Below are 144,179 nucleotides of genomic sequence, written 5' to 3'. Positions count from 1 at the left end.
GGGATGGAAAGATGATCTTCTCCATGACCAAGGGGCAATGGACCAAGCTAAGAGCCTAAAATCTCCCTGATCCCAAAGACACAGAAAGAAAGGTGCATGACACCATGTCTAAAGACACCTTCCACGGTCAGGAAGTGAGCTGCAACACGAAGTCAGCACAAAGCAGAAGATGGGCTGCTATCCTTTGCTACCCTGAGTCACCTCTTGCGTGTGGAGCCCTGAGAGCGGCTCCATGGGAACTCACCAGGTTGGTTGGCTCTCTGGGAGAGGAGACCACTTGGTGCAGATTCATGGGATCCTCTGGTCTGATAACAGAGCCATGTGCTGTCTGAGGGCTGGCCTGTGCTGTCGGTTCACAGACGTGCTGCCATCCCTCGGCAGCCCTGCAACCAGGAGCTGAATCCAGCCTCATGTCCTCATGGCCATGTGAGACATTCCTGGAGGAAGGGGAGGACGTGTCAGTGCCAGGAGCAATCACTTCGAAGGAGCAGAGCTGAAGAGCAAACCGAGCACTGTAAAACACAATAATTGCTTGTGCTGAACCAGGAGATTTTTTGTTTAAGATTTTTTGCCCCTGCTTGTGCAGAGATTTCAACTTTCCTCCCCAGGACATCTTTTCCTTGCTCAGAAGCTGTAGCACTAATCGGTCATCGACCTCATGAGCTCTGTTCCCTGCTGCAAGACTGTCCCTCACTGCTGGAACGGTGGTTTGACAGCTCCCCAGGGCTGCTGCTTCCACAGGTTCAGTACCTCCTTAATAAACACTCACTGGATATCAAATTGATTTTTTCCTATTTGGTTTGGCTGCTGTGGGAAGGGCGAAGGGGAATCAACCTCCTCTGTACTTGCTATCAGAATATTACCTATGGACACAGCCTAATCTTGCTTTTATGCAAACAGATCAATATTTGCTTTTCACCGTATCGAAACCTGCGCTATCATTCCTGGTATTGCAATTAATAAATATTGATGTTAGGAGCCAGTGATTTGGCTGCTGTATGTAAATAAATGTATTCTGCTTCAAATCAGAAGAGTTGTTTTACCCCCAGGAGAGAAGTTGTCCTGACATTTTTTCCTATTTATACCAAATTTTGCTTTGGAATTGAAGTTACAATCAAGATAGAAAAGAAATGATGTATATCAAAGCAACTGTGCAAGGTCAAAAACAAATTCACCAAAAGGGGTAGAGGGAAAGTTCATTTTAGGGGGAGGAATGCTGACAAGGTTGGGTTATTGCTCCCCCCTTGCCTGCCTGGCTGAACCTCTATATCTCAAGTTTCTTAAAACATGAGATTATTCGTATTTCTTTACATTGCAGTCTCTGCTAGGAGCACTAATGGAGCTCTGCCATCACCCCTTTTGTGTTTGCCATGTGGAAATAACATAGCAATAGGCAGACTGTGCTTCTGAAAACCTACAGTTTCCATAGACACAGTATGCAGAAAGTGGAGATGATAACATTATTGTTATGCCTATTTATGAGCTTGGAAGTCAAGCATGAGGAGGAGAAGGGACGTGCCTGTGGCTATGCAAGGAGTGTGCCCATTCAGTTAACTGCCATGGAGCAGAGCTGCTGAACAGCCTGCAGCACCACCACAACTTGCCTGTGTCTTGGAGCTGTGTCTGTGACAGTCTATGGTGGAAGGGAGGGCATGGTCCACTGACACCTTCCAGTGTGACAGCAGTGGGTCAGTCTTGCAAGTGGAGCATGGACACACATGTTCAGATGACTTTCCCTCTATAGCATGCAGTACTCAACTAGTAATAACTAATAATACCTACCTCCAACTAATAATATGAGTAGCAATACTACTGATGATGATGTCCTGATGTCACCTCACTGCATAATGATGGCTAAGTTGGTGTCCTTGCTTTGTCAAATATTACCCAAGACACAAGCACAGCATGTTGTCCCCTTTCATCTCACATTGCTGGTAATTCACTATGAATGAACATCTCCTGATGTTCTGCTGCCGTGTCGGATGGTGTCAGTGGCTCTGTGCTAACATGGCCTGCACAGATTGGCAAAACATACTCCTGTTAGGAATAGGAACGTATGTTGTATACAGGCCTGCAGGTGCCAACCAGGGCTGCAGGGCTGCCGCAGCCAGCTCATCTTTGAAATTCATGTTGCCTTTCCCCCCAACCAGCCTTCCTGCACAGTGACTTCTGGTACAGCATGTCATTAGCGGTCATTTTAATACCATGAAGTGAGCAACACGACTATTCAGAGAGGGACTCCCACCCAAAATTGCACACGGGACCCCTGAATTATCCAGTCATACCAATGAAAGACAAATGTTCTGAGCCAAGGGTTTTCCCCAGTTGAACCACAGAGGGAAACATAGCGGTGTTGCCCCACACCCTGCACACTGGGACATGGAGCTGCTCAGGAAGAGCTTCACAGACCTAACCATTAACCAGGGCTGTCCTGGAGCTGGGATCCCTCTAGTGCACAGAGGCTCCATCTGAGAAGCCATTGCAGTTCTCAGCTGGAATAAAACCACACTATTTGATGATTAACGAGAAGAGATAATCACAGATTCCAAGGCTGTCTGAGATCTATGTACATATACTGTTTTGACAGCAGAAATTATAAACAGATCATTTTTACTGACCTTTGCCTCTCAATGTGTTTGAAAGAAATTTCTGCCTTTTATCAGAAGAGCCAATGGTGGAAAACATTGCTTGCAAGGAAAATGTTGTCTCAGTCATTTCTTGCCCAATGGTTTGTTTCCTAATTCTGATTAACTAAGTTTATACTCATACTTCCCTGGCACTACCTGAGTGCAAGTCCCTGTTTTGCTGCCACTGACTCTTTTGATGGGTCCTGACTGGTTAGTCAATGCCAAAATATCCATGGTGGACTGACAAAAGGAGGATGACACTCTATCAGCACAAACCACGAGAGTCACACGTCAGCCCATTGCACAATGCTTTTATAGTCAGTGGAAGAAAATGGAAAAGAAAAATGCAGGGAGAAAAAAGGCAATGGTAGGAAAAGCAAGTAAGCCACTTTTGCTGATAGATAGGACAGTTATTTGGACTGGAGCAAACAGCCAGTGTGCGGAAAAAAAAGCATTTCCGAAGGAGAGAAAAGTGTTTTACATATGGAAATCCGTTCTACTTTATTCTGCTAACTAAGAGAAGTGCTGCAGGCTTCCAGCACCTCTCATCCCATAATTTGGTTACTGGCAGCAATGTGAAAGCACACAGCTTATTTTGCTTTCTTTTGAGTTGTGTAGTCTCCATTTTAAGCATCAGTGGTTAATGCTTCCTGTGTGAAGGCAATGGCACTGCTGCACCCATGCTGGGCTGAGGATTTTGTTTAATTAGTCTAAGCAAAGATTAGACATCCATTTAAAAACCATGCTGGAAAAAGGAGAACAGATAACTTTTCTTAAGCATCTCTTTGTACACATGGTCATCTTGAAATATGGTTGTCCAGGGCCAAGGCCCAGCAGATTCCTACAAACTTTTCCCCTGAGACTGAGCCTTCACTGGACCTATGTTCGTGATTGTGCAGCCACTGCTCTTGCTGGCTAGCACTTAGCACCTGAGAAACTGCATTATGGAATTATTGCAGACCATTTGCTGTTCTGGATCAGTGCCTGCTTCTTGCAGGTGCATTTGTCCTTTGATATTCCCCCAATACTGTCACTGCCAGGGCTGTAACTGGACTTTCATTGCTGCACTTTGCACAAGTAATTAAACCTGCAGAGCTCACACTAAGACAGGCTGTTTCTTCTACATTGTTCTTAGACTGGCTCTCATCTGCATGCTATTTTTTTAGAAATTTGCATTTCTTGGAGATACTTTTAAGAGGAGAGTAACTGAGGCCTCTTGCCTAATTGTGTCCTGCCTACCTGCTGCTGCTGCTGCCTAAACTCACTGGTTCTGAGACATGTTAGGACCAGCTTCAAATCCCTCACTGCTGCAATTAAAATACATTTCTCTCATTTTCAAAGCATTTCATTTTCTGTTCTTATCTCCAGACCTGCAGGATGGTCTGAATTAGGCTTTTCTCAGCCCTTCTCTACAAGCATTACCCTTTCATGCAATATAACTAAAGTGTCGCTAGTATGTCCCCATGGGTGAGTGCTGTCCATACTGCTTGATGCAGTAAGTTATTCACAAGCTCCTCTTCTGGTCAAGTAGGTGTTAAACTGTTGCACTGAGTGGAGCGTCTTCAAAGACACTAGACCTTGGCTTCCTGACCTACCAAATAGCCTGGTAGAGAATCCAGTACCTCCTCAGGGGCGAGGAGAAAGAGATATCCCACTGTACTGAACTGCAGGACAGTAAGGGATGTTAGGGTAAGAGTCCTATAGGCTTTTCTCTGATCTGGATTTTAGAGCTTTAGGATGGGTAACTACAGGTAGATCTCCAGGTTTCCTCACCATTTCTATGAGAGGTATCTGACTGCCTCCAAGACACAAAGCATAGGTCCTCCAGCTCTTCTTGCATTTGCTACTCTGAATCTGAGGCCCATCCAAGGTGTAGCTTACTCTTTACTTGCCTTTACAGAGCTGAAGCGCTGTCCTAGCGTTGAACAGGCACCTGAAATCAGGAGATGCACAGCAGCATGCAAAGATCACACATGTTCTAATAGACAAAATACGTGTCATGAACTGTGCTGTGTTCCTGAGGTCATCTGACTTGGAAGAGCTCACAGCTATACTCCTATCCCAGAAAGAGGGTAGTTGCAGAGAATTTGCCTGTTGGGAACGGTTGTTTTCCCGAGGTAACCCCAGAGCCCTGTCCAGCAGGTGCCTGGGAGAGTGCTAGTCAGTCTGAGGCCAAAAACCATGCCAGAAACTCTGTGAGCATGTTATCAATATAGCTGTATTTAATTTGCTAATAAAGACATAGTCTAAATTGCCCACCTGTAGTAATCCATGCAGGAATTATCCGTTTAACTCTATCAGACAGAACTAAAAATATTTGCCTTGTCCTGGGAATCCCTATGGAGCTTTCCCCCAGACACCATATGAAGCACAAGAGCTGCTGTTAGCAGAGGGAAGCGAACGTGCTGCATCCCTTCCAGCTCGCTGCTGATGCTGTGGGTCCCTGCAGTGCCGGGGCTGTGTGCATCCTGCTCCCAGATATTGCACAGCTTCTTGAGCTCAAAACCAAGCAGTCGCACTCTTACAGCAGCATTTTCTGCCTCATCAGCTCTAACAAAGCGGGAGCAGGGCAGGAAACATCTGCTCCGGCGCTTACGGCAGCCTGACCCATTAAACGGCCGGGGTAAACACGGCTGGTGCATAACAGAGCAGTATCTGAGAGCAAAGCATCATCCTCCCCTAGGAAAGAAAACCGATTCTTAGCCTGGCTTCCCCAAATCCCCTCTGTTTCCCGACTAAGCCCCGACAATTTCAAACATCCCAGGCATGCAAGGAAACACGGCTGACGTGAGGCAGCTGGGGCCGGCGCAGGGAGAGGATGGAGGCTCAGGAAGTGTGTGCCCCTGGCGATGAAACAGATATCGTGCAGGGAGCATATTCTGGGTCATAAAAGGGCTTCCCCAGCGCACGGGCTATCTGAGACAATTTTCTATTTAAAGCCCCCAGCTGGACTTTGAGGAAGGGATAGCGGGTGCAGGGTGAATCATCTATCCTGCCCGAGCACATGTCAAGACGGGAGGTTTCCTGCATTCGGGGAGAAAACAAGATGCTTTTGCTGGCGGAGAACCAAGCACAATGCAGCAAGACCTCGACGGGGTAGTCTGTTAAGCAGCTTTCATCTGCTATTAATTCCTTATTTTCAAAAAAAAATAGCAGGGGAGCCAGGGGAGCCACTGGGCCCAGTTCTGCTGCTTGCCACAGCAGCCTGCCCTCCACACAGCCCCTTCCAGCTCCACACTGGTTCACATCAATCATAAATTGGGCTGCATAAATATTTCACTACCTGCTCAGCTCATAACAGAGCTGCTACTTCAAGTTATTCAGTGGGGAAGAAGATTCAAGTTACAAAACAGTGTGACTTGTGAATCATGTCTGTACTCAGCATGCAACAAGGACTGCAGCTGCAGGCATGCTGAACTACTGTCTGCAATGGGTGAAGGAGTGAAAATAATAAAATACAGGGTGGCATTTGCTGCCTACACCTCTTTAAACTTAGGTATTAACAACTCCTCATTTTTCAGTTCTTAAGGCTAAAATTCACATTGCTTTGTACATTCAGAGCAGCATAAAGCTGGATTCTCAGCTGTTTTGTTTGTCTAGTTTGTTCCTGAATGAGCATTACAAGTGGGAACAACCCTAAAAGCACACAGCAGCAGACTGACAGTCAGGTGCTACCTCTTACCAAAACCACTGCATCTTACCAAAATCAAATGTTGATCTGGTATAAATATAATGCACTGATTTGATTCTGTTGGTGTTGTTTTGATAAGTTAACTTTTAATGGGCAACTTTCATGTTGGATCAGACATTTTTTGTTTGTGTCCCTCCAACTTTATGCCACATGGAAGAGAAGTATTAAGTCACCAAGAGTATGCAAGAGAACCTACACAATGTTTGAGAATGCCATTTATTTATTAAGGAATAATACTTGCAACCATTTTCCATAGCAGGTTAAATTAACCTCAAAAACATTTCCACCTATTTTGACAGTTTTTTTTTTCATTTTCTCTAAACAAGCATTTTAATTATCTTTGTAAATTCATAGTAACCACTAGGTCTGTAATTAGGTCCTTCATTTTTTGTTTCATTTGATCAGGGAAATTCTACATAAAATATCTGATAAACAAATAAAGGAAAATCTCTTTGTCCACGCATATCCCATGCATAGTAACAGAGACATTGACAGTGTCTTCTCAGAAGAAATTCATAAATGTTTGACGGGAGAGGTGGGACTTGTCTGACCAATACCAGATGTGTACCGTATAAATTTCTGCATATGAGCTAAGTGTCTAGACTGTTTTTATAGTCAATGGAGAAATACAGGCACTTCAGGATGCATTTCTTATCCTAACATCTACAGTGACTCAGATAGCAACCTGAAAGTACTTCTTTTTTTTTTTTTTTTTTTTTTAATTTACTAGTTTTAAAGGGAACCCAAAGTGACCAGTGCAGATAAAAATGTCCAGGCTATGCCTGTGTTAGAAAACTAGAAGTACCTGGGATCATTCTCTGTCACTGAGACTGGAGGACAAACAATACCAGGAAATGCTCTTGCCCTCCAAAGTAGTGAGGTTGGCCCAAACTGAGTGCTACTACCACGAACAGAGCCCACCAGATATTTGTGAGAGTTCTATGGAGCCCAGGCCAAAACAAAGCTGGGGATTGGGATGGTCTTCACCTACAGAGAGCCAAAACTTGAGCCAGCGCACAGCTCTGTCACTGCTGAATTTACTGGTGTGGATGTAGCCCTGGACTACACTGGATATGTCGAGTTTGTCTTCTTTCCCTACAAAAGGAACAGACGGTGATGGGCGCATAAATAAACGTTATGTTGTAGACACTCAAAGTTAAGAGAAATGAATCCTATGAAACATTTTGGAGGTTTCTGTATCCTCTTCTCCTGCCTTCACTACCTGTAAATGTCCCTGCTTGGAGACTTCTAGCATTTCTTCTGACAAGACTGTTGTTTCCCATTACCATTTGGTTGCTCTGATCTTTCTCCTTAGTTTTCCTGAAGCACAGTAGTGTGTTACAGTGCCTCCAGGTCTTTTTGTAGTCAATGCTGGAAAGGTTTGGCTCATTTTCTTGTGCAGAGATTTCCCTCAGTTGATTTCCCTCTAGTGGATATATATTCACGGAAGGATTAAGTTTTTCATTGACTATTGGTGGTTATTGAAATCACTGAAGATAGGATTGTAAGATGAAGAAATGCCTTTGTTAAACTCCAAAGGGCTTCCTGAGTGATGTTTTGCTACTACTTTGATGGCTCTTTCCATCTGTAGTAAGGTCATTTCCCAACTGTACCCACCAAAGCAGCAGCATGCTTTCTTAAGCCCTCAGACAGGTTGGAACATTATCTGTCAAAATAATGGAAAAATCCAATGCTTGCATGACTTAGATTTACTTAGTGGAAATAAACCACATCATTAACTTCTATTCAATAAACTCTGCTTATTTGATAACTGCTTGGTCATTTTGAGCAAAATTTCTGATCTTCCATCTCTTAGTGCCTTTCCCTTGTGCTTGCAGCACATAAAGGTTACTGAGATCTATTAGCATGGATAGGTGTCATTAATGCTATTAGAGTCAGATTGTGATCACAGTTATATTGCTACAAGAGTAGCATGGCCATGATCAGAGTCTGTCTGCTGGATTAGTAATGTGTGATGATTTCAGACAGCTGGGATACTTCTCATTTTTGGCATTACCTCAGCAGTTGCAAAGGGACTTCTTATGACAGCACAAATGAGATGCAGAAAATGTCCTCAGTCAGAAACTGAGGACAGGAAGAAACAAAGATAAAACTGAAAAACAAGGAATGGGTGTTTCAGTTCAATTGGAAACTAAAAAAAAATAAAGGGATGTGAGAATCTATGGAGAATATGGAAAGTCTGACAACGCATTACAGCTGCTTCCTTTTGCTTTTAATTCTTGCTCTCTGGCAACATATTGCTAAATATTTTTATCTATTTATGTCATGTAAAAAGAGCATTTTTAAATTAAGGAGACTACTTTTGTAGTCGGATTTTATTCCTGAAGTTTTAAAACAGAGAAAAAAATAATGATTGGAAGAGTGCTAATATATATAATGGGAAAAAATCCGTAACAGAAAGAGTTCTGGGAAATCAATCTCCAGACCAATTTTTGCACAAATGAAAGATGCCGTGAAAAATGATAATCCCTATTAATTAATTTTTTTGGTGTCAGAGAACAAATGAAAGCTGAAGGGATTTGTAATGTGACTCGGTCTTTTTGCCTCTAGGTCACTGCTTCAGAGCTGGTGTGGGTTGGCAGCAACTGAAAGACTGTTATTCTCCAACAGCTGTTTGGAGACTCCTGGGAAATGGGCTTGCGTTATCCTGCTACCAGTGCTAGAGGGACTGATGCAACAGCAAGTAATTTATCCTCCCTACAGGGGCTAATTGGCATTTTCCGCGTGGCAGCAAACAGAGAGACTGTAACTGAAATGGGCGTCAAGCAAAATTATCATCCTGTCATTGCGGTATCACCAGCATCAGTCATTTTACTGTTTCCAGTCCCCAGAGAGCTAATGCTGTGTGAGCTGTACCCAGAACCAGGGGTATCAGCGAGATGCCTCAGTGCCCTGGGCTGGAGTCACTCTCCTTGCCTGGAGAGAAACAGGCCTCTCCAGAGGGCACTGCATCTGACAAACCTGTATTTTTGTATGAAATGAATTGCCTATAGCAGAACTGTAGCACTTACAAAGGCAGCCAAGGGTCACCAAGCTCAGGCGGGAGGGCCCCTGGCTCCAGAAGCAGAGCTGGGCAGGCTCCTCGGCAACATCAGATCACCTCCAGCAGGGAAAAGGCACAAAATTGCAGAGGAGACGTCTGAGTTGGAGTCCAAGCTCCTTACCTGGTCAGGATGAAACGTAACAGCCACTTCCATTAAGCAATTTAGGATATTGGCAGGAGAGTAAATCTGGATTTCAGGAGTGTTTCTACAAAAATGCCATGTTGACAGGTAAAAAGTGCCAACAGGTCTAAATGCATCCTGCCAGCTTCCTCTTGTCTAAATCCTGTTGAAATTTTACTTCAGTGGCCAGTCTAAAGCTGCCTTGTGCACTAATTGACCTGCAAAAGGAGCAGTCGTGTGTCCCTCGCTGCACAGGAGCCTGGTCCTGCATGCAGAACCGATGCAACTAGCCAAGAAACCAAGATAAAGGCGGGCACATCACCACTTCCTATACTGGAAAGTCCTAATTCCTGCCCGAGCTAGTGATGTCTGCTGATTGTTTTGGCCACCCGTTGAAATGCCTGAGGTACGTGACATGGATCTGTCTTTCCATGGACCTCTCCCACAGATGTTTCCCAGCGGATTGTTCCACTCGGGCTCAGCTTTCTCCAGCACCACTTTCACACAGTGCTGAGCGCAGACTCGTGACTCAGAGGGAAGCAGAAGTAAATGTGTGAGTCAGGTAGGGAGCAGGAGGAAGCTGTCAACAAATTACGTATCATTTAATGCTTACATTGTATATATAGAAACAAACAGAACGTAGAACTGCTGGACAGCACGTACATTATGGGGTGCTCTCTGATCTCATGACAGTTGTCACAGAGAATCTCTCTTTCCTTCTCCAACGTTTCTTTTCACACAAACATTGAGCTTTGGATGAGGCAGGCAGACTTAGATGTCTACCTTTAAGATGTCTGATAGAAGAAGAACTGTACCTTAGTATGTGCATTTCTTAGGGAGAGTTGACAATATGGAGCTAATACTAAGAAAAAAGCAAGAAGAGAGACCTAGAAGACCTAGAAAAATATGGTAAGAGAATTAAAGTGATTGCTGTGATTTATAGAGGAAAGGAAGATTGAATGGCAGCTCAGTTTTAGTCAATAAAAAGTTAAAATGCTAAAGAGCCTTTTAAATCAAATGGAGAAGGACATGACAAGAAGCAGTGACTGGAAACTGAAGCCATACAAATTTTAATGCAGCATCAGAAAATGTAACTCTCATAGAGCAGTGTGGCACCAAGGGAAAATGAAGTTAATATTGAGCCTGACTCAAAACAAATCATTATTTACACGTGACAGCCACTGCAATCAACTGCAGCAAACATTTAAGCACTGTGAATGCCTAGATGTTGTGGTCAGACTCAAAGGAGACTTCAACTAGCTAATACTCTGAGCATTCACAGTTCAAGCTAAGGGCTTAATTCAGTTGCATATATAAATGTGTGATTTCATTTGAAGAGCTCTGGGGAGTCTGAGATATACACACAGTATTGGCCAGCTGTGAGATAAGACCTTCAGAAGACCCTTTTGGAGTCCAAATAGGATCCAGGAAGGATAAACCAGTGAGTATGCAAGAGTTCTAGACTACCATAAGGGCCTGAATCCCAAACGTCTAATGTCCTTTTTACAGGCAGTGAAAAGATGGTATGTGTCATCCAGAAGCAGGGGTCTGAAATAAATCTGATGAACTGTAACATGATGACACCTATTTATCTCTCTACCCTATACAGGGAAAACAGGGAAACTGGCTCAGATGTTGCTAGCTACCCTGTAGAGATCTAATGCTGAATGAGATGAAGCCAACACTCATAGCCTAAGTGAAATGCTTCTCTACCATAATAACCTTTTAGATGCTTTATTGGAGACAAAATTGCAAGATTTTCATTTATTCCATCTGATATTTGGAAAATAATAAACGAAGACCAGAAATGTCAGGTTTTCCTCTAGGCCAAACTAAATAGATAAGCTAGACTCAAGAAGGGCTGTCATTACAACACTATTGGTGAAAAGCAACCAATACTCAAATAAAAAATGTTGCTTCATCTGCCAGAAACATCACAGGCCAACTTGTAAACTGCTACAGATACAGTCTGAGAAATACATAGTCACTGGTATGTAAGCAGACTCCTTGTTACTCCCTAGGAAGTTATTTGCTTGACTACAGACTGCTAGCAGTTATCTAACCATCACGCGCCAACATGCATGATGTTGTACAATGTCCAAGCATAAGACACTGAAAGTTGCTAAGCAATACATAGTGAAGCAACTTTAAGTAAACAAACACAATGACCTAAACTAAGGGAAAGCTCTGAAGATCATTTGTTCCACTGACCTGTGAGGCTGTGTTGCTGTGGTAGCTACAGCAGCAGGGTTTCCCTTACCCTCCTGCCCACTTTGCCTCTCCAACTACAATAGATGATCATCCTTTTTAATTACCACACTTTCTGCCACTCCTGCAAAGGATTGTTTTCATACTCTAAGGATGAATCATGAAGGAAAGTGCCGTGAAATGGCAACAAATGTCATGACCAAGGTCTCACTTGTTACGGGCCTGAGAAGCAGAAGCCAAAGCCAACCAATGCCCAGGAAAAAAACCTGTACTTTGTCCTGTGCACGCTAAGTGCTTTAGAAAAGGCACATGGCACCACACCCTTCAACCTGTAAGACTTACAGTAATAAGAGAGCTGGGGCACAGGGAGGTCAAGGTTGTTTTTAGAAACCTAAAATAAATGTCCTTCTTTCCTCAGTTACGGAGAAAACACTCACTGTTTGGAGGCAGTTTCTGCCAGGAAGCACACAGAGTGTTTCAAGGTGTGTTTACCTGCTTTACACGTCTGTCAAACATTGGAAAGTAGATGTGCTCAAAAAAAAGGCGAATCAAAACAAGTCACAAGCAGATCTTTTAGGATGAACAGACTATCCTGTTAAATCTCTAAAAAAAGACTGTCTCTCTTTAGCAAGGGTTGCCATCAGGATGAGTTACCTGAGAACAATCAAAACCTAAACATAAGCCATGGTTTGGTTATACAGAGGACCTTCTTTGGCTTTCCTAGCCAAACACAAAGTCGTGCTAAGGACTGCATCACATAGTGCCCAGCAGTGTCATGAAGTGAATCATTGCCCAGGTGAAGACCCAAGAGGGTTTCACCAGCACTAGCTGGCCCCAGGAACAGCAAATGTGCACTGCTGCTGCTTTGCTTGCTCTTTAGATATAACCTTAATGTCTTACCTGCACGAATGAGATTCTCAAGAGCTTGTCTGTCAAAGTCCTAAGGAAATATGTGTGTTTTTAAGGTGTCAACAGGGCAGGCTGTTGTGTTAACAGGTGTTACCTGTAACTCCCTTCTCCTTCACAGGCTTCCCCTAGCTGATTGAATATTTAAAACAACCCTGCCTACACAATGAAGTTTTATTATTTCATTGTATTTCCTGGAGTGGAAATGGAAATAGCCTCTAGACAGCAAAAGACACTGTCCTAGCCTTGATTTTCATCCCCACACAGAGACTGGAGAGATGAGTGACTGTGAGAGACTGGGGAAAAGTGGTGGTAAGAGCCTAACACATTGCTACCCCCTCTGCTTCCCCTGCGTCCTTATTGGTTTTTCCCAAAGTGTGGAGTAAACTTGGTCCTTCTCCTCACCCACCAGTGCTCATTTTGTGCTTGTTCCCCAGTGCTCTGAGGGAGATGCAGTGTGTATTTATGTACTTTAGAGCACAGAGCTTCACCCTCCAAGGACTCATTCAAGTGCTGTGATCTGAGCTGGTTTCAAGCTGAGCACTGACAATTTAGCACAGAGATAATGGTATTACGATTGCATTTAGCTGCTGAGTGCTCAGGGTGCTCTGAGCATACTCATGGGATGCTGGAGTTAAGGATGCCTAGAACTTGGCCAAGCTAAGGCATGAGTTATAAATCCATCTGCTCTGTCTAGGCCAGAGCACTTCTTGGGCTCATTTCAGATGCTACCAAAATTCAGAAGTTACAACTGGTGAAGTTAGACAGCAGAATGAAATGGCAATTATACTATATAGTCAGACAACATGGAGCCTGTTCTTTTAATGGAATTAATTCTGTCATGGCTTAATAAATTCATTATACTGGCGTAGACATGACCAAAGTTTAACTAGCACAACGATGAGAGTTCTTTTGTGCTTAACATATTAGCACTCAGACTTTTAAAGGAAAAATTTGCCTGCTTTGAGGAATAATTGAAAAAAAACAGTTATATGTTTTCTTCAGATCTGACTTCTTTATTTTCTTTCTTTGCATATGACTTGCAAAACTGGGATGATACTTACAAAATAAACTAAATGACTTGGACCTTCAGATCTTTTAATCCTCTGAAAACAGAAGGTAAATCTCTTACTTCATTGTACCTCTGTGTTTGTAGAAATGGCAACTGTTAAGTTCTTCGTAAAGGAGAAGAGAAGGTATTTGTGTCCTTTGCAGAATACAGGGTGGCATTTCAGAGGCTTCAGAGGAGATTTCAGGCAGTTTGAGTGAGAATCACCCAAATCATGCAAACATAATCAGCATAAGGTATACTCACTGCCAAAAAGAACAGAAACATTCCATCTTCCCTTCTCTAACACTGGATATTCATTCCCACCAGCTCGTTTGTGACATTTTAGAGCTCATGCATTTGTTCCACCAGAAAACAGATTTGGCTGAAAACCAAAGTCAGTGGGCTTACAGACAGTGTCTTTCTTGACAAAGGTGACAACTTGAATAGTGTCATCCATTGGTCACTTGGTTCTTCACAGACTGATCCTGACAGCTGAAGCCATGTTTTGGCAGCAGGGGATCTGGAGGCTGGAAGTTCATCAGTCAATGGAGATGAGTGTGTGCTTCAACAGTGTCACAGAAAAGACAGATATCATACTAGGCAATAAGGCATCCAAAGAAACTCTTCCCAATCTACATGTCTTTGGCCGAGCATTAATTTAGTTTTGGTCACTGCACCTGAAGAAAAATGTAAAGCAATTCAAAGAGAAGTAACAAGAATGATCTATGGTCCAGAAAACATGGTTTGTGGAAAAATGTTGAAGGACTCAAGGTTTATCAGTCTATGGGACAAATGACTCCTGGGAGAAGAAGAACATTTCACACATGGGAAAAGTCGCTGCAGAAAAGAAAGGAATAATTTGTCCATGGGCCTTGAAAGACAAAAAAGTTCTGGGCATGAACTATGGCAAGAAGATTTCAGTCAGACATGAAAAACTTTGTAGACGAAAAGAAAATGAAGATTGAGTTAGATGAGCCTTTATCACTGGCATTTTCTAAGGATGGGTTAGAGAAGCATCTGGCAGGACCAGCTTAAATGTTGTTGACCTTGTTGTGGGGCTAGGGATCTGTTCTGAGACTTCCTGAGTTTCCTTCCAGGCAATTTTCTCTGATGCTCTTATTCCATGAAATTTCTTTGCAGTTAGCCATCTATGCCATACAAGTGAATGCAGCCATATGATATTCTGAGTGTGCTGCAGCATCCTAGCAGTGCATGGCAACACTGTGTAGCTGCTTAAAGTAGAGGCAGAAGCAGAATTGCACACCTAGCTGAAATAGCACAATCAGGACTTCAGTTTGTGTACCTGATCTTAAAGATTTTACATGGAATGAAGTTACATGTGAATTCTGCATTTCCCCCAGGGCTCCAAGCCTTTGCAGAAGACGACTGCTGAAAGACCATCAGTTGTACACTTTGATGACACTTTTCTGTAAGATGACTTGCTCCCTAGCAAGCCATTGCAAATTTCTGTCTCAAATGTACCCAAGTAGCTGCCATCAAATGTAATTTTGCTCAGTAAACCCTGATTCGTGATGTGTGAAATGCTTTGAAAGGATTGCTCAACAATTGCTCAAAGCAAATGCGTTGTCTGCAAAATGGCTTTTGTTATACAAATGTTATTGGAAATATATACTCTTTATTGGGGTCCTGCATTTCATTTCACATCTCTAGAGTGATTGATCCTGCCTAGGTAATTGAAAAAGAGCAGGCTAAGAGTTATCTCACTCTAAATGCATTAGGAGCTGAGATAAATCCTGGATGAGCCAAGCACACAGAAGATGAAACGTAGCAGAAACAAGACCAAGTTTTCTAGTCACACAGAGACAGTGGGAGTAACTCTGCTATTGAAATATGCATTAGGATATACATATTGCTACAGGTACATGCATCAAACCAGAGTCTCTTGTGCTTTTCCATTGCTAGGTGTTCCCAGCCAGCCTGACAACACATAGCTGGGACTAGGGTCTAGGACTGCATCTCTTGCATGGGCCTTGGTAGTGAAAGCTGAGACCAGAAACAGACCCCAGGCGAGACACCATTCCTCGAGAATGGTGCAGACCCAGAGTAGAAGGTGATAAAGGAGCAGCTATGCTGTACCCAAGCTTGCACCTCTCAAGGATCCCCCGTGCATTGGCCCAGTGGCAGCAAGGGATTCCCGGGGACAGCAACTGCCCAGGTTGAACCGGGACTTTGTGCATGGGGAAGTGGCAAGGCAAGCTTCTGCCAGGACAGTATTTTGGAGCAAGGGCTTTCCTGACCAAATATGGACCTTCATATTTCAGTGCAACGGTCTCCAGTTCACAAAAAGCCCCAGTTTGTGCTGCTGCTCTAAAGAGACCCTGGAGAGCTTGGGGTAACTCTGAGAATTGGAGGCAATGCAACTTCCTCTTGTATTGTATGTCACTCAAGTTAAAGAAGAAACATGGTCTCATTGCTGTCCTTGAGCAGAAGCGATTCAAAGACAGCCAGAGGAATACTTTGGCCACCAGACCTGCAATAAGCTGTGTTGAAGGTATATCCACTCCTGCACAAGCCATATATCAGATCTGAACAGCCAGGTATGCAAAATGCATTGGGTTACAGACAGAAGCGGTGCACACATATAAATACAGGTTTCTATCACCTTTACCCAGGCACTCAGGCCCCATTTCTGGCTACCGATCCCAGGGCCTAGGGAGAATAGTTGAAAATTACCCAACTCATCATTGTCCTGCTGCACATATATTAGCGATCAGTTTTGTACTGAGCAGATGTTGCATTTTTCCAAATGACTCTGTTGGCATTTAGGATGCAAACAGAACGTTCTGCACGGAAGATGATAGGGAGGTGATGCCAGTGGGACTGTTTACACGAAAGTTAGATACCTGCTTAAGTGCTCCCACAGACTGGAATTTCAACTGACAGGTAATTCCACTGGAGCACAAGAGGGCAATTTAGTGCAACCTTTTTTTTTTTTTTCCAAAGAATGGGATCTTTACAATAAGTCTTCATCCTTCCCTCCCCAATCTAAAAGGATATCATTGTCTCAGAAGAGAGGCAAGCCATATTCCAGATGTCCAAAGCATTTGAAAGAGGATGTTTATTAATGACCTGGGCCTTGAAGATAAACAGGCTAGACAAAAATAACCGCTGGGATACAACGGGAAGTTAACCTTTGCATGCCAGAGGCCTGCGTTGCCCAGGGAGCCAGGCTGATCGGAGAGCACAGGCTACAGAGCTGGATCCAGGCATGCAGCCCAGAGCTCTTTCTTTAATACTCTTCTATCTAGTAAAAAATTGTAATATTGCAGAGCTGGCATACAGATCTGCTAGAAAAAGCATATTCTTTTGTATGCCACATGATCAATTATAATGAGAGAAAATTGTGGCCTCATCACTCATGTCAAAAGGAAGAACCAATCCATCTTCATATGGCAAACACTGCCATGAGGACAAAGGGAAGTTTTACCCGTTCTTCCTTTTGGATACCCATAGAAATATTTCTGCTGGATCTGCTGGATCAACATCCATGCAAAAGTAGCAACCAAACTGAAATAAATCCCCCTTCCTTACCTTCACATCTCTCCTGTCTAGCACATAAAACCCTCTCTGCTCAAAATCAATAATACATGTACTCAGCACATTGCGATCCAGCTCCTCCGCCCTTGTGCACACGTATTCCCATAGGAATCAAATTCCGTATCTAAACCTGACTGCGCAGTCTGAAAGCCAATGAGTCTGGTCTCCGCGATAACCACGGAGGAGAGGTATTCGTGTCAAGGACACGCTGCTAAATGGCTTTTCTGCCAGCCCTCGGTGATTAAGCGCTGTCAGCTCTGGCTGATCACATGTATCTCAGGCCTGTGCACGTCGACCTGTGCCGGTAACATGCAGCTCCATCCACGTGCCCTTCGGGGTGGCTGTGCCTTGTCTCTTTGACTTAAAGCCAAGCATGGCTTGGCAGTTACCCAGTGCCAATGACGGGAGCAGTAAATTTCCTCTCTGAGGTAGCTGCGTGACAGCTCCTATACCCTTTTAGGGAAAGTTTAAATAAATCCATAATGTTATAACTGCATGAAGAAACTTTAGACAAACTGATAAACTTTAAATACACTCATTGCCCTAAAGGGTTAGGTTTGAGCCACGCTGGCTGTCAGGTATCATCCTCCGCTGGGAGGCAGCGCGAGGTGAGGCTCACGGTGTCCAGCCGGAGCCAAGGCTCTTGGTTTGCTCCCTGCATCCTGATGTGTCGTCAAAGACTGCCCTGCTTTGTGGCATGTGAAAGGGGAGGCACACTGACGTGTGCAGGGGTAGCACTGGAGACAAATCCCTTGTATCTCTGCTGAGGAGCTTCCATACCATTCTCACCATCCCTGTTCAACCTCAAGTCCCTGGTTCTCAGCCCATTTCTCCAGCCATCTTCAATCCCATCAGATTAGCTCCTCATCCATCCTATTCCCTCAGTCTCATATCCAGCCATCTCCCTTCCCAGTATGTTATCCACATTCAGCAGTTCTCCCATCTGGTCCCAGTCCCAACTTTCCTCCCCCATATCCTTGGCCTTTCTCCTCATGTCTTCCCTCACATTTTACCTTCCTCTTCTACTGCCAGCTCTTAGCTCCAGTTCAGCAGCCTACCAGCCTCCACTTCGGGCAGATCTTTCAATGGTCCTTTCCCATCCTGACACACCATCAATCTGCAAAACTCGTTCTTCCAGCAGAGGAACAAGGAGCATGCAAGGGAAAAGGTCTCTGGTTACCACTGAAGCTCAGACATGACATCTACACAAGAAGAAAAAAACTATATCTAGAACTTCATTGTCCATACTGACTGGCTTTTAAATAGTTCCTGGTGTGATTTTGGCCTGGGCCAGCTAGGACTGTCTCATAAAACACCTCGACATGACTTGGGGTCTGCGGAGAATATAGGAAAGTTTAGCTGCATGATGTGAAACATACTGTACAAGTTGTCTGTGAGGCCAAAGCATAGCCTCAAGCAGTGTTTAATTGACCTGTATAGACCTAACTAGTTTGATCTAAGAAAGTCCAGAGCAAGGAAATCAAGGAAAACCATGGGCTGCAACAATCTCAGCACCTAAACTTAGCCAGACACTTGGGTCTAAAATCTAACTGCACTTTACTGAACACGCTCAGACTGTGATTTTAATGTGGTCACATCTGGATATGTTTATGTTGGGACAAAAGTGTACCTAGTATACAGGTAAACACATTGCTCTTTCTCTGCTTCAAAGCATGAAATCAGTAGAGATTCCCAAGAAAAGATGATCAGAAAAATGTAATTTCCACTAGAATCCTTTTCGAAAACCACCTTATTCTTTGTGCTGAAAATTTTCAGAAGAGAAGAAAAATCATCTGAGGTAGGTGTCTGCTATAGGAGCTGCAGATCAGGTAGCTGCAGTTTGGTGAAGTTATAAGCACCAAAAAAATGTTGTTTTTAGTATAAAATATCAGGCAATTTTAATAACAACTCATGCCACCGCTATGGACTTCTCACACAACTACCCAGGAGAAAAATGAAAGCAGGCATGGATGGAGCGTGTGATCTTTTGGATACCTGGATCAGGATTTGGGAGACTTCTTGGTTGATCTTGCCAAAGCTGCTGAATTTCTTTGTATCTGTTTGAGCGGAGCAAAATTCCCTGTCTCAAGCTGTGTATTACCTACTTAGGCTGCAAGGCATGTCCTTAAATGTGCTAGATGTGAAACTGGGGAAACAGAGAGCACTCGAAACTGGGCCAAAGCTTTTTTGAGACATGGTTTCTTACCACATATGGATATATAGAACTTTGCGGATCCTGATTTTGACTGAGACTTAAGCACTAATAATAGCTATGCAAACTAGGAATCTTTTTCCTATGGACATGTGCCAAAAATCCATCCCACCCATCCAGAAACAGTTTCTGTGGCTTGTGCCCATGTTCTCCTCATAGCAAAGGGTTAACACAACCTTATATATTTGAAGCATGATATGATAAGATCTAACACTTCCTTTTGAATTTAAATAAACAAATAAATGTAAGAATAAACTGAGGGAAATGCTTGCACATAGCAAAGTACAATAGAATGACCCACTTGGGGAAACTGCCTATTTGACCTCTTAAAAAACATGAAAAATTCTTCCCTGAATCATCAACTATTTACCTGATGTTTACAGTCTTCCCCAACTAACCTTTGTCAGCTGTATTTCTGCAGCAGCTGCAAAGTCATTCCTAAAGATTAATCTAATAATACATCATTTTTGCCAGTTCTTTTATCTCATCCAGGAGAAACAATTTCACATTCAGTTCCAGAAAGGACCTGTTGTTTCAGAACAGACCAGTTTATCCAGACTGGTTTTGTATCCCGAGTTGAAAGGCTCTCAGCAAACATGCCATTTTATCTGCATTCTGTACCGTGTTTACCCAACCTATTTCTAGTGCTCTCCCAAAAGGAAACACTAACCATTATCATCAGATGACAGGAGTTAACTCTTCTGCTTAATGCATCCCCACAAGAGATATCACACACACACGTATTCAGCTGGTGCTAAGCAGGGAAATATCTTCAGCCCCCACTCTAAGCCACATCCAGCTGCTATCGTGCTTTTCTGAAATTGCTACCTTAAGGTCAAAAGTTGAAGAAAACGTCTTCTTATTACTGTATTTATAATGTTCTTATTGGCAATGAGCTGAGCTGGCTGGATCATTGAACTAATCCTTGTATTCACTGAATGGAAACTCTAAAATGTTGACAAAGTGCTGCTATTTAATCTCAAGGAATGCTTTTTGTTCTAAACCAAAGGCGTCTAAGATATTACAAATTATACCAAGAGGTTTCCATTTTATCAGGGTATTCTGATATTTGGAAGGGAAAAGATTTAAAATGGAGACAGTGGAGAATTTTTCAACCCTTGTTTTTAACTGCTACTCATCAGTTTTTCCGAATGGATGGTTTTCATGGAAATATTTTAGTTTTGACATAATTGTGATCAGATAAAGATTTGTAGTTCCGTAATAGACTTAGTCAGTCAGTCAGAAAAAAATACAATGTTCATTCAGAAAATGGGAGACAAGGTTTGAGTCTGTTCTATATTCAGAGCAAAGATTTCCCTGAAAATGCCATATCTCTAGCATTTTTTTTTCACGAATTATTACAGGCTATTTTGACCAATCTTTATTTTCTTGGAAGAAAAACATCTCTGGGATGTTACTCAAGAGCGAGTTCTCACTGCCCAGAGAAGGGCCTCAGCAGACCTGGCCCTGGTTTCACATGGTCCTGTGAAATCTTCCCTTCTCCTTCCCGCTGTGAGAGCAGCACTGAAGAAGATGCCTGAAGAGGAGGGCCTCTTCAGTGAGGATGATGAGTGAGATACAACCACAACCCTCATTCTCCTCTTCATGAGGGACAAAGTCCTGGTGTATCACCTGAGGAGCGCTACTGACAAGTGGCGTCCTTGCTTTTTGAGATCCTCAACAAGAGCAGAGAGGGCAGGTTGGAGCAGTCGTGGCATGAAGCAACCTGTGCACTCAATAAAGCCCTCAAACATGGCATCAGAAAGCACAAGCTCAGGGGTAAGAAAGAAGCTCTGACCACATCCCTGCTCAGGCCCTGGCTTTTCTGAGCTCAACTGCTGAAATTTAAATCTGGCATTTTAGGGTCCTTGGCACCTTCTACTTATTTCTTATATTCAATGTTGTGCAAAGCCGAGTGTCACCACTTTGAGGCGGCGGTAAAACTGCCACTAGGGGCCTGGTTGTCCTTGGAAACAGACTGTAATCTCAGCATGCTTCCCAAGGAACAATAAATATTTGGAGATGGAACTGAAGAATCTGTGTGACATAAAACAAAGCTACTAACCCTGGGCTTTCAAATTGTCAAGGAAGGTTCAGTTTCCCTAAAGGCTAAAGAAAAGATTTTTTTTTCTTTTTTTTTTGATGAAAACACCAACAACAAAACAGCCAGAAGCATTTGCAAACTCCCCAACAGAATCTCTGCAATTAAGTCCTTTTGGACATTTAAAGACGTGCAAAGTGAGAAGGTCCCTGGCATGACAGCAGCAATGCATTTTACTTGGCAAAATGCCACTTTAAGTGCATCTCAGCTCATAAAATGTTATTCTGCTTACCAGCAACATTCAGGCTTGATATAGCAACCTCCAGCAAACTGAGAAATAGGTATTCTTCCCAAGCAGATTAGCAGCCTTTAATTAAAACAGAAGCAGGATGAATTGGTTGAGCACATTGCTTTCAGCCAATGGCAGGTTTCTGAAACCTAAACAGTCCTTTAGAAGGAAAGGCAAACAAGGTTGTCTGTGTTTATACTCCAGATTTAAAGATACAAACACATATCCAGGCTTGTAGTTATTTAACAAGTGAAGGTCAGGGAAAACTCAAAGTTAAATTGCTTCTGTCAGCTTATTCAATGCTGAAATAAATTCAAATAAATTCTATGGTGAATTTATCTGTAGCTTTCAAAAGACTGACATCCCCCATAGCAAAGCTGCATAGTGTTACCAGCAGCTGGTGTAAACAGTGACCAGCATGAGCCAGGACGCAGCTATCTTATCAAAACACCAATCTCTGAAATTAGCATCTTCCCCAAAGAGAGAAAGGTTCACATGAAGGAAGAAAGTTGCAACACTGGCAATATTATTTAACACATAGGGCCTGCTAGTGTTTCTAGATTATGTTTAAATAAGTCCAAATAAGACCATTTTATTTTTCTGGTTCTTAAATTCACCTCCATCAGCCATGATAGGGAGGACCCTTTGCAGATGCTGCCTGAGCTGTTCAGCTCCACAGGTCACTCAAAGAGGGCACAGAGCTCCTGCTGTGCAGCTCAAAGAGGTTCAGGCTTCTCATTCAAAAAGTGCATGGCATCAGACCTGGGTGTGCTGCTTCAGTAGGTGCAAATCAGTAAGTGTTCAATTTAGAGGTCCTTTTGCTCTGGCTAGCAACCATCTTGAGAACTTCCTCTGCCCCAGACACGGACACATGCAAGAGGTGCACCAAGTTTGCAAGGAATTTGTTAAATCACAGTTCTGAGCCACAGGTTTTATTAATTGAGAAGGCTACTTCACTATGACAAGTTATAACATTCCTTATATATCCTTCTCCCTGCTTTTCTCTTCAAACTCATTTCTTCCTTCATCTTCTATCTCCTTACTTGCCTCAAGATCAGCAATATTACCCGCCCCCTTGTTTTGCAGTCCTTTGTAACTGCAGTTTTGCCAGGGTAACCCCACGAAAATCCTTGCATTGCAAGCAAAGGTGTCAATTATAGCAGGGTTGTATATTAGGCAGAGAGAGAAAAAAAAGTTATTGACTTGTATCTTAAAGAAGATTCTCATCAGGAGGTAGACAGTCATCATAACCTTTACCTATTAAAGAGGAATCAATGATAAAGCAGTGGGAGTAAACTAGGGAAAAAGTCCGCAGGAATTGTTCAGCACTTGCCACAGTAGGAAACAATGAAAGGTAACGGCGATGTTCAGCTTGCTCATTTTAAATTTCTCATCATCTATTTATCAAAATTAATATATACAGCCTGTAATCAGGAATAAGCTGTTGTTCTACAATTACACATCTATTCCAAGTCTATTCCTCATGGGAAACAAAGGTTGCCTCTACGTGCAGTACAGACTATCCCTCAGTAAAAATATTTGGAAAGTTACGCTAGAACAGAGGGTGTCATGGCCCCTAGATCTGCACTTTTGTTGTGACATGCATTGCCCCATGTAAAGAGGGAAACAGCCATCTGTTCTGATGATTGGCTTGGAGAACTAAATCTGATATCTATGTCCAGTTACAGTTTCTACTGAGACAAAGCAACCACCTCAGAATGATTTCAACAATTAGATCATTTTTCAAAAGTCGGCAGTTTGGGCTAATGTAGACAAAAAAGCCAGGAGGAACATCCTTCTGGAAGAGAAGTCACAGACTGGATAATCCAAGAAATAGTCCTAACATGAGGCTCTTGCGGCTTTTTTTTTTTTAAATGACATATTGCTGTTCCTTTAAGTCAAGCAAAGTTCAGTTCATAGCACTATTAACAAATTGCATTTATATTTAAACTATATCACTTGTTGTAATTATTCCATCATGGCTAATTCTACATCCTGCTTTTTCATGAGCTATCCATAAATACAAGATCCAAGTACTAGCATGTTATAAATTTGGTCACATGGAACTGCTGAAGAGGTACATCCATAAAGTTTAATTACATCATCGATTCTTGCTAAAATATTAACTTGAAGTTGGCTGTAGACTACTCCAATCACTTGAAATCAAATGAAGGTATAAAATGTCCTGTACTTTAAAGAAGTGCAGCATGTACTTTTCAAGTGGTAATCTAGAGGGAAAATCTTTCATTGCCTGCTATAAAGATAACTTCTTGTATTAGGATTCAATGTGAGGAGTTATAAAAATCAGAGCCAGAAAGGATCTATTAACTCACCTTCTGTTTCTCTGCCAGTGTAAGTAAGTCTGTTCCAAAAAGCATCTTACTGAGTGTTAGTGGTATAGCTAGACTTTCGCAAGGACCGGCTAATGGGGATTCCATAACTCTCCTTGGAAGCCTCTCACCAAGCTAATAGACCTTGGCTTTGGAAAAAGCAGTTCTGACATTTAGTCTACAGCCTCGTTTCTCAGTTTTATCTCTCTCTGCTTCCAGCTATACCTGCTTGAATCAGCTTGAATTTTGGCTCTTTATCACTGTTGCGCAATCTCCAAAAGACAACCATTTTATCATTGCCTAACTAGTTCAGACTCCTGGATCAGTTTTTAAAAGCAGATTTAGTGATTCAGGCACAGCTGTCATGGAGAATAACAGGAATGGTCTAGAAGATTCAGACATACATCACAGTTATTTTTGTGGCAGTCATGTGGTTATCACCCTGAATTGGCTTTGAGAACCTCAACCGCTTGGTTCTTCCTGTCCTTTCATAGAGGACACAATCTGGACAGTCTCAGATTTAATTTTCTTGTTGATTTCTGAATCTCCTCTGGTGTTTAAACATTGTTGTAGCATCATTGTCAATTCCATAACAAGGCCCTTTTCCAAATTACCAAGGGGGCTCTTAGTATGAGTGGTGTGCATGTGTATGTATATGCACAGACACATGCATGTGCCTATACATGTACCAATACAAACAAATGGGTTTTGTCTTATTTGTGTCTAAAAGCATGTTAAACTTTTTAGAACTGAAATTTAGGGAGGGGATCTCTTCATTTCCACAAAACATCTGATGTTTCTTCTCTTCAGATGGTAGTAGACATTCAGCAGATTGTAGCAAAACATCAGGATATCTAAGCTAACAACATCAGTAAAATGCCTTTATGCCTATTTGGCTTAGGACAAATCCCTGAAAAGGAGCAGACCAATTTTGCTACTTGTGCCATTGCTTTCCTACTTCCTACTTCCTTCAGAGTTCTAGCCTCTGAAGTCCCTAAAGACTGATCTGTAGGCTAGTTTAGAGAACCATGGCTAAACTAATAGCAAGAGAAATAGGTTGAGTGGAGAAGTCAAAGGAGATGGTGAACTGCCCCCAGGTGCCAACTCTGGTCTCACCAGGCCCAGAAGGATGAGCTCTGTCCTTCCATGAGGGTTACCTCCTCATTTTGGAGGGCAGCACAACAGTCACAGGACACTAAAAGGCCTCACATCTCTAACTGAGAGGTTTTGGCTTATGAGTTCACATTCCTAAATCAGAATGACAATAGTCAAAATCCCATAACTATTTTTCCTCTACCAAATCTGACTAGTCCAAACCCTGAAATAGTCAGGTTTTAGTTTTGAGGAGTTGAATCAGCCTGAGTGAAATAAACTCCAGAGGTGGTTCAACGCAGCCTGAAGTCAAAGCTGAGATTGTTCATCTAAATAAATGGACAGTCATTAAGTGAGCTTATAAGCTGTCACTAGTGATTCCTCTTTCTTAACACTATCAGATTTTGGTCACATCTATTCACCAAGGAACCTACCGTGTCACACACATATGGACAGTCAACCAGCTGTGTCTCAGAGATAATAAGCACCTCTTCTCTCTGATGCAGCAGCTTGATCAACAGAGGTAAACACAGTTGAAGCAGAAAGACAAAAAAAAAAAAGAAAAAGGAAGGGGGGAATTCAGTACTGCTGAAGATGTATTGGGTATGACATGTGTAAGAAGTCTAGTTATGATAATCTTGCAATAGACTGAACAACATATGCCTGCTGTAGAGGCATTTCAATACCACAGGTAAACATCACACACACAATTCTGATCAATCTAGGCACATATTCCTGAATTTCACCTCACAGTCTCAGAATTGGATCTGAAATTATTTCCAGTAAACCAGGAAAGAGGTAATGCAAAGCTCAGCTGTATGAATAAGCCCTAAGCAGCTTCAGCTTTAATGGCTTATTAATTAGTCATGTAAAGAAATTGGCAGATGACAGCCCCTCACCTCTAGAAGAGAAAGGTTGCTCCTTTAATTAAACTTTTTAATTGGCTTGGTCATCTCCTCCCACCCTAACCAGGAACTGAATAAACATAGGATGTCACTGCATCCTTCCTCTTAACAGACACAGAGCCATTCCAGGAAATCAATAACAATGATTAAGAGAGCTCCCATTCCTTCTCTTACCTACATTTTACTTTACACACAGGGTGTATTGACTAAATGTCTCCTCCCAGAAGATTATATATACGGGTTTGCTGCAGGCACCAACAGCAAAGCTTCTCCTTAGAGGCAAACACTTGTCCTCATCACAAGCATCTTCCTTTATTGCCTGCATTATAAGCCCTGTGTATGAGCCTCATGAGATATTACTACCCTCTGTGTTCTTCGGTCTTCAGTGTAGCTGGCAAAGAAGACACTTGGAAAGGTGATATGATTTTTTTCCACTCAAGGACATAAAAGGAAAACACAGGTCTTCACTGCCAGGTAGCCCTGTCTCCCAAACTCGCCTTCCCACCACTGTCCCCGCAGGCTCATTTCTGGCTGAGGGGGCATCACGTGGTGCAACAGGAGTAGAGACCAGTCCCAGTCCCTCTCCATGGGGGGAGGACAGCAGGGTGAGCAGTGACCCCACAGCTATCTTCTGTCCCCACGCCCCACACACCAGTCCCAGCTTGTCCTCACAACGCACGGGAAGCTGCAGGGCTGCTGGGGGACAAACCGCAGAGCAGCGGATGGAGACTGGGCAATGGGAGGGAATGAGGGAGAATACAGCTCTTGGCTGGGCATGGAAACCTCACAGTTGGGTTCTCCTTCACTATCCTGGGAGTAAGCAAGAATCTGCCCTCTCTGAGAGGTCAGGCCAGGCACTTTCTACTATCCCACAGCTCATTAGATGTGGGTTTTGGGAGGTGCTCGGTCTGGTATCTAAAGGGCTGCCATAAGAAATAGGCAAAAACCCCTGAATGTGTGAAATTCTTAAAAGCTGACGAAGCTTGGTTGACCCAGTCTTCCCCAGCTATTCCAGCCGTTCCACGCAATGCCAATGATGCTCAGATCTGGGCTGGTGTCACAGGATGGTACAAAGGAGATGCAACACAGTGGTTAGCCTGGCTCCCAGTACACAACTGCTAAAAGGCAATCTCCTTCAAGTCTTTTTCTCTCTTTTTTTTTTTTAAAAAAAAAACTTTAAACCAGTAGTTGACCCAACTCTTGGCAAAAGTGCTCTGTGAGATATTGCTTTACCACTGCCATATTTTTTTATACAAATTTCAAGAAATAAAAGTTTTGTTTGTTAAACAGTTTTATAGCTCATTTCTCCCATACAGGCCTAAGGAGATGCTGCAAGAATTACCAGTGGAATATGCTCTGCGGGATGATGGAACATGTGTATATCCTGCTTCCTTAAGTTTTTTGAATCCATATTAGGTTAAGTCACTTAAAACTTCATCACCTCTCCTCACTGCTTGAGGGAAAAGAATCCTCTGTAGTTGAAACAACTTAGCTGCAAGGCTCAGAAACCTGTTCAAGTTATGACAACTTCACAAATCACCGTGGCAATTGCCTGATGATCTGGGTACACCCTTTCAAGATGTCGCAGGAAAGAGCTAAGGTGTCTAAACTCTAAACTGAAAAAGTTTAACACTGCATTGCACATGCAGGTGCCTGCAAATGGGTGCATGTGGTCCACTAGCCACACATATGTAAGTGTGTGTGTATATAGTGCAAAATCATACAACTGATAAGGTCGGAACAGACCTTTGGAGTTCATCCAGTTCAAAAACCCCTATTCCAAGCAGTATGGCTGGGTTTTGAATATCTGCAAGGATGAAGACTCCACAGCCTCTCCAAGCAACCTGCGCCAATCTTTGACCGTCCTTAAAATAGAAGCATTTTCCTATGTTTGAATGGATTTTCCTGTGTTTCAGTTTGTGCCCGTGCTTCCTGCCCTTTTACTGGGCAATGCTGAGAGGCTCTGTCTTCTTTACATTCTCCCAGCAGGTACTTATACACATTGATTAATCCTCCTGAACCTTTTCCACAGCTTTTGAAACCTTTCCACATGTCAGATGTGCCAATTCCTTGATCAGTTTCGAGGCTGAAAGGTGGTATACAGGTATGGATATAGAGGGTGGTATATGTATATGTGGATGTACATATATATGTGTATATAAACCAGAAGTAAATGTATTGCACAGGTGTTTGGACAGGATGGCCTGGGTAAAATTCAATGTGCTGGAACAGCAGCACCTTACTCTCTTGCAAGCTAGACAGCCACTGCAACCCTTTGCTCCCATGAAGACACCTCTGCCTCTCACATGGAGCTAAATGAGACAGTGCAATCCCTTTTGCATTGTAGACACACTGCTAATGCTGTAAAAAATGTACTCAACATATATGCAAGTTGTCACCTCTAGAGCTACCGAAGTATTTAGGAGCCTGCATGTCCTCGAAATGAAACATGCCTAAAAGATCTTTGTAGATCTGGTGTCTGCTTGTTTGGCTCCCACCACTGTAGCCACAGTGCTCCTGTGAAATACACAAAAGCTAGAACATAAGAAAAATGAATTTAACTTATTTGCCCTTGTCTGAGACGGACCAGGGATGTCAGTCTGTTTCACCTTTCTCACAAATCACTCTCTCTTTTCAAGCATCAGCTACAGCCAAATTCAAAGAAAGGGAAATGGGCACATGTGCCTACATTCAAATTGCAAATGTTAGAAAGAAGTCTAAGCTCTTGGATCTAAATAGCCCTGGATTTCTTTAAAAATTTTGCAGCTTGATACATAAAAAGCAAGAAGCATTTGTGAACTGTGTTTCAGGAGACATCTCAGAACTACTGACATTTCTACAGGAGGACTTGAATAGTACTGCTGATTTTGACTCTTGGGTCTTTAGGTCATGACTAAATAATTGATAAAAACTGAACTATGCAAAGTTGTGATTATTGCATATGGAAGCTGCATGACTTGGCTGAAAGGCAAGTGTCCAAAAAGCACTGAAACACAACAGCTGCTTTATTGCTGTCATTCCTGCTCCTGGGCAACAGTCAGGGCTTTTCAACTGCTTCTCAAATCCCTCTCAGAGACATGTCCCATTGGGACAGTTCAGGGCAATATCATTTGGTTTTGCTGCCTTTTGACATGCAGTGACCCTTCTCTGATTTCTCTCAAGTGGCTCTGTACTGCCTATCAGCTGCAGGCTTTTTGTGCTCTGTACATATTGTGTATCATGAAAATCCTGTGGGCATGCCCTACACCTCCGTGCTGCATTACAGAGGCGAGGTGCCTGTGGCTATGCCCATAAAGACAGGATGAGTTGGATTCTGACCATGCTGGTCACAGCATAAACCCCAGCCTGGTCGCACACAGCCTAGGGAAGAGCTGATCTAGGGAGCACAGGATGTTCTTTTAAATCAACACAGAGGTACAACTGCTTCAGCTAACCATATTACTATAAAATGCTTTTATCATTCTTCTTTTCTTGTATTGACGTTATCTGAATATCAAGCACCTTTCTTGGAAACTATACTACTTTAATGATAAATTCATACAAGTTTCTAGCATGTTTAGTCCACGCATCATGGGATATCCCATCCCAAAATGTTAATAGGCAATCATGGTGCTTTTCTGCCTCTTTTGTTTGCAGGCTGGCTATTTTACAACAGAGCCTTCTGCAGAGCAAAGGTAAGGTTCCTGACACTGGGTTTACTTTTGTTAAATTAGTTTTCCCACAACTCCCTAGAAGTAGCAGACACTTTCTAGAATGTGTGGGTGGAGGTTGAAAAGGTTTGGTTTAATACACCGAACACGACTAAGAGGTAGGACAAGCAAGCAGTGGAGAAAGCATAAGGAAATAAAGTAGATGTGCACCATTATTAGCCAGAGCAATTATCACACTTTATTGCCTTCCAAACAATCTTCAGGTTGTGGTTTATTAAATACACTATGGAAACTTCTTATTTTTTTCTCTTTTTTTTCCATCTACATTTCTTTTTTTCACATGTTTTCACTTCTAATGGAGTGTGTGAGGCCAAGTCTTTTGGGAAGTAATATGCCCAAGCAGTTATCCAGGGCTGAGCATTGCATTTGGCATTTGTGCATACTGTAATGCCAGTTTCCATTAGCACCCCTGCCTCATTTAGTGTATGAAAGGACTGTGGTCAGGGAAAGAGCTGTATGGGTGGTGAGAACACTTAGGCTCAGCATCGTTTACCATGGTCATTACTGGCTGGCTTTTCCATGAATTATTTAGGAAGAGAAGAAGCTGTGTGGAGGTAGCGCTCGTAGGTCAGTGAGGCAAATTTCCACTGTCACAAACCACCATGTCATACATATCCCCATGCATTCAGGCATCAGCTCCTCAATCAAGATATGTTTCTGGCTCCAGTATTCCTCCCAGAAGGCTGTTGCCAAAGTGCACACCTCCAATGCTTAGAAAAATCCTTTTAATTTCCAGTCTAAAGTCATTTATGGATGGTTAATGCACATTTACACTGGTGCCAATATTTGCCTTTAGCTTACATAGCTCTTCCCTTTCTCTGTCGTTTAAACTCCTTGATATATTTATAGAGGGTGCGGTGCAAGTGAATTGCTGCTCGGCCTTTGTTTTGCTAGACTAAATCAGCCAAAACCACTCCATTTCCTCTCACTGGACATGTTTGCTGCTCCTCCCAGCATCTCTGAGGCCTTCTTTGCATTCCGGCCTGCTCCGGTTGGAATTAATCCTTCTGGGCTAGGGCAGACCAGGACGACACACTTTTTTTTTTTGCAGAAAGGGTTGTATACCATTGCTTTGCAAAGGATCATGAATGTGCCTCATCTCTTTTGGAAGTCTCTCACTTTATGCAGACTGTGGTGTAGCTGCTTCATTGTGCAAACGTGTTGCACGGGCGCTCACGGTGCTTCTGCACTTCATCAGCACTTTGCAGCAAAACAATGTAATTTCTTCGGCCACATCTACAGCAGATCAGTAAAATGAGCCAGGGCCTGACGGCATGGCATGGCTCACATCCACGCAGCTAAATGCTCATAATCTCTAAACCAGAATGACCTCATCCAAACAGTCTGTTGGAAACAGTCCCTGGCCAGCGCTAATCCTCGAACCGTGCCTGGGCATTGTCTAGCAAAGCGCGAGTCGACCTCGGTCAGGCAATGCCAGGAAGCACATAAACATTTATCAGCGTGGATGGTCGCAGGACAGTTCATAAACCTGCCTTAGCTCTGCTTAATTAATTAGCGTAGAAGAAACCTTAGTGCATGAAGAGCACTTTGAACTCCTTGCTGTATGTCCGCTGGTCTGGTTCTCAAACTTGTCTTACTTTTCCTTTATGATATTCCAAACCTTTCTATCACTGATTCTTTCCAATTGTGTATTGTCTGCAAATATCATTAGTACTTATTAGCTTATTTTTTGTTCCATGAGAAAACTAACTAAAATTGGCTCCAAGGAATTTTACCAATTATGCGCCCCTGTTTCTATCATCCTCCTTTCAGCAAAATCTGCCGTGTTTGTTCTTGGCTATTTCCTGACAGACCTTGCACTTCGAGTACTAGTCCCCACTTCGCCCAACATAAACAATAATTTCCCATGTGGCTCTTTTATCAAAAGTGTTGGTCAAGTCCAGACAGATTAGATCTAAAGCATTTCCCATGTCCAAAAAAGCCCATGGACTACTTTGTTTGCTCTTTTATTTTTTTTTCTTATCACCAGAAACTATCAAGTTAGTCTGACTCAAGTGACCTTGGTAAAACCCTGTTATATTTTTATCCTATTTTTTCCCTTAGCTCCATGTCTCTAGTGCTTCCTTTGGAGACAGTTTACATGTCATCCAAGCTGCACTGAATGCATCCAGGGCTTTTCTCTGGGGATCAGCACTCTTGAACAGGGATTCAGTCCCAAAGCAGCTCGCATTACTTAAAGAATAGGAATAGCATATTCCAGCCTTATGAGGTCTGAAATTCTCCCTGCTTTTACAGTATCCTCAAGAAAATGGCTGGCTTTAGGAAGTCTACGGCAGGACAAAATTAAACCCAGAGATGAGGGTCCAGCCTGTCAATCCTGAGGTTATTCATTGCTTCTTTGGAGATCTTTTAAAGAGAGCAGGTTAGTTCTCTAGGCAGCATCCCTTCATTCAGGGTGCTCAGGAAGAAAATAATGTCTGCACATGGTGTTTCCCTGTGCATGCATCAGAGGTGAATTTTCACCTTTGAAGTAAAGGTTGTTGCTTGATGTATTTTAAATGCTGTGGGTTTCATATGTCACCTCCTCTGCAGACAAATCATCCCTCAACTACTACCATTCAACAGCCTTCTTTGTACATGTATGTGTGTAGGTATATATATGTATAAAGAAATAAAGGTGTATATATGAATATGTGTGCGTTTCATCTCTTTATTTCCAGCAGCCCCTGCCTCTCCTTCGGCTCAGCCCCTTGGCTCCCTGCGCACACAACAGCAGTGCAAAAGCCACGGCAGCTGCTGGCGAGCGTCTTCCCCGCGGCCGCTGCCAGGCTCCGCTCCAAAAGTCTGTCTAAATCTGGGACAAAGGAGCCTTTTCCCTGCTTTGCCGGAGGGTAGCTGTGGCAACGCGGCACAAAGACGCCTCAGTAGCAGGCAAGGGCCGGCCCAGCCCTGGTCTAAGGGATGGACCCCGTTCGCTTGTACTTTAAGTGGGCTTCGTTTTGACAAAGGCTGTGCTATTCCCCAGTGCTGGGCCCCGGACTGGAAATGTCCTGTAGCTGGAAGCGAAAGCGAGAGCAGCAGGCGCTGACAAGCGGAGCGTTTCAGGCGAACTCCGTGAATCGGCCTCTTTAAGGGCAGTGAATGGAGCAGCCGGGAGGGAGGGCTGGAAGTGAATGAGCGGAGGCTGCAGCCCGACGAAAGAGCCTTGTGGCTGGCAGCGGAAGGACTGAGTTATGACTTGTCTGCCTGGGAAAGCTGCACTCTCCCTTTTTTTTTTTTTTTGTGTGTGTGTGTGTGTGTGTGTGTTTCTCAAATGAGCAGCGTTTTGGCGTCACGCAAAGCACCCTGTGTCATTCTTCCCTGCCTCTGCCTGGAAACGCCGCCTTTGCTTGTGCGAAGGCTGAGTTTGCCAGGCCTGCACAGCTCCCATGTGCCAGGAACTCATGGCTCAATCCCTGCGGCTCCACGTGAGACCATTGCTACCCACGGAGCTTGTTGGAGGCATGTCTGGGGCAGCTCATGAACTTGAGCCGTGGCTCTGGTCAAAGGAGTTTGGGGGGTTCACACTCTGGGCTCCTGGGCAGTGTCCACCATGCTGCAATGGGGAAGCCTGTGGGGAACAAAACTACATGAGCCCAGAGGACTCCTGCAACAAGGTCTGAAAGTCAAGCTGTGTTAACTGCAGGTCATGTTTCCTCTTCTCTCTCATTCTGTTTGCATGTATCATTCTTTCAGGAACAATTATACTTGCTTTTGACCTTTGAGAGTGGTAACACCAAGAGTTTACCCCCTCTGTTTTTGGCCTGGCCAAAGCAATCCCAAAGTACATAGCCATTGTAAAGACCCAGAGCAAAGGCTTGTGGAGATATCTGCTTTCCTGGCCATGGTGCATCAAGAATGGAGGCCCAGGCCAGCAAGTGCCTCTTCCTTTGGGCTTCATGGTACTCAGAGTGTGCTTTCCCCCAAACCCTGCTGCGACTGAGCTCTCCAAAGCTGTCTGCACTCATGAATGCAGGCTTGGGCATCTGGCGTGGTTCCCATGGAGGACCTTGGTCCATCCAACTACTGCCTTGGGCTCAGCGAGCACTCTGGGAGCTGCCTCCTGCCCTGAGGTGCTTCACGGTGTGCCAGGGCAGGACATGCTGCCCCTTCGACCATCCCCGTCACCATAATGAGCTCGTTACATGAGGTGTTGGCTGATGGCATCAGGGCTGGGGATGGTGCCGCAGTCATGCGCCAGCACTTTCCTCACCAATTATTTTCCTTAAAAGCACCGCAGTGGACGCTGCCTTGCAGGCAGCCGTGCGGCCAAGGGCCATCTGCCTGGCGTCACCCGCCCTGTCACCTCCTGGTGACAAGCGCCCCAAGGGGAGCCAGCCAGCTGGCACGCTGTGGTCCCCACTCCAAAGGCTCATCTAGGCTCAATGGTCACCCACAAAAGAGGCGCAAAACACTGAAAAAAAAAAAAAAGGAGCAAACGCAGGGCTGATTGTCACTGTCATCTGTTTAACTCGGCATTACAAGTGCTCAAAGGTGAAATATTGCTTGTTCCAGATTATCAGGAATACTACATGAATGCAGCAAGTGCAGACAAAGCCTGAGTACGCTGCAAGCAAACACTGGCATATTATATATTTGCTGCTACAGAAGGCTGCTGTAGCAGCAAGCTGTTCACAAGACAGAGGCCATTCATCACTCAAAAATACGTTCGTTTATTAGATCGGATAGTTTATATTTCATATGTACTTCTCTGCATTTCCATATGTATGCCCCTATTCTCGAGCCCAACAGACTATAGCCTGTCTGAAGTAAGAAATCAAGTTAAATCTCATTTAAAGTGGAAAGTCGGCTGCTGCAAGAAGCAGAGAGCTATCTCACAGGAAGCTTCTTGCTCCTTGGCTAACGGCAGCAATTTTGTAACTGTCAAGAGAAATCCGCTGGGGCGAGACCAGCGAGGCTGCTTGCTGCACACATCCGTGCACGTTCCCTCTGCAGCCGAGCTCCCTCCCCATTCCTTCCATTTTAACTGCTGGCTGCCGTGGTGCTGTCCTCTGCCTTACCCCAGTAATGCACTGCTGTCTTCTCACTCACTCCAGCTTTCACTGCAGCCCTGCACTGAGCCAATGCAGGGTGTTAACACCATGGATATCCATATTTTTTTTGTTTTTTGTTTTTTTTTGGCTGAATTAGTGCACTGAAAAGCCTGAGGATCACCAGAGCTAGGGTAAGGGTGGGAGAAGGGAAGGCATCGGTAGGACCCACTCAGGGTGCTGTGAAATAGCAGGAATACTAGAGGAACTGAGTATAGGCACTGAGATTACTTCTCCCAGCTCCTGAAATTGCTGTCTTGCCTCACCACATTCCTTCCTGCCATATGGTCTAAGGCATTTTTCCTTGGTGGGAGCAACACAACTCTGATGTGCTCTTTTCTTTTGCTCGCTGTAGGACCTTTCTTTCCATAGAGGGGTGCAGTTCAATCACTGCAGCCCTCCGGGAACGAAGGAATCACAGTGCTCCCCAGTATGTGGAAAAGACGTAAGAGTGGGGAAACCAGAGCACTTTTTGCAGTCTTTTGTGTGTATATGCATGTGTGTGTGTGTGTATCAGCTTTGCCATAGTAGTTTCTGAAACCTTTGGCCAGTGGTTGCAGCCAAATTTGGCACAGTCTGAGGCACAGGCTCTAAGGCCCTGGTTTTCAATAACTTGCATGAAAGGAGAGCAGCAGAAGAGAGGAGGAGCAGCTCCTTGGAATAAAGGCCATTTGCATTTCAGCGTGACCGTGCATCGGAGGAGAGGGTGAGTGTATTTGGTGTTCAGTCAGTGCACCTAGAGTAAGGCAGCAGAGTTGCCACTGGGAGCAGAATATATTGCCTCAAAGCAGGTGTCTGCTACCAGCTCAATTCCTTGGGCGATCCACAAATGCCATGACCTGTCTGAGTGCCTGAGATTATTCCAGATGCCCTGTGAGACCCCAGAGGAGGAGTAAATGTCCTTGCACTCAAGCCAGTTTGCCACTCTTGGACCGGCTGGGTCTGTTTCCCACCCTATCCTGAACATCGGGAGCGTTTCTGACTGCTGCTGTCCAGGCAGATTGTCTCGGTGGGGGGCAGAGAGCACACTCACCATTTGAGCTTTGCCCATCATATGCCCAAGTGCTGGGGAAACATGCTGTACCCATTGCTCTGTTCCCCAGTTCAGGCCTATTTTGAGCACTGACTTTTATTTATTTTTTTTATTTCTGTTGACCAGAAATGGGCAAGGCTGCACTTATCTAAAGGTCAGTCAGGAGGCAGCACACAGATACCACTGTCTCAGGTCTGTCATTAGACACATTACACAGATGCTGAAATAAGACCGGCTGGGTGGTAGAGGGAAGCGGTTGAATTTTCTTTGAGGGGTTATATTTTGTGCTTGAGAAAGAGGTGTTAGTAGTATTAAATGCTGAAGTTTTTTTGGTCCATTTCCTCCACTGGTTAGATGAAAGAAGGGAAAGGAGGTCTGGAACTTGTAGCCTTGAAGAAATTAATGGTCTTGATCTATACTTTGAAGCAAGATAATAAAAGACATGTTTTTATGCTCTTCATTTCAGGAGCCTTTAGTCTTCATCCAGGATTTTTCTGCCTGCTGGGAACAGCCTGATGAAAAAAATTTAAAAGTTTCAGAAATCCTGTGTGAGACTTTTGTCTTTGTTCTTTACCTCTGGGGTTTATGAAGCATTCCTATAGCCTTACCCATTAGACAGGACAGTAAACATCAAGAACTTCCAAGTCACACAGGGACCAAGTTACAAACCTAAAGCTAAATTGATTTATCATAAATCCTAGATCCAGCACCAGAATCATTTAAGAACAAGAGAGTTTAAAAAAACAGTTGAAAACTCTTAAGGCCTGCCTAAATCCTGCAGGTGTCAGAAATCAGTAATAAAGACAAGAATGAGTGCATTCAATAAAACATGCTGGTGATGGGGTGCTCAGCACTACCACAAGATACTGCAACACCTGACATGAAACTCTGGGAAGAGAGCTCTAGAGATCTTATACATCTGTAGGAAAGTTAAGTGCCTAAATCCCAAGTTCCACTTGGATTCCTATATCTTTTATTGGAGTGTTATCTTATTTTTTTCTGTGCAGTTGGAGCCTGAATGCAAATCATCTTAGTGCTCTTTAAGATGTATTACTGTACTGTTCTGTTCTATTTTTAATGAAGCCAAGATATAGCTTTTCCAAACAGCTGCTGAAAATCAGTGGTACTATTTCACAGCAATAGCTCTTTACAACAATAGGTCAATAAGGAAGAAAAACCCAAAGCTCTGGGGACAAAGCCACTTTTTTACCCAAAGTGCCGTTTCTATATAACAAGATTCAATAAAAAAGAATAGTGAATTTGTGAATATTTTGGAGGAGATATCACCATCACATTACATGCTTCAGAGAGTTGTGATATTTGACCCTTTGAGTAATTAAACTGATCGAGGGTATCAATGAATTATTTGAAGATCTGAAGTGCTTTAATAATTACAACACAAGAGAATACTATTCTGTATCTTTACAGCAGTTAATGTTTTTTTCACCATGATCAAAACCAAAAACCAAGTCATGAATAGCAAGACATCCCTTAGGTAACCTGTTACTAAACTTACCTGACAATATTCAAAATTGTCATATGAGAATAAGTGTTCATTTAAAAACATACTTAAAGGCTGAAACAAGTGAAACTCTTCAGAAAATTCTTATTGGTAATAAATAACATTTTTTGATTAGTCCAGGAATGCTTTGCTTGATTGAAAAATCATCAGCTGCATTAATCTGACTCTAGTTTGAGAAAGCCTATGAAGCTCTTCTTGATTTATAACATCTGTCTGCTTCCTTCAGCTTGACTGAGACTAAGACATGCTCAGGCTTTGTCCTGGAAGCAAATATTTCCCGCACTGGAATGTCTATTTGTAAGTAATCATTCATTTTGGCCACCCTTGCTTAGGCACAGGAAGGAAAAGCAAAGAAGAAAAGCATATTCGTGCTGTCACAGTTTAGCCATCTCCATTAGATGGCTACTTCCCGATGGTGCCCATGCTATTAACGGAGAGAGATGGGGCTGCCGGCAAGGGTTCAGGGAGGCCTCCAGCATGAGGTCCTGCAATTGCTGTGTAGATCCCGGGAACAAACCAGCCAGAATAATTGTGCTTAATTTGCCTTCTCGCACCAACTATCCCCCCCTTCAACCTTTCTAAAGAATTCCCTTCACACTTGTAAGGTTTTCCCCATTGCTGGTATCAGACAGACTTAGGAGCTGCTGGTGGCTTTGATTCCCCCGTGTTTGTCTGGTCTGGCCCTTCCTATGGCAGTCACACGGACACCGTGAGACCTTGGAAAAAGGTCTGCCCAGACCTCTCCTGTCTTTCGCTGCTTCCATGTGCACTTGTGGATGGATGTTGCCTGCTCTAAATGACTTGTCGATACCAGGAGGCTCTAAGCCTTCGCAGGCTATTTTGGGATTTATCTGCAGACTTCCTTATTTTCCTGCTTCTCTCTCTATAAATCTTATCAGCAGTTTAGGTAACAGCCTGTACTTTCAGCTTTAAAAGCAGATAAACAATGGCCTAATAACTCTGCTATTCCATTATTTTCAGTTTATACTTTCCCCGGTATCATTCCTGCAAGGATTTTTTTTGGATTAATCCTGCTATTCTGGGATACTTGGTCTTATTGTTATCATTTTTCTTTCTCTGTTTTTTAGAACTTCATTTAAGTTTTGTAAGTTTTTTTTCCCCACCTTTTTCAAAGCTTTTGAGTGAAAATAGGTCTCCCACATTTGTGGGTCACCCCTAACGTGGAAATGAGGTAGTGTTAGTGCCTGAAGCAAAGGAGAGCATGGACATATGGTGCTTTGGCTTCTCTTCCCACTTCTGGCAGAGCCTCCTCTGCCAAAGGACCAAGTCACTCAACAGATCCACCTCATTTTGCCTGTTTTTGAAAGAGGAAAAATATTTGCCAAGCTCTTTTTGCTGCTCATTTCAACCATAAGACCTTGAACAGCCTTAGGTAAAGAGCGCTGGATAACTCTCAGCTAAAAACATATCTGGGCCTAGAAAAAAAAGTATGAGGGGAATAAATAGTGAGCTGTATGATGGGAAAGACAATGTGATCTTTCAGGACAATGCCCAAGGAAAGTCTCCATTAGCAGAGCTCACAGGCCTAAATATGGCAGATACATTGCAAGTGTTCACAGGAGAATAAATGAATAGAGAAGAGCAAAAGTAAAATAAATTGAAACTTCTGTCATCTGTTCTTCTTGCTCTTAAATGTTCAGGTCTTTCATTTATGACGTTGATTGCTTTGCTTTAACAGGAAAAAAAAGTTTCAGTGACAACAAACAATTGTTTACAATTCAACAGGTATCTACATCCGTTTCTAGGAATTCTTTCTTTCTTTTTTTTTTTTTTTTTTCTCACTGAGCTTGGGATCAGGTACCCAAAGATAAAATACACACAATGGATATGAACCCACATCTGTGACAGGAATTAAATGTAGCAAGCTTTCCCACCACAGTAAAGCAGGACAGAAAGGGAGAAGATAAAGGATTCTATATCCACGAGAAATCACATTTATCTCTAAGTGACACAAGCAAGTGAGAGAACAATACTCTTTATTTTATAGAACAGCAATCCTTTCTCATTGCCTTTGCAGAATACTTTAGTGGCCAACTGGGCTGTGTCCTGGAAAACGGTATTAGCAGATTAATTAGTAATGGATTTTTAACAATAGTGCAGAAGATATGCATAAGAGAGTAAGATCAGACAGCTGAATTGAAATATTATACTTTCAGAGGTTTTTAGATCGACTATGCTTTTGATTAAATTATTGTAATTTATGTGCTTTTCAAGTAGCAATCTTCTCTGAGAGATTATTTTCTCTTGACCCATCTCCATATAGAATTATTTCCATGGCAACAGTTTGAGTGATTTTAGAAAGAAATAAAATTATGAACTTCCATTACCCAATAAGTTAAAAAAATGAGTTTGATTTTAAAGCAAAAATACAGCAGTTTTGTGGTTCATTAAAAATAAATAATAGTCTTTGAAAGAGTCACAGCTGTATAACAAGGAAATTCAAACATGATCTTTTATTATTTCTTTGTAGCGAAACTGTTCTTTGCAAAAAGGGGTTGTAAACAGGCTAACATCAGACCTTAGCTTCTTAACTCTAACCATAAATCCAACTTCTGTCTTTGCTTAAAAGTGTTTTTCAAAGTAATGGGACATAAAACTTCCATTACTTCTCCTGATTCAGTGGACTGATAAATCAGTACATATTAAATATTATTTTGCATTCTCCTGTATTTTTTTCAGCGTTCAAATGTTTAGAGATGTTACGTGTTTTAAACGTAAGGCATAAGTTAGTGGAAGTAGATATGCCAGCAGGGACAGCTGACATTCACCCTAGGGTATGTGAATGGCTTCAGCCCACTGAAGCACTCTGAAACGTTAGCAATTATCTTTGAGTGCACAAGGAGGATGGACACGGAGATCCCAGCAGACTAGAAAAGAGAAAAAAACTGAAGGGAAGGGAGAGGGGTACGGACTGAGAGACTTACAGAGCTGCCAGCCCCACTTTGGTACCTAAAAGAACCTGGAGTGAATTATTAACAACTTTATAAGCACCAGAAGGATAAAATGAGAATGCATGAAAAGTGGATTTTTCAAAAGCAAGTCATGCAAGTTCAGTCTAATTCCTTTCTTTGACAGGATAACTGGTGTAATGAATAGGGGAGGAAGCAGCTGATATGTTATATCTTGACTAAAGAAAAGCTTTTGACGTTGCCATTTGTTTTTCCTATATGTAGTCTAAGAGGATGTGAAAAAGATTAAATCATGACAAGGTAGGTGCTGAATTGCTTGACAAATAACACCCAAAGACAAGCTGTCAATCATTTACTTTCTAGATGGAGATTTTCTTTACAAGAGTTCTCAGAGATTTTAGTCAATATTTTCACTAGCACTTCAGGCAATGGAATGGAGGATACAGTTTAATTTACTGATGAGGCCCCTGGGAAGGAAGTTTGCAAGCTTTCTTGAGGACTGGTGCCAGAATCACTACTGTTCTGTAAGTCTGGGGTAAAATGCAATCAATGAAGTAAAATTCAGTATAATGTCAAACTTGGGAAGGGAGAATCTATTGTACAAATGCAAAATAAGCAGTAAAAAACAGTGGAGAAAAAAAGTGATATTAGGTTACAGATGAAATGTTTTATGAGGGAAACTCTGTTCTGGGTTGCAGCAACAAGAATATTGTAGGCTGTGATTTTGCTCCATTCTTCAATGATGATGCTTGAGCTTGTATGCTCAATCCACTTTAAGAAAGACTGAACAGTCTTGCTTTAAAAAAATATAAATTCCTTTCCAGAAAAGGAATCATGATGGAGGTTTTAAGAAATCTGAGGACAGATAGAGAGTTGTTCCTCTAGAAAAAAAGAGGCCTGAGGGGAGATGAAAAGGTATCAATCTCTCTGAAAGTGATAGGGAGGGTGGCAATCAGTTTTTATGTCCATCTGGTAGCACTTAACAAAATACATTTGGTTTAGGTTGCTGCAAACAGTGTGTGGCTTAGATAGGAGGAAAATCTTTCTAACCATAAAGCAGTAAAGCAATGGTATAAACTGTTCAGGTACCTCCTGTATCTCTTTCACTGGAGCTTTTAGGAGTAGGTTAGGAAAGCTTTCATTGGAGAGAGTCTAGATTTGCTTTGCATTGAATATACACTTATGTACTTTGCTTAATGGGGCTCAAAGAGGTAAGAGTAGTGCCAGTAGCAGGGTCAAATTTGCCTGGTGGCTTCCTGAGACATTATCAGGGTTTACTTGGAGTTTTGTTCACCAAAAAAACTCAATTGCGGTAGGCAGGATCTGAGCATCTAATCTGATCCCTGCAGATTCAGCCATCATGAATTCTGTATTATGCTGGTATAATTGCTTAATATTATGCATTTTTATGAAGGCACCATGGTTTTGGGGCAAATTGCCTGCTGAGGTGCCCAGGCTTTCCTGCTGTAAGGTAAACAAGACCTAGGCAAAAGGATCGGCTAGGAACACGCATGCTGTGTAATCTCTGCAGTTAACGACTGAAAACAGAACTTCCTATGGAGCCCGTTTAATCCACCCAGATGAAATTCATTTTGGATGGTTTCCATTTCTCAAATCATCATGGATCAAGGAAGAAGCAACTTACCAGGTTGCAGAGAATATAACTCTTTTGTGCAATTTTTAGAAACAGATATTGCCTTGTTCACAATGGATCTTTTGTTCTTCTAAGATGTTTCTTCCTTTTTTGTAAATTTGCAGACCTGTCTGGAAACTCTTTTTTTAATTCTAATCCTTTAATCTCAGCATGATAAAGTTTCTCTTAAAAGCTAGTGTCAGAAATGCTCTTAAAAGTCACTTGGAATGCACACAGCCTTTCAGAAGAAGAGACTCACACTCATGTTTATGTGTTCTTTTTGCTGATTTAAATCATGTTGTCCATTGTAAGGAGGTCAGAGGCAGATTGGCTGCAAGTGAACCAAGGAAGCTTGTTCAAAGCAATGTGAAGCTTTCCTGTTTGTGGTAATAGCAAGCTGAGGGCTAAAAAGAAACTACTTGCAAAAAAAGAAAGTTGTCTGTGTGGGTGAAAGGTGGATAGGATTGCTTTCAGTAACAAGCCCTTATGTTTATATGATATTTTTCACTTGTAGAGATCCAAAATACTGTTTATAGCCTTTCTGTATGTAATATACTGTATGTAACATTTATGTCTCCAGCAATACATTGTTCTGGCTTCACTGTATTCCCACCAAAGTTTGGTCCTGGCTGGATTCAGTCAAAGCTTAACGTTTTTGAAAATACTAAAACAGTTTTCTGGAGGGAGCTGGGTGCTGGCCGCAGGTTAAAGGCCTGAGCTGTGTCTCGTGGGAGGAACTGCAGCACTGTGTCCCGAACCTGCTCCGCTCAGAAACTTGACTTGCTGTCACACGAGTTATGCTGGTTATGTATTTTCCTGGTTAAATACTAAAATCACAAAAGGCTTTCTGGGAAACAGTGGATGTGCATCACTGAGATGCACAAATATTGAGTGGGTTTCCAAGAATTGCCCCAAGATTACAGGTGGATCCAATTGCTGCTGCCCAGGAACTGGGTGCTTCCCAGGTGGTGCAAGGAGAGGCTGGGGAGTACGTGCTTGCAGCCCCACTGTTTAAGCTTACTCATCTCATGAAGATCTCTTTGATCAGAAGTTTCCTTCTGTGATTTTACCTTTAACAGTCAGCAGCTGTGGGTCCTTGCGAGCACCAGATTCCTGCTGGATCTGTGGGATCACTTACAGCAATGCAGCAAAAGGCACAGTAAGCACTTCTCTGCCAGTACTGCCATGTTCTCTTTTCCATTCTTGGGAAAGGAATGCTACCACAGGGCTGAGCTTTTCAGCAAACTAAATATATATATATATATATATATATATGTTTTAAAATACTATCTTGCTCTTCTAATTTTCATTAAATAAGAAGGGCCTACTTCAGCCCAGGCTAATCTTTTGAATCTCAAGAATGACTTCACCTTCATTTGATTTGCCTTTACAGCACAAAGCGAAGTCCTGGATCTAGACTGTGTTGCCTGCTCTTCTTTCACTATGCAGAGAAGAAAGTCCAGCCTGCATGAACATCTCCTTAGCCAGGAGTGTGGCCTTGGCAGCCCAGGGGCCAACAGGAAGGTTTAAAGACACTCTTGGTCCTGGTGGCTGTCAGCCCCGCTGCCCATCAGGGGAGCCTGGGGAAGCTGGTGCAGGCACTGGGAATACCCCTACCCTCCAGTCACACAGACTCACAGAATGGTTGAGGTTGGAAGGGACCTCTAAAGATCATCTAGTCCAACCCCCCTGCTCCCAGAGCACGTGGCACAGGGTGGCATCCAGGTGGGTTTGGAAGATCTCCAGAGAAGGAGACTCCACAGCCTCTCTGGGCAGCCTGTTCCAGGGCTCTGTCACCCTCACAGTAAAGAAATTCCTCTCTCACCTCAGTCCTTGCTTGGCAGCATTTTTCCAGTATCTACAGCACTATCAACGTACTATCCCTTAATTTTTCTACTTGCGGCTACAGGCCCATTTTAAGGGCCACAAGGTTCATATTATTTACTCATTTTTAGGTTTTCAGGTTCAGGAGTGCTCCTTTTCTCCTCCTTGTATCCCAATTGCATCCCACTGGGATAAGAGGAGAGCTGGTGCTTCCCTCAGCTCCACTCATCACCACCTCGTTTTTGAGGATAACAGTCTTATAAACAAGATTTGATTCTTGTGTTTCAGTTTCACATGGTAGATTAATTTTTCCTGCTGCAACGGCTGAAGATTCAAAGTGGAATTAAACCATAATCAATTTGCTGATTTGGAAGTGCCTTTACACATCTTCCCTTTGTTTATAATACTTAGTTAGGCACATTAATAATGGAATAGAAATCAAACTGCCTTCAGACAAACCAGGCCATCAGTACAATAACAACAAAGTATTTAATTAAGAAGAGCTCAGTAAGATGAAAACACTTATGCTAAAATCAGCTTATAAGAAAAGGGCAACAAACTGTTATCCATGCCAAAGGCAAAACGGAAACAACCAGTTTCAGTCACTGATTGAAAGGCTTCTTGTTCTGCCAAGGTCCAGGCAGGAATGGTGCTCCTGTGGTGGGACCCTGTCCAGAACCTGCCATGCAGGCAACCCACCAGCAGCACCATGTCATTCCCTGCACCCCGCAGGCTCCTGTGAGTAAGGGGCACAGTGAGGTGCTGTCTTAGCATGACAAGTGTCAGCCCTCCTTGCATCTTCCTCCCATGCTTTTCTGAGCCCAGAAAGCAAAATACCCGTTTGCTGGTGATTTAGCAGCGTGAGAGGCAACTCTGCCATCATGGCTAGTGCATTCGTTTTTGAGCAAGGGTGGGTTTCTCCAGACAGGGTTGAGGGAGGGTACTTTCAATTTAGTGGCCTTTTCCACAAATAGTCATGGATAATTCAGCCCTTCCAGACTTCTGGTAAATCTGGTAAGCAGAGTTTCACATTTTCTTAGAGGGTATTAAGACTGATGCCGATGAAAATGTCAGGCATCCATGCATCTTTGTATCTGAATCTGACCGCATTTGTGTTTCAGGAATTGCCTGTGATTCAGGAAAGTCAGTCTGGTTCATTCAAAGCCAGAGTTTAAATGGAACATGTAAGACTTCCTTGTCCAAAAATAGTAAAAGTCAAGAACTGTATGTTTGTTACAGCAGTCTGACTCAGCTGATGGGTTTTCTCTGTAGAAGTAGGATTTATGTGACCTTATGTCCTGAGATTTTCTATCACTGGCCAATATTCATGTGACTTCTGGGATCATGAAAAGCAATACCACATCGAATGTGCATGTGTGAACATGGCATCTGGCTCTTTGCAGACTCTGACAGTAAGGCTTTGATCACTGATCTTGCTTCTGTGTTATAAGAAACTGCCTGATTTCAAAAATGGAAGCACATCCACTCACAGTAATTATGTAGGCAAGGCAGCACACTCTTGGGACATGTTTCATTTTCACCCTAGATAACTGAGGATGTATTTTAAATTGTCTTAGCAAGAAAGGCTTTCCTGCTATTGGCCACCCTTGTTCTTATCCTTGCAAACCACATTAAGGAAAGCATGCTAATATGACAGAGAAAAGACTTCCATTAGTTTAGTCATGCTGAGCAAAACATTTTGTCATCTGGTCCTCTCCAAACTCAGAGATTTGGGAATGCCTCTGTCATTGGCAGTCCCAAGGCCCAAGACCTGCTTCCTGGCCTCACTGCCTCTGCAAGTGTGAGGAGGTTTTTCATCTGAAACATCCTAATACTATAGTAGGTTAGAGCACTCTTGCACACAAGAGGTATGGTTTAAGCTCTGAGTGGTAGAGTAAGGGAATTCTGTATAATAGATTTTTACTCCCCATGTGAAAGCTCTGACCCTGGGACTGTCACACAGGAGGTAAAAACCAGATTTGCTACTACCCTTGTCAATGAAAATGGTGGCTGCTAACACAACCCAGGGCTCTTTGTTTGCATTGACATGCCCAGATAGAAGCTGCTGGAGGTAGTAATACCTACTTGGTCCATAAACTGCAAGCAGCTTTGGTATGATATGGTACCTGGAAAAGTAGCCTTAGACTCTTCTTCGGATTCCTATTTGAGTTTCAGTGCAGACTGCCCTTTAGCTGCATCGATGATTTTGCTTATGCCACCTCTCAGAGTGAAGTAGAAATTGAAATCACAGGTTTTAGAACATCTGTTGATATGGTTTCCTGTAGTGTAAATTTCCTGTGACATTATGTTGTTTAGCTGGTGTAGAATAATGCTGACTGTTTGCTTACATCTCAGCAGAGGACTGCAACTGCAAGGATAACAGTGGTTTGTTCATCGGGTGCTGGCACTTCTGAAAATGGTTGGCAGTGTTTGTTCAAAAACTGGGACGGGATCTAATGATCCAGAACTAATCTAATTTGCATGGATATTTTACCTTAAATGCCACTTTGAACAAAATTTAAATATTGTTGAAAAGCTTAGGAAGGTAAACAAGATGAGATCGAGTCAGTGGAGGCAAACAGAAAACGGCACAGTTCTCAAGAAGGCTGAGTCATCTTCAGAGGTTCCCATCTCTCCCCATGGGTTATGTGCTGCCAAACTGCTCTTGGGTGATGAGCCAGGCCTGTACACTTAGTGCCCTGTATAAGTGCCAGGACTACTTCTTTCTGAGCACGTGAGTGCAAGTTGTTCGTGACCCTCTTGGACGTGGATGCCCTGCTGAATGTAGGACTGAGCCCAGATCTGCATCTTTATCCATTACTCAATACAGAGTCACCTTACACACAACATTAAAGGCCATCCTGGGTGTTTGAACACCTAAGGAAAGCTGAGCCTGAACGATTGGGGCTGAAAAGGCTGCGTCACAGGGACAGACATTGCATGAGGCAGGTTTACTTCATGCTGCCCTCAATGCTGCCTAGTTAATGTTGGTCATTGCAAGGCAGCAATATAATTTGGCCACTTTCTAGTGTAAATAAAGAATTGTCTTGAACAGGCTATTACCAAAACTTTAAACACTCAAACAAGCCAAGTGAGGCCTAAATCATGCCAAGAGCAGAAACATCCAGGAGATGCAGAGTAAAAGGAACCAAAACGGAGCATAAAGCATGTTGAAACAGGTGGTTAGGCAATGCAAAGTCAATCAAATCATAGTCTCTCTGCTGAAAAGAGAGCATTCAGTTAGAGCCTCCTTAGTGAGGAAGGATTAGGGAAGGGTTATGTCTTAATATCGAGGTGGCATTAGGGAGGGGAATGAGAGAGATCTCTCTGGCTCTCATACATTTATCCCTGCTGATAAATTCAGCCACAGTATGCCACAGTACTTGGTATCTATTTTTCCATCTACTTACCTATTTTCCTTTTTATGGAAAGTAGAGAAAGGAATTCAGAGGTTTAGCATCATGGGATTCACACAGGATAAGCCCTCATTGCTGCGGGTCATTTTTTTTTTGGACAGGGATCTCCCTAGTAGCTGACTGAATCATATCTTCTTCACTGCATGGGCTGTTTTCGTCCTATTTTCCAGGTACTGTGCAGAGTACCTGGCCTCAGGACTGGGGAAAAGATGAAAGAGAGCAACAGAGCAAGGAGCGTGGAGTAGAAGTAAACTGCTGTGAAGAGCAAACAAAGAAAAGTGCAAGAAAAGAGGAAGAATTGAACTGTTACACGTATCATTCTGGGGTCGTTGGAGGTCCAGCAGTGGTGGCAGAGCACCCCCAGCTGTCAGGAGGTGTTGAGACCCCTCACTACATAGAATCTCACCTTTAAAGGATAACATAATTTAATCCATGGGTATTTGCATCTCCTATGCCTGCTTCTACACTAGCAAATTAATTAAGCAGAATCCAGCTCCTTTCCAGGTCACTGAAGTCCAAACACTCCTACTGCTGAACTGCTAGCTTGGCCCCCAGCAGAGCTCTGCTGGGTGTTAATTAGCCATCTCCCGAGCAATTCTCGGGCACAGTTCAGAAGTTAACACAGCCTTGGGCCATCTCGCTAGGCAGTAGCTCCCCTGTTTCAGAAGCTGAAGGTTAGACAGACTTTCCTCACCAGCAGGCCTCAAGGCCAGAGCACTGATCTGGACATATGAATTTTGCTAGAATAGGCACAATCTAAGTTACAAATGTTTTTCTGCTGACTTTCTCCCTCCAGGGATGTCAGAGAGAAAGAGCAAGCAAAGGATCCAGCAGCCATGTGGATTTGTTGAGCTCTGCTGGGGTCTTCGAGGGGCTGTGTCCTCTCCATTGCTCCTCTAAGGTGATGGTCAACGGGATTCCTTAATGATTATCTGAGCGACAGTAACTTTGATGGATTTCTATTTAATAGTTTTCTGTTACTGTCCTTAAGCTTTTGCCTCTTTTCCAAACCACCTTCTAATTCTTAGCAGCTAGAACAGTTCTAGTAGAGTAGACACATGAAACACATGAGGAGTTTCCTCATTTCTGTGGCTCCCTTTTGTTGATGTTTCCTATACGGTGTGATATCTGAAGGCTATGCAGGAGAGGGATCCCTTCTGCTCTACAGGAACCTGTCAGCAGGCCTTGATAACCAGGAGCTGCTTAAGGCAGAGAGGGCTCAAAGGGAAGGGAGAAACCTGCATTGCTGTTATGATTCTCCTCCTTCGGCCTGCTACAACATTTGAGAGCATCAGAACAGCCCATGTCACACACCCCCAAAGCAGAACCTACTTCAAATAGAGCTTCTTCTCAAAGGGTTGAAGAGAGAGTCAGGCAAGTACAAGCAGAGGAGAGCATAACTGGGAAAGGATGGTGGGGATCTCTAGTTCAAATGACACAGTGTTCTCATTGATCACAACACTTATCTATGAAGGAGTCGTATCAGCAAACAGGATTTGTACTCCTTGTTTTGGACGGCCAAAATGGAAATGAGGCAAGTCTATGGCATTCTAAAAGCAATCCAAGATCAAGCTGTCTATAAAACCCAGCTGCCCATGTAGACGCACCTGGAAGGACCTGATGGCCATTTTGTCTGCTCAACCAAATGTCACCTCAAGCTCACAGCTGAATCTGGGGTGGTCTCCTTCTGATATAGACATACTATTAGGAGCAGTAGAGTGTTTGGGCATGTGTCCAAACTACAGCATATAAACTGCTGCTGGAAAATAGCTAGCATTTAAACTGTTTGCCTCAGTATTTCAGGAAAACTCTACTTTTATGCTTCTTCCTTTCCCTACTGCAGATGGCTGGAGGGTGCAAAGAGCGGTGCACTGATCTCCCTGTAGCTCAGCAGCTCTGGTCTGTCCTAGCATCCTCAACTGTTTAGCTTCAGGCATTGGCATGTGTGCAAGATACATTCGTCACCACGGTGGTACAGAAAACAAAGGAGATCTCAGCACAGCATGAACCAAGGATGCCTGAAAAACAGTTGCTCTCTGTTCAAACATGCAGGCTGCATCCGTGCAAGGAGTTAAGGCAGCCAAATATAAAATCCTGAGGAAGGAAAAGGATCTGCATTAATCTTCATCTGTTAGTGAAAGAGCTTGGTTTTTTGTTTGTTTGTTTGTTTGTTTGTTTGTTTGTTTTTAAGTAAGCTGAAATTCAATGTTAATCAAATTGCTCACCTTCCTCCAGAGGAAGTAAGCACACTGATGAACAGTATGGGATTTGAGCATAAGTTGGCAGGCAAGATGTGGTAGCTCAAGTCAAGTGGCTTGTGATAACAGGCAGCCTCTTCATTTGAAATGAATGCCAGAGTAATGCAAGCAATGGGGACCTGCCATCTCCAAAATGAAGTGGAAACCTCAGGGATCTGGTCTTCAAAGGCAAAGAGCGTGTGCTGACAGCTGGTAGGGGCTGCTTTTGTGGCTATTCATCGCTCTTCCTCCAGCTCAAAAGCTGGCAAGACTACTTTAATGTGATTTTCTTCCTATTGTGGGCCATTGGTTCAAGATTTCTCTGGAACTATGCTGCAGCTGGGATGGCCTGAGTCTTGACATGTCAGCATTTCCAAGAATCCCTGAACTTCCATGAATCCCTGAATTTCCTGGAAATCACCCATTGCTGCATCTCTTCAGCAGTACCCTTCCTACATCATGAAGCCAGGAATTTTGTATGTCAGCTGCAAGGCTTGGTGTCACCTCTTCCTACATAGCTGCACACAGTGGTACTTGGAGTACCTGGGCAGGGCTAACTTCAAATGCAGTCCCTTCACTCCTTAACCTCTGCCCACACGACAGATGCTTTAGACAACTGTCCTTGTAAATAAACCATAAATCAGGATTAATTGTTCCCAAACATAATGGAAGCTGCTCTCACTCATGCTTCTGCCTTGAAACTGTCACAGACCACAGCAACTTCTCATCAGGCACTGGTTCATTAGCTGCTATAGCATTTCTGAGCTGCTTGTTTGGATTCTGTCACATTCCTTCCAGAATTCCCTTGCAATTAGGGCTCCTGATTCCGTGCCAGAAGATCTGGGTTTGGTCCTTTGCTCCACAAGGAAGGTCTTGCTTTGCGCAGAAGAGATTTACTCATCTGATTTCTTGGTCCCTGCCCTGAGGATGTGTCCTGGCTGGGAGGCAGATGGGTACTTGCCCAGAGCCATCTCTTCCTCCATGCCCTGGAAGAGTCTTCACGCACACTGAGAGCAGGACAGACTCACCTGGGCCCATAGCAGGGAGATGAGGGAGGCAGCAGATATGGCTGCCCTGAGACCACATTTCCCTCCCCCACTTCCCCGCCCCTGTTTTTCAGATAAAAAGGGCAGAATCTTCTCAGCTCGATGCCCTAAGCAGAAAGAAGTTGGCTGATTGTGGTGCACGATGCTCAGCACCCACTTGGCTTCCTGAAGACTTACTGCACAAGTGTAAAAGTGAGTCAGTCCTGCTTCTGGAGGCACTCTCTGTTTGCTATGGACCCGCAAGGGAAGAAAACATCCTCAACGTCCTTGAGCATCTGACCCTTCCTATACTGGGGAGAAAAAAAAAAAAAAAAAAAAAAAAAAAAAAAAAAAAAAAACTATTCTGGCAAAACAGCATCAACCCTGAAGACAAGACACTGGGTTAGAGAGGATGTTTCTGGAGACTGCTTTGTACCCCCATAACAACCCTCAACCTGGCCTTGCTTGTAGAGATCAGACTTCTGCATTTGAAAATACTCCAGAGGTAAAGGGTGCCCTAGAAACTGGATTTAGGTTTGTTTTGACTCCATCCATGGATTCACAAACATAATCTGATGTTCTTCTGCTGAGCGGTTCTCACAGGTTATAAAATATTGTGAGTGAAAAGACAGTGTTAAAAAAATTATTAAAGTCCCTATGGATATCTTTCCTTAATGATTCTCATCTGGTATAACACTGAGTTTGCAGCACTTTTGCTGACTGGTCCATTGACCAGGGTCCAAGCTCTTCAATGAAGTATGTTAGCCATTCCCCACTTGACAGAGGAAATGCCTTGATACTCGTCCACACAGTAAATAAAGTAAGAAAGACCAAACAAAAAGATAATTGAGGAAAAATATCCAATGGAGACACGAATTAGCCTCCCTGTACAAAGGCTTTTATAGATCCTGGGATTTTGTGTACTTATTACTTCTATTAAATGTGACATATTGAAAGCTTCCTTTTGCCAAAAATGTGCTTTCCTTTGCTCTCTCTCTGACCTTGCTCAGCCAGTTCCTGAACAAAGGGGCAGATTAAAGGACAGATAAAGTACAATTTATTAGACTCTTGGGACTGTTGGAAAAACTGCCTTGTATAAAATCTTCATGTAACACACAGTATTTTAAAATGTTTTATTTTGCTGGAGATTTCAAACTAACTAATTGCCAGTAACATACAAAAGTTCAGACTTTTTCACCAGCAACTCTTCCCTCCCCTCCAAGGAGCTCTGACCTTTCCTGTCATACCAGTCTTTGCTGTTTCCTCCTCTTTTCTCTTTGCGTCATAGTTTCCAGGACACACTGCCTGATCTGGGGGAAAAGAAGCACTAAGTATGTCTTCGCTGTAGGTTACAGAGCAGTAGACAGTAATCAAGGGATGTCTCTCAAGGTGGGACGAGGAGTTCACTTTGAGCTAAGAAGTCCCTGGCACATCTGTCCTCTACAGCCCAAATGTATATGATGACGGTGGCTGGGTCTGTAAGCAGGCAAGAGGGTTTTACAGCGAGTCCCAGTAGCTGGTTAGCGCTGCACTTCAATGGGTACTGATTTCTCATTGACTTCAGGCAGGCAAACGTAGGTTCTTTTTTCCTTCCTGACATGAGCCACCTGTGACAGTATTGTCCTCTCCCAAACCTCACATTTGCTACTCTAGGGCCCTGTGGATTTCAGTGAGGGCACCCAGTTCCCAAACACAGTGAGACTAGATGCAGGTCTTGGTGATGACAACCTCTACATCGGCACTGCACAAATTCGAGGAGTTCCTGTGCCCAGTCTTGCACTTCCTTGTTGGATGCAGCAGTACTTGGCAGACATGGATTTATGAACATGCAATGAGTACTGGCCACGCTAAAGCTGAAGTACATATGCCAAGAGATGTGACCATGGCAGGACATGTGGCATGGCTGCATCTGGCATTGATGGATGCAATTGGAGATAATGCAATTGCAGTATCCTACATTAGCCAGGGGCAATGCAGGAGTGCATAGAGAGCACGCCCAGGAATTGGAGGCATATTTTGCCAGGGAGGCAGTCAGACACATGTGTTCCCATGTTTAGAGAGAGACATGATGACGGTCTGCATCAGCATTTCAAGCCCTCAGGAGATATGAGGCAATTCAGATTAGCTTTTTCACTTCAAGCTAAATGATGTCAAATTTAACCTATGCTGCCAGAGGCTCAGATCACACTTGGGCACTTACCACTGCGGAAGCACTTTGTGATAACTTGCCAATCTGCCATAACTTGATCATGTGTCAGAGCCTCTTTACTAGCATAAATCACATACAATACCATTAAAGTCAGTGCCACTAGTGCAGAGCATCAGAATCAGGTCCTCTGCGCACTTATCAGCTAGCCTAGTTAGTCATCAGTTACTCAAACTGTACCGAAAAAAAAAAAAAAAAGAAAAGTCTGGTTGACACATATTAAAATAACTGCTTCAAGCTAAGATTTATGGGAAATGGGCCATGTTATGGGAAACATATCTTTCTTTCTGAATACACACACACAACTGAATAGTTTTACCATCTTTTGAGTGGCCTTGCCAGTCATCTCTTGTCATGTATTTTTATTAGCATCCTTTGGGAGGTCATGGGTAGTTTCTGGAATTTTCTTATTTGGGAAACATCTTTCCTGTGGACTGAGTCAATGTAAAGTGGTTGTATAGTGTAACCAGAAAAAAGGCTGTTACAAGAACTACCGTGCTCGCATCATGCGCTGTGAATTCCAGCAAATGCACCAGCAAAGCCGTCATGGAGCTAGCAGGGACATAAGGTGCCTTATGAAAAAACACATAGACATGTTTGTACCACAGTGGTTTAGATTGGTATCAGCTTCTCAGACAGTGAGCCAGCAGCCAGGGTCCTGAGTAACTTAATAAGTTCCGCTTATCAGGAATGTGCTTTCCTTGTCCACATTAATACACTATAATAAGGCCATTTGTCAATCCTGTCCTCTCTGTTTTCTCTCTTCAGCAAAAACTTCTCAGTCCTGGAACTGACCTTGGGTTTTATCATTCAAGGTTTTCTTACTGACATCTTGCCCAGGAAAGGGACAGAAAAGAGACCCTGGTATGGCAAATGCTCTGGTCACATTGCAAAGACACAGGCGTTGCCCTCTTAGCCACAGTGCTGTAGTCTGGTTTTGAAAGATTCATCCTGAAGAAAGTCTGCCCTGAGCCAGGATACCTGCCCCATGCATGTTCCAGGCTAGCAGACAAATATCCTGGTATTAGTTTAGCGCTCGGTGAACAGAGGTTAGGTAGCACTGTGAGAGGTCAAGAGGGAGCCTGTGATGGTTTCTTACACCATGTCTGAGTCTTATAATGCTTTGTCAAGCTTTCCTCTATAGAGGATGAGATTTCAGTGTGTCAGCTGGATGTCTTATAGGCTGCATTGTTAAAATGTCAATCCCCAAGAGAAGGGAATAAGACCTTTGAAATATAGAGATATAGAGAAGTGTGTGTCCCAAAGGATGTGAAGTATTCTCTTCTATAATACACACAAATGGAACTTTAGCTAATGGTTCTCTCTTTACGTAGCTCAGAAATCCTTCAAGAGACCAACTGACATTACAGGCTAGTTGTTACTGTGGCTTTTAGCAGAATGTTCATTAGAATTCACAGAACTTTCCCCACCAGATTATAGCAGTTAAAAAGTTAGTGAAATGAAGAATTTAAAACCTGCTGCAGCTACGCTAACTGATGTTCCCCATATGAATGTAAATACGTCACTTGCTTTAGTGTCCTCTGCAAGGTCACAAACCACACATACGCAGCCAGAGGAATTTATGCACATCAGGAGGAAGTAAAGACAGAAGCAAAGAAGGAATTTAGTAACTCTGCAGAGAAGGCAGAATTACTAAATGCATTCTTTGCTTCTGTCTTTAGTGCTAAGGCTGGTTCCGATGAACTACAGAGTCCAGACACAAGAGAGAGAACTGGGAGAGAGGAAGACTTTCTGCTGGTCGAGGAGGATTGGGTTAGGCATTATTTAGGCAAACTGGACACCCATAAATCTGTGGGCCCAGATGGGATGCACCCAAGAGTACTGAGGGGACTGGTGGGGGTTATTGCTCAGCCGCTCTCCATGATCTTCGAGAGGTCATGGAGGAAGGGGGAGGTGCCAGAGGACTGGAAGAAACTAATGTCACTCTGGTCTTCAAAAAAGGCAAGAGGGAGGACCCAGGAAACTACAGGTCGATCAGCCTCACTTCCGTCCCTGGAAAGATGATGGAGCAGCTCATCCTAGAGACCATCTCTGGGCATGTCAAGGAAAAGAAGGTGAACAGCAGTAGTCAGCATGGATTCACCAAGGGAAAGTCGTATTTGACAAACCAGATAGCCTTCTACTATGGGGTAACTGGCTGGATGGACGATGGGAAAGCTGTGAAGTCTGCCTTGACTTCAGCAAGGCTTTCAACACAGTCTCCCATAACATTCTCATAGGGGAGCTCAGGAAATGTGGACTGGATGACTGGACAGTGAGGTGGATTGAGAGCAATGATGACAGAGCTAAAACAGCTGTGATAAATGGAGCTGAATCTAGTTAGAGGCCTGTGGCCAGTGGTGTTCCCCAAGGGTCAGTACTGGCCTGGTACTGTTCAACTTGTCCATCAATGAAGTGGATGAGGGGACAGAGTGCACTCTCAGCAAGTTTGCAGATGATAGGAAACTGGAAGGAGTGGCCGACACTCCCGAGGGCTGTGCTGCCATTCAGAGAGACCTAGACATGATGGAGAGTTGGAGATGCAGAGAGGAACCTCATGAGGTTCAACAAGAACAAGTGCAGAGTCCTGCACCTGGGGAGGAATAACCCCAGGCACCAGTACAGATTAAGGGTTGATCTGCTGGAAAGCAGCTCCACAGAGAGGGATTTGGGAGTCCTGGTTGACAACAGGTTAACCATGAGGCAGCAATGTGCCCTCATGGCCAAGAAGGCCGATGGGATCCTGACTGCATCAGGAGGAGCATTGCCAGCAGGGCAAGGGAGGGGATCCTGCCCCTCTACTGGAGTACTGGGTGCAGTTCTGGGCTCCCCAGTACAAGAGGGATGTGGAACTTCTAGAGAGGATCCAGCAGAGAGCCACAAAGATGATTAAGAGACTGGAGCATCTATCGTATGAGGAAAGACTAAGCAAGCTGGGCCTGTTTAGCTTGAAGAAGAGAAGATTGAGAGGGAATCTGATCAATATGTATAAGTACATGAGGGGAGAATGCAGGGAGGATGGGGCCAAACTCCTCTCAGTGGTGGCCACTGACAGGATGAGGGGTAATGGGTACAAATTGAAACAGAGGAAGTTCCATCTCCATGAGAGGAAGAACTTCTTTCCTGTGAGGGTGACAGAGCCCTGGAACAGGCTGCCCAGAGAGGTTGTGGAGTCTCCTTCTCTGGAGATCTTGCAAACCCGCCTGGATGCCACCCTGTGCCACGTGCTCTAGGCTCCTAGGCAGTTGAGCAAAGGGGTTGGACTAGATGATCTCTAGACATCCCTTCCAACCTCAACCATTCTGTGATTCTGTGTTTCTATGAATTTGTGACCATCAGCAAAAGGCAGAGAGGAAGGCAGATCTGTGTGTGCTAGCACATTTGTCATTGTTCACAGGGTTATTTTTAACTTCCTGTCTTTCTCTAGAGTAACTGCTTCACCGAACATTTCTAAAAAAGAAGGAGGGCCTTGGCACTGCGGTCTGGTCATGCTGTGAGAGAACAGAACAGCAACAAGGAAGAAATACACCCAGTCCATTGCAAAAAGAGTCTCTGGGCCAAGCAAGCTCGGTTTCAAGAGACCAACAGCATAATTTTCTGTCTTACCTCTTCATTACCAGCTGTAGCATAGAGGGGGCTCAGCTAAATGGACCTTAGTGGCTGATCTGCCATCTAGAATCCCATTTCAAAACTTTAGAGTTTGAGTTCAGAGACTGGAATTCAGATTGATAGATGCGCTGTAGAAGCCATCCTGTGCCTTCCCTGGATTAGTTAGCCTGTAATGCTACAAAATCTGCCCAGCCCAGGTAGGTACATGAATGTGATCAGACGTACAAGGGTGGTTTTGCCAGTGCAGAGGGGCCTTTTCACGCATAAGTCAGTGAAAATCCTCTGTTTTTTTCAGTCAGTTTGTTCTGCTGTCAGTGTTCACAGGGGTGAAACATTGACAAATTCACGGATCAGGCCTGAAAAATGATTTTGCCAAATGATCAGAAATCCTGGAGCTATGAACAAGAAGGCCCTTTCTCATTTCTAAGGGGTACCATGGCTGCAAGTGTCTTCCTGCAGGTGAAAAAAATATATGGCAATATAGGAACAAAAGTACTTTTGCTGCAGACATTTGTAATTTGCAGCATGAGAAGAGACATGAGGATTTCATGAGAAGAGACAACTTAGTTGCAAACTCTTTCCATGCAACTGTACCATCCATCCAATTCTTTCCATGCAACTGTTCAGGCCTACACTCTGAAGCGCAGAGGTAAGTTTTCCCTGCTCACATCCTCCAGTAAAGAAGAGGAATTGTCACCATCTCCCACGGACCTCATGGGACGTTTGCTGTCACTTGAAGGTGCTAATGGACTTTGGCTCTTCTCTCTAGCCTCGCTCATTATTTGCAAGAAGTTAATGTGTATCACTTAAGCCAGCCTCAAAACTGTGTTAGCTTCAGTAAAGACCACATGAATCTCAACCTGACCTGTTTCTTTTAAACCCTGGTAAAGAAGTTTCTCAGATTAGGGGCAAAATTTGCAGAATGCAGCAAATCTTTCTGAAAGTTTCAGGATCAACAGAAATTTCATCTTATTGAAGCATTAACTCTTTTAAGCAATGAGTCTTAATCTATCCTCTAAATCCAGCACTTTTATCCTGAAGGCAGGGAAACATTTGAAAACCTGTTACATTCTCTCTCATCTTTCTGTGGGAAAATGGAAGTTGGCTCTAGGAGAAAGTGAACAATAGTAATATCCAGCAAGTCATTCCATACCATTTTAACTGTGTAGCACTAAAAATCACAGAAGTATTGTGTCTATCCATGTAGAATACTAGGGAATGGATTCTGGCTTTCCCCCAGTTTCCATAAAGCAGAAATATATCAACAGTGCAACACTGGGGAAAACCTGGGAACAGAGATACAGAACTGTCTTAAATTTACTACCAAACACTTTAATTAAATTGAATACCAATCCCTCTATGACTTAGCGAAGGCATCACCAAATAATTGCTTCAGATGCAGAAGCTACACTGTAATCCCTTTAAGATCAAAATATCTGTGGAGATTTTCTTTAAAAGCAGCTTCAAATTTCAGATTCTTTAAAGCTTCTGCTTTATTTTATCTCACTCTCTTTTTCATTGCAACGTCAAGCTGGTGTCAGAAAGGGAGCAGCCAAGTCTTATTATGGCAGCTTGTGTTTATGTATTTTGGGCTAGAGAAGGCAAAACGTCTGACTCCTGTGAAAAGACTTGTGGTCCCCAGTAGGGCATCACTTCAGTGCCACATACACCACTTCTTCCCCTAAAACAGTGCCAACAGCTGCTTATCGCTGTTCCCCAGCTGCCAGGCGCTGGTATTTTGTGTCAGTCAAGGGTCATTGCTGCAAAACCCAGGGTGTTGAAACCAGAGCATGGAGCACACTTTCCTTTCAGCTTCTGCAATTGTTTCCTTCGGGTTGCCCTAACATTAGCACTCTCATCTTTCCTACAGGTGACTAATTGTTGGAGAATTTATTAAAGGCCGTGATACTAAAAGGATAAGGGGCCACCCTTTTGCATTCAATTCATGGGGTTTTGCATAATACAGCCTGAGCTACTCAGACCATACACAAAACATCCTCAAAAAAGGATGAAGTGATTGACATGCTTAGAAGAGTGAAAAGGCACCAGAATCACATAAGAAACAAACCGATACAATGTTTTCCTTGTCCTTCTCTGCTAAAATATGCCGCATAATCCCTAAGGCAAGTCCCTATACAGATGGATTTTGGTTCCAGGAATATGGAGATTGCACAGCTTTTTGGACTTTTAAGAACCTGTAGTTTTCTCCCACGAGAGCTGGTCTTAGCAGTAAGACTGAAGTAAAGAAGACATCCAGTATATCTGCCTTTTCTGCATTATTCATCACCAGAGTCCCTGCCTCATTCAGCAGTGGGCCCACATTTTCCCTAGTCTTCCTTTTGTTACTGATGTATTTGAAGATCAGATATTGATCTTTCTTGCTGACCCTGACATCCCTTGCCAGATTTAACTCCAAATGAACCATCCAAATTGCAGTCCTACATAATCTGACAATGTTCCAACGTTCCTGGCAATTGCCCTGTCCTTGCTTCCACTTTCTGAACACTTCTTTCTTCTGAGTTTTTCTAGGGCTTCTTGTTCATCCATGCAGGTCTCCCGGCCCTTTACTTGACTTCTTGCTCATTGGGATGCGTAATTCTTGGGCTTGGAGGAAGTGACCCTTGAATATTAACCAGATCTTTTGGACCTCTCTTCCTTCTATTGCTCTATCTCATGGGATAGTTCCAAGGAGATCCTTGAAGAGGCCAAAATTAGTTAACTCTCCTCAAGCCCACAGCTGTGATCCTACTTATTGCCCTGCTCCCTCCTCTCAGGAGGAGGAGGGATCCACCATCTCATGGTCACTGCAGCCAACCTTCACATCTCCAACCTGCCCTACCTTGTTTGTTAGTAAAAGGTTGAGCAGCACAGCTCTCCTACTTGACTTATCCATCACTTGTGTCAGGAAGTTGTCAATGTTGTCCAGGAACCTCCAGGATTGTTTGTGTCTTGATGTGTTGTTCCTCCAGCAGATATCAGAGTTGTTAAAGTTTCCCTGAGAACTAAGGCATGTGATCTTGAGGCTACTTCCACTTTTCTGTAGAAAGTCTCATCTAATTCCTCTTCCTGATGAGGTGACCTGTGGTAGACATCCACAACAGTCTCACCCATGTTTGTTAGTTTGCTCTTTAATCGTTATCCATAAACTTTTGACTCACTCATCATGCACTCCTAGGCACACCTTACCATGTTGAATAAAAAAAAAAGAAAAAAATAGAAAATCTTTTTTTTTTCTAATATGACCCACAAAAAAGTCTTATAGAAAATGGGGTTTTCCAAAGCCACTTGAAGCACCTAACTTCACAATTTAACTCTTGAAAACCTCATCAGCAGTTGTATCTCCCCTGCTGTAGAAAATACTGGGAATGGGGAGACACACTCAATCCCCACTTAAAAGAATATCTAGTGTAATATCCATATTTTTCATTCATTTTAGGAGTGAATAAAATCAGATATATGCCTTCAGGTCAGTATTATCAAGTCATACTCATTTGCACACACTCAGTAGCTTAATAAATATTTCCTTTTTTTCTATGCATACAAGAAAATCAAATAATTAAAAGATGTTTACTTGTGTGAAGAACATCAAACTCCAGAGTAATTGTTAACATAGCAAATTAGGTCAAAAACAGCGTAGTCATTAGAAACAAGCAACAAACAAGTGACTGCTGCAGTAGATGAGGCAACTCTCAAACCAGCATCCATCCCTCCTTAGTCCTAAAGGCCCAAAGGCAGAGGCACACACACTGTGGTAGAAATGCTTTGGACTGAAATGGCTTTTCAGTCTTTTTGTAGCACACAAGTGTTGCTTCTTCCAAATTGTCTCTCTTCCCTGATGGCACTGCACTGGTGTTAACAGCAACAGGTCATCAAAACACTTTCTTCCTCATCCAGTTGACAAGACAACACCCAGTCCTGCTCGTCTGCGCCCATGTGAGCCTTTCTGGTGGGACTGGCAAAGGACACATGGGTGCCCCTCCTGGAGGGTTTGAACCTGGATGTGTTTGTGCTTTTGGAGAGGCTCTTGCCATTCTCCCCACTTGCTGCTTCATCAGCAAGGAGCCGTGCTGGGGCAAATAAATAGATTCTTATGGAAGAAACAAACCAGGTGCTCCAGAAGGGCTAGGCTGGACCTAGTCTGATGTGACCTGCAGGGTCAGCAGTGCTTGAACACTTGAACGCTTGAACCTGGAGCCATGTCCAGCTGCCTGGTAATGCAGGAGCCTTTTCCCTCCTCCCCACTCTCATCCCTCCTTGCCTCCTTTTTCTCCCACCTACCTCCCCCCAGTATCACCCCTTCTCTGCACAGAGCATAGACTTGCAAGAGAACTTTGTTTCCAACGTCTCTTCTGTGGCAGAAGGAGATAAGGTATCTCCAGGGCTGGTGCCTGACTTACTGTGACACCCATGGAGGCCCAAGAGGGAGTTGGCAAATGAATCGAAGACTCTTCGTCAGCTGCTGTCTGAACAAACCCCACTAATTGATTTCCAAATTGCTGTTACTGTTTGCAAAGGCAAGGCTACAGAGCCTGCTGCCAAGAGCATGTTGCATTTATTGGAGCTGGTTGCTTAAGGCAGTGTTTCAGGAAGGGATTGGGTTGTTTTTTTCTGCACACACATAAAAGCTGAATAATTGGCCAAGGGCTCCCTCTGTGTCCACTGCTTAGCATAACTTCTGCTGTCCCTGCTGTGGAACAGAACTAGATTGGATCCTGGATTTGGAGATGCATTTGTAATTGGGTTTATTAGCTCGGTCCATCACTGTTGTCTCTGGTTAACTTTGGAGGCAATAGATGAAGCATCCAAAGAAGCCCAGGGCACTCTGTCTGCCTCGCTGCTGAATTGAGAGCTTTTATTTTATAAAGAAAGAGCAGCATTTAATATCAAGGTAAGGCTATTTGCACCTTGTGCTCCTTTTGAAAAACTGATCTTAAATGTTTCTCATGGAGAACCTGAAGTGTCTGTAACAGGTGAAAGGAAGGTTAGATCTTAATTTTACACAAATGAGATTTCATGTAGCAGTAAGGCCCTTATAATTCACAAACGAAATGTTGCATCACAGCAGCTCTTATTTGTGACTGCATGAGATGACACCAAATGCACCATCTGCAAACAGCAAAGAAAGCCAGCCCTTTAGAGGAATGAAAGAGATGGGGCTCTTGCCAGCCTGGAGCTTATACAGGGAAGTCAGAAGGATGTTTATTTTTTGGATGCAAATGCAAATCAAAGAGCTTTTCTGGTAAAGTCGCACAATCCAGCCGCAGGTACAATTCCCTTTTACCATTCCTGAAATATTTATCATGCAGCCTTTCCAATGTACACTGCTAATCCACAGATTGCGAGAGAGCAAAAGATTTTTTTTTTTTTCTCAAGTGTCCTCCTTCCTCCTGTCCTGTGCATTTCAAAATATCCTTTACTTGGATTTGAAAGGAACTTGGACTGAATATGGACTTTGTGCAAGTGCAGGGAGAAAATCTTCTGTAAAGATTTTCCCATCACTTTCATGCAAGTGTGACAAACTGCAGAGCGACAGCTTTCCAACACACAACTCAAAAGCTCCTCCCCTTCTTGCCCACTTACTTTATCTCCTCTCCATTTCAGGATGTGCAAACACTCTCTCCTTGCCTATACAGCATTTGGAGCAGCTTGTTTCCCGCCCCACTGGTATTCCTAGCCCCTCAGCCATGTCATTCTGACATGAAAATGCAAGTGGAGTTAGCAAAACACAATGCAGTAAGCCTGGCTTCAGCTTCATTCCTGGCATATTCGCTTCATGACGGGCAAATAATCCACCTACGTCACTCCGCAGCCCTGGTCTGCAGTGTGAGGCTGTAAATATTTAATGGCTTCATAGGCAGAGAATGTGCTTTTTTCAGCTCATAGGAGGTCTAAGAGGCTGCTATTTTTCTACTTAGGGATGCAGCTCTTCACATGAGCTGTCAGTTCAGAGGACATGACACTCAGCTCCTCTCCTTGAGCTAAAACGGAGCTAGCATTAAATACCCTTCTGAGGGAGCAATCCCTCCGCATAGCTCATGCTGGACCAGCACCCAGAGTCTCCCATCCTTGCACATGCGGACACTAGTGCCACAGGAACAGCATGTTTCTGCATTCATGCAGTACCAAAATAGGCATTGACCCTGCCAAGACATCTGCTAGAGCCTGCTCACGGCCCTGCTCTGCAGCACCTTCTGTCCGTGCTGGAAAGCCAAACGAGCCCCCAGAACCTGCCCTGCAGCAGCTCTGCCAAAGGCAGTGAAAGCAGAACCACAGGAGAGTTTCTGACACTGCACTGGCTCTGCCTGGGCACAGGGAGCACCGCATAGCACCATCCCAGGACAGGTAGGCAGGAGGAGGGACTCTATTCATTTCCTTTCAAGAGGTGCCTATCTCTGGGTGCATCACCACCTGTGTCTGGAGCAGGTGGAGAAATTGGTCAACTAGTATTTTAACATCCACAAAGGGAACTGTTTTGAAAGAGAAACATTTTTTCCTCCATGGGGAGTCTCTTTCTGAATGAACTTCTGCTTTTCCAAACTCAGATAAAACAAACAAACAAATAAACAAAAGCCTAAAAGCTTTCACAATTGTTCCCATATCGTATTTCTGGTTTCTGATTAGAAATTAAATTTTAATTTTATAGAAAGCAAAGAGAAACTCTGAATGAAATCCTCTCCCATTATTTCTGGTTAATGCTTCATTCTATGTTTTTGGTAGAAGTGTTTTGTCTGTTTGAAGTTTTGCCTTTTGGTGGCTCTTTGAAATTAAGATGTTTTCTGAAATCTTAGAATTCCCCTAAGAGCAGGCCCAACTCTTCCAATTACAGCTCTTGTAGGATTGATCTTATAAATTCCCAGAAGATCTAGTGTGGAAATACCCTTTGGCCACGAGGGGAGCAAACAGGAGATAGCAACAGAGCTCTGCTTGCCCACAGCAGGTGGTTGTTCATCACAAGTCCCTAAGAGGTGACGAGTCCCACTATGACAAACTGATACCACTCCATTTTCCCATAGATAGGAATCCCCTTGCATACCCATTGCTCACACATTTTTTGGCTGGCTAGTCTAGTTGGCCCCGAAAAGCCTTTCTTGTAGGTGTCCCATATGGCAGCTACGATCCCTCAGTTTGCAGGCACACTGCTCCACAGCCCGTTTGCAGTGGGACAGCAGCAGCTGAGACACATTTGCAGAGAAAAGTCCGCTCAGCCTCCTTCTACACCACATTTATGGAGGGCAGATGCAGTATGTATTGGCTGGCTGCAAATGAGCACTGTCAGGGGAGATCACATTCACAGAAGAATTGACAGTATTGGCCATAAAACAGCACTACTGGCAGAATATATACAGTTAGGGGTGTGGGCTGTGTGGCTTTTTTTCTTCTTTGCCTTTTATCATTCAAATAAATTTGGGAAGAGGTAAGTTTTTCTTGTCTGCTTCTATCTAGTATGGCAAAAGGCATATCTCTGATAACCAAGTGATTTCTATGCCAGTTCTCAAAAGGCATTCTTGTCTACACAGTTTAAAGAAAAAGCTATATGGACTAAACCATGGAATTTTCTGCAACTTCATCATCTGAAGATTGCTAAACTACTTGAGATGAAGCTTTCCTAATAAAACCAAGCATGTGAAATGTCAGCCTGAACAATTAATATCTGGCAAAGCCTAAGGAACTAAAGCACGTCTTATAAAGGCCATGGTCAGGCAACTTTATTTGCAGTGTGAATAACTTGCCACTTAATACTAATAATGATCATGTTCCTACTGGTTTAACCAGGTACCAAATGGGATTGCTGTCTTATTTGCAACTTAGAATAGTTAGTAACAAGTAGTAAAAGATTAAATACTAACAATATGCCTCAAATGACTAGAAGGAGCTCAGAGAGCAGCAAAGTGAATTTTTCATCCATTTTCCAAAATGTTGTTTATCCTTCTCCCTCCAAGTCCTTGGTTCCTACACGCACATAACAAAGTGCAGCGGGGCACCAAGCCCTGTTGCAACCAACCTGCTGCGCTTCAGTGACCCAAATGCTTCTGTGCTAGCTCACTGAGGCTGCTCTCTGCTCTGAAGAACACAGTCACCCTCTTACATAACTGCTTGTTAGTCAGGATTTCATCACTCCAACTGTTTTCATAACCCCGTTCCTAAGACTCAGGACTGTTGTTGTTGCCCTGCTGTCAAGCTGCAACAGGAGAACACTCAGCTTTCCATCGCTTCCACTTGAAGCATGGCAAGTCCGTGACCATGCTGAAAGGATAGTGATGTTGTTCTGTTTTTGTAAGAAAGATATCAGCCCTAATTCAGAGAAGACAAGCAAAACGGTTAAACCTGGGGCCTTGCCCATATTGGTACCTACCACCTTAACTTTTTTGGTAGACCACAGTGGCTGTCCTCCCAATGCTTAACTGTGGAGAAAAACACACAAGCAGATTTCTAAAGCACGTGCCTTTGAAGGCACCTCTCATTTTTGCTGTGACAATTTCATCACTATTCTGAAAAGTTTCGTTTTAAAAAGTTCCTTCTTACATTGTTCTGACATAAATCCAGTAAATCCTTCTGAGTTACTGGTTACTCCTGTGGTGACTCGGGTGTGACTAGTTCCCAAGCTGGAGACTGAATATTAAAGAAAAAAAAAGGATTCAAAGCTTGTGCCTATTTTGCCGTGTTCATGACATAACAAAGAAAACACTTCAACTTTTCCCCTTTTATTTCTAAAGGTTATTAATTTCCTCCTTATATTTAACTATAAAAAAATAGCAGGAAGTTCAGATTCTCACACCCTTAGTATTGGGTAAACACATCCTAAAAGAACTGCTTTTCCCATGAACTTCAGATGTTGAAATAGGAATTGAAGGGAAAATAAATGAAAAATTATAATAGCAAAAATCCTACCCTATTGCTAGCTTTTTCTTCTTCTGTGATATCACATATTCACTGGCGGTCGAGCAGCCTCCCTGATTTCCTAACAGAAGAGAGAAAATGCAAGCTAAATGGGAGAATATTTCTGATCACTTTTTAATGTAAAAATAAAAGCAAATCAGAACATTCCCTTAACCCGCAAGCTTGTTTTATTTCTATATTTTAGGTTAGCCTTGAGGTTCATGGCCAAGATAGGAAGCTAGCAGATTTTTTTTTTTTGGCTCTGGCACACGGTCTCTGTTTAACTGTAGGAAGATGAATAAACCTCTCTATTTTTGCCATGTTCTCATATGTAAAGCTGACATTTTATAAATATGTGTGTGTGTGTGTGTATATATTATCAGACAGAGAGAGAAACAGAGCTTGCAAATGACATCAGTCTTGAATCTCACTCCCTGCTACAATGTCTAATACAAATGGATATAGTTTTCAGGAAATGTCTATCATTAAAATAAACAGCCAGTGGAAGAGGGAAAGAGTGTCAGGAGGTGAATAGCCCACAAAGTGATTAAAGTATATTAATATACATTTGATGTGTTAGTTTTCTGAACACTTACCTATTTGCAGTTCAAGTGTGAATGAGAAAGAGAAAAGCAAAAGGAATGGGAAGAGAAAAAGGAAACATCCAGCTACAGAAATGGATTAAAAGAGCTGTGTTAAATGCAGACAGTACAGAGATTATCCACAGTAATTACAGCATAAGCCAATGTAGGCCAGTACCCTGAAGGCGAAGGCAGTCAATCCGGTAAATACAGCACTGGAAGGAAACGGGTCAGTTCACAACTACTCTGCGCACCGAGCACGTTGCAAAGCCTTGCAATTCTGGGGAAACTGAAGCTGATAAATAAATCAAGTGCAACCCAGTTCAGAATGGCCTTGTTGCTCGTTTATTTTAGCCTTGAGTGCTGCTCCCAGCACAGCATGAGGCACAGCCATACGGTTGCTTTCCAACTCGAACTGGGTTGTGGAATGGCAACATGGAAGAGGGAAGAGGCAATGTCTCTCATTCTGATCCCCTCAGTCACTACTTCTGGAGCTGGAATTGTGACAGATAGCCTCCTATATCATTGGTTAAGGAAACTTTTACTTTGTAGGATGTAAAACGTCAATACCATAACAAGGCAAACTTGCACAGAAAGTTTAATTACCCATCCCTCTAGGAACCTGATGAGCCCATTGTAAAAAAGGCAGAGGCTCAAACATGCTCTTCTCCATGGGGATTTCCTGCCCCTCTGTGCATTTTCCCCATCCAAACCAGCCTGGGACCAGTATGGAGGCAGCTGGATCTATGAACGGGCAAGGGGGCAACACAAACCTGTGTAATACAGGAGCAATGCAAGGTGCAATGTTTGGCGCTCAGGAGGAACCATAACTCCCAGTGCCATCTCTGAGGTGGACCCTCACCAAGGCTCACTCACACAGCAGTGAGGCCAGAGCAGGACAGAGGTAAGTACTGCAAACCCAACCTCCAGCCACTTCCTCCACGGGCAAACAAATACCCACTGGCTCCGGGAAATGTGGGCGTTTTGCCTTTCTCAGCCTAGGGAACTTGTGAACCCCCATCTCCTATTTCTCCAGCATACAGGAAGCGAGGCAGTGCTGAAATCATTTTATCTTCCCCACTGAAACTAGAAAGAAAGCAAGATTCCTGGAAGAAGAAAAAAAGATTTTTTTAGCCAGTAATGAGGACATTTCCTCGGGAGAAGGAGACGTAGGAGCTTGTTTTCTCCCCCACCTCTCCCACACAATACGACAATGTTCCTTTAGTTCAGCCACTATTTACTTAATGCCAAACTCATTAACAGCCCGGAGAGCTGAGACCAGCAGCACTAAGCTGTTATATTGAAGCATTGCAAAATCCACTCCAACACCCACATACTGAGAGCACTGAACATGCAATTTAGCCCCTTCCTCCCCATGTTATCCCACTACAACAACTTACTGCAAAGGGGGAAGATGCCCCACTGAAACCTGGGTTTGATTCACCACCATACGGGTACTCCCTATATCTGCAAGGACAGCACATCCGGAAAGGATTTATGAAGTAAAACAGATGGTAGCGAGTGTTGAGGACCCATTTGTACACATTTTGGGCAAGTCACTCCTATTGTCACCTCCTCCGGACTGGGTGGCCATTAGTGCCTGAGCACATTGGATGTGCTCCTGGAGCACAGCTGCCCGCCTAGTTCCCTGTCAAAGATTCACAGTTTGTTCCACAGTGGGTCTGTGATGGGAACCAACACATGGTCAGTGGAGTTATCAAGAGACCTGCTATGAAAATGTTCCCCTGATCTACTGATGAAAACCAGCCCCAGACTTTTTTCATTCCTCATCAAAAAGATAATTCCATGTAGAATTTGGTTTTCTTTCCAGGTTGGGCATTACATCTATAACTAGTCAGCAGTTCTGGACACAAGAAATTCCTTTCAGGGTCTGCATCCAAGATTAAATATGCTACTATAGGCATGTATACATATATATATGTATATATGCTATGTATGCTATCAAAAGTCAAGACTCATGAAGGCATAAGCAGGAAAATTGATCATGAAACCTGGAAGATGTGATTGCTTAAGGGAGGAAAGCACTGGCAAGCTGTGATTCTTACCATTCAGAAAGTAAAGAAAGGAGTTTTGTTCATGCTAAGATCTTGTTAACATACCCAGACATTATTAAGCTGAGTCATTTTTATAAGCCCCTCTGAGGGGAAATTAATTATTCCTTAATTATTATTACAAACAAAATAATCTGAGAAGTTCATGATCATTGCACCAATTCCCTGGACAAACTTTAGAAAGCACACAGAAATTAGCAGAGAAAAAATAAAAGTGCTCAGTTAACATACCAGGATTATTATTATTGTTGTTGTTGTTGTTGTTGCTTTTACATTTATTTGAAACACCACGGAGCTCATCTTGCCAAAAGAGCCATTAAATGAACCGTTCATTTCAGCTCTACAGTCCTGATCCTTCGAGGGAAGTAAAAGATTGAAGTAAGTAAGTCCTGTGCATAAATCAGGCAGGTGCCTTCTTTCACTCTACCCCCATGTTTTTCCCATTTCCAGTGCTCAAAATATGACATTAGGATTCCTATGTACTTGATAATAAAAACAATGTATTCAAGAGTGGCAAACTTTGGTGGCTGTTAATTCAGCAGCGGGTAATGGGCCTTTACACCTTTTTGATTTTTATGAGGATTTCAACTCTAAGATTCACACTAGCACTCTAAGGTGCACGTTACTGAAAAAGATCATCATAAGTTTTGCAATTTGGGAGTTATTCCACTGAACTTCACTGGTTATTATGACAGTGTCATTTGTTGCTAGGTAAATCCTTGGTCATCCTGGGTAAATCTTTTACATTTGTTATCCTAGATGAATCAAGTTATCTAATTTTATCATTAAAGGTGGGATCTGGAGGACCATTTGGGAATGACCAAGGTCTTCCTCTGATGTCAGTAAGACTTTTACTACCGGCTCCAGAAATAAAACATATAGGTCAAAAGCCGCTTTTGAGAAAGCCAGACCTGCAAATCAAGAATCTCACTGATTTCAGGAATATCTTCTGAGCAAACATGAGGAATGGATTTGTTGTTATAAAGCCACTTGATAGATCTTATCTGGGGTGCTGGGAAGCAAGTTGAAAATGTGCTCAGGATGTTTGGTTCCTTCAGTCACCAAATCTTCACTGGGCGACTCATGCAGTGTAGGCCTTGACTGCATACAACCCTCCCAGGTTTCATCTAGCCTGCTATGATAGTCATCACAATGGCCAAAAGCAGATGACTACAGGGAAGTGTGAGGCTATTGCTTACTATGTTCTCGTATCTTCCAGTAACTTGCACATTAAAGGCCTTCCTGAACATTAATTGGCACTTTCAGCAACCCTTGAGAGAGTTCTCTTCCATGAACCTAGCCAGTGTTTGCTTGACCTCATATAAACTTTCAGCATGGTACAAAAACAACATAGTCTTTATCTGAGGCCATCAATCCTTTAAGCAGCATCATTGACTTCTGCAGTCCCTCAGCAGAACTTAATTTGATTAATAATTTAATTTACCATCATACTATTTCATTGCTAGTACTTCTATTCAAAGTAATGTTTCCTACAGATAACTCTCAGACACAAGAGCACACATTTCCCTTCATTTGTGCTTTGAATTCCTCACTTGCTTCAAAATATGGCATCCTATACTAGGTGGGTATGTGGTGGGTTATAAAGAAAGATTAATAATATGGGAAGGGCTGAATAATTTGGACCAGGAAGGGTTTAAAGACAAATGAAGGAAGGAATTGTTGCAATAGAGAAGGCAATCAAATGACTGCATTCACTCCTGTTGTTGCTGTTGAGAAAAAAAAACATAAAATATAGGCAGACCCCCACAGCAAAACCACAATAAAACCCTCTTTCTTCTTTTTAACTGTCACAAATATGTGCATGCTCTCATGCATGGGAAACAGTTCATTCAACATACATGGAAAACAATCCAAGATTTTTTTGCAAAACTAGTGACAGTCTAGATTCTCAAATCACCTATTAATGCATTTTTATCTTCTACATTGAATCTCATGACCAGAGGGCATTGGTCATTTACAGTCTCCTGTTATTCACCACTGCCTAAATGCCCTGTAAATGTGCTGGATTTTCATTGCTTTAAATCACAGGCTAACACATGTATTCTATTTTAGCAAGTTGAGCAAAGATGGAGAAATATCAGTTTTGTTTGATGCATTTTTAGACCCATTGACAGTGTCAAAGGATGAACTATGCCATAACCGCTGTGGCAATTACTTTTCCTTAAAAGTTAGCACAGAACAGCTGACCTAACAGGACAGAGAGCTTTTATACCTAGTCCATGGAATCAGCATTTTAAACTATGAACTGGATATTTAAGGATACAGTGTTATTCATTCATTAGTCCTTAACAAGCAGAAGAAGGTTATCCAGAACAAGAAGTTGAGATACCTATTATAAGTTCTAATCACTAAAGAAAACATCTGTTGTAAGGGTTTAAATTTAACTCTATGGCTTTTCAAATCTTCTGATGAGCTAGCTATCACCCGTGCTGAAAGGTGATGTTTGTCAGCCAAAAACTACAGTAGAGTCCATAATTGAATTTCAAGAGTTGTCAAGAGCAGGCTAATAAAATAGTTGCTGCTAGGAGTGATGTATGTGTATATATATAAAAACCCTCTTGTCTAGCAGGATCCAAAGTTTGTTGTGTCGTTTCCTGATGTCATTTCAAATAGCATGCTCAATTTTTCTGGGCTACATTTGCCTGGCATTCTCCTGTTGTATAATAATGATTCATTATATATAATTTATTCAAGGACTGTAACTCACCTCTAAGTGTCTATAAATATTACTGGAGTTAGACATTTGCATTGTAAAACAAATGTGTGATGCCAGGATTTATGAAGGGTCGTTTTATGTTAGTTACTTGACAGGAAGGATAGATCTTTCTGATGTAGAATGCTGATCCTAAAGTCATCCTACACATCTACCTCAGGCAACAACCAATGGTTCTCCTTTCCCTGCCTTGTTTCCTTAATTAGTCAATTCTGAGGACAGCCAGGGGCGAAGTATTCCTTGACCGTTCAAAATGGATACAGCCCTGCTTCTGCTACGTCAGCAGAACTGGGAATTCCCATGGTTGAAATGGTAATGTACCATGCCTGTCCTCCTCCTGTTCTCTGGAAGCACGAGCCATTTCTGAACAGAGCAGCTGAGCAGCAGAGGAAGGAGAACAGATGTCATCATTGCTATGAGGAATGAGAAAATGGGGGAAAGACAAAGGCTGCAATTGTGTCAATGCACCGAGCTGTTAATGATGGGGGTGCCCCAGGTAAACTGGTATGTGGAGAGAAAGTAATTCTTCTAAAAACAGAGAAGATCAATGCAAAACGACAACAACTAGCTGGGAGACACCAAGCTCTGAGAAGCTGACACCTCAGCGATGTCCTAACTATCTTGCTGCTTGTCTCACTGCAGGGAGCTGTTTAGTCTAGAAGAGACCGAAAGGAACATATCAAGGTTCCTCAGAGATCCCAGCCTAGTGTGAAGAGGAAGGGGATACCTTGTTCTCTGTGTATGGTTGTGAGGACAACTACTTCAGACGCTAGAAAAACATTTCTAATAATCAAGATGGCAAAGTACTGTAACAGCACACTCAGAGAGGCTGGGACGTACCCAGCACGGCGCCGAGCCTGCCAAGCTTCTCAGGGCAGCTTAGAAAAGCATCTCTGAGAAGTAACACAGACATAATTAGAGGCAGTGCATAATGAATTCAGTTTCCATAATCAGGCACTGCTGCAGCCTGACTGCCCTCAACCACCACGCAGTCCTCTGGCACCAGCCAACCCTGCTAGCTCACACCAGCAGCACCTCATCCTGCACCACTGCCACCAGCGGGACACGGACTAGGTGTTCCTGCAAACAGGGCTTCCCAGGTCTGTTCTAGCTCTGTCCTATTATTTCTCTAATTTATCCCAGGGAACTTTAATAATTTCCCCTTTCTGTTTAAAGGCAACGATTTGCAGTCAGTCTATTAATCATTAAATTCACGCTGACCCTTGGAATGGTAGTTTTAGTAGTGCTCAAGCCATGTGCTGGGCAGCAGGCCAAAAATACCAAAACGGACTCCCAAGCACTGCAGAAGAAAGGGGAGATGAAGACTGCAAACAGACTGTGACTGTTCAGGACAACAGCTAGTGCCACAGGAAGGCTGTCCTGAATGTCCCTTGTCTGCTGTTCTCTGTATGGTCTCTGGGCAGTCACTTTTTTGTGCCTTTAGTACCTTTGTCCCCTTCAGCCGAATGGGTATAAACAAAGCTCCTATCTGCACCAGGACATGTTGATAACACAGAGTGGGGCAGGTACCAGCTTTGCCCATATATAATTTTCCCTCTGGCTGCTCTCAAAGGGAATATGACCTCAGCTATGTTCCTGGCGTGATATGTATTTACATAGGGTTTTAAATGAGCTAGTGCTTTAACACCAGGTAATGCTGCCCATGTCTTCAATGGGATCCATCCTTTAACTCTCATCTGTTGCTCTACAACCTAGAAAGCAACAACAACACTTGCAGATCAGCAAAATGTTTTATTATACTGAAACCTGTTTTACATAAAGCAGAGCCAATGGTTTTATTTTACTAGTCCCATCAACCCATAATACCTCTACCATAATTTTCATTGTCTTAAAGCAAAAACACCAATAGAAATAATTTCATTATTAAAAATATAGGCATATATATATAAGACTTTCTATTCATTCTGTTCTATATTAAAAGGCAGATTTAGGGATAGTGATATGGCTTTTATATATTAGTATATTTTTCTCTGGAGAGCTTTTCTCCACAGTTGTATAGATCACAGGTAGCAGGAATTCAGGAGTTTCTTTCTATATAACAGAAGTTATCAACCCACATACATAACATGCAAATTTAATACATTGAGCCAGTGAGTCTTAGGCCTTGAAGAAAACAAATAGACCAGGTTGCCTGTTCTAACATGTATTTCTCACTTTTTTTGCATATTAAAATTTCTCCGGTATATTTCCTTCTCTTTTCTTTTTTCCCTCTGGCTAATTCCAAAGTTGTTCTTGCCTTGTGAAAAGGATTACCACAGTAATGAGGGAACTTTTTTTTCATCAGAAGACTCATTTTGGCTTAGTGGAATTAATCATCATGGCTCCTTCCTTAAATTATAGAAGGGAGGGCGAGAGAGAGAGGGACTCCAGAGACCAATTCAGAGTTCCTCAATTAGAATATCTGCACTAAATCACCTTCTGGAGGACTCTCTCTCCACTGACTATAGAGATAAATCCAGGAAAACTTGTCTGGCAAAAGTTGGCCTTTGTGAATCGCGAGTCCTCCAGCACCCAAATCTCCTACTCGTGGCAATCTATCTCCCTGGATGTCTGGAGCTGCTCTCTTAGCCATGTTCTGCCACACGCCATTCTCCTCAAGAGCTACAGGTGCACAGTGCCTCATGTCTGCAGTCCTACCAGCTCTCCTACAAGCAGTTGTGCAGCTACGAAGGCAGCAGAGCAGTCAGGCTTACCTGGCATTTCAGTATTCCTCTGAACTACAAAGGAACTTTTACCCATACTTAACAGTTATGGGTTATGAATACTGAAATACCGGTGAGAGAGGAAAGGGTTGCTAAATAATGCATAGGAGAAAACGAACACAGCCTTTCTGGTGAGCTGAAATATATTGTGTAAAACAGCAGAAGCAGAATTCTGTCCTGCTCCAGACCATTTGTTGGACACTATCCATACTTGCCACATGTGCTGCATTTTCAATTAGGACTAAACTGCCCAAAACTGTGCTGTTGATACTAAAATGACTTGTTATGTGACTCTAGTAGACATAATTGACAGTGCCATGTCCTTGTACACATCCTCTGTAAAGCCCTGAAATCTAAGGCAATGTTACACCACAGCTGCTCTGTTTTAAAAGCATCAGGTCATTCTTGTGCAAGTCAAACTTGCGGGTCTCTGAATCATGACACATAAATGGACACTGTGACATTAAAGTGATCAGGCCAATTCTTCCTACTATCACTTGAGCTCAATGAGAGTTTGAACTGAGAAGCCTCACTACATTTTAAAACTATATTCAGAAGAGACTTGCATCTTCATTGTCAATAGATTCATTTTCTTGGATATACTGGAGAATGTCCACTTCGTTCATTGTTTGAATCTTGTCTTCCTTTGGCTTTGCCAGTTGCGATGAATTCATGTTCTTCCTGGGTGCGACTACTGGCTTCTGAGGTAAGCGCGGTTTTGGTGGTACCTTAGGTTTGGGTTTTGAGGTTATTTTCAAGAGTTTCTCTAAATCATCTTCCACTCTGGAATGAAAGGAAAACATCAGTTATTCCTTGGTGACACTGCTTGGCAATTTCGCATTGCTTTTGTAAAAAAATGCAATTCAACAAAAAAACTTTCTCTAGAAAAGGATCAACTTCAACCAATTTGCTTTAGAAAGTTTTCAAAAAAAGTTTCAGTGTTACAAAAATAAGAACTGATTTTTTAATGACATTTTTCAATTCATTGTCTAACAGAATGCATTTTACCACATGTTTTCAAATGTCTAAGTTAAAAACAATTTGCAATTATCAAAATAAAAAGACCTTGATTTTATTTTGGGGAAAAAAGTGCTTTTGATTTGTGACAGAATGCTTTGTTTTTCCAAGAACTCGGAAATTTTAATGAAATGGTAAAATCTTCTTATACTCACCTTTGCTTCCCCTCTCAAGGCAGACATGCTCAATTGTAAGAAACTGGAAGATGTCATGGCTTTAGAATAAACAAGTTCACACTTGCTTCCAATAAACTGAAGGTGCTTTCCAATCTCTGAGCATATTTAATGATTCTTTTTTGGCAATCTTTTTTTTTTCCTTCTTCTTAGCAAAAAACATCCAAAAAAGCTAAGGATTTTTTTACCTGGATTGTCTGACTGTGTCATTAGACACAGGACACTGTGTGCCTCGCTCTGCTCCCATTAGAGCTGTTACAGATTTGGGGAATGCCCTTCTAGGAGATTGCCAAGTGACTCCAAGAGGCAGCTTCCTTTGGAAAGTGAGTTTGTGAAGGAAGGGGAATGAGGCTGTGACACATCACATCTCTTGAAGATAAAGCAGAGACGAGAGAGTAAAAATTAGAATAGTTGGAGAAGTGTCTATAGGCCAGAGTAATTTTTGTTCTGAATCAAAGCCTTTTGTTTCAGTCATCTGAGCAAAGTGGTAAAGTAAAATACCCTAAGGAGTAAACACAGTTGTTAACTTGCTAAACTCTTGGTTGATCAATCCTCATTTGTGGTCAAAACCCAAGGAGCAACACATGCAGACAGTCAGTTGTGTAATGAACAAACACCTACAAAAGGGATCCTGATAAAATGAATACCTCATATATACACATATACAAAATACATGACTTTTACAAGTCATGTCGCTAATTGTAGCACATAAAAATTAAGAAAGTTTAAGCCTAAGAAGTGTGAACATAATCTTTACATGGGAGACCAGGAGCCAAAGATCAAGAGAACCAGTTTCGTAAGTAGGGGTTAACTCCCCGACAGACCTTAGCTCTAGTGGGATGCACTTGCTCTATGACTGTGGTGTCTTAAGCAACAAAGTGATTTAACTGTTTAAGTGTTTACAAACATTAACCTAAGAACTGTTTTTAATATACTTTATTGTCAGTTGATCTGAGAAGGGCTGAATTAACACATTTAGCACAGTGCCAGCAGTCAAATTCCCTTTGCTTCAGCCAAAGGGGAGCCTGGCAGAAAAGCTACCAATGAACCAGGAGATAAAATTAAGGTGCAGTAGTTATTCCAAGGGGAGCAGAATTATCTGCTGTGCTAAATACTCCCTCTAATAGTTTTACTTAATTCATTTCTAGAGAACTTGGAATGCTAAGATAGTAAAGTGATTCTTAAGAAGGCAGCTGGCCGCGCACACGGAGCTCATCCGCTCCCTGCTCTCTGCTAGAGCGCCACATCCAGAGGTGACACCGGAGCTCCCCTGCCCGGGAGGACGGGCTGGGTGTTCTCTGTCAGGCAGAGCAGCAGCAACCACCTCGTGGTGAACAGTGAGGACTGAATGGAGACACCACCCAAGGAACACACAGCGGCTGCTCATCACTGAACCTCCTCATCGCAGCCCCTGGTACCTGAAAGAGACTTGGGAGAGGAGGTCTCCAGCAGCTCCCCCACTGGAACAGAAAAGTGTGCAGGGAGCCTAAGGATGGTGTTTTTCTAGTCCAGCCTTCCATAAGCCCCGTGGGTAGGCAGTTCTTGGAGCAGGAGTGAGTCTCATCTCATTTACATCAGGTATTTTTTCATCTTTCCTCTCATTTGCTGTTTGTAATTCATATCTCCTTCATCAACACATCAACTTATTTTGTGCCAGCCAGTGAAGCTACCTTGGCAGATCATCCAGATCTCAATGAAGTCACTGGAATAACTTCTGTTGACTAAATGGGACTATGATTTCTTCCTGCCTCTGTTTGTTTACTGGTAATCTTAAGAGAGAAATTCTAACTGCTTCCACCACACAGCAGAGCAGTTGGAGGCACTTTCCACAGCTCTATAATGCAGACAGTTGAAGCAAAGCTGAGCTTTCCATAGTGTGGGAAGTAGCTGACTGGGTTAAGGGGACAGGACCATGGTGGACATGATGAACATGAGAAGAATCAAGATTTACTGAACCACTGTTCCTCTATCCATGGCGTATACACCACCAGTGCCAAAACAGCAGGTGCTTGAAAAGATCCAGATCCAGGGTTAAGGACTCTGTTAATATTAAAAACTGTACGATTTCAGGGGAAGGTCCGTGATTTCAGGATTTTCTTTTATGTTTGCCCTTATTAAAAGACATGAAGAACTTACGACTGCACTGCCCAGGCTGAGACAAGCTATGCTCATCCTGAACAACCGTAAAGTGAACAGCGAAGGATCAACCTGAATTTTCTGCAAGGGGGTCAGAATGCTTACAAGGTAGAAGCCAGATTTTCCCTGATGAAAGGTAAAAAGGGCCAGTCCTAACCAAGACTCATCTCTTAAAATAAAGTGCTTGAACACCAATGTCTAAAACTAGGAAATATTTAAACATCCCAAGCGACAGACAGAGGAGGGAGAGTGCCCCAGAACGCAGCACCTTGACCTCGGTGTTGTGGACTTTGTGTTCAGCAGAGAGCTCCTGCTGTTACCTCAAATTTCATCCCCTCAAGTAACTCGAGGACCAGATTTTCTTATATTTAGATTATAAGATTCTGATGTCTTCTGGTTTCAAGATTTCCTGTGGGTGTCATATCCCACCTAACACATTGTCAGCATGTTCTTGCTTTCTGAATACCTCATCTACGGACATGAAATTAACTTGGCATTTTTGTTTGCTCCAAAGCAGAGATTTCACACCTGTGATCACATTGCCAGGACATGTTCCCTATTCCCTTTGCTGTGCAATAAACAAAACATGTTAGGGCTGGTATTTCTGAAGCCTGGCTTTCTTTAGCTGATCTGATGCCTCTCTACTTGCAAATACGGAATGAGTCAGTGACCATGTAGTAAAGCTCTGGTCATAGGCAACAAAAAACAGTCACCAAGATGACCAAGGCATACATTAACACACAGGTTGCATGGAAGAAGCACGACTTTGAACGAGGTGCAGTGCTTGAGGAGGGCAGCTGATCTGCCCGGCAGGGGCAGGGGCAACCACAATCCCTTAACCTGATCAGACATTGCAGCTTCCTGAACTTGTCCAGCTCTGCAGTAATTTCTGTGCTAGTCCCAGCAACAAGAACCCCAGTAGAGTCACAAAAACAATGCAGTTCAGTAGATGCCTTTTGGTGGTGGTGGGTACTCAGGACAAATAGTCTCCAGAAGATCTGAATTTTCAAAGTCTGGAGACTGATCATATGAAGTTCCTTTTTTTTTTTTTCCTTAGATCTTTGAAAGACTCTGGTTAGAAAAGGGTCTTTTTTACAGAGAAAACGGCAGATAACATTTGGTCTTTGTCTCAAAACCTGTTCATTCTGCAATGGTTCAAGGCAAACTGTTTGATCCACTGATGTTTGATCCTGTGAGACACAATTGTCCTTGGGAAACTGAAGAGGTAAAAGGCAAAATGCCTCAGGCAGAGATGGAAACAAGGTCCTCTATATCTTGAGAAGGGAATGAATTGTTACAGTGCATAATTACCACTCCATTTAACTCCAGGCCAGGAGGAGGGAAAAAAACCTAGCAACTACTCTGAAATAACAAGGAGATTAAAGGAAGAACCTTCCTTTCCCCACTCCCCATCTTGTTAAAGACACTCAGGCACAGAATCCATGTAATTAATCATTCTCTAATTGGCCTCTTTTTCTGAAAAGGAAAAGCAGCGCCATGTTGCTTAAAATTCCTGCCATACTGATGTGCTGATTCATGGACTCTCAATATTTGTGGAAAATCTCATTATTTCCAGATGTAGAAGTAACAAAAAAACCCTATTTACTATGAAAGAAAGCCTATCCTAAAGCCCTGTGATATGATTGACAGGCTGTGGGCTTCAAGAGAGTGAAAGGTTTCTTATTCACAGAAAAAGACTCAGCTGCCATCAGAACATCAAATTTTAGATGTCACTCCTCGGACTCCTGCCCTGTCTGTGTGGACAAGGTCTTTGGGACAGGAATGTCTATGTGTGTGCATAGCACCTAGCCCAATGAGGAAAGTTACCTCCTCTACTTGCTGGGGGACCCATACTTCTTTGGAATATACAAAAGGATTGTGCTCGAAGCCAGGTTATGCAACTCATGCCAGCCTTTGTGGAGTACACTTTTATCTTGCCCTATCTTATTAGCAGTGCATTTATTTAGTCTGGTATTGATTCCAATAGCAAGAGACTCCTTTGCAAAGTGTAGAAATACTACAGCTAGAATAGCACTTGGGAAATGTCTTGGGAAAAGGCACAGCAGACTTCGAAGTATCTGTTGGCTCTTACTTCTGGACAGGTCGACAGAGACAGCTAGACCTCTAATGGGTCTGTGGAAATGATATAGGCTGGAGCCTATATGGGAGCAAAATGGGTGCTATGTGGGAGGCATCTCCCCTGCTGCCTCTGATTTCCCTTACAATCCATTATGGATAAATTCATCCTGGTACTGTCGACAGTGGCAGGAAATATGTCTGGACACTGAAAGATGACAGTCTGTACTGCTAAACTGCAGAAGAGCTCCCGGCACAGGAGTTTTGGTGTGGGTCAGATTAGCCTTTCAGTGAGAAGACTCCCAGGCAGGATTCAGGAGCTTGCATGGGCCAGGGACTGTTCTGAGCAGGCACATGGCTGTGGATGAGCCCTACATGCCCACAAGAAACCTCCCAAGGGTTACAGCCTCCTGGCTGGAGCACTTCCCTACTCTGAGTACGTTCAAGTCTCTATCTCCTACTTCTGCTCAGAGTTCCCTACTCACCAGGCTGGAGCAAGGTGGAGCAGGCAGAAGATGTGGTGTTGGCTGTTCAAAATGCCAGAAACTGGGGCAAAGAGGCTGAAATCTGGTAATGCTCAAACTTAGAAAAAGGGCCCCTTGCTAGACTAGGAGAGACCAGGGCTAGGCAAACTTCCTGCGTTATTCCATACAACCCATAGATGTTTCTAAGACCAGGCAAAAACTTGTGTTTCCAATCTTCCAAGTTTACTTTGTAGCTCTTGAGGTGTTTGGAACAGCATCCCTATACCTTCACAGGAAAAAATAAACAAAACAGCACAGAAGGTCCTCTTGGGCAGCAAAACAAAAATAAGACAAAATGAAAAAAAAAATACTAGACATGTAAACAGAGGAAGAATAGTTGTTTACTGAAAACTACAGACAAATCAAGGTTCCTTCCTCACGGTCAGGTCACAACAAGCAAGAAAAACTGCCCAGGAGAAGTCAGGAAATTCCTGACTCAGTTTTTCCAACTTTCGCTGCATTCCACTTGCCCATCATCCAAACAACCCTCCGGAGTTTCTCCTCGCCTACCCTTGGTGCCCTCAGCACAGTGAGAAAGCACTTCCCAACACGTAGTGCTGGAGGCACTGGCCCATATGACTAGTCTGAAAGCACAAGTGTTGTCCTCTGAATCCAGCAGCCACCTGATTGAAGAACAGGGAAACTTTCTCCACTTCAAGAGTAGCAAAGCTCCCCCAGCAAACTGAAGCTGGCAACTCCCTCAGGAAGCCCTATGGACTGAACAGTGGTTTTGAACAGCCATTGTCAGGAGGCAGTTTCACAAACAGCTTCAGCCTCTCTACCAACATCATGCTGGTGAAAGGGTCACCCCTGGCACTGCTGATGACACATCTTGCACCTGTAAATGTATATTCGCTTGCAAATACAGGTAACATTCATCTTTTAAGAGGAGAGAGCAGCAGAGAGGTAAAAGCAGGACTGCGCCTTTCAGTAAGGGCAGATGAATCTTATGCTGCCAGCTGCTTCCTTCTATCTCAACTCCCTATTCATTATCACAGGTGAAACTAATTAAATCCCTCCTGAAAAGGCTGCTCACACAACCGCAGTAATTATTTCAGCCTAGGATGTGTGGTAATTTCTGTAATTCTGTGAGCCCACAGGCCTGCTGCGACATTCACAGGATCAATTCTTCCACTGGTTTTCCACAAAAACCTGATCCATCACACCATGCAGGCGCAATTTAGATTAATGAGGCAGAAGAGGTCATCTGCAGCCCAACTGCATGAAAACTTAATTTGAAAATCTGCAGTTATTGGATGAGTAGAGCCAAGGGAGTGAGACGACATGAGAGACCACGGCAGGAGAATTTGTAGGGCACTGATTTCAGCAGTTTGACTTCTATCACTAGCCTAAAATCACAGAATCATTAAGGCTGGAAGGGACTTTTAGAGATCATCTAGTCCAAACCCCCTTCACGTGCAGTGTCACCTAGAGCACACGGCACAGAGTTGTCTCCAAGCAGGTTTTGAATCTCTCCAGAGAAGGACATTCTGCAACCTCTCTGGGCAACCTGTTCCAGTGCTCTGTCACCCTCACTGTTAAGAAATTTTTCCTTAAGTTCCTGTGGAACTTTTGTGTTTCAGTTTCTGGCCATTTCCTCTAGTTCTGTCGGTGGCCACCACTGAAAAGAGGCCAGCACCATCCTCCTCATTGCCTCCCTTGAGGTACTTATAAACGCTGATCAGGTCCCCTCTCAGCCTTCTCTTCTCCAGGCTGAACAGGCCCAGCTCCCTCAGCCTCTCCTCGTAGGGCAGATGTTTCAGGATCCTGATCATCCTTGTAGCCCTGCGCTGGACTCTCTCCAGCAGCTCCACATCCCTCTTGTACTGTGGAGCCCAGAACTGGACACAATACTCCAGATGCAGCCTCACCAGGGCTGAGTAGAGGGGCAGGATCACCTCCCTCAACCTGCTGGAGACACTCTTCTTAACGCACCCCAGGATCCCATTGGCCTTCTTGGCTGCCTCATGGTCAACTTGTCGTCCACCATGATATCCAGGCAGCAGAGCTGCTCTCCAGAAGGTCGGTCCCCAGCCTGTACTGGTGTCTGGGGTTATTCCTCCCCAGGTGCAGGACCTTGCACTTGGCTTTGTTGAATTGCATGAGGTTTTTCACCGCCCAGCTGTCCCGTCTGTCCAGGTCCCTCTGGATGGCAGCGCAGCCCTCTGGGGTATCGGCTACTCCTCCCAGTTTCGTGTCATCAGCAAACTTGCTGAGGGAGCACTCTGTGCCTTCATCCAGGTCATTGATGAATAAATTGAACAGGACCGGACCAAGGACTGACCCCTGGGAGACACTGCTAACTACAGGCCTCCAAGTAGACTCTGCAGCGCTGATCACCACCCTCTGGGCTCTGTCGTCCAGGCAGTTCTCAATCCACCTCACTGTCCTAACTCACGCTTCCAGAGCTCAGAGGAATGGGACTCATTGCTGAGGAGGAGTTACTAGAGTGGAGGTAAAGTGCAGAATGGGCCCAGAACGAAGAATTACAGGTGTGGCAAGACACAAAAGAAAATGACAAGGCTAATTCTCTTAACCTCTGGGAAAGGGGTTGATTTGATACTTTTAAAAATTCACTTTAGTGAAATTCAGAGCTACCTTGTACCTCTGAAGAGTAGAATGCAATGGGACCCAGGATTTCTAGGAGAAGCCTAGGTTCCTCCTTCGTATGCCTGTGGTGAAAAGATCAGCCAAAAGACCAGCTTTTATTCTCAGAGCATATCCTCTTTTTTTCCTGAAGGCAATATGAGGAGACTTGATATGTCTGGCTCCTACAACAGCAGAATGTCTCCTTTCCACATATTATGCAGGGACATGCAAGTACAGTCCCCCTACAGGAACCTGACTGAAGTATTTTGGCAGACCAAGGGGTAGCAAAGAGCACCCAGAGCTACAATGCCAAAGGTCAATGAGGTAACTCACCTGGTTTCTCCATTACCATCACTAAATTTTGGCCATAGGCCAAGAAATTAGAAACCAGTAGGAGGCCGGTCCTCCAGGACTGGCAGGGGAATATTTGTCTGAGTGGATGTGGGTGTTTTGCCATAAAAACATTGCCATAAACATTATATTATTCTGATACAGCATCTGATCCTTTTCAAGTGCTAGTGTGAAGTGTATGAAAATAGTAATTCTCATTTCATTTGAGCAGGTATCCAGAGGAGCAGAGTCTTCACAGTTCACAATGAGAGCATTTATCATAATCTTTTCTCCCTCATGTTGTGACATGTACAGCCCACGTACATTTTGCAGACTCATTTGTCTCCATAACAGTCTCTTCCTTAAGAGTTACAAGTCACTGCAGGGGAGTCACTGCTGTGCCAACAGTGCTGGGTGCTATTGCTGCTACAGCTGCTTGCTTACCACAAAGACCATGAAGGACTTGGTTGCTCCTGCATTCTGCTCTGACCAAGACATTGCTCTCACCTTCTCTCTGGATGGAGAAGGTGCTGCCCTTCCCTGTCTTATGCAGTGCTCTTTCTTGCTGCTCATGATTCGCTGGAAGGAATGTCTGTGGAGATGCTGTGTAGCACTTCTTGCAGCAAGGCATGCACTTCTTGGATCTACCACACGAATGTGAGAAGTCTGTGTGGTACATGCAGTAGCACTGATGTACTACATAGGTCAAGAGTTACCACATCAGCATGATTCACCTAATCCATCTATGTATGTACAGTGAATATGTCTAAGACTTCTGGACCTACCACAGCCCTGTTGTCACATAATAGCTTGACTGGTCTTAAGTCTCAACAATGCATCTCCAGGCAAATTTTCTGTGTGGTCAAATAGGGACCAAGGTATTTGCTAGCCTCCTCTGGTAGCTTACCCAGCTCTAGTCCACTAAAGAGTGGATTGTCACAGCTCTCATACTGGCCTGGGAGCTGGGAAGTGAGTTCTCCAGTTCCCTTTAAGAGACAAGAAGGATTGTGACATAGAATCATAGAATCATAGAATCATAGAATGCTTAGGGTTGGAAGGGACCTCTAGAGATCATCTAGTCCAACCCCCCTGCATACGCAGGGACACCTAGAACACGTGGCACAGGACTGCATCCAAGCGGGTTTTGAAGATCTCCAGAGAAGGAGACTCCACAACCTCTCTGGGCAGCCTGTTCCAGTGCTCTGTCACCCTCACTGTTAAGAAATTTTTCCTTAAGTTCCTATGGAATTTTTGATGTTTCAGTTTCCGGCCATTTCCTCTAGTCCTATCAGTGGCCACCACTGAAAAGAGACCATGACCGTCCTCTGCACTCCCTCCCTTGAGGTATTTATATACACTGATTAGATCCCCTCTCAGCCTTCTCTTCTCCAGGCTGAACAGGCCCAGCTCCCTCAGCCTCTCCTCATAGGGCAGATGTTCCAGGCCCCTGATCATCCTTGTAGCCCTGCGCTGGACTCTCTCCAGCAGCTCCACATCCCTCTTGTACTGTGGAGCCCAGAACTGGACACAGTACTCCAGATGCGGCCTCACCAGGGCTGAGTAGAGGGGCAGGATCACCTCCCTCGACCTGCTGGAGACGCTCTTCTTAATGCATGGTCTACATGGTGAAGGCTAGACTTACTCTCAAGCCTCAAGACATGCTCACACTCCTACCCCAGACAGACAGCAAGGCTCAGCGCATGCTCTGCTCCACACAAAGGGTCACTGACTGGGAAAGAGACTCTGCCACTGCAAGTACCTGCAATACCAGCCTGCTGGTAAGGGGAGGTGGAAGCTGATTGAGAAGCTGCCTCCACATACATGGGACTTGACAGTTCTGCTACTGGATCTCAGATGACTGATACTAATATACCTATAGGTGAGATAAAGCTTTCTACTAGGTTAAAGCACAACTCTCTCTTCCCTTCCTCCCCTTTAGCAGCTTTTCTCAGTCTGCTTGTGATTCAGACTATCTGCCCTCAGTGATGTGCAGATAACACCGTGGGCTAGGTTTATCACAGGGATTTCAGAGGGTCTGGGGCACTTAAACAAGCGGACAGATCCTGACCTATCTGCCTATACCTCTGGCATAGCCTTGAGTCAACTCTGGATTGCCACAACAACTCTTGCATTGGGCCACAGACAAGATTTTCTGCTTCATTACATGTATTCATATCCACACGGACCTTGGTCATTTGCCAACTGCTGAAAGCATTGGAATGAGTCAGGAACAAGTGAAAATGATTGTAATTTAAGAGAAGTGGAATCTTTTTCCATGGTTTTCCATTATCATCTGGGTGTTCTGCTAGCACTGATGACCCCAAACTGACGGGGAAGGCATGGTCTGTTGCTCTCAAAGCAGACTTCACAGACCTTTGTCTGTAATGAAGAAAGGGCAACCATATAATCCAAGCGACATTAACACAAGAAATGGAAAAGCTCTCTCCACTGGTGACTCCATTAAAACAGGCATTTCTTTTCTAGCCATATAAACAATCTGGGCCAAGCACTTTATGATGAGATTGCTAGCACAGGAGAAAGTGGATGTGAAAATATTGCAAGCACTTACGAGTTTGCTACCACTGTACCACAGCACTAAATCATGTCCTGCCCCACTGGCTCTTATAAACGTCAGAGGGGGCTGTCTAGCTGTAATGGGAGGTGACAGCTAATCCAATTTAACAACTGTTTAAATTAAATCATGTATTACCACTCAGATAGGATAGTACTTCTACACAGGTAGAAAGCAATAGCCTCAAAACCACCTGCTTGACCATCAAGAAATCCAAACACAGCTTCTCTTTCCTGTGCTTAGCACCAGTTGTTGAAGTCATACATGCTAACAGGAGATGGCTGGCAAGAATTAGCACTTCAAACAGGTTGACTTCATCTTCCCAGTGCCAGCTGAGATCCAGAAGGTGCAAGTTTTGACTCTTCACTGCAGCACATTCCCTAGTGATGCTGGTGTCAGAGCACTGGCTCCCTGTCTCATCTCATGAGCGTTGGCAGTGCAGGCAAACCAGCCTTGTGAGACTGAGATTGGGAATAAAACATGTTATGTCATGATACGTTTCAGGGCTACACTAACAAGGGGGCAGTTTAAGTCCGACACCAAGTATATTACTACCTTCTGAAATTGTGAGCTCCATCCCTCCCATTTATTGTATTGAAGATTAAATGCAGAGCAATGGAGCTTTTAATTCAAGCCCTTTATGACTGTGGAGGCGTGCACAGAAATTCTCCTGGAAGTGGTATGGACTTTTGTGAGTCAGCAGCAGAAAATCATTCGTCTAGTAGGAAGAGAAGAGCCCTAATCTCAGAGCACTGAAGGAGAATTCATCTTGATTTCTGGACTTGGTCATTCCCCTGCTTCATTTTCTCACTTTTCATAAGGCAGGGAAGTCTCTGCCACTCTGTGGATCATTGTGACAGAAAGTGGAATTGCCACATTAAAAACCTGGGACTGGATGGCATGTCTTGGGTTTACAAGACCATTCATTAGGAGTCAAGGGATAACACCCTATCTTTCACAAAGGATCCCACTATTTTTCCCTTCTAATAGCTTTGATTCCCAAGCTTCACGACACAGATATTCCCCTCCTTTTTTGTTATGTACTGATTCACAGTCAGCATTCAAGAGTATTTAAACTCAAATTTAAGATCTAAACAATGCCATACTCAAAGGACCTTTGTCCTACAGGGCAGATTTGAGATGAGTACCTCAGCAGTTCCTCTGTGTCCTCCTCAGGACTCCTGTTCAGCACAAACTCCCCGCTCTCAACGGCAGCTGGTAGCAGTAATGAGTCACCCAGTCTCACCACCCCACCAAGGTCTGGGTCTTCAAATAGTTTCAGATCTAGAAAAGGGAACCAGAAAAAGCTAAGAAGTCAAGTAATGCTTCATAATACATTACCTGCATTAACACTAGCTAGGAAATCTGGTGATGGGTCTTTAAAAAAAAAAAAGAAAAAAAGCATGTATCAAATTATTTTTACACAAGGACTTCCAATCTACAAAGTGTGATTAAACACATCAGTGATACGCCACTCTCAGGACTTGGTAAATCTGATTCCCTCTTGCATTCAAAAGTAGGTCACTTCATTCTTGTTAAAGAGCCATAAGTGTAGGAGAGTCAACTCCCACAGCTGTGGAATACCTAAGCCCAGTAGTGAATGGCTAAGGGAACTGTAGGCCATATTTATTTCCTCTAAAATTTCCTCTATTTCCTCTAAAATTTCCTCTATTTCCTCTAAAAATTTCCTTATTTCCTTCCTTTATTCTACCCCTAAGAATTCTCTTAAGATTCCCAAGTCATTCTGTAACCTGTATCATTATATTTTAAAAGCTCACTTATACAAAGTGCTTTAGAAAAATCAACCTGTTTATATAAACAAATGGAGAACAGGTTTACTTTGTTTCATCTTCTTTCTGGGACCAACTGATGAGAAATCTTTCTCTGGGCCAAACAGTCCTTCCTCTGGATCAACTTCCTCTTCAAAAATGGTTAATTTAGGCTCCTCTTCTTTCTTGGCTGGTGAAGCAGATACCTTCTTTGTTTTTTTAGTTCTAAAAACATGAGAGACAAGAAAATCAGCTGCAATTCTGCATTTAACAACAAAGATTTATGGCTTGCAGAGTCCCATAAACTGAAAATAGATGGAGGCTGGGAAAGCATCAGAGAAAGGTATGTAGGCATCTGTTACAGTCCCTGGCAGGATATTGAGCTAGATGAACTTTTGGTCTGACGTAGTCTAACTGTACTCACATTTTGTATTCTTAAGAACCATAAGGGAACCCAATGGGAACTGGAGGAGCACTGCTAGCAATGCTGTACTGTGAAAACCACCTATCACCCTTCTTGTTAACAGTTCTACTCCTCCCCCGCAGAAAGCTTAAAATAAGAAAGAACAGTTGTTCCAGCAACACTGTTATAGACAGACAGAAAAGGAATGGCTTGAAAATAAAGCATAGGCTGAACCATTGCACTGATCCCTTTGGAAGCGTTTTAAAAGGTTTCTTCGGTTCCCCTCCCTCACCACTGACTGCTGCAGTTTCTGATCGATGCATAAAGGTGCCAGTTAGTGCATGAGAACATCCTCATATATCCCAAAGGAGACACGGTATGAAGTCTTCTGTACCCTTAAGATGAAGTGAGCACAGACTGGTAGATGCTATGTTGGACAGACTGCATTTACAAAAGTCAGTCAATACTTTCTGGTACCACGAGTAAGATTAATTTGCTCTAAATTTAGCCTTCTAAAAGTTTGACCATGAAACAAAGTTAATTTTTAGACTTTTCTAGTCAGTGGAAAGAGACATATCTCTATAGGACAATTAATCCCATCTATTTTGAACACTGACATCTGGATGCAATAAATCTGCAGATTTCTCTGTGTGCCTCTCCAGTGGGCAGAGGAGGAGGCTAAAAACTGCTTTGGATTAAAGGCCATTTGCTGAGGGCTTAAACTAGGGGAGATTAATCTCCTTCCAAGAAGAGAGGGAAAAGTACTTGTCTCATGCTCTCATACCTAAGAGTCATGTTCCATGAGATGAAGCTAAAAGGCAGATTTCACAGTAGGGCAGCTTGAGTTATGAGGCAGAAAGTGTCATTAAAAAAAAAAAAAAAAAGAATTTAGAGCATCCAAAAGCCTTTGGATGGAAAGTCCAATTCAAACTAAGTAGAAAGAAAATAATTCCTCAGGGTAACATGTCCCTCCTAAAAAAACCTCTAGATTTTAGAGATTTTTTCCTCTTACCAGGCACAGCTTGGCAACTACTAAGTCAGTGTCTTTGAGCACCTCTTACATTAGAGGATCTGATTTTCTCCTCTGCAGACAGCAGGTCAGGTTTCAGCCTAGGGCAAACCCAATTACCATCATTTAACATGCCGCAGTCATTAAAAGCTAAGAACTAAGGTCAAAAGATTACACACACATTCCAGATACACTGAGGAACCTCTTCCAATTACAGCTGTGCACATTGAGGCCTGTTAGTTCCATTTTCAGAAGTTTTTCAGTAACAAAATAGCACTTCTGCAGCACAATATCTTGCTAGCAGCACTTCACCTCTTTACAACAGGAAATGCTGCTCTCAGCAGCCCAAGAGCCTCATGCAAAACTTAACTAGTCTTATCCAGAAACATATCCCATTCTGCAAACTAATGATATCTCTGGTTTTCACTGAGAAGTTCGCTGAACTACTTTTGATATACACAGCTTCCTTCTTAGAAGGGAAGAAACTTCCAAGGCCTTGTTTCTTTGCATTTGTCCTCATTTTGGATATGCCTAGAGCGACTTCTGCATTTGTGCTAGTTTTGCATCACCAGCTCTGAGGAATGATCTCAGATTGAGGCACGTGTATAAGAGGCTCCTTCCACTGACAAAACCTAAAGTAACACTACATACAAACTAGACTTTTCACAGAGGATTTCTACACAAAGTCAGAATTACTGCTTCGTTAACTGCAGTAAGTAATCTAACACTCAAATGAGCCTGAGTATTGAAGGAACAGGTAACAAATGGTAATAAATGAGAGCCATTACTTAAAGGACAGGAAGAAAAGAGCAATAAAGCTGAGTCTTACAGAACTGGCACATTTATTAAAGAATAGAATTAGTAGGCACAAATAAGTAAGATCTTTTGGGGAAGGAACAACCTTTATTTGCAGAATTCCTGCCTTTCAATGTACTAGTACTCTGGAGAACTGAATCAGCATGTAGATAAGGATTGGAAATCCACAGAATGTCCAAAGCCTTCAGCAAGATGCCTGTCCATCCAGAGAGTTACAACAGCTCTCCTGACGCACGGGGGCTTGTTACGCCACGGGAGCTTGCCCATGAGCCAACACATCCCCAGGCAACAGCCCTCCACCCTTGCAAAGGTAACAACGGGTTTACTATTAGCATTATGAGCTATTACTATTAGTAGTATTAGCTGAAGTATCTGCCACAGAGTAGCCGAATGCTGGGAAACACCAAGTAAAGGGAGAAGAACCATAAAAACAATGTCGTAACAAACAGTGTGTAAAACAAAATGAACTGAAAAGCCTTGGGATTAAACCTCTGTTTAGTCTAGCAATCAAACCAGCCCACTTACACCGACTGGCTTCTGTTTTGCCAAGGGACTCCACTGGCAGTTGCAGGGCATGGGGCCAAGCCCACAGGGTTTGACTGCTACCAGTAGGAACATGAAGAAGTTGTTTTTCTGTCTTCAAGTCGTTTCCCCCCACTGCCCTTCTAAGGAAGGCAGAGCTGAACTGCCAAGTAATTCCAGCATATCCATACAGGGACTCCGTTGAGGTCAGCCTCCAACTGTGAAACAGAATTCCCACGGTTCTGTATATAGCTGGGCTGGTTGAGCCTGTGCACTGCAGAGCAGAGGTTAAGAGATGGGAAAGGGCATGTAAGAAGTTTCAAAGTCTGTCTGAGGTTCTGGTTTCACAATCTGCTTCAGCTGGCCTGGGACTGTGTTGGAAGAGGTAGCTCTGCCCTTCAACCTCACCATGTATCTGCCACCTCCCATGAGCTGGGAACCAAGCTGGCTGCTCAGGAGGTCCCAAAAGTGCTAGACATAGCACAGAGGAAAAGCACAAAGGGACATGGAAGGACAAAAGAGGGAAGGAAAACCACATCCAGTAGCACCATGGACTTAACTTGAAAGGAGCCGTTCATTAAGGCATTGGTACTTTCCTCATGCAGGAGATCTCCTAACATCACACTTGCAATGTTGGCATGTGACATCTTGAAGCTATTTGCATCTGGCATAAGATGACCCATGTCATTGCTTCTTCCCTTGCCATGAAATGAGGGGACTTTTCAGTGAATTTTCTAATGAATTTTAAAAAACTGCCAAAAAACATACCAATCCTAAAATGGATGAACCCCTTGTTCAGCTGAAGAGCTTTCTGAAAACTTACCTGTTTACCCAGTTGAACCTACTGGTTTCTATACATGAAACACTGTGAGCCATCAGTGCCTGTAAACGAGGACTGATTTTACAGCCTTCAGCCTTCACTGAAGAAGACTGGATTAGAAAGAGGCATCCAAAAATTAGTGAGTACGAATTTGCCTAGTCATGCTGCAGGCTCACTTGAAACCCCAGCAGAAATTCTTGGCTCCCCAAAGACTCTCCATCACCTGTGAAAATGTCCATAAAACCCCGTATGCAGACACAACCTCTTTCAAAGCCAGCCCATTCTGCAAAGCAGTCCTCCTTTTGCTGCTTGCAGACACAGTGTTGGTCACTTGCACAGAGGCGTCCAGAGCTCACTGGCACATCAATACCGCAGAAAAGCTTTTTTTGATCACCTGTAAAAAATTGCAATGGGGACGACTAAGACTCTCCAAAGTGGGAGGATAAGATTCTCAGATCTGCATGTGTGATATCTATGTTGTGAACCACAGGGCCTCCAGATCCATAGTGACATATAGCTTGAAGCAAAGAGCCTAGGCTCTGTATCTTATTCAGTAAGGCAGGAGAAACCATATTCACAACTGGTTTAAAAGACAGGTAATAAATACCCACTTTTGTTTATGCAATTATCCACAGTAAGTGCAACCTCAATGCTCAGCCAAATACTTTATCATTCATTATCCTGAAAACACAACCATCTCTTTTTTCCTAGGAAATGCTCTGGGAAAATAGTATAATAATAGTGTTCTAATAATACAGAAAAGAATTACTTGAAATACACACGTGTGTATTTTAGGACTGTCACTAGTCTTACACAGACAGAGCTCTCTAGCACAAACAGGCACCCCAGCTCCCACAACACCTCTATGTTCTGGCTTTCACGACAGAACTGCTACTAATATAGCAATAATATTAGCACATCTTGAAAACCATTTCTGAAGAACAGAGATCCTATGCACCAGTTCATGCAGAAAACCAAGTGTCACCTGCTGCTTTCTTTTCACTCAGCAGTGCTCGTTTTCCCAAGCTGTCTGAGAACAACACGCAGAACAAAAGGGGTCATTCTCATCTGCTCTGGGCCAAGGAGGCAGAACAGAAAAATGCAAGTGAGCTCCACGCAGCCTGACTGCTAAGCACGAAGAGACAGGCCCTGGCCACAGGGATACCTTATCTCAGCTTGTTTCTTGTTAGATCTCACAGTAACCTGCAGTTTTAGATGGCCTTGGCAAACTCCCAAATAAGATAACTCATAAGAGATGAAATCAATCTATTAGAAATCATTTAAAATAAGAACATTAAACTACGGGGAAAATTTATTGTGCTGCAACTTTCGGATTAGTTGTTCCAACGGAATAACAAATTGAAAGAAAGCAGGAAGGAACAGATTTTCAAGACTGCATTTCCACCTAAGGACATGCTTTAGTGCAAAAACTTTTTTTTTAAGGGTACAGTACTCTAGAGTACTTCTTATCCCTAAAAACAGCTAAAAAGTTTTAAAATCTGATCTTAATCTTTCTGATGATATCCTTCCAATGTAATTTAAAAATAGAAAACATGACCACACGCTGACAAATTTTGTTTAGTATACAGCTCATTAGCAATAATTATAATATAGGAACATTTCCTGTAAAGCTTTCATTTTAACAACTAATGAAACACACAGGCATTAATAAGCTCAGCAAGAGAACAAGACTCGCGCAGCAGCTTGCAAAGAAGAACATTATCATGTAGGAAAAGTCTTTATCATTTTCCTTTGATTTTCTAGATTAAAGCAGAATGTGAGATCTGCTGAAACAACTTAAGCACAGAAAGAAGAATTTCAAAATATAATCAGGCTTAAATTAAACTACAGCAAAGACACTGATCCAGATAGGACAGGCATAATAGACTTGCCAATATGATGCGAAAAAGCCCAAAATATTTCCAAGTATTTTGGGAATTGCCTATAAAGAAGCAGAATGGCACTTTCAGGGTTTCTGATGGCAGCAAAATAGCTCTTATCCTCATACTCGCATTAATAATACATGTTTTCAAATATGCACAACCATATAACATGCCCTAATGTGTTTGTGAAGAAAAGACCAAATGTCTTTCTGCACCCTGAAGGTACCTGTTCAACACATTTCAGAATTTCAGAGAAGTTTCCTTCCAGAGGGGAAGGAAATGAATAAATCTAGTGTTAGAAAAGTACAACGCCAAGGACCAGGGGCTGATGAGCATTGTCCTGATGCTGGGTAAAGTCAGGGAAAGGCAGACAGTGGATGTAATCAGAAAATAATGGAAAAAGAGATCACTACTAAAGTTTTGCCAGAATCATACTGCCTTTTTTTTTTCTGTTTAAAGACTGTGAGCTTGGTTAATAACAACATCTTACCAGAGGCTGACAAACAGACTCAAAACCGCACACCTTTTTTCTTAAAAATGGGACTGGGAGAATGGAAACTCCTATACCCTGTCTCCTGCTGACAGGGATGTCACTGTATTTGTTTCTGTGCAGAGAGAGCAGACATATCTGTACCTTAGGCACCTCATCTGCCCCAAGCAAGGATAGATGAAACAAGAACAGTTTTTCATTGTCGGGACCAGAAGGAGTGACCCTCGTGTCTTGCTGTACTGGCTGTGGATTCGTAAAGCAGCATCACAGCAGGAACGATGGTGATAAGATCTGCACTTGGCGGATATCATCTTGAGTTACTCTCTTTATTTGTATGCTTGATAACACTGGATTTTAAACTGCTAAGAGAAGAGAAACATTGATCCTTGCTCTGCTTCCCTCTTCTGCAGTACCTTGTCTTGTACCTAGTCTTTACCTCTCCCATACCATCTTCTCCTTTCTCATCCCTCCTTGATTTGCTTCCCCAGATTTCTGGCTAATATCAGGTACTTTTAGCTTGATCTCTAGTTTCTGCAGCACTGCCTTCTTCCCTAGACTATCGGCTAAGGCTCTTGGTCATCTTCAGCTCTCTCCTCCTGTACCAGCATCATTCATCTTTCACTCTCCTACCTCTATTCTAGAATCTTTTTGTTCCTGCTCTAAGTCTCCAGGTTATTATTGCTTTTATGCTTCTCAAAAAGATTACAGGCTGCCATTGGAGGAGAAACAGGAAACTGCAACAAGAATGTGAAAAAAAAAGGGGGGGAGAAGGGAGAGGAGGAAGAAGAAGAGGATGAAACTGAGGAGAAGTAACAATAGGTAAGTTAGAGAAGCAAAGAAAGGGAAGAGGTTGCACCTAAGCAGAAATGATAACCAACTATAACAGCTGACCACCAAAAATAAACATGGATTTTTAACAGTTACTTTTGATAAAAAATAAAAAACATGTTAAATCTCAAATAAATGTAATTTTTTCTGAGCAAAGGAAGCTTTATCAGGAAAGAATAAGGAAGAACAGCTGAGACTTAGTATTAATTCTAACAGATGTTACTCCATGATCTACCTCCTTCGAGGTCACTGTCCATGTGAATGGATCTACTTATGGGAATAAGCCCCAGTTTTATGGTTTGAGCCTATAAGAATTACACCTCAAGGAAAAAAAAATCCATTCTCTTACACTAACTAATGATTGCTATAGGTCTGTAGCTCCTAAGACAGTGAAGTCAGTGGACAAGGATTGTGTTGCACATCTATAAAGTGTTGTCTTCATGCGGAGTAACTAGGTAATAAAATGTGGAACATGATAAGAATATGAATATGACAACTGCAATGAAATCAATCTACCAACATTGTCCTTTTATGAGACATTCTTCATGAAATGTCTGAGCAGCATTAAAAATAAAGTCAATCAAGCAAAAATAAAGATAGTGCCTAAGAGCCATGTACTGAACATGTATCTGCTACATGCTCAAAATACTAAGGAAAAAACACAAGAAGGAAGGCTTCACAGACCAGAAATTAAAACTAATGAAAATGTCTAAAATTTCAGCAATAACCCAGTATGGAAGCTGTTCATTCTACAATATGACAGCCCCTAAGATATTGACCCACAGCTAACAAGGCTTCAATTCATCTTTATATTTAACCTCTTCCATTTTACCTTTCATAGACATAACATTCTGGAAAAAGCCAGATGTGACATTTAAAGGTCTCCAAATGCATGCACTTAGGGAAAGAATTACCTTAAATGTTTTAGCAAGAATTCTTACAACTCTAACTTACAAGTGACAAATGCAAACAGCAGCCATTTTGGAGAGAAACGAGTGGTTACTTCAAAACTGAAATGGTGGAAAAAAAAAACACACAGTGAACACATAACTTAGTCACTATTAAGTAATTTTTGGAAAAAAGTTGAATTGATAAATACATTTGAACATGTGATTAGTTGATGCTGCGTTTCCAGGAATGGGGGACACTCACAGCTCTTAAATCAAAAAGGTTTGCAATTGCTTGGTGTTTCCTCCCAAGGAAGGGCATCCTGTGACTGTTCTACAACTACTTTGCAAAGGTTTAATTTCACTGTACTTAATCTTCTTCTCCTCACAGTCTGGATCCACTGACATCTCCTGGCCTGCTAAGGAGATCTCAGCAGGAGATGATTCCCACCGTGCTGCCCCTCCTCACCTCATCCAAAAGCAGATTGGCTACAAGAACCAGGGATGTGGGCCCAGCTCTGATTGCTAGTTGCCTGTGAACAGAGAAGCTTCTAATTCATAAATCAACAAAAGAGGATGTTTGCTTCTAAAAACCTGTGGTCTCTCTCTAAGTCCAGGGACTCTGTGGGAAACGCTGCCTCAAGCCTCCTTCCCTTTTTGCCTAGGACCTGCACAGTCCAGGAAAAGCACTGGCAAAATACAAACCATGTTCCAGTCTAAAATTTTGCTTGACATACCTGTCCCACTACACCTAGAGAGCTTATTAAAAGCCAGAGAAGTGCTGGGTACCAAGGCAGTGAGCAGACTCCTGCAGCAGCCAAGCAGAATCTGTGCTCAAACACAGGCTCCTTTAACAGAGCAGTGTCTTGACCCATTGTTGGCACAGCCTGAGGAAGGAAGACGTAGTTGAGCCCGTTTTTCCATCCTCTTCCTCAGCCAGGGTCCCTCCCTCACCGCTCACTCTTCAGAGGTCACTTCTTCCTCGTTGCTGTTCTGCCTGCTGCGCCACAGGGAAAACAAACCTATTGCCACAACACAGAGATGGCTCCACGGGAAGGAGATTCTAGAAGGACACAGTGAGATGTTGCTGGAGCTAAATGCTACTGCTGTGGCTGCTCTGGCTGCTGCCTCCCCTCACCGATCCCAAGATCAAAAGCGCTCCCATAAAAATAAAAGCACAGCTTTCTTGCCTTCAGATATTTATTTTTGCTGAGGGCAGCTAAAATTGCTCTGGTGAAATATTCCCCAGGCCACGCATACGGCTATTGCACAAAGCAACTTCTACTTCTGCTTTTGCAGCCACTGCTGTTGTTCAGCCTGCAGGAACAGGCACAAGAGGAAGCACTGGAGAGACAGAACTCGCCCTCCTGCACAAGACACTGAGGCTCTGCAAAGGCAGCTGCCAAGGAGCTGCTTTCTGCGGTCAACATAAAAATAGCTGACATAGGTCACTGTTTCTTTCTTTTTTAATTGGGTTCCTATTTACTTGTTGTGAAGGGAAGGGTTTTGAGGCTCCCTATCTGCCCCCGGCCACCAAATCCCATAGCAGAGGTGCCACACAAGCAGGAGGAAGGGCATACGGCTGTGCTGCTGAAGGAGAGCACCCTGGAGCAGGGCTGTATCCCTGCTATCTAGTGCTTGGCCTTAGGTTTTCCGTGGCCTCAGATGGGATTCCTGGAATTATGACTCTGCACCTGAGTTTTAGCTGACAGAGCGTGAAAGGAAGCGAGGGCTCTGCTGGAGCCCAGCCAAGTGACAGCCTAAAAAGCATGTGCTTGGGACACGCGTGTGGGAGGAAGGCACGGGTGCTTTGGGATCCTGCCACAGGACTGCTACAGAGACAGCTAAGAGATAAGCAGAGGGCAGAAGGGTTGATGATGCAGAAAGCAAGACTGTGTCTTCAGCCAGGTTGTCCCTTTGACCAAGGGTTTAAAGACACCCTGGCAGCCCTCGGTAACGCTCACAGCCTGTCGGGCAGCAGCACGACGGCGCCTTGGCTGCCCTCGGCCTCGGCGCTGCGCTGCCAACAGCTGCCCCACGGGGCAGGTGAGGAGCACGACAGCCTCGTTACGTCTCCCACCACCTCCAAAACGCAACGGAAACGACGCCTCTTGCCAACAGACTGTGGAATTTGGGTGGCTCCCGAATGCCTCATCACCTTCCATAGTCACTCCCGCTGCACCCCTGTGTGGCAGGGAATGCCAACACGCCGCTTTCACAGACAGGGAACTAAGCTAGGTGCTGAAAACCAGAAGGGACTTGCCTGCAAGCCTGAACATGAAGCCTCTGAAACGGGGAACTGAAACGAATTCCCCCTGATCTTGGCCAGCAACGCCAAGAGGAACCACACTCTTCTCCTTCCTGTTTGAGCATCCTGAGTGGCACGGCACTGCCCTTGTCTCCTGGCACCATCACCGAGCAAATAAAAACAACCCTAATGACTTGAGGGTTTGCGGTAACAGCCCCGAGGGAGGAAGGGAGGGTTAGCCCTCAAGAGCCTCTTAAGAACGTATTTGTTTTATCTTGTTAGAGGAACGGCCACTCTGTCACTCACTGCCAAGACAAGAAACAAGGATGACTCGGGAACAAGAGCTTCTACAGCACGACTGTTATACAGAGGAGCCGCCTATGCTGGCAGATAACACATCACGTAGGTGAAAAACAAGAAATCTTTAGCAAATGGGGCTAGGTAATGTTGTAAGGTACCTTTGAGGCCCAGACGCTGTGTTCTGTGTTTAATGATGCCTTCAAGAATGCCCAAGACAGGCAAAAAGCAAAAAAAAAATGAACAGAAAAAAGTCCTGGAAACCTTCCATACCAGCCACTCTGACTACTGGATGTATTGTGCCAAGTCAGTAGCAGTTATTACAGAAAATCATGGTCATAGAACAGACCTCAGAGCAAGAATTTACACTAGCAAATAAACCAGGCCAAGACCCTTCCCTGATGGCCATGGACACGGCACAGCTCACACCCACACAGCTGATCCTGTGTGATACTCCAAAACAGGCCGCATGTCCAGTCCCAGGCTGGCTCCCAAACTTTGCCCTTCATTGTCTAGATTGCTGGCTGGAACAGGTCACTGTAACCAGGCTACTTACTTAACTGTATGGATGACAGTGTTTGGGCCCTTGTTCTAGCCCTGCTCTTCACTTTGTTTGTGTAGAAATGTCCTCCAAGAACTGGACACATACTTTAAGTAGCCCTTTAATTGCCCTGATTTATTTGGTGTGGTCAGCAAACACATCTGGCATGAACAAGGTCGAGGTGAAAGGGACCCAGTCCTTCCAGGCTTTCCCTTTCCTGGCCAACAGTTAAGCTGAACTATGATAAAAGCTGCAAAACATCCCTGGCATTTCATGCTCATGGAACATCCTCAAGTGCCAGACTCAGTGCAGCCTGTGTGGAGTAAAGCCTCTCTATGGGGCCCAGTCCTGACTCCTACATGTGCTCCTTCTCCAGGCAATTTGTGCAGAATGGAAAGCCAGAACATGGAAAGCCAACATCTCTACTCACAGATGACACGGTCAGGGCCTCAGCTTTGCTGCTTGTCCACAATTACTTTCTGGTCAGCTTGCCCCAGAGAGCAAAAGGGTTTTGATGCATGGTCAGGAGCTACATCATCCCAGCTGGCACGGAGCAAGACTACAGTTCCTGTCCAGTTTTATTTCCTAGTTAAGCTGCAGCCAAAACACCTTCCACAGCGGCACAGTTCACTGTGATGATAGATCTTACCCTTTTCTGACCTGGACAGAATGTGTTGTTGTCAGGCAATATGATAAGAGAGGTTTGGAGCCTTGTCCAAAGGCTATGAAAGGTAACATGAAGCATTCTTTAACTTCAGTGACAATTGTCATTGCCATGATCTCAATAGCACATTTCTAATAGACGTTCCCCTGCGAGACCTCAGACCTCTAAGCAAAAGTGAACTTTTCCACAGGCAGACTTATGAAATCAGTTTTATTGCTTCTACCAAACACATAATGGAGAGATGTAGCTTCTAAATACTCTACTCAAGAAACAACCTTTCTGAGGTTTCAAGAGCAGCATCAAAACCTGCTGAACCCCAGCTTTATGTCTGTGCTTCGGAGCAATCCTCCTTCTGTGGGCACTTTAGATGTTCCCTGATCCAGCTAATGCTGCAAGGGGTTGTAGCAAGGGGCTCTGATCCCCCAGGTGTGTTAATTAGTACCAGTCCACAGCCTCAATAGCCAATTCACGTGTTTTTGGCAAGATTATATAGCTCATTTCCAAAAACAGTTTTTCAAAAGCTAATTCTTTCATCCTTTGAAACCAAGACAGCAACAATGGCTTTAATAAAGTCTGCTAAGTTGGGAACTTGACAGCATATTGAATAAAGGAAAAGCAAGTCCCCCATCTTGATTTAGCTGAGTGCACATTCACCCCCACAGACAGCTTCTTCCAGAGCAAACAATCCTGTTCAAGACAGTGAATAGGAAAAAAAAAAAAAAACCAAAAAAAGAAAAAAACAGGGGCAGTTCTGAATCTGTCCCACATTAACAGTCTGTCTCATCTACAAACAGGTCTTTGGATCTACTAAAGATTTCCCCTGCCTCAGTGAAAGGAGGAGGCTAATCGATGAGGTAATGCTTTTTTATTCTAATTAAGGACTTGAGTCACCCTATTATTCCAAAGTCCATAAAACAAAGCATGTTTAGATCTGCCCAATTACCTCATGCTCAACCCTCTTCCAAAGCAGGAATAATAATAATAAAAACAAAAAAAACCCCTAACTTTTCATTCTGTGCAGTTGTAAATTTATCCTGTGCCCTTTAAGAATCCGTTGCTTCCTACTTATCTGTCTGCTAGCTAAGGACTTACTTAATGTGCCAGCAAAATGCCTGATGGCAGCTTCTGCCTTCACCGCTGTTTAGCTCCTCACTGCTGCAAATGACCACACGCTGCTGTCGAGCAGGATGAAAAAATCAAAAGCAGAGAGTTCACTTAAAGGACTATGGGAATTATTTGAAAGCTGGTGCCAGCTAGTGGCAATGGGATTTCATTCCACTTCCCTGACATTACTCGGCATTACAAGTCTTCTATATACAGAAAAGTGTGCGTGTGTGGCAAGTTTTATTGCTTTAATATATTGCAAACAATGAACCAGGTCCATTAAAAATCCCATGACCTTCTCCTTAAAAGCAGACTCCGCTGCGCTGGTGAAATTACAAACTGGGTAGTTAAATTTACATTGGTGCAATTACTCCTGTGTTACCAAATGAGCTGCACATCCTTGCCTTGCTGCCTGATGCTGCAATGAGGGGCTGCATTAAGCTGTGAGCTTCTTCCTGTGTTTTATCCCAGGTGTAGTTACATTTGGGTTCTGCATGAAAGCACTGCTGGATGGCATACACAGCTAGAGCAGTGCACAGGTACTCAATCCCTTGGGTGCAGGATGATGGTATAAACACAAAATCACTATTCATAAATCCCATTAAAATATATTCCGTGTTCTAATCAGAGAGAAAATAAAGACCATTAAAATAATTACTTAAATTCCGTCCCAGAGGATCCTCAGGTTGCAGCTGCAAACATACTGGAATCACTCAAGCCAGGCATGCAAACAACTCACAACTGAAGCTTAAGCAAGGCAATTGCTTCAAGGTAAATAACGGCAGGAAATAATGACTGCATAATCTTTTAGGACCAGAAATTCAACACTAGGCAGGAAATAGGAAGGCAGCTAAGGACAATGTTGGCAGGAGGGAGAAAGCGACGCTCCTAAGTTTTCCTTGAGTCAGGGAAGTGACTAGGTCCAAACTGAAAGAAAACAAGAGAGCAGCCAAATTCAGCTCCCTTTTCAGCTCCCTAAGTTATCCCAGGGCACCCGCTCCTCTCCAAACCTGTCTGTTGGTCTGAGTGCCCCAGCTCTGATTCACCACTCATAGTTCTCTCTGACTGCTGGAAGTGGATACAGCCACAGGGTTTGTTTGTTTGTTTGCATTCACCTGTCAAATAAAGAAGAAACATTTATATAACTTGGAGAATTCAGGCAGAAACCCAGGAGTTCCAGAAAATCCCATGTTTTCTTGAATATTATGTTAGCAACTGCCAAAGGACAGGAATGAGAAGAGGCCTAAATCCTTTTCACATCCATATCAACACTCCTGGTTGGAAGGCAGGAGCATTGCATTTTATTTATTTGCATTTCCTTCTTTTTCCTCTCTTTGATGGAGAAGAACCCTACAAGCGACGATGCCTCTGTTTTTTAGGAAAAGTTTCAACTACCAAAAATGCTTCAGGGGACAACCAACAGGGTTGTTTACTGGGGTTTCACAAGTTGCCAATCTGACAGCAGCTGGACTGGAATTGCGACAAATATTTGTGTCACTTGGCAGGAGTGACAGCCGAGCATGCCTTGCAACCTCAAACTGTGACTCAACAACTGACAGAAAATAAAGATTTGCCTGTCTAAATCCTGAAGGCCTCGCAGCTGTGAGCACCGAGTGCCCTAAACCAGCATGCTAGGGAAACAAAGCTCTTGCTTCTTCCCCCCTTGTTCATTGTTCTAAGCATTGAAATTCGTTAGAGAAAACATAACCTGGGTCTTCTCTCTTCTTTGCTGTTTGGGCACCTCCACCCTCCTTATGCGTTGAGGACGGACAGACGTGCAGCTGCACGTGCATCCTCCCGGGTCCAGGGCAGGAGCTGTGCGCCCACCTGGCCAGACCGAGCAGTGTGGATTGACGAGGGAGGGAAGAGCAGGAGGACACCCGAGGCTCAGGAGGAACAACTCTGCTGACCACGGGCAGAAGGCGAGCAGCTACACACACGTTTTGGCAGGTTTGCTGCAGACCATCTGTCCTGTGGGCAGCTCTCCAGCACTAACTGCTGCTCATGCCCCGAGGTGCCTCCTCCTGCAGCCTGCCTGGCTCCGCAGGGCTTTGGCAAGGCCACGACCAGCTGGCTGCTCCCTCCCCACCACTCCAGTGCTCAGAGCAATCACCTGCTTTGCAGCCAGAACAGGTCCCGAGTCCTTTATTAATCCCCTAAATGACTAAACCAAGAGATCACAAACCTTTGGCACCGGGAACGGTTGTGCTTGACCTCAGCAACAACGAGTGACATGGATTTTAAAAATACTTCTGGCAGGGGGCCCTCAAGAAGTCTGCTCTCACTGGCCTCATCCTTTCCGAGCTGTTGTTAGGAGTTAGTTGCACTTGTGTTTACACAAAACAGATGCAAAGCTGCAACCTGGATGAAGATAAGTCATGGGGGGAAATCCGCTGCAAAAACAGCAAAGGCAAGAGCAGGGACGAGAACTGCCAAGGATCCACGAGGAGACAGGAGAGCTCTGCCTGGGGAATACCAACCTCTTCGCTCTGTACAGTTTTCCAGAAGAAAAAAAAAATGAAAAGGTTTAGGGCAGCAAAAGAAAAGGGACGGAAAGGAGGGAGGGCTGTATGTAAAGAAGCTGCTGTGACCGGTGCTAATTGCTGATGGATACAGGGAAATACAGGAAAAGGTGGGTGCTCTCAAGCTGGTGAACGCCAATTACCTCAAAATTTAATCATATCTATAAAAAGACACGCAGAAAGCTTCTGCTTGTTTTAACCCGTTAGGTACTCGTGTTCCTTTTGCAAAAAATCAGTGCTGCTTTGCTCAGGGAAGCTGGGGCCTCAGGGTTATTGGAGTGAACTGATTGCAAGTACTAAATTTGTTTGGTTTAACACACCGAGTGAGAGAAGAGAGATGCTGAAGACCCTACAAAGGGGAAAACTGCACAGTTCATCCACAGAGGGAAGAGACAAAACCCAGCTCGTTCAGCTCCTGTGATATATTTTTCATTGAAGTTGACTTAAGATTTAGAGCTAGAAAGTTGCACTTGGTCACACTCAAGCATCTTCTGACCACCAGCAAGACCAGTGCTGCAGACGAGCTGCTAGAGGAGCCGCGGGTGCCCTCCTGGGACAGGCCAGCCAGCCCTGACTGCCGCCCAGGAGCCAGCGCGGGCCAGCAGACGCTTCCAGGGGCCAGTGTGGGAATCGCGAGCCTAACGTGGAGGTGCCGCTCTGGACATGGCCACACAGAGCCTGGTTGGCCTCCGAGAACAGCCCCTGGCACTAGTTACTGCACTAGCACTGGTACAAGAATCTTGTTTCACATATCTCTCCTCACTCCATGCAAATCTTTTCTCAAATTACCGCCAAATTACACCTTTTTCCATTGCAGACATTTTGGAAGTAGCATCAAAACAGCTCCTCTACCTTCTGGCGTCTTGGATGCCTTTCACTTCTCCATCTATTGCTCTTGCTTCTTTCATCATTGAAGATATTCCAGGTAAAGAACTCTTGCAAATACAGAATCACAGAATGGTTGAGGTTGGAAGGGACCTCTAGAGATCATCTACTCCAACCCCCCTGCTCCAGCAGGGACACCTGCTTGACTGTAATATTTTATAATTTGTTGAGAAAGTCCTTTAAGAGACAGCCATTAAAGGACACTAAAAACCTAGTCTCTAAAAGGTCTCTAAAAACCTAGATATATTATTAAAGTGCTATTATTAAAGTGCTGGGAAGTACTTAAAAACACCTACCTACAAATGTTGAGATATATGGATTTAAAAAGACCGATAAATAGTAATATCACATTTACTTTAAGGAGAACAACAGGGGAGAAAAGATGAGTCAATATATAATATACCTGATGTTCTGCCTGTGTTGTGGGGTGAAATGCGTAACTGATCTCACACCATAAAGGAATTATAACTTTTTAGCAAAGGCATGTTCAAAGAGCTCACCAGAGGAGGAGGAGATGCCAATCGTTTAAAAAAGAAAAGTAACTGTACACCTACACAGAAAAGAAAAATGAATCAGAGCTAAAAATGTGCCACTAATGCAATAAGGAGCATACTACGTTCATCCTCTATGGCATAGCTGATGTCAAAGGACCAGGTTACTCAGAGTTAGGAGTAGTTATTCCTACAGGATCCCTTCATCCAAAGATGAAGGGATTTCTACGGATGTCCAGAAAAAGGACAGAGCAGCTGGCGACTGTACATCAGAATAGCAATACTCCAAACTATTGAGACAGAAGTGAGAGACAAGGAAGAGACGAGGAGAAAGCTCATCCCCAGAAATCATATTTCAGGTGAATTTCAGGTGAGCGAAATTTGAGCACCTTCCTATCCGGGCAGAATCAAAAAAAAAAAAAAAAAAAAAAAAAAAAAAAAAAGCAAAACGCAGGCAAAAGAAACAAAGGAACCTAGAAGTGCCACACAAGTACATGCTGCAGTTTTGGAAATGTCCCTGAATTTGGGCAAGGGACAAACAAAAAACCCTTCCTGTTGCTAAGACATGGCTCAAGATCACTCTGCAAATACAGAAAGCTTTTGGGCATAGGAATCATGTATCAGAGAAACACGGTGAGTTTGAAGACCTTCGTTTATGCTCACAAGAGCCCAAGAGCACCTGGTAGTCACCCGGTAGACACAGAAAAGCAACTCAGACATAGCCTTGAATGTGGAGATGGGAATTAGAACAACTGGAATATCTCCTCCTGGCAGCAGGCACCAGGCCATCAGGAACTTGCACATGGATGACCAACAGTAATACAAAAAAGCCCCTAATTTAGCATTTTGCTGCTAAAGCCTGTGTATTTGAATGTATATCTGGTGTGACAGTGCTGGAGCAAAACCAAGACACAGCCTTTTGACCCAGGAGAAGGAAGTTGCTACCACACGAGGCGCGCTGACAACACGTGGAGCCTGTGCTACCAGAGCCATTTTCATCCTCATCCAAAAGGAAGAAAATGCTGCAAGATTCTGCCTAACGCATGACTCAATTTAGGTCAGAACTCCTGCTCAGAACACCTTAGGCACTGATGGTGCTGGCAATGGACTGGCTTCCTTCATTGCTGACTTTACATCTTCTCAAATGTTTTTCACAGAGGAAAAGGGTCATGGAAGCCTTTGTTGTTGTTGCTTTTTTGTTCTTCTCCAGCTGAATGACCTTTTCAAATGGTGACAGCACTACTAACCCTTGGACCATCTCGTCCCATGCATTAGGAAGAAGTTTACTATGAAACATCTTTATCGAGCCTGTGTTAACTCGTTTTATTCCCCATCCCAAACTCCCTTCAAGCATGTCTGAAGCACAGAACCTGTCAGTTGTGTAAACTCTCTCTTTAGAACATGTCAGCACCTAAGATTGCAGTGGACATAGAAGACACCTAAAATGGTCACCCCAGAGCTGCCCATCCACTGAGAACTGGGCTTCTATCTTCTGCTTCTCATCTGGACGCCTATTACTAGATAGCATAAAGCTGGGAAACAGTGTTTAAATCCTATCAGTCTCCACTGATTGGAATTGGAAATATCTTCCATGAAAGCAGTGAGAATTAGATGAGTATAGAGAAAATGTAAAATCAGATTCAGGATTCCCATTTCCACTGTCACATTTCTGCCTGTAAATGTAAGATTCACAAAAAATATTATAAATGCATAGTTTTTTTTTTAAATATAGGCAAGCATGGATTTAGAGGGGGAAAAAAAAGCTGATTGCATGACATCGTACTGCAACTCTGTATCAGTAAAGTCGCTCTTCTTATTGAAACCAGGTTGCTCTGATTCAGTATGAATTCTGTTCTCAGAAGGAATAAAAGCAATAAACTAAGTGAGGATTACATACAGGATCTGTTCACCTTCAATGCTCTAAAAGACCAAAATAATCAGACTTTCAAGTGCTATGTCAAACTGTGCAGAGCAGAAAAGCAAACTTCTTGCTTTTTTTGGCATGGCAAATTCTTTATAGCTTATACTTGTTTTAAGTGGGAAAATAAAACACTGCGTTTTCTAACTCAATAGATCATTTTCCTATCCAAAAAAGGACAGCTTCTCTTGTAAGCTTACCAACTAAGGACCACTTTGCGGGAAGTACTGTTTTATCTAACTTCTCATTGTAAATAGTTATTTAACTTTTTAAAATCTATCTTCAACAAGGGAATAATTTTGATGTTGAGTAATTAAATGCACGCTTTGTCAAAAGAATAATATTTAAAGTTTTCTGGTAACATGGAAAAGATGAAAAGCCTTAAGTAACTGAAAGGCAACAATTATATGCCATTATAACAGCATACACAACGTCCAAATGGTGCTTCCAGTATTAAACATTATAGGTTGACCCAGCTTTAGTGTGGAAGACTCGGGCTTAGAAACAACTTTGGATGAATGACCCCTCTGTAATTGGTAAATATGAAGAGAGGGCTCTGTCTTTTTACTATCACTAACTGGCTATTGCTATGAAGGGTAAGGTTAAAAGCATTGAAAGGGCCCAAAGCAAAAAAAGAAAAAAAAAATTCAGAGGATGCTGATGACTGAACCAATTCAGCTGAGTCATTCAATGCTTGCTGAAGATCAGGAACAGTAAAGCCTTTTTCACTTGGTCATTTAAGCCTAGGACACCCTAAAAAATGTTATCACTACTCATAATCCCAGCCATCAAGAAACTAAGTCTGTTTCCAGGCTTCTGTATTTAGAAGAGGCTTGGGAAAATGACAAATTCCAGCAGGAAGTGAATAAAATATCATCTGAGAACTATTGGACAGGTAAGCAAAGCCAGAGACCAACTTCAGCATGGTTTGATTTAATTATCTTGGTTCTCAAGCTATTATTGCTTATGCCTTAGAGGCATCTGGCATGTCATCTCTTCAGATACAGGAAGAAGAAAAGGAAAGGCCACACATGGATGTCCTAATTGAAATGTTGTTCATCTGGTCTTTAGGCTGCTTTCACTTCACCTCTTTCTAGATGCAAGTTTCAGACACTGCACGCACCCTGACGTGCGCTAGAGAAACAAATCCAATGAAATCTGTCAGATTTATATTTTGTGGTCGGATGCTTCAGTGTCTAGCAAAGTGCATACCGCAGCTGAGACTACAGGCTAAAAACTATATAACAAAGGCACTGCCAATCATACCTCATTATACCAAGAGGGTCTAAAGCTTCTTCCTCTTCTTCCTGCTCTTCCTCTTCTGTTTTGTGCCCCTTTTCCGCATTTTTCACTGGTGCAAGCTGTGAGATTACATCAGGTTTCTTCTCCTCTTTGAAGAAATCTAGTACTTCATTTTCTTCATCTTCTTTGTCCTTGTCATCAGGAATGTTTTTACTCTTGAAGTCAATGACAGCAGTAGATTTTGTTCCTGCAAAATACAATGATAGAAGAGCACACAGGATAACAGCATGTTTTACTTAATATATTGCACCTGTTCCTTATTATTTTGGCTGGAGGAATAAACTATATGAAACTCATTCAATGTTTCTTACTGTCTCTTGCATCTACTGATGCATTATTTTATGTCCAATTTGTTCGCTAATTTTAAGTAGAGAAAGACAGAGGAAATGAACTTTATTTAAAACAGAGCAGCATATGTCTGAACTGCTTATTTGCATTCCTTCTATAGTCAATGGAAACAACATAGTTTCCAGATGGTTACTCATCCGAAGATGAGAATGAGTTTCCCTCTGAAAGTGCCTCTTTCTCTCCACTGGCTACAGAGAGGGCCCAAATGCTATGCTTAGATGCAGGTAAATAACTTTTATATAGGTAGCTGAGCTAAAGCCCACTTTTCATTAATTCTTTTGGGCTACTTTGAAAGGCAGGAAAAGTAGTTTCCATGGAAGATTTTCAATACGTGCTTTCAAACAAACCCTCAAGTTTTAACTCTCTTCAGTATACAAGATCCATCAGTTTTGGAGCAAGCTGAAAAGATTTACTTTAACTGAGTCTTCTTGCCCTACTTGCTATATGCAAAACCCAGAAGAATAAGGAACACTGAACCATTCCTTGATGTGGTGTCTCTGGATGTTTAGGAAACTAATTTAAAATGGTAAGACCAGATAAAAATAGGGTAGTGAAAACCATGACAGGAAAATTCATGGTTTCATCTTAAGGTATCACTGTTTGGGAGATGGATCTCACACCGCTTTTCATGTCTGCATCAGCCTAGTCATCTAGGGGGAAATTCACTGCCTAAACGAGGGCAGCAACACTGGGCAGTTGAGCCTGTGCTCCCCTGTAGGTATCGAGTGCTGAGCAGGTTACACACTGGAGATTAGGATATTTCATACTTTACCCTTATGTAGACACCGGTATTTTACAACGTGGATTCTCCTTAAACATCCTTGAATATATTGACTATATCTCCAGCGTCTGTAAAGAAAGTCTACACAACTAGCTTGAAGATCTACAGGGTATTTATCTTCATATGTAAGTAAGTGAGATGAATCTCATCTCATTTATAGAGTGAGGTTCATATTACTCTGAGACATTTTCATGAATAGGTTACATTATTTGTACAAGTTTGTCCACTGACTATGCACACTCCAGACTAATTCAGCTGTAGAAATCCACACCATATCCAGAAAGGGTTAAGTAAGGTAAATCCTGATTTTTCTAAGGGGTTTATTTTCAAGAGAACATCGGCAGGAGAAAAAAAAAGAAAAAAACTCCCTAATTTTATTTGGCAAAATCTTTTTGCTTGTGTAATGCAATTCTGCTCACCTTTGGACTATAGAAAGCTCCTCTGAATTGTGAGCTTCGTGTCTGAGAGCTCTGGTCACAAGAATGTGCCCTTGCCAGTCTCATAAAACTTCTAGCTTGGCCTCACTTGACACTTTTGCAATTTGTTGTTAACACACAGTGACTTGCTAGCACCTTGCAGCTCCACGTCCTTAAAACCAGCACTGCACTTAGAATCCTGCACGGGGCCAGGCTGGAGCACTCCCTGCTTGGCAGTTCTCAGCTGGATTGAGAGCAGAGAGCCCATCTGCTCCGTTCATTCAGTGACTCCCTGTTATGCTCAAGGAACACACAGAAACTGTTGCAATCATGAGGTCAAAAAATTAAAAAAATGTTAAGAGGTGAGAGAATAGGTTTAATTAGTCCATTATTCAAATATTTTTCTAGGTCAAAAATCTTAACAGTCTTACTAGGAACTAAAAAAAAAAAAAAAAGAAAGCACAGAGCAGTTGTTCACCAAGAGAGCGCCTGTGTTGTTCTTTTAGGGTTTATCTCTCCACTGACGATAGATGATTATTTAGACTTCTGCACTTGGGTGTTCTGAATCACAGCTTAGCTAAACACCTATGTTTCTGAATGAAGCATGTGCCCTCTGAGGAGCAGGGGGAAATACTGGCATTCCTGACTGTGCAGATGTGCAAAGGATCATTCCTAGTGACAGCCTTTATTCTGGTGTTCTCCAGTTTTTCACTAGCTGTCTCAGGAACAATAATGTTTTTATTAAGCATGGTCAAGGGAGAGGGGACACTCACATCTGTTAGTTACCTAAGAATTCCAGTAACTCAGGACTTGTTGCTAGATCCCCATCTTTTGAGATGGATCTCATGATATCGTTAAAGGTTGCTCTTCGCTCACAAATGTCAGATTCCCCCACAAAGAGAACTTTTCTGGGCAGAAGTGGAAGAGAAGCCTGTGGATATCGTGCTGCCAGCCTGTGGTAAAGCTCTTCTATTTCGCTGTACTTCTTGGAAACCTGCAATGAAACACACTGACTGGGTAAGTTTCTTTACAGCAAAGGGGAAGACACAGGCATTAAGCAGCAGTTCAAGCACTGAAGTGGAACATTAACCCCGGACACCAAACTGGAAAAACACGTATTACCAAGGAGCTCTACATATGGCCTGGTAAAAGCCTCTTATCTACACAGTGCACCTCCAAGTCTGTTGCCTGTTTTCTAATTAATTCAGTTATTAAGATCTGCTCCTCTAATGAAACAGAATTTTGTTGCCAGATACTTAGAGTCCTTTTGCCCGAGTCACCAGCTAATAAAGTACAGGGAAGATGAGAGCTCCAGATACTTCTCCGACAGCAGAAACTCCTGTCCTGTAAAAATGAGCTACTTGATGTCTAGCCCCAAAAGACGTGAGGGGCAGGTAAGCCTCGCCAAGCAGGTATGTGATTAAGAGAGCAGCAGGAATATTTTCACTCCGGTGCCAGAAAAGAGATTTCTCAGTGCTGGTGGCTTCCCTTGTTCTTCTGGCTCTTAAGGTCTGATCAACAAGCACATTTGCTGCCTTGCCTTAGCACCTGATATAGAAACGAGGACATGGACCTCAACTGACTCTTCAGTTTACCCATGATGTGGGAAAAAAAACCTAAAATAACAACAAACAAATTTGGTTGTGGCCTACAGGTTCTTATACAAGAAGATAGCAGCCATCCTTCAACACAGCCATTCCTTTTGCAGGTAAAGATGGAAAGTCTGAGAAGAAATGTGGCCCAAGATAGCAAAGGGAAAGCAATGTCCATGTCTATGCTGCACTAAGTTTTGAATTCCAAACTGGACACCTGAAGAAAAAAAGGAAAAAAAAATTAATCAAACAAACCAAACACTGTCTCTAATTGGAACTACAGGCATAATGAAGAGTGACCATCTCTCTGTGATGATGGTATTACACACTGCCTTTATTCATCATGGCCCCTTAGGGCTGACCCTATCAAGTAACTTTCCAGTCCAGGATTTAGGCTGGTGCAAAGACAAGCAGCCAGCTTGAGGACGGCCACTTGAGGATGGTGAGAGTTTAATGGCATGGATTGGGCCAGACTGTGCTCCCAGGCCTGCAGACCACAGAGCAGGTCCTGACAGTGGCAGGCACACCTAGGCTGGTTCATTAAACTAGACACAGCCCTAAAGACCAGCTCCAGCAAAGATCTGAGGCATGGAAGCAAACCCGCGTTGACAGGCGGACGAACAACCATAATTTTAGACTTGTCTCCTGTGAGCAACAGCAGCAAGCGCGAGCACCGCGTGCAGGGTCTGAAGCGCAACTCAACGGCCAAGCCCCAAAGCGATGGAAATATAAGAGAGATTCCCAGGATAAGACAATCTTCCTTTTGAAAAAAAAGCACAAGGAAAGCAATTCTGGGATGTCTGAAGTTCTGTCCATTTCTAGGTCACGAGGTCCCACTGGCACCATGAAGCATGATACCAGAGCCCCTTCCAACCACACTAAGTGAGCATGACTGTAAGGGCGGTGAGGAATTTACTCACTCTTTTGCCAAAGAATAAGCAATATTATCCTCTGCCCAGAAAAATACTCAAGTCTGATTTTCAAAAAAGTGTACAATGTGTAATTAATTGCGAAAATAAATAACAAGTTAACGTCTAAAAGCATTACAAGTCAGCAGCCAATCTGTGGCACACAAACTCCTTTTCTCTCTTAATTTTCATTCCTCCTCTATCAAATGCTGCAAGACACTCATAAGTCTCACTTTATGCCTAATGACACCACAGAGTCTGCAGTAAACGCACACCCTCGCATCCTCTCACCGACTGAGCCACTGTGAATCCGGGTGGGCTTTGGACAACCACCACCAACCACAACGCACGCGACAGCATCCAAGGTGCGCTAATGTTATATCCCAACTATACCAATACGCTATCCAGGAGCCTTAACACTCCAGACAACCTCATTTCCAGCAGTGCGGGGATGCCCTCTGCTGGGATAACCCACCACTGGAGGTACTATTGATGCTCCAGACCATTCCTCACGTACTTCAGTCCCAAACTGCTGGAGCTCCAGCTCCTTGCGCGCTGTCCCACTGCCTCCGTCCCCAGCTGCCACTGCCTTGTCTTCCCCTGTGCTTGGCTGCCTTTTTTGCTGCATTACCAGGAGCAAAACTAAGCTAAGAAGGCTGGGTGGATCCAGGAGCCTCGGCCTGGATGCCCTGGGCTCTTCCCTTTTCAAGGGAGTAACACAGAGGCACTCCGAGGCCTTCCCAAAGCCGGCCAGGTCCCAGAGACTGCGTTTTCCTGGGTCCTGTCCTGCTCCTCACCCAGAGCAGTCTCACATCTCTGCAGTCATGAAGCGCTGCTCCACTGTGACAATCTTCCACACTTCCAATTCGAGGCCCTCTAACGATTTTCCAGGAGAAAAGCCGATCAGCAGCATTTCTCCTGCTACCTGTAATTCCCCTAGGTTTTGATCATGCAATTCTTCACCTCCTTCCATGCCTGTAACTGAGCTCGTGTGAATGACACTGGGCTAAACCCCCACCTGCTGCAAGCCTTGACTTCAAGGGAGTTCTGTCAAGTCACAATATCAAAGGCTCCATCTACTTAGCTTCAAAAGAATTAATCATGCAAATACAGTAAAGCATGTGCATATTTGCCAGGTCAAGACCCTATTTGCCTTTAACGATTAACATTCAACATGCAATGAAAGAGAGTCAGGAATGGATTGAGTTTTTTATGTTATTTTTTGTACTAGAAACAGGTAAGGGGGTGGAATATGATCAAAAATAGATAGAAGGTTAAGAAAACCACCAGGAAGTTCAAAGTGAAAGCTTGAAGTTTGCTGTTAATCCCTCAATTTTTATGCCTGTGCCTTGCATCCTTCTTTCATGAAAGCCTCATGCATAAAGTACACACACCAAAATGCCTGTAGGATATGAGCTTGGGAGTCTCAAATGTGCATTATAGAATTTGATCCCCCTCAGCATTAATGGGATTTGATACCTCCGTTCAGTGCCCCATTTCTGACCTCAAACTTGTCTTCACAGCTTCTTACTCACAGCAAGGGGTTCAGGTGAGTGGAGGCCTCAGATAAAGCCAGCTCAATCCCTCTGGCCAGCCAACGTACAGCAGTGAAAAGTGCTCTTCATTTTACAGTATTTCATACAAATGGCTGTATTTTCTTTAATTTTCTTAGGTTCTTAACATTGTCAGAAAATAGAGCTAAAACAGCATCATCTGCTAAAACAACTATCAGCTAACCTTTCACTTGCACCCAGCTAAGCTCTAACAGAATCAAGGCTGCTTGGTGACCTTGTGGACATGTGTTATGGTACATCTTAGTTACACGACCACATGCTATTCTTCCCACCTCCTTTACCCAGCAGAAGAGCAAACACTCAAATAATTCTTTTTAACTAACATGAATTCTTAGCAGCTCCCAAATCAATTGCTACATTGAGCAGGGAGTATTTCTCCCCACTTTACATCACAGACAATTCTTCCTGTCCTGGACTGGATGGTCAGCATAAGGAGGAATTTATCTTCACCAGTGCAGTCAGGAAATATCAACCTCAACTTACAGATTTTTAGGCCCAAAGAAACGTGAACACATGGAAACAAGGCGTGATCAATACTTGGACGTATACCCAGCCACGTACATACACTCCCTCATTTCAGAGGAGAAAGAAAGGTCCATAGTAAAACCCTCCTAAAAAATTGCTGTGTCTGTCAAACAGAAGCCTGGATTTGAAAAAGAAAAAGCTCAATATTTAAATGTCACCTTGTAGTGGTCCCTCTAATGCAGCATGAAAGATCATAGAATCAGAGAATGGTTGAGGTTGGAAGGGACCTCTAGAGATCATCTAATCCAACATCCCTGCTCCAGCAGGGACACGTAGAGCACGTGGCACAGGGTGGCATTCAGGCGGGTTTGGAAGATCTCCAGAGAAGGAGACTCCACAGCCTCTCTGGGCAGCCTGTTCATTTTTCCTCAAATTCGGAACTTCCTGTGCTTCAGTCTGCGCTTCACTCACCCCTAGGCAGAGCTCCATTCATTCCAGTTGCTCTCACACACAGAGCAGCTCCACACCTCACCTTCCTGGCCTGTCTTTCCTAAAAAATCCACAGCCATCCAAGACAGCACCCCAGCCACGTGAGCTGTCCCGCCACGTCTCCGTAACCACAACGAGATCACGGCCCCGCGACCGCACACCGAACCCTGATTCCTCCTCATTATTCCCCACGCTGTGTGCACAGGCGCTTCAGGGAGCTCATCCAGCCCGCGGGTTTCCCAGGAGAGCTGCCAGAGGACCCCCCGTGATCTCATCTCACGCTCTTCCCCAGTTCTGCACCCTGGCTGGAGGCATCCTCGCTCGCGCTGCGTTACACCGACCGCCCTCTCGCCCCGAGCACATCTCGCCTAGGTTAGAGCCCTCCTAACCAGGCTGGCCACCTGCTGGCAAAGACACGCGTGTCCCGCTTACCGTGGTGGCCCTCATCTGTCCCTGTTAGCTGTTGGTCTTGAAGAGGGTGCCATGGTCATAGAAACCGAAACGCTGCTGCCAACACCAGCAGCACAGCCAGCTTTTAGCCTGGAATATCCTTCTCCTCACATCCTTCCCTATCACTGAGGAGAAAACAACCTGGGCTCCTGGACCTTTGACCACCATCGCTAGGGCTCTGAAATCCTGTTTGACGGTCTCAAAATAAAAAGTTGGTCTCTGTAAAAATGACCTCAATGTAAAGCCAATTCCACTGTTTCGATAGGGCAAGAGGATTCTGACCTTTGAAAGAAACACAGCTGAGTTTTATTTAATCAAAAATAACCTCAAGGTCAAACAATCCTACAACACACCTGCTGTATTTTACAAATGACGTTTTTAATAAAAAAAAAAATCCATCCAGTTTCTAAGAATTTAGGTCTGAAAGTTGTTCTGGTGATCTTCTGCAATGCCTCAGAAACTTCACCTGCAAATGCTGTGATGCTGATAGGCCCATTTGGCTAGTAATTTCTCAAGTCACATGTGAAATTTGCTTTTGCTGTTCATCTAGTTTTGGTCACAGGCCCTTAACGTATCTTGTTCCAGTGTGGTCCAAATGATAGCCCAGAGGACAGGGCTAGCTGAGCCCCCGTTTCACTCCTCTTTGCTTTCCAGGGGACACAGGAAAGCTGTTTGAGCAATAAACACACTTGCAGCCAAACTTGCAGCAAGGAACTTCACTGCTGCCACCTAGGGCACGAGAGCGCGGAGGGCAGTGGCTTGAGGGAGCAGCTAGGTATGGAAAATGTGGGTAACCGACTTCTTAGGTGTCTGGTAAAGACAGAGGGAAAGCAGAAGGAAGAAAAAGAAAAGCAGAGGCTCCCCAAAGAAATATACTTGGTTCCTGAGGTCACCAAAACTGGACTTCCCTACACAGAACCAATAAAAAACTGATCATCTCCAACCCGTTATCTCAGCAGCACTGATACCTGCTTCCTGCTCCGATCTCTGAGAGTTTATGGCATCAGTAACAGCAAAACTGACGCCCTCTCCCATTCTGCTCTGTGCCTCCTCCTGCCTTTGCTGTCCAACCCTCACGTTTCAGGCCTGCTGCCTCAAGCCTCCCTGGCATTCCCTGGTTGCAGCCTGGCTGGGGAGGCTCTCCCTGCTCGGCTGCGGCCACGGGCAGCGCAGCAGAGCACTGGGCAAAGTCAGGTGCTAAGAGCAGAGGCCGAAACGCACCTCACTGGCCACAGGGTGTGGATTTATCTCCAGATTAAGATGGTCACCCAAATGTACACGTCTACAAGCACATTAGGTATCTCAGCTCTCCTTTTAGCCAGATATAGTCACCGCATTTTGGTGAGATGTGAGAACAACTTGGCTTACCCCAGAATAGGTACACGGGGGATTCAACCAGCTGCCTAAACACACATACCTAGAGGCACTTCGGATGGCTTAGGATACCTCACCTGGTTCCCTTCCAGAACATTTTTTTTTCCAGAACCTCTGTCAGGCCAGTACAGGCATCTGGGAAACCTGATGGCTTCTCAAATGCTGCCAGGGACTTAGCAAACTGAATTTCCCCACACTGCAGTTGCTCAGGTACATGCTTCTCAACAGCACTGCACTCACTGGGATGGGAGCTTAGACATCTGCACACATCTAATCACAGAGAGCAGCTGACCTGCCTAAACACAGGCATGTGAGATGCCTTGGGATGCACAAGGCACTTGTGTGGGGCAGGCAGATATCACACAGGACCTGCAGGACACCCACAACCTTCCAAATCTAGGTGTAAAACTGCAGGGCAGCTCAGATAGCCTAGACAAAGAGCTGCAGGCAGCTCAACTGAGCCTTAAACATTTTAGCCTGGAGTGAAGCCCCTCCACCCCAGATGCCTAAAATTTAGACTGCAGCTCCCTTTACTGTCAAAGAGGAGAGACATTTTCAAAGGATGAGTCACCTCGTTCCCTTTATTGCCACTGACCATAAAAGTAGCGACAGACTCGGATTAAAATATCCATCTCACAGAGAGATAAATTGGGACAGGTGAATCCCTCTACTCCTCCCAGCAATACACATAGAAAAGACTCAGTGGAATGAACTGATGCAAAGCATCCATCTTCCAACCTCTGAGTTCAGAGTTTCGAATTACTGTCATATACCAAAACTATTTAGCATTATCAGACTTTGTCAGCTAAATAAAATGTATCTCATTAGACAAATGTTATTCCTGTCAGATGACAGCACAGTTTGCTTCTTCAGGAAGAGCAAAATGTCAGGAGGTCTGATCAGAAAAGAAATGAGAAAAGTTCATTTCACCTGCAAAGAGCAACTAACTTCATAAAAATCCTCTTACATAGATAAAAGAGATATAGCAATGGACAACCTCAGCAAGCAGTTGAGCCACAGTGGGGACTTTTTCCCCTCTTTATAGAGATGATTTCACCCACTTCTTCTGTTTAGATGACAGCAGGCCAATTAACTACCTGGTTTTAGCTTGGTTCTCTCGCATAGAGCAATAGGGAAACGTTGCATAACCTAAGCAAGCAGGGCTGCAAAGTGGTTCCACACTCCCTACTCAGATGCCCATCTCTGTCCAATCCGATTAAAGAAGCAGGTATAAACTAAAATCATGCAGCAACCCCCCAAATGCCCTTTTATAGCTGGGACCAGTTTATTTCCCCATGTGACTTCCTTTCCATTCAAGTGAACTACTGCATATTTATATCACATTTCATGTTCATGTGCCCAGTCCTACTACTTACACATACATTAGAGAAGCTAATTTTCTAGCAGGACATAAAGCCTTAAAGGCAGTAACAAACAGCCAATGCTGCCTTGAGTTCCTGAAATGAAAAGTTCAATTAATACATGTAAATATTGCTATTAAAGGAATGGTACAGATTGCATTGTCCCATAAAGGACCTTGAGATGGGTGGGCTGATGACAAAGTATCTCTTACATCAGGACCAAAATAATCAAAGACGACAAATAAAGGAAGGAAGAAAGAAAAAGGATCTCTAACACAGCACTGATTAAATATTTACCATAAACTGAACCACATCCTCAGGCTTGTGCTTTGCTGATTTGAAGGCAGCCAGTCGGGTAACGACGACAATGTGATACTCTACGTGGCCAGACATCATCTTCCCACGGACTTCCTGGTAATCCGGCACCGACAAATCCAGGCCCGTGTGAGTATTCTGAATTTGCCTAGGAGGAAAGGACACGCAGAGGTTGGGCACTGATACAAAGACTTTTAACTGATGCTCTCAAAGCATCGAATTCAAAGCTGCAGAAAGTCAGTGCAAAGCCCCTGACACAGTTCCTGTTCTATAAGGTTACAAGTTTGCACAGACATCACGCTCCAGAATACGGAAGAAATTGTGTGTATTGGTTTTGTGCAATTATAGCCTCAATGAACACATTCGGTTTAAGCATGTATTTTACATGTCTTACCACTTTGGCCATCAAAACTGAAAAACAGACTTAATTTGCTTTTAATCAAGGGCTTAAAAATGGCATCTCCAAAAACAAGCTCACTGTGAGGCTTTTGTTGGTGATGACATTTTCAAAGGTACTGAGGCATCGAGACTGGAACTAAGGGCTGGCAGTCAGGAAGACAGAACAAGGGAAAGGACTTGGCCTGTTTCTTATATTCTATTCCAAAACATCTGCCACTGTGGACAAAACTATGATGGAGAAAATGCCATGAACTCACTGTCTCCAGAAACAGAAAATGGGGTGGTTTTCTTGAAGAAAGGAATAATTCATGATTCTGTACTACCCAGCAGGGCAGACCAGGAGATCACAGTAACCTTTCTCAATGGCTTCCTATGAAGCAGAGCTCTGTTCACCACAACTCACACCACCCACCTCTCTTTTGTCAGGAGAAATCTGCAGGAACGGCTGGAGAAAGGAGCCGGCTTGGATGCAGGTACAGCTGGAGGCTTGCAAGAGCCAACCTGGGAGCTGGATAAAACCTCAGATGCGGAGAGAAAGGGCATTCCAATATATATGCCCAAATACTCAAAGGCTCCCTGTGCTCTCTGGAGGAGAGCTTGGAAGCGAACGGGATAGGCAAGATGAAAAAAAACGTAAGATAAAGATAAAGACTCCCTCAAAACTTAATTGGGATGATTTTTGTTTCAAGTGTATCCAAGTATTCAAATGACGTTTAAATTATCTACTAAAATCTCATTGAAATTATTACTACTTTAAAAGGAAATAGGAACGGTCAGAGTTCTAGATGGAAAAGACGCTCCATTTGACACCAGTCTCCATCCAAGAACGCCTGCAGTGTCTCCAGTTCTGTGCTCGGAGGAAAAGGAGGCTGACAGTGCCGAGTTGAAGACCTTCTTCCTGCTCTCAGTTAAGCCACCATATACACTGGTAGCTTGCTATAGGATTGGATTTAATATACTATACGTAAGGAAAGAGAATAAGATTGCCCCCTACCTGATCTACCTACTGTAAGTACTGACCACACTACCAAGGGCCTTGCAGATCTTAAGAGTATTAGTGTTAGTGGTCTTAGTGTTACTTGCACTTTACAGGTGGGAACGGAGGGCACAGTCACGATGCTACTGCATGTAATGGACACCATATAGATGCTCAAGCTAAAAAAAATCGAATAACACAAAGCACGATCCTTCACTGAGGTACTGTCTTGGTTCCAAAAGCAGGACAAACACTGCACATCCTGGCACACAACAATTCTGAGAGGTGTAACACAAGGTGGTTTAGGTTGCAGCAGGGGAAAGGAAGCAAGAAGGAAGAGGGAATGGTTGGGAGTGTGTTTGCTTCATCACGCACTTAGAGATGCATTCAGAGAATATTTAATGCTCCCGATGATAAACTTCTTCCTACTCCTGCAAGGTACCACAGATCTACACCCACCTCCAGCTTCCCAGGGACTGGCTGTAGAAAGTTAAAACATACTCTTTTCTGTCCGCTTTAAAAGGCTGTAAGAGGTACACGAAGAGCTGCTCCTCCATGAGAGACCCAGTGTGTTTTCTTCTCCTGCCACTTTTACATTCACTGAGTTGTGCATTCACCTCCCCTCTGGGTTCCTACCCAAGGAATTAGCGGTGGCATTCCTGGGAGAGGAATGCCAAGACGGTATCATATGATTTACGCGCCAAGGGTATGAATGAGCAGATGTTTTTGTGGCAGAAGAGAACAATATGTCTACCAAAATAAACTGTTTCAGTGCGCTGGAAACCAAACCCGATTAGTGATGTTTTCCCCAGAGTTATGACCGTGCCAAACCACAGCCCTTCTACCAGCGCTCTTAGGGAGGCCAAATACTCTCCCAGAAGTAGGAAGAAGTTTATCATCCAGAGCATTAAATATTCTCTGAATGCATCTCTAAGTGCTTCCTTCCTATATGTGAATGAACAGTTTTTAATGAAATCAGAAGGCGCTGTTGAAAAATCAGTTTCCTTTTCATTAAACGTTTCTTTTCTGCTTATATTTTTTTAAAATCTTTGAGTTATTAGGAATGTCAAATCCCTCCTTCCCTGGACTTTCTGTGGATCACAGAGGTACCTTTTGGAATTCTCACATCTTCCTTAAGACATTTACAATCATTAGCAAAGAATTCCTTTCACCTTTGGGTACATTAGGCCTATGGGCTTGAAATAAACTCTAAAGAGGTTTTAAAAAATGCAGTTTCAAAGAAAGTTTCAAAATACATTTCTCATCATGTCAAAACTCGACAAGTTCTTTTGAAACTTGAGTTTTCCCAAGAAGGCAACCTCTGAATCTTCAATAAAAAACTAATTAAGCATTACTTTAACAGAATATCTAGAGAGTTCTCAATAAATCAAATGGCAACAATCAAGGGCACAGGCCCAATTTTTTACCCAATCCTCTTTGCAAACCATGTTTAGAACATTAGAGCTCTAACAATAGCTTCACTGTCACCAAGATTTTATACTAGGTATGTACACGTCACTCTGTCTTGCTCAACTTCTGCTCTCATTTTCTGGACAATCAGGGACTTATCTTTGCACTAACAGAGCAAATTTTGTTCCCAGTTACACACGCTGCCAGGACAGAAAAGCAGACTCAATAGCATATATGTACAAATACATTAGTATCTTTAAAAAATATAGGCAATACGGCCTGTGTTTTGCACAAGGGCCTGTTGAACCCTGAAGTAAGTGACAGTCGTGTCCTTCAGCAGCAGCCAAAGTACAGGCTAAAAGGACAGCTGCCAGCAAGATAGCTGGATGTGGGGTCATTTGGGATGTATCTATAGCAGCAAAAATGCCCTCCAGATGTTTAGTCACTCAAAAGTTGTGACTGCAGCTATGACAGTCAGTGAACAAGTGTGTCAGCTGGCAGTCGGGAGCGACTGTCATTCCTGTTAATGCAGCTGTAGGCAGGGTGTAAGTACAAATTCTTCTGCTTTTCACCTCTGAGATAAAAAATAAAATAAGATAAAGTAAGACAAAATAAGATAAAATAAAATAAAATAAAATAAAATAAAATAAAATAAAATAAAATAAAATAAAATAAAATAAAATAAAATAAAATCACCAGCAAGACATCCTTTCTGGCCTCCCAATTCCACATGAAGATTATTTGCTATATAATATGTAATAGTTGATTATTAGAAGAAATGCGGCAACTTAACAGCCTCATTTAGCTTAAAGCATCCAGCAGGTTCAAACATACCAAGACCATCTAACTTTAAGTGCCACTGTATCAGAGTCCTAAAAATGTCACGAAGTTAAGAGCCTTACCTATGCCACTGCTTTTTATTTTTAAATTGTTAAGTTTCAGCTAAAATGTCTGCACTGGGAAAGCTGCAGAAGGAGAAGGAATAGCCATATTTTTGTTTATTTATTTGCCATACACCTCCTGATGGGTTTCAGCCTCATTTCCTTCACATCACATCTATCACTCCCATCTCTGCCACTGCTACAGGACTATGATTTTATTATTCCTTAATAGGAAATTATGATTCTAAACCAAGAAAAATCAGCAAGGAAGCTCAGACAAATAATATCCAAGGCACGCTCCGGTTCTTGCAGTGCTTCAGCTACCAAATAAGCAACACCCCAGAGTCTTAATTCTTTCTACCCTATAACTGCCATTACCAAACGGAAGCAGCAGCTACAAATACCAAATCAGTGTCATTTGCTCCATTTTTTGCAGCATGCACAATCTCCCTACATTTGTAGCTTAAAAAAAAAAGAGAGAGAGAAAGCTGGCTATTGATACTGGACACATAGGTTTATTGCTTCAACTCCTTATTTAATTCCATTTCATGTATCTCTAAGGTACACTCCGAGGTTCAAGGGACACTAAAGCACGTGTCCTCCTTCAGTTGCTTCACCTGAACATGGCAAGGCCGTTCACAGGAGCTCTGCTGAAGCACCAACACCTCTGCACTACCAGCTCCTGCAGGACCAGCACGGCAAAGAGGAGGCAGGTTACGCACAGCTCAGCTGAACGGACCCGTTTCCACACTCCATGGAAGACTCTCAGGTTTTCATCCTGTCTTTTGAGTTGCATAATGTGGGGCCTTTCTGCACTTGAATCAAGGTGCTTTCTGTACTGACTGGTCAAGACAGCAACGAGTGCTAAGAGGGAAAAGAAAATTATGGATGTACATGCAGTGACCAGAGAAACTACTACAGGGTTGCGTGTGCATGGAAAACAGTCGTTCAACTTCCCAACACAACTGTACAGTTATTTTGTCTCACAAACTAAAAAAAAAAAAATCAATGCACTTGCCAAAGCCTTTCACCTGCAGACATACATACATCTAATTTTATCCCTGCATTGCTGGCAAGATAGTTTTCCAGGGGCAAAGTTTTCCAGCTGAAAAGTAAAACGGAGATTTCCAGGGGGAGAACCTAGCATGAAGTAGCTCCAAAAAGTGCAGACGTGAGTTAGGCTGGGTGCGTTTGAAGGCTCAGGGCGAAGCTTCCAGGGGCCCTGGCACAGCACGGAGCGCCCTGGATGGGAGCAGCTGCTCTGAGGCCACGGGAACGACAACGCGACGGGAGCAGGTTGGCTCCACTCACGTCCCAGGAGTCGGGAACGCGACTCGAGACCGCGTGATCCAGCGTTACGGTCGCTCACGTTAAGACCAACGGGGATCACGTGGTCTCAAACAACTCCAGGAAAAAAATAAATAAATAAGTCACTTCCCTATAAAAGCCACAAGCGCTTCCTTGGAGCGCCGTTCACTGAATGTAGGAAAACACGTTTCCACAGCTTAAAAACACCCAAAAGCAGCGTTTCTGCACACATCCAGGCACAGCGGGAACCGCTGGCCATGGCATCGGGAACGCACGAGATCGGGAGCAGCTGATTTCACCCGATCCTTGGGGCTTTTAAGCCCGTTTTCTGTGCTTTATTTTTCCACTCTTAAGGCGGGATTTCATTAACTCTGACCCACCTACAACATTTACAAAGAGCAAACAAAACAAACGTAACCCCAGGAACCCTCCGTCGGCAAGCGAGGGCACTGGCGCCCTTCCAGACACCCTCACTTTCCTCCCTCACGCTGCAAACCCGCGACTTCGCCACGAAAACTAACAAAAAATAAATAACTAAATCTAGGGGTTTTTTTAAGAGAAAACAACAGCCAAACGCGCAGGGGGGAGGTTGTGGCCGACGTGTTTTCGCCCTGCCCGGCCCCCACGGGCGCTGGTTTCGGCGGGGCCGCCGCCGCGGCTCCCGTGTGGCGAAGCCGCCGCCGCGGCCGCGTTACCTGGTGGTGACGAGCACGGCGGGCGCCGGGCTGTGCTGCATGGCGCCGCTGCCCCGGCCCGGCACGGCCCGCCCGCCGGATGTTCGCTCGCCTCTGGGGCGGATCGGCCTGAAAAGGGAGCGCGGCGGGAGCGAAAACGAAAGGCCCGGCCGTAGTCGGCAGGATTCGAACCTGCGCGGGGAGACCCCAATGGATTTCTAGTCCATCGCCTTAACCACTCGGCCACGACTACACCGCTGTGTAATACTTTGGCAAGGAAACCCAGATTTTTTTCCCTTATTTTTGTTTTCTTCTTTATTCCTAACAGATAAAAGCATGTCCCTTATTCTCTAAAAGAAACATACATCCTCCTCCTGTGTGGAAATGGGCCACACCGATTCCCCTACTGCATTTGCCCGAAATAATTAGTGCAAGAGCGCTGTGCAGCATTAACTTTAATAAAAATAATCCCGAACCGTTCTGGCTGCCGGCTGCCTTGTCCACAGTGCAGCAGTTTTGTCTCTGCAGCAATCGCAGGGCAGACCTTTGCCCCGGCCCCAGCACACACTGTGCCAGCGCCCGCCCCAGCCTGGCTGTGTTTCCACACGGAAATAACAGGAACCTCTTGTTCCTTGGAAATCGGGTCGCTCAGAAGTGCAGACGCGTCCCCAAAGCTTCATTTCGGAAGGGAACCACCTTGCGTGCACAGTTACTGCTGCTGCTGCACTCACAGCACCCACAGGCCCTGCGGGGAACCCACACGGGTTCTTCTACATGGAGGAAAAAACAGCTTCATTCAGGACACACTTTCCTGCTATTTACTGTTCGTGACTCGATATCAAAGCAAAAATCTACGGAAAGGCTGGGGAGGAGAAGAAAAGGAAGAGGAAAGGAAATAGCAGCTAACACAGTATTTGTGTGCACGCGAAGGCGAGGGAGCGCGGTGCCTGTGCCATGACCACCAGTGATGCCCCAGGACTGAGGCAGCTTCCCGATGATGACCTGATAACTGGATTAGGACTTTTCCTTCTGGAGAGAAACAGATGAAGGGGTTGGGAATATTCTGGAAGCCTCTAAAATCATGGGAGGCATGAAGTCCGATCAGTTATTCTGTTTCCTGTGAAACAAGGAGAGAGGAGATTCAAATTCTTGTGACTTCTCAGGGGCAAAGCAAACTCGATTTCATACAACGCGGTAGAGCTCTTTCCTAAATCATCCTTGTTGCTTCTCATTTACTACTGCTGTTGGACACCTTTTGCTAGACTGAGTGTAGATACCACAGCCTGCTGCTTCTCTAGCTACAACCTTCCTTGTGTAGGAGCTGCACTTGGCAGTACTGCCATGGTCCACCAAAATGCTCCGCTTTTAAGATGTGGCTTGTCCTCATGGAGCTACTGCTCAGCATAGCGAAGGTTAGAAAGCCCCGGTGTAGAGTTACCAAAAGCACAAGTGTTTCCTCAGCAGTTATATGCCCAGTTGCAAAGATGTACCGCTCTGGTCTTCAGGTGGATGCACAAGTGTGAAGAACCACTGCTTGGATGCCACAAAAACAGGGACCCTTCTCCCACATGGACATCTCTGCTCAGAGCCAGCACTGCTCCTGGGCTCTGCCTTTGGCCTTGCAAGACTACGTGTGCTGTGTTAGTATGTGTGGAAGAAAGTTGCCCTTTTTTTTGAGATTTGCTCACAAATCACATTTGCCTCATTGTTCTTGGGGAACAAAACATTACCTGTGAGGTTAATAGAGCCCTGGAACAGGCTGCCCAGAGAGGTTGTGGAGTCTCCTCTCTGGATATCTTCAAAACCCTGTGCCACTTGCTGTAGGTGTCCCTGCTGGAGCAGGGATTTGAACTGGATGGTCTCCAAAGGTCCCTTCCAACCTCAATCATTCTATAATCCTGGAATACCTGGCTTTTATTCTTTTTTTTTTTTTTTTAACAAAGCCATAGTCCACATGATACAATTAAAAATATCACTTATGTGGAAAATAAAATGAATGTCTCTGCATTGCTAAATTCTGAAGCTCAGAAAATAATGAATTAAGTAGTCCATCTGTTAAGAGCAAGTCTTTGATCAGTTGGTAATTGGGAAGAGAGAGAGTTTCTGATGGAATCTCAGCATAAAAGGTTCATGAAAACCAAGCCTGTCTGAAGCCAACCTGCCATATGCAGGTAGAGCTGCCTGGTGGACCCAGCAACAGCTGACAGTCAGCCTTGCCTTTTCCAAAAGCAACACTGAAGAATGTTTAGAATAATATTTCTGAGTTGTTTTTCATGCTAGGTGGAAAGTTTCTTCTGGACCTGTGTTTTTTCCCCTCTTGCTCATAGAAAGAACTGCCCATAGGTTTTGATCAGACACTCTGTGCCTGGACCATCAGGTAGGTGGCAGTGGGACTTCTTCGCAAAACTGATCATCTTTTGGAGGCCTGGGGTAGATGTGTCGCAAACCTAAGAACCAAAACTAGTAGGAGTGTAACATCATTAAGAAAATGTTGATTCTCTGCCTATACCCGGAATGTGCCTAGTTACTTCTTTCAACTGTACAGGTCTCTCTTGTCTCAACGCAGTTGAGTATGAGCTGAAGAGAGAGAAAAGGACTCTCTAACCCCCAGAGCTCTTTTCTTCGGGGCTAGTGGCCTTCCTTGTGTCTCTTAATTCTCAAACGTTGGTAGTAAATGGTTTACTTTGATCCATTCCTTTTTTTTTTTTTTTCTCTCTTTTTTTTTTTCTATTTCTCCTGCTTGCTCTTCCTTCCTGGACTGTTAACAAATGGAAACATATTCATGCAGTCAACATTCAGGAGCCTAAACTATTCATAGCTGATGCCTCTCTGTCAGAACACTGCTAATAACTGGGAATAAGTTCCCAGACACAATCCTGTTATTTTTATTGCAGATATGCATGGTGCTTAATAGAGTCTCCGTGATTTCTGACTAGATAAGGTCAGGTCAGATGCTGGCTAAGACAGGTCAGAGGTAACTGTGACAAGTTGAAGAGGGCATTCAAAGATGAGGGGGCCCATAATATTTCAGTCAAATGTCTTCAGAAAGTGACAGAGAAGAGTGAATACAAGACAAGTAAATTAACCTTAGCAGATGGTTCAAGGAGTTTCATTTGTGGAAGTTTCATTAGAAAGTGCCCATATAAAAGGAGCTCTTGCTGACAGATGAACTCAGTCTTATAACCTAAAGAATCAGCTTTCCGGAACAGAGGTGTAACAGAGAAAACAGGTCTTAAACAAGCAATGTAGGGGGAAATTCATATAACCTCTATCCCTGCCGTAGCATTTTTCAGCAGTCGTCATCATCATCATCAAAATCTTTTAGCTGTCTTTACTGCCTAGAAATAAAAGGAAAATGTGATGAGCTATTCTTAGAACTCGACACACAGATCTCTCATGTAGATATATCCCAATTACAATGCAGTAATTTTATAAATTGAATGATTATGGAATACTTTCTGAACATTTGGGTTCCGTAATATGGTTCTCAAGATCTGGGTGCACCTTCAAGAAAACAGTATGATGACCTGCATCGTGAGCTGCCTTCCATATGATTGGTAACAACTTTCTCATCACATTAAAGTAGTTAAGTTCCCAGTATGGCTGGTCACCGCACTATGAAACAGGCACTTTTTGACTCAGAGCAATGGTGTCCCGCTCTGGCCAGGCTGTCAAGGAGCAGAGGGGTCCCAGAGGCCCAGGAGTAGCTGCTAAATAAATTGTTATCCTCGTTGTCATCTACCTCCTTAATAAATCCCTTCTGGGGACTAAAAAATTGTTTGCACTCTCATTCCATAGTACCCACCTGCTTTCCCTGCTCCCAGATACACAGCACAGGAGAGCAGTATGTAGCTATAGCAGACCCAAATGCATGAGACGCTCAGATAAGGGTAATTTGGCTCAGAGCAGATGAGGATTAGTTGTTCTTGCTTCTGGATTAATTTTTCTGTCCACTAGAGAGCACTCAAATACAATTTATAACCAGGGATGGAATGCTAAGAGCTGCTATTGCAATCGTCTCGCTGTGTCTAGCTCTTTGGGATCCCAATGTCCATCCTGAACTCAGGCCCGGGGGCAGTTACTGGCATGGGCCATTCCACTGACTCCAGTCTAACCCTCAACACACGTTCAAAACCTGAGTCTGATTGCGGTTATGCTGGAGTTTTGTACAAAGCTGAGGCCAGACAATGATATGAGTGCATTCGCCATTAGGACTGACATTTATATTTACTTTTCATACACAGCTTTACTGCCAATAGCTAAACTAAGAGCATTTCAAAGAAATATAACCCAAAGGAGTTCTCTCAGCCACCTGCTTCAATAAGAAAAGGGCTGGCGGGCACCAAGTGGGAGTTGGGTGGGAAAGGATCCCATGAAAGATGTGTTGAAGTTTGGAAATCACTTTGGAGACATAAATGTCCCCATCCCCAGTGCTCAGAAAGGGTCAGAAACACATGTATTCTCCTATGCTAGACATGACTCCAAAGCTTGCTGCACTGATTTCAAATGTGTTTCAGAGTTTTGCAAGGATTTGGAGAAGCCCAGGTGGCTTGAAGGCTGGTGGTATGCTGCAGAGCTTATGGTCATAAGCCTGTGAGACAGCTAAAAGCTGGATCATGGCCTCCTTGGCAACTGCTTGGCAAATAGGATGAGCAGGCAAATAGGTGAGCAGGCAACGGGAGGCCCTGGGCAGCACGAGGAGTGCACTGGGGACAGATATAGCACAGGGCTACAAACCTGTCCACTGACCTTTCCTGCAGAGGCTTAAAGTAGGGAGGAAAATGTTGAAATCTTGAGTGACTGGTGGCCAGATCTGTTTGTTCAGTGCAACATAAATGCGCTGCAGCCTCATAGATTCATCCCTGTCTGCTGCTCAACAGCCAGTGTGGGGGCACGCAGGGATGGGGGCCCTCCACCAGGGCAGGGGCTTGACCCCAGGATCGCACCCACAGATGGTGTTTATGTCTCACCACGGTGCAGGGGCCGGTTCTCGGAGCAGGCGAGATGCCGGCATCTGCACGGGCTGCGTGTGATTCTTGGCAGCTCTTGGATTCGCTTCTGATCTCTGATCTGTCCCAAACTAGCAAGGCAAGCAGCAGTGAATTCACAAGCCCTGGGGGAATTGTCCACCAAATTCTGAATCCCTGGCAAAGGACTCTGCTCATAACCGTGAGTGGGATGTAGAGGAATCAGAGCCCTACTTAGGGTATAGTAAATAAAATGGAAAAAAACACAAGGACATAGGAGCATGTTCAAAAACAAAATAAATTGGCTATGAAATCACCATTTAAAAGCTGAATATGAAAGTTTTTTAGACTTAGATCATATTGGGAGAAATACAATATTATTTAAATACTGAAAAATTGTAATAAGGTAATAGGATTCCAGTGAGAAGACCTGTCAGTTTGTCATTTCTACCCCTATTTGTTTTCAGATGACAATTACAGAACCCAGATGTGAACCACTAGGAGATTTTATATTAGAGCTGGGATTCTCTGTGAGTTTCAAAGGTAGCCAAATTGGGAGATTTAAAGTTCACTCTTGTTATATGATGTGGTAAGGCTGTTGATAGCCTGTCAAGGCAGCCCTTTAATCTGCACACCTCCTAAACTCAGGGTAGATTTATTCTGTGGGTATGGGAGGAGAATTATATTGCTGTTCTTCATTACGCTTCATACTTTTTTCCCTTTTTAAACAATTAGCCTGTAATATGAGAAGCCACACATCAGGATTAATCTAGTAGAAACCATAGGTAATCTCAGTTGAAAGATAAACCTGCTTCTTTTCCTGCTGAAGTTCTCTAATTAAAATTCCACATCTCTGTTAAGTTTGGGGATAAACTTCACAATAGCTTCACAATAGCTTTTCTTGAAGAAGAAAAAAATGCGATTTCATCTTTTCCCCAAGTTTAATAAAGCCAAGCCTTACAATACAGCAAATTTATATATATATTTATATATATATATTTATATTTATATTTTTTATATTAAAAACACACCTACAAAAGATGGAATTTATTCCCAAAGACAAAGCACAGTTTGGGGTAATTAGATCTTTATATGGGTACAGTGAAAGAAGAATGTCCCAAATCAAGGAAAAATGAAGGAACAGTCAGCAACCACAAAAGTTTCCAGGTAGGTAGAATCCCAAATATGTCACCAAGTTTTTGACGTGCAACACACACCTGACTTAGACTGTTCCCCAGGCTTTATCTTGGGTCTCCTCACTGCTACTAAACAAGCTCTGGGGGTATTTATGCCCGTGCTGCTCTATTTGGCTGGAGATAAGGAAGAGCCCAAGGTCTATTTAAACTAGCATTGAATCCTACCAGCTTCACAGCAGAATGGACAACACGGACGCAGAGAACCTCCTGGCACCCTTCGTTTGGTCATTCTCAATGGCTGTTAAGTTTTATGGGCCAATAAGCTGCTGGCAGAGCCTGGGAAAGATTCGTCACACATCCAGCAAGAAGAACAGGGAGCTAAACTGTCAAGCACATGGAGGAAAATAAATCACGAGTGTGGATGGATCAGCATGGTAAGTATGGTAGCGCTGGAAGAAAGCTCCTGTCCCAGGCTGGCTGGCTTTGGTGCTGAGTCCTGGATGTTCATCACCTGTGTGATCACCCTTTGCTCCTAAGTTTACCCGTCCCAGTCCAGTCTGAGCTGGGGCTAGAGCTGGCCCCAGATTTTGCTCCTGGATTTCTTCTTAAAACTAGGTTACTTTTCAGGGACATTGCTGGAACACTTCCTTTATGAGTGATTCTAGACCTGATTGAAATTCTCCCAGATGGAACAATTTCAACATTTGGATTCATGAGGAAAATAGGAAGAGGGTAAAAAGTGGGAGGGTGTTGTGTTATTTTTCATCATCTCTTCCTAACAAAAGCAGGTTTGTGCAAATGCTCTGTCTGCCTGTCATTCCCTGTGTCTGCCAGTCTATCTATCCACTCCCCAACTAATAATGTTGAAATAACCTGTTTGCCAATTTTAAGCAAATAAAACAGAAGGGGAAGAAGGCTGGATGACTTGCAGCTCCTCCACGTGTTGTAAAACCTGTCAGCTGGATAGATGACAGTCCAACGTTTGTGCCCCATTAAGGGAAAGACTGAAGTGGAAACTCAGCAGATACCTATTTGGTTTGGCTTTCCAGTAGGCCAAGTAGCTTGCTGTGTGCCTCCTTCATGCAGACACAGCACACGCTGCCTGTTGTCCAGCTTGTAGGAAGGGGATGCAGAGGTGCAGGCATTGCTGCAGGGGAAGAAATCAGGGAAAATGGGAAGAGATTGAGGCATTTCTGGAGTGTAGAAGGATAGGGCTGGGGTTGTTGTGGGAATTATAAGGGATGTAGATCACATGTTCTTGATAAACTTGTTTACATTAGCTCTGCTAATGTGTTTTGAACATGAGATGACTAATTTGGTAGATGTTAGGAGGGGGAGATTATGATCACCCAACTGTTTCTTAGTGACAGAGAGCCGGGATAGAGTCACCCAGCTGTCCCTGGAGCTCTGCAGGTATGGCTTTGTCCCACAGCACAGGCAGTGCAGCCCACCTTGCCAACCAATCTCTTCTACACAGCAGTAATGAGTTGGGGTTCTCTCCTCATCATGAGGAGGTGTCTCTCCTCATCAATAGTATTTGATTCAGGGGCTGAATTTTGCCCACTGGATTTTTACAGCAGATGTTTTTATATTAATCTTCTCCCAGCCTCTGATTCTCACTTAGAAGGTCACCGGTGATGACTTCTTGCTTCCAGGGTTACACTCACGGGCTTCTCTGTTATCAGTATTATCACTGAAGACATTTCTGATTAAAATAGTAAAGGTGTTATAAAGCAATAACAATTTCCTGTCTAGCTACAGAGGGTGTGATTAATCTCTCATAACATTAGATATTGATCACTCAGCATCTTCCTCTATGTTGATCAGGTAGACTTGCTTTGTAGTCAAGGGAGAAAAGAATGTTTCTGGGACACAATTATTCTGAGCTGTTTCAGGTGCTTACTTTAAGAAGAGGTAAATTGTGCCCTAAAAGTGCTTATTTTCCTCCAGTAGCTATAAAGGGAGACTAGCAACTACCTCAGGTGTTCAGGCCTCCATTCAGCTGTTTGCCTGTGATCTAGTGCCATTGGAGACATCTCGGTGTTTCCCATCTGCCACTGCCCCAGAGTGCTGTGGATCTCTAGTTGGTTCCATGCTATGTCTTCTATCTGCAGGATGGTTTCTTGGATCCTAAATACATCTTAATTTACAGTGAGTCAAGCTGAGTCAAGCCAAAAGGATTGCACTTCCCATCCTGAGACCTGGCTGTCACCCTGTTGGTACCCATATGTGCATTAGATCTATAAGCACCTGTGGCAGTAGCTGAATACTAAGTCAGCACAGTCACTGGAGCTAAGAGTGTTACAGCTGATGGCATCTTCCACATCTCACGTTTACATTGTAGACATGAATCTATTCTACCTGCTTCCTTATCACGCTCATTACAAAACAGTAACGACTAGAGGATACAGTATGAGCGTTGGAGGTTTTGCAGAAAGGGATGACTTCCTCAAGAGACCTCATTACCCTAGCTGGTCCTACAACCAGTTGTATCCACTCTCCCTTCATTTATCTAGAGCCTTTGCTGAAAGCAGGCTGTGTGCAGGTGTTCAAAGCAGTAGTTACAAGACCAGAGTGATGAATGCTGTCCAAGCAATACACACTAAGGTGAACCGGACTGTGCTTAACTGGGAAGTTCAAAGGGAGATCCAGGAATCATGGAAAACTGATCACTTGGAAGGTACTTTCCCTTACCTAGACTCTATCAGGAAATAGATATGCCTGCACAAGGATGGAAATTAACCTATAGTGAGGATCTGGGGTCTCTCAAATGGCACCAGATGCCCATGTTTAAGCAGCTGAGTTTCTGTCAGGTGCCCGAACCTGTATGTGAGTGTTCAGTGAGTAGGAGCAGTCATGATGGAGGGCAAAGTGGGCATTTGCCTGCATCAAATAGAGGTAGAATTGAGTATTACCTTAATACCAATGTCAAAACAACCCACACCAACTGGCAAGCTCTATAAAAGCTGTAGTTGTGTAGACACAACTGTGACTGCCCAGAGATCACTACCTTACCTCAGAAATGGGTTGGGATTCAATACATTCCATATTTCTCTTCATAATATTCATTGCACCCTCTTAGGCAGAGATATAGGGGTTAAAAGCCTTATTCTGATTTTTATAGTAAAAACTGGTCATGAAAAGAAGCCTTAAAAGGGATCTAAGTTGATCTTTCTATTAATTTGAAGGATCTTTGAGACGGGTAGAGGAATGCAAAAGAAGATTGACAACCCTTTGGTATAGCTATAGAGGAAACTATGTAATGGCTGATGTTGCACATTCAACACATCCTTACACATTCAAAACCTACTCTGACAGTATGCTACAAAAGATAACGTGTCCACATAAATCATGAGCTTTTTCCAGCCTACCTAGTGCCTTCCACGCTTCGTCTGTGCCCCGGAGGAGGCTAGCTGCTATCAAGGCCTTGACCAGGAGATGGTGCTCCTGCCCTGGGAGTTAGCTGGGATAGCCCTACCTGCGAGGCCAGGCATTGCCTAAGAGCAGCTTTGGGGTTTCTGTAGCTCCTCGGTCCCGCGGAGTAACACAGCAGGTCTGCTGAGGTGGGGAAGGGGTGGCCCTATGAGAGGAGGGGTCTCTCCTCAACTAGTCTTCTCATGATACGCAACGGCTGAAAGAGAAATAGGTCCAAGGCATGACATGTCTATAAAAAAGATGGAAAAAGTGAAATGGAAAAGGAAAGCAGAAGTCATGGGGTTAAAGTACAAAACTGGACACAGAAGATGCCATGGCAGCAAAAAGTAGTTCACTGAGCTGCTCAGACATGCTGTTCAGACATACAAGAAGGTCCGCAAGTCATCATCTTTGGTAGAAGTGGTCCAGACCATGGAAAGCTCCAAGCAAGCAGGACATTGGACTGCATCCTTTTTTCATCCAAATCCCACCTTCCTCCACATCTCCTCCTCATCATCAGAGCCCAGCATAGCTGTAGGCAGGCAGGAGTATTGGCCAGGATCAGGTCTGCTCTGCCTCTCCATGTGCCTCAACTTACCTCTCCTGAAAAAACAAACAAACAGTAACTACTGAGGAAACGTTTTTCCAAGATATTATTACCCAAAAAGGAGGGAAATCTGTTCTCAGGTGTAAAGTTTTCTTTACCAGACCCCTGTCATTGCAGTGAATTATTGGTCTGACCTTGAGGACTTCAGAGTTTAGCCGATGTATCTCCATTCAGCTGGTCTTTTGCTGAAAATAAGAGCATGGGATTAAAGAGAATTTGAGTGAATGAAAGAGAAAAGGTAGCTTTCTGACAAGGAACAAACAGTGCCAAAGGATGGGAAATGCACTTAAAACAAACAAAAAAAAAACCCAGTCACATTCTCCCTATGTTCATAGCTATGCATGTCTGTATCTTGAATGTTAGGAGTGTGATAGAATTGGGCTTAATGTTCAGACTTAGTTTTGGGACAGAGAGCAAAGGGCTTGATTTTTGGTAGGGAGAAATTCACTGTCTCCCAGAACAAAGAGCTGAGCCCAACGAGACAGCTGTAAGCACTGCTAGCTTGGGGAGGCTGGGGAGATGGAACAGCAGAGATCTTTTGGAAATAGCTGGGAACTGGGAAAGATGGGGGAAAGTATTGTGTAGGATGTCCCTTTCTTACCCTTCCTTAGGTACCCACTTGCTGACACTGTTCCAGCCAGGTCTTCCCTTTGGGACTCATTAATGCCCCTTAACAAGGCTGAGGAGTCTCCATAAAGAGCAAGGGGTTGGAGAACAAAAACTAGAGAGCGGTGCAATAACTTTGGGCAAATAGGAAAGGGGACGGGGTGGAAGTTGGAAGTGAAAGGTGAAAGAGGTTCAAATAAGGAACCACTGAGCAGAGGAAGCCCAACAAAACAGCGTGACGTGCTCCCAACAGCACCCCGGGAGCTGGGCCATGTTCTGCCTGGACACATAACAGGAGGAGGGGTCAGGAGTAGGTCTGCAGGTGCCAGGTCTTTACCACCCAGGTCCGTCCTCCCAGTGCAGTGGTTGGCCAAATCGGGCTTGGCTGTTACTGGGTGATACTGGGCTGGGAGGCTGGTCTCAAGTGCTATGGCTATTCCTGTGCTCCTATTGGAGTGGTGGGAGAGCACTTCTTCCCAGTGGGGTTTCACTGGGGACTGCTGGAAGCGGGGAGGCAGTTGAGGTGCTTTCTGTGTGGGAATATCAAAGCTGCTGTAAGAGCTCTGGGCTGTGCTATTTGGTTAACACTGTGGGACTCGCTTTGCAGAGGTGCTTCTCTCTCTCTATTAACTATAACTAGGAGGAAGATGATTAGCTGGAAGAAGACAAAATGAAATAAGGTGAATCCTGCCCCCACCAACCTGATGCTAGCCTAGTCCCACCATAATGACACTTCGCCCCCTTCATGGTTTGTTGCATTGACAAATTATTTACTGACCCTGCACTTTCTGAAAAGCAGATAGCTTAAAATTGTTTGAGTGTTCAACTGCATTTTGACTTACGATCTTGAGGTGGCTCATGTCAATCCTTGTATATCAGCTGCTGAATAGGACAATTATCCCCGATGGGATTGGAAAGTCTAATCTAAGAAGCTTAGATGTTTCCAAGAGAGTTGAACTCTTCAAGCAAAGCATTTCTGTAAGTCTCCCGTCCCATAGCTAGAGCACATCATTCAAACAGAAAGTGATGTTAAACGAGCATTGCTTTAGATGTCCAGACTGCAGTGATGGGAGGTCTCCAGGCCCGAAGGAAGGCAGTCCTGCGAGTTTTGAAAGCATCTGATGTTACATGCTTTGACTTGTACCTTGATTTGTCTTATCTTCCCTGGCTATCCCCATGTAGACAATCAGAAGGAATTCAGCTTGGCTTCGCTTTAAGCGTTGGAAGGAGCTGCTGGAAGATTTGGAAGGAAAACTATGCTGTTGCTTGGTTACTAGCTGAGCTGGCCTTGCCGTCACTTGTAGCCATCTAGAAGACTTTTTTTAAGTGAAGCCACAAGAGGCTTCCTGTGTGGTCACTATATGAAAACATATTCTTCCAAATAACCACTAGCATCAAACTTTCACCTCTGTGAACTTTCTGGAGACTTGCAAACTTACTTGAGCCCCACTGATGGAAACAGCCCAAAACACCTCACTTTTAAAAGCATGGAGGAGCTTTTTTCTTTGTGCGTATATACATATATATATATATATATGCAGTATATATATATACATATATATATATATTGTTTCACCATAAATTTGCCCATGGTTTGCAAGGGGATGCTGCCACAGGAGAAGGGTTCACCCTGCCCAGGACTCAGCCATGGAACCCTAGAAGTGAAATTGGCATCTACTCCACGCTCCATAAGCTACCATGAGTAATGGAGGAGAGCTAAGCAGGGCTGTTCAGGGGAATAGGAGAGGAATCTGCAACAAAGGGGACATCAGCAAGGTGGGGATGATTCCTACATCAGGAAGGAATTCTGATGAAGGAACCCAGCATCCCAAAATGTTCCCACTAAAAACATGGGCTGAGTGAGTTTGCCCCCTCCTTCCAAAAATGTGGTCAGAACATGTCCTGATGAAGGGAGTGATCACGGTTAACACAGAGCCATCTGTCAAGGTTGTTAAATGGAGATAACCCATGGAGTCAGGATCCATCCCTAGCATAGGATCATTGGCTTCTTGTTACCAGGGGCAGGTTCTTAGGGAAAAACTTGAGGCAAATGCAGCCCTTCATCTTCACCTTATGTTCTGGAAGACTTTCAGGTCATTAAATATTTGGGAACGGGGCAATGAGACAGTCCCAGGATTGTGTTTCTAGGGTTATCAGGACTAGTGTGTGCAAGAGAAAGGAGAGACGGGGTCAGTAAACGGGACCAGAGCCAGTGTCACTGTGTGGGAGGAGGCTACCACTGGCTGGAGCAGATCGCTTGCCTCCATGGTCATGGGAGTGCTCCCAAGTGGAACAAGTCCCTTGGGTGGTGAAGTCAAATGAACAAAAAACCTCCCTTGCTTAAATGCATGTTTTTTTCTGCATAAACTTGCTAATTGAGTTGTAAAATAAAACTGCAGCCTTTCCTCTCCAATTTCTGCTGCTGCAGCAGCCTGCTAATTTGGTTTTGGAAAGGGGCTGGTAGAAGGTGGCGTTTTGCCAATGTGAAATTACGCGCAAAAGGTTTGCACTCGTCGAGCCCGGAGCCCGTCCTCGGAGCAGCAAGGGGCGCCGGGGGCAGCAAGCGTCGCTCCGGGCTCCTCGGGTTTATGACAGCTTGGGAAGGTCCTGCAGCTGGACAGGGCTGGGCTGATGGAAATCCAAGAAAGCCCAAAAGGGTTTAGACGAAGCTGCAATGCAGAACAGATGGGAAAGGCTGCGCTTGTGCACCTCGGGAGTGTGCGAGGGAGAGGATGGGCTGCAGGGCTTCGTGCCCATCTTTGGCACAGCTGTGCAGGGTCTGGGTTTGCGTGTGAGAGGTGCTGCCGTGGGCACGTGTGCCGGTGCGAGCCCGGTGTGGGTGCCGCTTGGGTTGCGGGCTGGGAGTGTTCGCGTGTGCCTGTGTTTGCGTCTTCAGAAAAACTGTTTGGACGTGGATTGAACACAAGGGCAGCTGCACAGGGAGGAGGCAACGTGGTGCAAGCTGCTCTGGAGGAACCTGCTGCTCAGCCCTGTTGGGTGGCATCCCCCGGGGCTCTGGTGCTGATGCCAGGGGCTGAGAGGAAGGACTGTCTGGAGGATGGGAAAATTGGAGGGAAAAAAGAAAACTGGGTACAATCTGTCTGGCTGTTCTTTCCATATTATTTTAATTTTTAAAACATAGAAGGAATGAGCCTAGTGACTGATCTGAAATCCCCTTAAATGCAGGGCTCCTTGTTTGCAATGGGTACCCACACACAATCTGCACGATCAAGGAGGTACCTGCACAGAGACTGGGCTGGCCGCAGGACAGGGCAGGCAGTGACTTCTTTGACTTTGAAATTTGCTTCTTGGACAGCTCCCCACGGCAGGGGCTGCACCAGGAGGCAACCAAGGCAGGAGAAACTTCAACATGAAGCCCTGGGGGCTGATGTGCAGGCTTGTCTGAAGCCCAGGATCCTTCCCGTCCCATCAGTCCTTCCCAGCGCGGACCCTTTCGCTCCTGCCGTCGGGAGCATGGGGAGGGAAGCGCTGCTGCAGCATCTGCAGGGCACAAAGGGAGCGGGGAGCCCCGGTGCAGCCTGCCCCGATGCTGTGCAGCACCTGGCAGGGGTCCTGGCATCCCCCTCCTGGGGACACCAAGGGTGGCAGGTCTTGACAGATGCTTTTCTAGGTGGCCTTTAGCTTCTGAAGAGCATCAGGCTCCCGGCAGTCGTGAATTACAGGACAGGGAAGGCAACAGCCCCACAACCCCCTATGCAAACGCTGTCCCTGCAGCCCGCCCCATGCAAGTGCTGCGTCCACAGCGGGCAAGACGTATGAACGGCCCAGGATGAGCGGATCCAGCAGGGGCAGCGATGTCCCCGGCACCGTGTCCCCGGGCACACGTACCGAGCACGTCTGCTGGCTGTCGTGAAGAGCCCGCGCGCCGCACGGTGACGAGGCACCTGCAAACTTACAGCCCAAAGAACCGCGAGAGGCCGCGGTGACAAACGCTCATGAGAAGCGATTGTTTTTTGGGGGGAGAGGAGAAAAAAAGACGTGTTTGTCTTGGCGAAACACCTACATTCCTTCAAATAAATCATCGCAGCACTTGTTTTTGTATTTGCGGAGAAATCGCAACAGACATAACCAGGGACTTAAGAGACTTGAAATAACATCCTAGTAAATACTCCACTTTGTTATTTTAATCGAGACCCAAGGAAACATCTGAATTTTACCAAGGAAACCCTCCGTGCAAGGGAAAACATTAGCCCGCAGCCCGGCTGGCGCTTTGTTTTCCTTCGTTTTCGGTCTCCAGAGGAGGAATTACCAGGGCAGAGAGCGGCGCTGGGCACGGCCCCCCCCACGGCTGCCCCGCTGCGCCGCTCGCTCCGGCCAGCGCGCCGGGACGGGGTCCCGTGGCCAGCGGGAGGGCGCTCGGACATCCAATATGGGATGAGGGCTCCCAAAATAAGGGTGGGGATGTCCCCTCCCAACCAGGTGTGGGGGTCCCCTCTCCAATACAGGGTGATGCTCCCTCCCCTCCAACGCAGGGGAGGAGGTGCCCCCTCCCCAATACTGACTGGGGATCCGCGATCCGAAACCAGGGTGGGGGCCCCCCAGTTTGAAATAAGGATGGGGAGTATCTCCAATCTGTGGAGGAGGTGGCCCCTTCCTCCCAAAGTAGAGGAAAGGAGAGAATTGCCCACCACCACTATTGAAATAAGGGGTAGGGTGCCCCACCAGGGTTTGGAGGTGTCTCCCCAAAACAGGGGTGCAGATGCCACAAAGTATCCCCCCCAAAATAGGGTTGGAGGATCCCCAAAATGGGGATGGATCCCCCAAAATAGACATAGGAGCACCCAACCAAGGACAGAGGTGGCCCCCATAATAGGGGCCGGGGTGCCCCTCCCAGGGGTCAGAGATGTCCTCCTGAAATAGGGCTGAGGGTGCCCTTCCAAAGGATGGAGGTGTCTCCCAAAAACAGGGGTGCAGGTGTCCCCCCAGGGAAAGTGACCCCCCAGGGGAAGGGACCCCTGAGGCAAGCACTGCGACAAGGGCAGCGGGGTCTCAGCTGGGAACAAAGGCCCTGGTAGGTGGATAGATGGAGGGATGGAGAGAGGGATGGAGGGATGAATGGAGGGATGGATACATGGAGGATTGGAAGGAGAGAGAGTGGGATGGAGGGAGGGATGAATGGACAGAGGGACGGATGGATGGATAGAGGGATGGATGGATGGAGGGATGAACAGAAAGACAGATGGAGAGATGGGTGGTGGGATGGAGGGAGGGATGGAGGATCAGATAGAGGGTTGGATGGATGGATAGAGGGATGGATGAATGGCTGGAGGGTTGGATGGAAGGATGGATGGATGGATGGATGGATGGATGGATGGATGGATGGATGGAGAGGTAAATGGATGGAGGGATGGATGGATGGATGGATGGAGGGATGGATGGATGGATGGACGGAGGGATGGATGGAAGGACAGACGGAAGGATGGATGGATGGATGGATGAATGGATGGATGGAGGGGTAGGTGGAGGGAAGGATGGATGGTTGCATGGCTGGAGGGATGGATGGCTGGAAGGAGGGATGGATGGACGGACGGACGGAGACTCGGACGGACGGGCCCACGGACGGAGGGGCGGCCGGAGGCTCGGGCGGGGTGTCGCGGCGCGCGGGCGGCTCCGCGGGGCGCGGCGGGCGGCAGGGGGCGCTGCGCGGCGCGGGCGGCGGCGGCGGCGGCGGCGAAGACGATGTTCAAAAGCGGGCGGGGAGCGGGCGGCGCCGCACAGCGCCGAGCTCCGCGCCGCCGCCATGCGCCTCCGCGCCGCCGCCGCCCTCTGCCTCTGCCTGCTCGGCGCCTGCCGCCTCCGCCGCGGGCTGGAGGCCGCCGCCGTGCGCGGCCCGCCGGCCGCCGCTGCCCGCCGCGCCGCGCCTTCCTCCGCCTCCTCCTCCTCCTCCTCCTCTTCGTCCGCCGCCTCCCCCTTCTTCTCCTCCCCGCCGCCGCCGCGGGACGGGGCGCTCCGCAACGGCACCGTGGTGCCGCACCACTACATGGTGGCCCTCTACCAGCGCCTGGCCGCCCGCCGCGGCGCCGCCCGCCGCGCCGACACGGTGACGGGCTTCGCGGAGCGGGCGCGCAGCGGTGAGTGCGGCGCGCGCAGCCCCCGGGCGCCGCCGAGACCGGGCGGGCGGCCCCGGCGGGACCGGCGCGGAGAGGGACGGGGCTGTGGGAGGAGATGGGCACGGGGCTGTGCGCGGAGATGGGCACGGGGCTGTACGCGGAGAGGGATGGGCTGTGCACGGAGAGGGACACGGAACTTTGCCTGGAGAGGGTCTTAGGAGTTTGCGTGGAGATGGACGTGGGACTTCGCACGGAGATGGGCATGGGGTTGTGCATGGAGAGGGATGAGGCTCTGCATCGAGATGGGCTTTAGACTTTCCATGCAGAGGGATTGGGCTCTTCATGGAGAAGGATGGAGCTGTGCGTGGGTTTGAGCATGGGGATGAGGCTCAGAGTGCAGGGGTTTGAGCGTGGGGATGAGGATGGGGCTCAGACTGCGTGGGTTTGGGCACGGGAATGGGTTTTGGCATGGACGTGAAGCTGAGCATGGAGAAGCACACGGAGATGGAGACAGGGGCAGCGATGGAGACGGGATGTTTGAGAGTGAGCTCAGTGCTGTCCATGGGGATGGGGCTGAGGCTGGGATGGTGTGCAGGGTTTAGGGATGTCCTGGGGCTGTGCATGGAGTTGGTCTTGGGGATGGAGCTGATGCAGCTAGGGCTGCGCTTTAGGATGGGAGTGAGCTTGGGGCTGGTGCTGGGAATAGCCAGAGCTGTGACCGAGCAGCGAGGTTGGGTCCGGGCTGCAGGATGGGACGGGACGGGACGGGACAGGGCGCTCGGAGGCGCGGAGGTCGGCGGATCGCGGGGTCCGGGCGCGGAGCGGGGCCGGGGGCAGCGCTGCGAGCCCAGCGCGGAGCGGCGCCGCTTCCCTCCGCAGCCGACCCTTCCCACCGGTGATACCTACGGGGCATCCTCGCGGCGATGCTCCCTCTCCTGGGGGGGGGGGGGGGCGGGTGGTAAATAAATATATTAATTAAAAAAGGGAAAACTCCATCGTTTAAAAGGGAAAGGAGGCTCCCGATCCCACCGCTGCCAGGGCGAGGAGCCGCGGCCGGCGGGAGCCTCCGCAGCCCCCGGCCCTGCCGCGCTCCGCGGAGACGGGGCCGCTGCTGCTGCGGCGGGTGGGAAACGGCCCCGGACAGCGGCGAACGCCGCGCTGAGATGAGATGGGATGAGATGGGATGGGATGGGATGGGATGGGATGGGATGGGATGGGATGGGATGGGATGAGATGAGGTGAGATGAGATGGGATGCCCCGACGGGCACTGCCCTGTGCGGGGCTTGGGAAAAGCTGTGCGCGGGCTCTGGGCGTTTGAGAGTAAAACGAAACCAGATGAGCTCTTCAAAGGCATCTCCTTATCTGCCCCTCTCAGGAATTTTAGATCTGCTTTAAAAATAATAATAATAAATGACCGGAGGAGAAATGCTTCCCAGCAGGAAGGCTGGGAGGGTGGCGCGAGTGGAGCCGATGCCCACGGGAAGGGCTCCCCGGGAAACGGCACCGCGATGACTGTTGCTCCTCACATGTTGGGGGAAATGCCATGCCTGGACACTGAAACAAAACTTGTGATATTCCCAGATGAGATTTGTTGTGAGAGAGGGAAAAATAATTACCAGCCATTCCAGAACTCATTCATCTCCTCTTCCCCTTTTTCTGTGTTTTAAATCACAGCCAGTATATTTAATTAGTGACAGAAACTGCTGCTGTTTCTGCTGGGGTTTTGGATCCACCAAAAATAGTGGATCGATTCTTTGAAGAGTGTCTCTGTCAGGTCCTGCGGAGCAGTGTGTGCATCCCCAGTGTGTGCACCCGCATCTGCCTGCGCAGGAACAGAATGTTTTTTGCAGCATTTTACTTGGTGGAAGGTGGAGGGAAGAAAAGAGAAGAGCAGAAGATCAGTGACAGTAAAGCCACCTTCAGGACACAGGGCAGAGTGTTAAGAAGTCACCTGCCTGGAGTGATTCCCCCCAGACACGGTCCCCCCTCCTCATTTTTTTTCCATGTCTGCAGCCAGGGTGACTTTCCTGAGTGCTGGACACACAGCCTGCCTGTCCCCACTGGGATGCTCAACATGCCCTGCTGCAAGGCGATGATCACCCCGTTTGCCTGTGTCCCGTGCGCCTCTGTGATGAGAGCTTGGCTTCAGCCTGCTGTTTTTTTTTCTTTTAACTCTTTCTTTTCTCTTTATTTCGTTGCTTTTTTGCTTTATCTCCGCCAGATGCCTCCCTGTCCGCGCTCGAGCAGCGGTACCTCTTCGACATCTCCAGCCTGCCCGAGGCGGAGGAGGTGACGAGCGCGGAGCTGCGGGTCCTGCGCTCCCTCCCCGAGAACAGGAGCTTGGCCCTGTCCCCCGAAGGCACCTTCCACCACCTCCTGCTCTCCACCTGCCCCGGCCGGGACGGCGAGGAGCCCCGGCTGTTGGACTCCCGGGCTGCGGACGCTTTGGACACTGGCTCCTCCACATGGGAGGTGTTTGATGTGTGGGAAGCCCTGCGGGATCGGAAGGAGAAATCGCCCTCAGGAAAGCTGCTGTGCTTCCTGCTGCGGATCGTGTCGGATCAGTCGGGGCGGCTCCTACCCCCCCGGCAGCTGGGCTTCAGCAAGCCCCGGCCGCAGCCCCACGAGAGAGCCCTGCTCGTCGCCTTCTCCCGCACGCAGAGGAAGGAGAACCTCTTCAAGGAGATCCGGGATAAGATCAAGGCCCTGGGCAGCCCCCCGCTCCTGGAGCCCCCTGATCCCATCCGGGAGGCGCACTCCAAGCGGAGGAGGAGACGGACCACCATCGCCGCCCGCTCCGGGGGCAAAGGCCATGGGAAGAAGGCGAAGACCCGCTGCAGCAGGAAGCCCCTGCATGTGAATTTCAAGGAGCTGGGCTGGGACGACTGGATAATCGCCCCCCTGGATTACGAGGCGTATCACTGCGAGGGGGTGTGCGACTTCCCCCTGCGCTCCCACCTGGAGCCCACCAACCACGCCATCATCCAGACGCTGATGAACTCCATGGACCCCGAGTCCACCCCGCCGAGCTGCTGCGTGCCCTCCAAGCTCAGCCCCATCAGCATCCTCTACATAGACTCCGGCAACAACGTGGTTTACAAACAGTACGAGGACATGGTTGTGGAGACCTGTGGCTGCAGGTAGCAATTTTGGTGGCTTTCCCTTCCCCTCCCCAAACACTCTCTAACAGCCCAGTCCTATTTTATATATATAAATATATATATATTATATATATAGAGAGAGCACATTTTGGTGTGTGCCTTTCCAAAAACCCTGTGCTGCTCCCGTCTCCATACAGCACCTCCAGCCTTCAAGCAAAAGCAGAGCCAGCAGCAGCATCTGGGCACTGCTAACCCTTCCCACTGGTAGCGAGGACGTAGCTTGTTCCCCTGCCCAGGGTTTTCCCAAAGAAAGAGAGACTCTGGCACCTGCGCCAGGTTTCCCAGGGCTCAGACGAGGGTCAGGCACCGCGGTGGGGCTGCCTGCCCCATCGCGCTGCCTGGCCCGTTCCCACCATGGGGTAGCCGCTCTGTGTCCCGCCTCAGTCAGACCCTCCTCGTTTCCAGAGCTCAGTCGAGCTCTTCTTTCTCAAAGGTTTGGGGTTAATCTTGCAAAGCTGTCTCTGCTGGGGGAAAGGTGTAGGGGAAGGAGCAGTGGGTGGGAACTCTCTTTTCTGAGTGTAAAAGGACTGGGGAATTTTCGTGGCTGTCTGCAAACGCCATTCGCTAATGGGGAGGTATCATGCACGGTCAGCTCAGCCTGGGTCAGATCTGCTGTCCAGCCCTGAAAGCGAGAGGTTTCTCTCACTGCAAATCCACAGCTTCCCACCTCCATTATCCGTCCAGGAGCTGTCACATAACTGGGAGCAAAGCTCATGGCTTCCTGGGAGACCTGGAGGAATGTGGAGTGTAAGGAAACTGCTCCAAGGATTAGGTAAAAAAACCTTCCCCATTCTCCCCGCCGTCAAGCCTGATCTTGCTCCTGGTGATACCCTGAAGGACCAGATCCTGATACCGCGTGTGGCCTGGTGGCAGCTTTCCAGGAAAGGTGCTGAAAAGGGCTGCAGAAACAGTCTGTGGGGTGGGCAGCCTGGCTTGCAGAGCCCCAGCTGGCGGGGCTTAAAGTCATTCCATTGGGGCCTGTTTGCAGCTTGTGGGAGGAAAGTTTTTGAGTCTAGGGGACAGGACAGATGGTCCTATAACTAGGGGCCGAAGCTGAAGTCAGATCAGAAACAGAGCTCACGCACCTGGAATTGCAGGTAGTGAAGCACGGCAAGGGCTCAGCGGCTTCGCGCAGTCTGAAGCGCAATTGGGCCCAGTGATAGAAAACATCCGAGAGATGCAGAGCCCCCCGGGGAAGAGGCGTTGAATGTGGTTTCTCATTTTTCCAAATATTCTCTCAATTGAACTGAGCTCCACCCTACCTTCCTCCAGCACCGATGTCAGAGGTGGCCCCGGGGTACCAGTCCCTCTCCCAGCTCCCTGTCCCAGGAGCAGCCAAGATCAGACCTTTCGCTTGCAAAGGGCCGAGCGCCGCTGATGGGGATGAGGGTGAGGGGAAGCAGGGCCATTTTGTGCAATGCTGGAAGGGCTAAGGACTTGTAGTAACTTGGAAGCTCGGCATAAATTGCTTCTTTAAATGATGAGCGGTTTTACCCTGGTGCAAAGGTGGGTTTTGGGAATGAGTGGGGTCCCTGGGCAGTGTTTGGTGCTGACCTTGGGGTTGATAGTGTGGTTTGCGTGGAGCAGAGATTTTGTTTGCACTGGGTGCCGTGTGAGGTGGGATGGGGGCAGCCACACGCTCCCAGCCCCCCTCCCCTCTGCAATTAATAATGGTGTGAAGGGGCTCTCGGTGTGAAGGGAGGTACAATTTTATAAAAATATATATATACACATGTATATATATGTATATATATTTCTTCTTTTCTCTCACCCCTTTTCTTACCCCAAGTGCCTTGTGGTGGAGCTTCAAGAGTGGTTCAGATCTAGGCAAGACACATAGCCCCCAGCAGCTGGTGGACACCAGCGAGCCCACTGGCCAAAGTGGTGGCCCATGACCCATCCCCAGGGCACAGCGGGCCATGCGGGAGGAGGCCTTGCTGCAGAACCCCCGTGGCTGCTGATGGAAGGCAAGGGCAGGCTTTGGGGACAGCATTCCCCGCAGGGCTGCATGTGGCTGGTGGGGACCAGGACACCAGGGCTCCACTGGGCTTCCCCGCTGTCATTTTCCAGCCCGGAACAGGAGGCTAAGCAGAAGCATGAGGGTTTTTAGGGGCAGCAGAGAGGTTTCAGCAGCAGGGCTTGAGGACCTGTCTGGCTGAGGAGAGCCGCAGCCATGAGCGCTCCCCGCAAGGCCCTGCCAGCCGCTGTGGAGGCGGCTCCTCCTGTGGCGGGCGGACCTGGCTCCGCAGCGGCGCCCGCACTTCCATTAGGGATTAGGCCTGGGCAGCAGAGCCCGCACATGGAGCGTTAGCTGTGATGGGCTCAGAGCCGGCCAAGGGGCACCCGAGCTCCCCAAGCAGAGGCAACTAGCAAGCCGGGCAGCTTTTTTATGGCTCTGTCC

At 44.6% G+C, this 144,179-nt stretch overlaps 2 protein-coding genes and 1 non-coding gene across 3 annotated transcripts; 1 reads left to right on the top strand and 2 right to left on the bottom strand.

The window, feature by feature from the left end:
* Positions 1-73,550: 73,550 nt before the first annotated feature.
* HS1BP3 (HCLS1 binding protein 3) lies at positions 73,551-121,908 on the bottom strand. The gene is made up of 7 exons (XM_088519636.1): positions 121,837-121,908; positions 116,150-116,315; positions 108,426-108,633; positions 106,059-106,281; positions 86,535-86,689; positions 85,844-85,979; positions 73,551-74,061 (listed from the first exon to the last, which is right to left on the bottom strand). Exons 1-7 carry the CDS (start codon positions 121,875-121,877, stop codon positions 73,830-73,832), a joined length of 1,161 nt encoding a protein of 386 aa, XP_088375762.1. The 5' UTR covers positions 121,878-121,908; the 3' UTR covers positions 73,551-73,829.
* Positions 121,909-121,986: 78 nt separating this feature from the next.
* On the bottom strand, positions 121,987-122,068 carry TRNAS-AGA (transfer RNA serine (anticodon AGA)). The gene has a single exon. It is a non-coding gene; the product is annotated as a tRNA-Ser (tRNA).
* Positions 122,069-138,306: 16,238 nt separating this feature from the next.
* On the top strand, positions 138,307-141,806 carry GDF7 (growth differentiation factor 7). The gene is made up of 2 exons (XM_088519623.1): positions 138,307-138,637; positions 140,839-141,806. The coding sequence occupies exons 1-2, from the start codon at positions 138,307-138,309 to the stop codon at positions 141,759-141,761; spliced, it is 1,254 nt and encodes a 417-aa protein (XP_088375749.1). The 3' UTR covers positions 141,762-141,806.
* The last annotated feature ends 2,373 nt before the right edge of the window (positions 141,807-144,179 follow it).

The sequence above is a fragment of the Tinamus guttatus genome, unplaced genomic scaffold (assembly GCF_059628265.1).
Source record: "Tinamus guttatus ecotype Peru unplaced genomic scaffold, ASM5962826v1 Tinamus_guttatus_pri_ptg000065l, whole genome shotgun sequence".
NCBI classification, from domain to species: Eukaryota; Metazoa; Chordata; class Aves; order Tinamiformes; family Tinamidae; genus Tinamus; species Tinamus guttatus.
The sequence above is the reverse complement of the archived record's forward strand: the minus strand, read 5'-3'. Positions and strand labels throughout refer to the sequence as shown.

What these genes read in the sequence shown, in the direction of transcription:
- HS1BP3 (XM_088519636.1), bottom strand. Translation starts at nt 121,877, where the DNA reads ATGCAGCACAGCCCGGCGCCCGCCGTGCTCGTCACCACCAG. An exon ending in GCCGTGCTCGTCACCACCAG is followed by an intron (nt 116,316 to 121,836) that starts GTAACGCGGCCG and finishes CTTTCCTCCTAG; the next exon opens with GCAAATTCAGAATACTCACA. An exon ending in CAGAAAGAAGATGAAACAAA is followed by an intron (nt 85,980 to 86,534) that starts GTAAACCTGTTC and finishes TCCCTTTTCTAG; the next exon opens with ATCTGAAACTATTTGAAGAC.
- GDF7 (XM_088519623.1), top strand. Translation starts at nt 138,307, where the DNA reads ATGCGCCTCCGCGCCGCCGCCGCCCTCTGCCTCTGCCTGCTCGGCGCC. An exon ending in CGCGGAGCGGGCGCGCAGCG is followed by an intron (nt 138,638 to 140,838) that starts GTGAGTGCGGCG and finishes TATCTCCGCCAG; the next exon opens with ATGCCTCCCTGTCCGCGCTC.